The 144,179-nt window shown below is 41.5% G+C and overlaps 2 protein-coding genes across 4 annotated transcripts; both read left to right on the top strand.

The window, feature by feature from the left end:
* The first annotated feature begins 46,548 nt into the window (after positions 1–46,548).
* On the top strand, positions 46,549–96,582 carry NUP160 (nucleoporin 160). Its single transcript, XM_036763911.1, has 36 exons — positions 46,549–46,755; positions 47,794–47,902; positions 51,786–51,996; positions 52,271–52,493; positions 53,689–53,767; positions 54,559–54,673; positions 55,186–55,344; positions 56,360–56,437; positions 56,640–56,737; positions 57,020–57,104; positions 58,245–58,313; positions 68,571–68,654; positions 68,947–69,117; positions 69,320–69,419; positions 69,673–69,838; positions 70,382–70,509; positions 70,612–70,772; positions 71,817–71,950; positions 72,443–72,513; positions 72,645–72,804; positions 73,964–74,033; positions 77,289–77,387; positions 77,731–77,850; positions 82,827–82,922; positions 83,096–83,190; positions 83,267–83,363; positions 83,460–83,565; positions 85,539–85,699; positions 88,456–88,516; positions 88,847–88,957; positions 89,151–89,274; positions 89,658–89,759; positions 91,186–91,327; positions 94,453–94,578; positions 95,257–95,361; positions 95,571–96,582. Exons 1-36 carry the CDS (start codon positions 46,656–46,658, stop codon positions 95,691–95,693), a joined length of 4,239 nt encoding a protein of 1,412 aa, XP_036619806.1. The 5' UTR covers positions 46,549–46,655; the 3' UTR covers positions 95,694–96,582.
* A 4,633-nt stretch (positions 96,583–101,215) lies between these two features.
* FNBP4 (formin binding protein 4) lies at positions 101,216–128,606 on the top strand. Of its 3 annotated transcripts, XM_036763103.1 has the most exons (18): positions 102,464–103,031; positions 103,177–103,282; positions 103,398–103,493; positions 107,424–107,560; positions 107,755–107,941; positions 108,507–108,654; positions 108,773–108,893; positions 110,051–110,389; positions 112,191–112,401; positions 113,564–113,688; positions 116,524–116,628; positions 117,870–118,003; positions 118,981–119,168; positions 123,984–124,291; positions 124,438–124,579; positions 125,030–125,325; positions 126,554–126,711; positions 127,478–128,606. In XM_036763103.1, exons 3-18 carry the CDS (start codon positions 103,460–103,462, stop codon positions 127,566–127,568), a joined length of 2,724 nt encoding a protein of 907 aa, XP_036618998.1. In that variant the 5' UTR covers positions 102,464–103,031; positions 103,177–103,282; positions 103,398–103,459; the 3' UTR covers positions 127,569–128,606. The 3 variants fall into 3 exon arrangements, with proteins under 3 accessions (XP_036618995.1, XP_036618998.1, XP_036618997.1); XM_036763100.1 differs by lacking the exons at positions 102,464–103,031; positions 103,177–103,282 and adding an exon at positions 101,216–101,690; XM_036763102.1 differs by having other exon boundaries at positions 102,464–103,282.
* The last annotated feature ends 15,573 nt before the right edge of the window (positions 128,607–144,179 follow it).

The raw sequence follows: 144,179 nt of genomic DNA, 5'->3' as shown, positions 1-144,179 counted from the left end.
AAAATTAAGTAAGAAAAAAGCCCTGACAACTTGGAAGGATCAATTAGTTCTCACAGAGAAAGGGATACCTGAGCTGAGTCTTCAGGGAGACCAGCATTGTGAGAGACAGAAACAGAGAAGAGGCACTGAATTCCATGCACAGGCAACTGCTTGTATAAATACACAGAGGTCGGGCACAGATTATCAAGTCTGACAGACCACTGGTCGTATGGTTTGGCTCCATGTAGAGCTTGAGAAGGGGAGATTAAATAAAAAATAAGGTCGGTCATCAATTTAGAGTTCATTGAGTTCAACCCCCTCATTTTACAGATGAGGAAACTGAGACCCAAAAAAAGATTTCAGTCTGACCCATCAGAAATACTGCAAAGATTTTTTTCCCAGTTAACTATTTCCCTTTTCATTTTAATTGCACTGATTTTGTTTGTACCAAAACTTTTCAATTTTATGTAATCATGTTCATGTACTGATATTCACTCTATCCCTTGCTTGGTCAAGAATTCTTCCCTGTCTAGATAGTTTTGAATGGTGTCTCTCCTCCTACTCCTTGAATTTATTGATGTTATGGCCATTGTGCATCCATGTGGTACTTACTGTGTGTGAGATGTTAGACTAAGCCTACTTTCTGACATACTGTTTTCTAGGTTTCAAACAGGGAGTCCTTAACCCAGCAGCTGGGGTCCTTGGATTTATCAAACCCTATGCTACTATGCTTCTTTCTTTATAGATCTTGCATACATAATCTCATGAGTTTAAACAAGATTTAGTAACTTTTAACTCTTCACTTTATACTCTCTCAAGAGGTTAATATCTATTCTACAAACTACCTGAAACTACATCAAGGCAGGATGTAGTTTGTGGGACTATCAAATAGATGATTTACATTTCCACACTGTCCAAACAATTCCCTCTAGGACCAGGTCTTCTAGAGAACCAGGCCATGGTCTGGGCTCATCTCCCTATTGGTTGTCATCCTCTCTAATGCCTAGCCTCTGACAGCAGTCAGCTCTGAACAAGGGACAAAGGCTTCCTAGATCCCTCTACCTCACCAGACTGCCTCCAAGGCTAGACACACCCATCTCAGGGTTGCTATTTGGTCACCTGTATTCAGGAAAGAAAACACATGTAGTAGTCAGGGTCTCAAGACCCAGGAAGCAAATGCATGTGCTTTATCTGACAGGTGTTCACAGATCACCATTTCTGCTGGGATCCCAACCTTTCTCTTCCCCAAGGGAGAAGGGTCCCAATCCCCTTCAGGGGGAAATTTTAAGTCTTTCTATTCTTGGCAGATAGAAAAAAACAAGCAGCAAAGTATAGATCCTTTCCTTTTAAAGAACCAGAGTCAGTTGTGTTCAGTTCTCAGTAGCCAACAAGAGGATCATTTTGTCATTCCAAGTTCTTCGGTACGGAGAGTCTGCCAGGAAAGAGCGCTGGGCCTAGAATCAGGAAGTGCTGAGATCAAATCCAACCTCAGACACCTCCTAGCTGGACAACTCACTCTTTGCCTCAGTTTCTTCAACTGCAAAAGAGGGATAATAACATCTCCAACCTTACAGGGTTGTTGTGAGAATCAAATGAAATAATAATTGTAAAGCACTTAGCATGGTGGCCTGACACATAGTAAGTGCCGTATTACCTTTATTCCTCTCCCCCTGCCCCTTCCCCACTGAGCTATTTTCCCCCCAGAAATATTCAGGACATCGGCTCAGCATGCCATGGGGTGTACTCTAATTCAACTCCAGCTACATATAAATCTGCTGTTTACAGAGTTCTGGGCTCAGTTTATAAGACAGCAGCCTTGCCTTCACAGAGCTCACAGTCTGGTAGGAAGACAAGACACAAACACAGATGTCTCCAATACTTCAATGATCCCTTCTCTGGGTCTTAAAAGCCTTTCCAGCTGAGTACGATCTCGCATAGACAGTGTTCCACTGACACTGACTCTAAGAACACAGGGTCGGCTCCTGGGGAGCAGTCAGAAGAGGACCACAACAAGGTCAGAGAGAGAAGGCTCCAGTTGGGGCGGACATCAGTCAGTCACAGAACAATCTCCTATCATGTGCCAGGCTCTGTGCTAAGCTCTGGGGAGCTAGTCCAACCCATACCCCAAAAAAGAACCCCAACCATGACATCTGAAGAATGATCATGTAGCTTCTTGGAAGACTGGGGATCCCAGAATCATTGACCAAGAACCAGAGAGCCCCTCAGAGACCATCTAGCCCCACTCCCTAACTTTACAGATGAGGAAACAAAGACCCAAAAAAGATAAATGCTTTGCTCTAGCTCCCACAGACAATCAGGGCCAGAGGCAGGGTCTGAACCCACATAGCCTCTGTCTGTGCTATTCCACTATACTAAGGTCACAAGGCTTGAGGCAGCCCGTCCCACTTGGGCCAATGTTGGCCAAAGAATGTCAGTAAACACCTCAAGAACCAGGCTTGTTTCATTTTTGTCTTTGGATCCCCGGTGTCTAACACAGGACCTGGCACACGGGTACAGGTGGCACGTAAATCCTCACCTGAATTCTCCTGTTTTCAATTTCCTCCTGTTGTTCAGAGTTCTGGCCTCTGGCCTCAGCAGAGCGAGGCTGAGCCCTCTTCCACAGAAGGCACTGCTCTCACGTGGATCCCGAAACTTCTCTTCTCCAGGGCAAACAACTCTAATTGCTCTAACCTATCCTCATATTACATGTAGTCATTACATGACATCAAGGCACTCACTTCCTTCTCTCAAGGTCAGTTTCCTCACCAGTAAAAGGAAAAAGTTTGTGTACTAAATGATCTCTAATGTCCATTCTGGATGTTAAGTCAACATGCATTGATCAATCACTTGCTGTGGGCCAGGCCCTGTGTTAAGTGAGGGAGATACAAAACAAACACAAAGACAGTTCCTGCCCTCAAGGAGCTTCCGTTTTAATGAGGGGAACCAACAGATACAAGGAAGTTGAAAAGAGGGTGAAGGAGAAGGTACTCTCATGAGGATATAGGGGAGAAAGTACAGAGAGTCAGGAGTGTAGCCCAGAGAGGAAAGAAGCCATGATTGACTTGGGCATCCTCAAAATGGAGACTCTGGGAGGAACCAAGCAATCAGAGAGAGGCAGACAGACAGAGACAGAGAGAGACAGCAATAAAAACAGAGACAGAGGGGCAGCTAGGTGGTGCAGCGAATAGAGCACTGGCCCTGGAGTCAGGAGGACCTGAGTTCAATTGTGACCTCAGACACTTTATACCTACTAGCTGTGTGACCTTGGGCAAGTCACTTAACGCCAATTGCCTTGACTTCCCCCTCCAAAAAAAGAAAAAAAAAACAGAGATAGAGAGACTAAGACAGACAGAGACACAGATACAGAGATGCAGAGATAAAAACAGAGACGGAGAGACAGATACAGAGATAAAGACAGAAACTGAGACAGAAAGACAGACACAGACACAGGGAGAGACAGAGAGATGGAGACCAAAAGGTGGAGGATAATTCTAATACGTGAAGTCCAAAGATGGAGTGAGCTTCCAAGATGAAGAGGTTTCTATAGCAAAGAGAAATTCCATAGGGACAAGAGTACAGCCTGAGTGAGGTGATGTTCTCCACTTCTGTGAATGCCCAAGGCAAACTGCCTACTCAAAATAATCTTCTGGTGAACATTTTTATTTTTTAAATACTTTTTAAAGAACAAATTTTTGTACAACCATTTGTTTAAAACAGCGGATTGCTGGGGCTTTGTGTCTCAGCAAGGAAGAACCTTCTCTCCTTCGTTAACATCCTTAATTTTGCAGTAGCGCAGGTGGGCTTCACACCGTCCTATCTGGCTGCTCAGGAAGTTGTCTCCTCTGACTCCCCCAGCTCCAGCATGCCCCCAGACACCAGACTCTTTGCAATCATTGGGGACCTCCAGCCTCTTCTGCTGTTGTCTATGGCCTCAATCTGTGAACTGCTTGTAACTCAAGTCACTTTCTTCCAATATCGAAAAGGAAATGAAAACTCTGTGGTTGTCGGAGCTGACTGCCCAGGTGTGTGAGATTTCAATTCTGCTTTGAAAAGAGAAATGATGTGCTGAAAATCAACATGGCAAAAATAAATAAAGGTCACCAGTCAGCGTTGGGGTATGGAGATGGTGGGGGGTGGGGGGCGGGGGGAGAGAATCACAGCCCACAGCTGGGTATAAGGAAGGGCACCTCACACGGAAGGCTGGAAGCAGTCTGGCCATCGGCAGCCTCACCTGGGGCAGCCCCTCCAGGGAGTGAGCTCCCCATCCACAGGAGGTCTTCAAGCAAAGGCTGGATGACTGTCAGAATGTTATAGAATGGAATGTACGATGTTGTTCAGGTGTGGGTTGGACTAAGAAACCTCTGGGCTGCCTGCCAGCTCTGAGATGCTATGATTTTTGTGGGTTCTATAGGTCTATGCCACATCATTGGCTCTGGCCCACAGCTCCAGCTCCCTCCCTCTAGACTCAACCTACAATAATAACTCAATCCAATTCAACAAACGTTTCTTAAATGCCTACTATGTGCCAGGTGCAGCTCCAGCTTCATGTTAGAAGAGAAAGAGGACTCATAAGAATAGGTAACATTTATATAGCACTTTAAGGTTTGCATAGCACTTTACAAATATCATCTCATTTTATTCTCACAACTCTGGGAAGTAGGTGCTATTATTATCCTCATCTTACACATAAGAAGACTGAGGCAGACAGAGTTTGAGTGGCTTGCCCAGGGTGACACAGATGGGAAGTATCTGAGGTTGGATCTGAACCCAGGTCTTCTTAACTGTAGGTCCAGAGCTCTATCCACTGCACCTAGACCACCTTTCTGACTAAGCCAAGGGAAAGGACTAGATACTGGTCAGAAGATCTAGGCTCTAATCCTCTCTCATGCTTACTATCTTGTGGTCTTGGCTAAACTTTCTAGGATTCAGTGTTCACACCTGCAAAAGGAAGGGATTGGATTATGTGTCCTCTGGGTTCCCTTCTGACTCTCCCTTGACTATCCTATGAACTCATAGTTCTACAGTACTTTCAAGTTTACAAGGTTCTTTCCTCTCAACAGCCCTATGTGGTAAAAAAAAAAGTATAGTTATCCCTATTTTACAGATGAGAAAACTGAGATAGAGTTGAAGTACCTTTGAGAAGTCAGGTCCACAGTACATAGCTACCATGTCCTCCCTTGCAGTTCTAGGGGCAACCCTAAGGAGTTTGGGGGTTGTATAATCCCATGACTCGTGAGCCCCTACCAGTGTGCTTCCCCCATTGATTATCAGTGATATCAATTAGCTCTAAAAAAAAAATGAGTATTTACTATAGTGGTACAATTGGTATAAAAAATCCCCTGAAAGTCTGTGACATACTATCCCATCAGTACATAGAGAATCCAGGGACAGTGGGCCCAAGTTTAGAGAGCTCATGTGACAAAGGGATAACATAGTTCCTTTGTGGAGTAGTCATGAAATTCTCTTTAGGCATGACATGTAGTCATGCCTTGTAGTGTTATGCCTTGCCCCCCACCCCTCCAGTTTCTCCATCTTGCCCCAGCTCACCCCACTGTTTTCACTCCCATCTCCATGAACCCCACTGTTTGTGTTCCCTTCTCCACGGAAATAATCCTGCCTCAGCTTGTCCCACTGTTTGTGTCCCCATCTCCACAGAAATCTAATTGTGTTCTTTCCCTACAAATACTCTTTCTCTTCCTTTACTCAGGGCTGTTCGATTTGAGTAATTAGTCCGAACAGTCGCGCACTTCAATAAATCCACATCCAAATTTATATCCGGGTCTCGCTCACTTTTTTTTGGCACAACAGTAGAGGGGCTCCTTGTAGAGCCTCATATCTTGCCCTTCACTATCTTGTCCTAGTTGTTCTCAAATGAAGACCCATTCTAGAGATGCTGCTGGGGTGCCAATGGAAAAAAAAGTCCAAATCCTCTAACCAAGTAAGAAGGAAGGAAGCCTAGGCCAAGGCCAAGTTATTTTCCTCCCCCCCTCCCACCTCACCCCCCAAAATGGAAGAATGGAAATGGAAGTGGACTGGGGAGAAGACCATCAGGTTCAGTATTCACAGAGTAGCTCATAAAAAATATTTTATTGATTTTCTTTACATGATAAAAATGTGTGGCTACCATATGAGAAATTATATGAAATACAGAGCTTGAGTTAGACTGAAGGTAATCTCCCAGATGCAGGGAAGGGTGGAGCCATGGAATGAACCGTATCAAGGTTTTCATAGTTTTGATGATTGAAAGCAATATTCTATTTTTATTCCCCTAGATTAATATCGAATCAGGGCCAGAGCCCTGAACTCAGGACCAGGGAACCAGGAAGAAATCCAAGGGTTGGTTGACTGAGTGTCCTCTGGTGAGCAGTGAGACTAGTACTGTCTTTGGGAAAGCCAGCGCATGCACACTGCATACCTTTGGTCAGTACTGCTGGGCTGGTGGCCTATGGGTAGCGCCACCTGGTGACCAACTTTTATACAACCCTGATAGAATCAGACTAAAATGTAGTCATACAGTACAACCCTCTAGTTTTACCGATAAGGAAACTGAGGCCAAGAAAGGTAAAGTGACAAGGGCACAAATGGCATTCTATATTTAAACCAAGGTCTTCTGACTCCAAATCCAGCTCTCTTTCCCCTTCCTGCTCCCTAAACGGTTAATTAGTTAATTAAGCGATGACCTACATGTCTACAGTTGATTCAAACAGGACAACAAGCTAGGTACAAATTATGGCTTCTCCAGCAATACCAGCCCATACCACCTGTCATATTTCCCTAATTCAATACAAACTTATGAAATGCCTACTAAGTGCACTGGCCTGTGATCCAAACTGAGGATACAAAAACTAAAAGCTAATCTTTGCCCAAAGGGAACTTATATCCTACTTGTCTTCCTCAGTCAACAAATGATTTATTTAATTTTTTCTCCCACCCTCCCCCTCCCCCTCCTTGCATTGAGAAAGCAAGACTCCCTGTGATAAATGTGTAGGGTCAAACAAAGAAAATTACATTGGCCATGTAAAAAAAAAAGTGTCTCAATCTGCCCTCTGAGTCCTTCATCACCTTTATCAGGAGTCAGGTAGTATTCATATTAAGCACTTAAAAGTGCCAGAAACAGCCCTAAGTGCTGGGAATGCAAAGAAAATAAAAACAGTTCCTGCCCTCAAGGAGCTGACGTTCTAACGGAAGAGACTACATGAAAATAACTAGGTCCGTGTGAGAAATATTCAGAGAACATGGAAGGTAGTCTCCGAGATAAGAGCACTAGCTGCTGGGGAGCTCAGGAAAAGTCCCCTCCTGCAGAAAGTGGGATTAAGCTAAATCCTGAAGGAAGCCAAAGACTCGAGGAGATTGCAACAAGGATTCTGGACCCGGAAGACAGCCAGGGAAAAAGGGCAGAGGCAGGAGATGGGAGTGTCAGGGGCAAGGGAAGTATATGAGTAGAGCTGAATTGTAAAGTGCATAAAGGGCCTTCAGGTAGGAAAAAGACTGTCGAGGTAGGAAGGGGTCAGGTTGTATAGAACCTTTATGTGCCAAACAGATGGTTTCATATTTGATCTTGACGGTAATAGGGAGCCACTGAAGTTTACTAAGGAAGGGAGTGATACAATCGGGTCTATCACTTTGGCGGTCAGGTTTCAGGTGGGGATTGTAAAGAGGTAGGAGACAGTTTCTGGATTCTAAACCACATATTAAAAACCAAAGCTGGGAGTTAAGTGAATCTGGTAAATTCCCCTGCTATGTACCAACTCTTCAGATATAGGAAGTATCCTCTGCCCCTGAAGCACCTTTCTATTCCCTGTAGGTGTTGTCTTCCCTCATTAGACTATAAGCTCCTTGTGGGCAAGTCGTCTCTTGATTTCTACTTGTCTCTGCTTTCCCTGTACTTAGAACAAAGCTGGGCACATAGTAGGTGTTTAATGTCTGCTGACTGGCTGACTGAACTGAAGCTGACAGCAAATACAGATAATTTAGGCTTTCCCAAAGCACTGACTGTCCAATGACCTGTCTATACAAATTCAAATTTCTCAAGTAAATCTCCACTTTATTTTTGACTGTGTAGACTTGATGTTTTCCCCCCTAGGCTTTTTTTTTTCTTCCAGGAAGCCAAGTCTTGACTAGACCCAGCCAAAGGACTGGATGCAAGTCAGAGGCCTAGCCCTCAATATCAGGAAATAATAATAACTCTAATACCTCGGTAATTACTTTTTTCCTCTGTGCTGATTGAGACAGAGATCTGGCCTGTGGTGAAACCAAAGAAAAAAATTAAACAGAATAAAGAAACCCCAACAATTCATGTTAAGGACAAGAGGATGCATCTGTTTCCTGGCTTTACCAGATCTAATGGGCCCTGCACCAAAAGCCAGCTGCGTTAGAGCCTACAGATGCTCTGAAGAGAAACGAGGTGGTCAGTTGTGCTTAGCTAAGGCCACAAGTTCCCTGAAGGTGGACGTGAACAAGAAGGGGATGGAGGGATGGGAATTTTGGTTATGAAGAAGCCAATTGGAAAGGGCAATGGGAAAAGAGCCATGATCCTAGAGCCTAGAGCCAAGACACCTGGGCAACTGGGTGGGCCATTGGATAGAGCACTGGGCCTAGAGTCAGGGAGATCTGAGTTCACACATTCCTCAGACAGTTCCTGGGGAAGTCACTTAACCTCTGTCTGCCTCGATTTCCCCATCTGGAAAATGAGGACAATAATAGCACCTACCTCCCATGGTTGCTGTGAAAATCAAATAAGAGAATATCTGTAAAGCTCTCTGCAGACCTTAAAGAGTTATATAAATGCTATGATTATTATGAGAGACCGCTGGTTTACAACAGTCTTTCCACTAAGACTTTGTCCCGCCCCTCTGTCATAGATTGATTAAGCATTTATCAAGCACCTACTATGTGAAGGCACTGAGGTGCATAGAGCCATAGAGGTGGTGCAGTAAACAGAGCACCCACTCTGGAGTCAGTTAGATCTGAAGTCAAATCCAGCCTCAGACACTTACTAACTGTGTGACCCTGGGCGAGTCACTTCACCCTGTTTGCCTCAGTTTCCTCATCTGTAAAATGAGCTGGAGAAGGAAATGGTAAACCACTGCAAGATCTTTGCCAAGAAAGCCCCAAATGGGGTCACAAAGAGTCAGACAAATGACTAAACAACAACCATGAGAAGTGCAAAAAAAGACAAAAATGAGTCACCGCAAACTCTCAAGGAGCTTGTATCCTGATAGAAGAGACCACAAAGATATGTATAAATATATTTCTGATAAGTATAAAGGTAAAAAGTACAAGGTAGTTTGGGAGGGAGGGCACTAGCAGATGGGGATCAGGAGACACTTCACATACGAGAAGGTGCATGAGCTGAGACATAAAGGAAGAGAGAATTCTATGAGGTCGAGGTGAAGAAACAGTGCATGAAGGACCAACAATGCAAAGACCTAGAGAATGGGGATGGAGAGTCAAGTGTGAAGGACAGAGATGAGGTCAGTCTGCCCAGATCATAGGGTGCTAGAAGGGGAGTCATATGTGATGGGCCAGGGGAGACAGGTCATAATGAGGTGGATTGTAGCTCTCTGCAGTCATGTACTATCTCCCCTATTGGATTGTGTAAGCTCCAGGAGGGCAGAGAATGTGACTTGCCTAAACTTTGTATTTGGCAAACAGTAAATATTTAATGAATGCCCATTGAATGACTTATTGGATGGATGAATGAATGAATGAATGAATGTATGAATGAATGAATGAGTGAATGAATGTATGAATGAATGAGTGAATGAGTGAATGAATGAATGAGTGAATGAATGAATGAATGAATCAGAAGATCAGGCTTCAAATTCCAACTCCGATACTTCTTGCTCTGTGACTGGGAACAAAGGTCTTAACTTCTCTGAGGTTCAATTTCCACCATGGTAAAAGATGGATAATCAAACTCACACTACCCAATGGGTGATGCTCTTCTGAGAAAAACACTATATGAACACAATTACCTAAATATCTACCCTAATTAAGGAAGCAACATGGTACAGGTGGAACAAATAATAGATCTAGAGTTCAGGGATCTGGGTTCAGATCCTGACTCTGTCACAACCTATGTAACCTTGGGTAAATCACTTTACTCCTCTGGACCTCAGTTTCTTCATCTGTAAAATGGGCTTAGGCCAGATCACCTCTATGATCACTTGCAGCTCTAGATCTATGGTCCTATGATTTCTAGATACAGAAACTTCTAGTGAACAAGGTTGACATCTAATAAGCATATTGTTTGCATATGCATAGCAGGTGCTTCTAATGCCTCTCAGACACTGACTAGGAAAAATAGAACAGGAGGCCACAGGGAAGGTAGGAAATTTCATATGTTTTCATTCTGTCATTGTATCCTGAGCAGCCGGCCCAGTGCCCACATTTGCTGAACTGGATTGTGGGATTATAGAGATAAATAGCTCTCAAGTGCTTGAAAATAACTTGTTTTCTTGTGTCACTGACCTCCTCTGACAACTCCTCATGGTTTGGAGGTGAGCCCAGGTTCTCTAGGCCTGTGCTAGCAGGGGGCAGTCTCGGGCAGGTAGGGGCCAGGTGATGGAGCATGTCTGTCCTCTGGCAACTAGCTCAGCTAACTACAGAGAGGCTCAGGACCAGAAGGCTTGAAGAAAGGAAGAAAAGGAAAAGAAACAAGCATTTATACAGTGCCTACTATGTGCCAGGTACTGTGTTAAGTACTTTAGAAATAGCCAATCCCATCCTCACAACTCTGGGAGGTGGGTTCTATTACGATCCCCATTTTACAGCTGAGGAAACTGAGACAGACAGTGGTTTAGTGACTTGCCCAGAGTCACACAGCAAGGAAGTATCTAATGCTATACTTGAACTCAGGTCTTCCCAACTCCAGGGGCTACCCAGCTGCCTCTTTTGTTCAGTCATTTCCAACTCTCCATGTTTTCTTGGCAAAGACACTGGAGCAGTTTGCCATTTCCTTGTCCAGCTCATTTTACAGCTGAGGGACTGATGCAAACAGGGTTAAGTGACTTGCCCAGGGTCACACAGCCAGCAAGTGTCTGGAGCTGAATTTGAACTCAGGAAAATAAATCTTCCTGGTTCCTAGCCCAGTGTTCTATCCACTGTACCACCTAGCTGCCCCACCTAGGTCCCTCAAGGTCAATTGAAAGCCTGTATGCTTATTGTCTGAACACCAGCCCAGCTAATTTCAGAGGCTACTCACCAGTTTGGCTGCAGGGGGATGAATTCTTCATCACAGAACCCCTGCAAAATCCTAGAAGAGCTACCCGCACTGGGAGAACTGAAGATCCTTAAAGGATTGAAGACTCTAAGTTAACTGTTCTCCCTTAAGTACAATGGCATCAGTTTGCCTAGGTCAGAAGGGCTCTTAACCTGAGGTCTGGGAATTTGGTTGGTTTTTTTTTGATAACTATTTCAACATAATTGATTTCCTTTAAAGTCTATGTATTTTATTTTATAAATAAACTTTATAAATATGTTGTTTTATATATAATTTTGTAATATATACTTTTATATTTTATAAATAAATTTTTATTTTAGAAACATCATTCTGAGTAAGGATCCACAGCTTCATCAGCCTACCAAAGGAATCTATGACACCAGAAAGGTTCTGGTCTTTGAAAATGCTTGGGTTTGGTTTTGTTTTTTTAAAACAGGATCTATGAGTTTAATGATATAAAGAACCCTAGATGAGGAAATTGCCTCTACCAAGGCAGACCACCAATTGTTCTTCAACTTCTAATCTTAGCCTGTGTCACTGGGAGGTAAAGTGATTTGCCCCAGGGTCAGACGTCCAGTGTGTGCCAGAAGCTGGACTTGAACCCTTGGTGTTCCTGACTGCAATGCCAGCTTTCTATCCCCTGGAGCACACTGCCACTCACAAACCCTTTTTTTCATTGGAGGTGGAAAGGAAATGCCTGCCTAGCCCCTGGCTGAATTTTCTTGGTAAAGTCCAAATGAAAGGTTTTATAATAGCGCCAATAGCCTCTTTATCATGAGCACCCAGCACAGTGGCTGGATATAACAGGCACCCAATACATACTTGATTTGTATCAAATTGATATGAGGAAAAGACAGCTAGCTCTCTTTTCTTTTGGTTCTTGTGACTATGGAAAGAGTAACTTTCTACCAGCAAGTTGCCCTGACTATGACAATAATAGTTTATATGTATAACCACTTCATTTTGATAAAATGCTTTATGTATAAAATCAGGTGGACAAGCCAATGAGGACTAAGTCCTGGGAACATGAGCATTGGGTGAGCCTCTTCTGGAAGCCTCTGATAATATGGAAATGAGGGTGGTCTAGAGCCCTACCTCAGAGTACCTGTGACTGACTCCTGTTCACTTGCTACATGGGGAAGAAAAGGCCTTTTGGTTGGCTGCTGAGTCAGAGCTCAGCTCCAATGAAGAACCTTGCTTTCTCTCTTTCCTGTGGGCCACCAGGTATGGAGAGGACTATTAGCTCCAGAATGTGAGTGGCCCATCAATGCAAATTATCCTAGGCAAGCTTGTGTCTGGGATGGTGCTGCCTTCTCTTGGTGTCTTCTTTCCTTTGATATAGGGCTTCATGAGATCTGGTAAGGTTGAGCGAACCACCAAATGTCCAAGAGATGAGGCTGGAAAGGAGCTAGCCCTGAGGAGCAACCTGTATCAGTGTCCTGCATGCCAGGGAGTGATACTGTCCAATGGCTCTGCCCTATTTGAAGGTGAACTTGATGGGCAAATGCTTCATAGCAAGTTTGAGCCCTCTGTCCTCAAGGGCTGAGGTGGTACAGGGGAGAGTGAGGTTTGGGAGGGGGGCAGGGATCAGTGTTTATACTTTTATTCTTGCTATATCTTCTCTGTAAATATCTTTTTGTAAAAGCTAATTGATGATAATTAATTATCTATGATATTAAGGAGATATAAATTGGCAATGCTTAGGTGATATTAAAGAAATAAGTGGTCAATTGATATTGGGGAATACACCAGAATGGGGGCTTGAGCCAATAGCATTAGAAAAAGTCCCTAAAGCATGTATGGATGCAGAGTGAAAATAAGCAGAGCCAAAAAAACATTATACACATTAACTACAACAACGGAAATGAACAACCCACCAAAAAATCCAAAGTAAATGTAACAAAATTGTAAAGATACAGCAGGACTCAAACAGAAGAGCAATAAGAAGACACTCCAAACTTACTCCCTTGTCGGGGTGGGAGCTCCACAGTTGTGATACATTGTAATTTTTTTGGAATTTTTGTATGTATCAATCAGTTGGGCTGATTTTTTTCCTCTCCAAAAAAATACGACTTGTCATATGGGAGGGTTCTTAGTGAGTTGAGGTGGGAGGAGGGATACCTGGGATAAATATGGTAACATAAGAAACAGAAAATGCCAAAAATAAACCCGCCTATTTTTGAAAAATCTAAAAGCCCCCTAACCCCTTTGTGATACCCCTAGAATCTGAAGGAGATGCCTGTAGCCAGCCCTCTGGGGACTTGACTTGACATTATGAGTGGGAGTTAGGATAAGGACCCCTAGCAGAGTCTATTTGAGCCTCCTTAAAAACTAAACCAGTGAGGTAATCAAACATTATTATCAACATTCTAGATAAGGAAGATGACCCAAGGTCACACAATTTAGAAGTGTCAGTAAAAACTAGGAAATGAAGCCAGGCCATTGGTTCAGAGATCTAGACATGGAAGGAATATTCAGAGTCACCTAGCCCAAACCTCTAATTTTACAGATCAGGAAATGGAGTCCCAGAGAGATGGAATAACTTGCCCCAGGGCACACAGGTAATTTAAGGATTTGATCTTGACTTCCATGACTTCCAAGTTAAGTCTCTTCCCATTTCATTTGGCTACTTCCCAGTAGCTATAGAATGAGCTCTATTGGAGGGAAGGTGCCTCAGAGGGAGTAAAGTTAATTTAATGTCATTTGTTACCTAGAAAATAGAATGTGGCAAGTGAGAAACTAAAACACTTCTTTCCTCTCCTCTCCTTCTCCCCACCGGGCTCAAGAGCGTTCTCTGTGTGTGTGTGTGTTTTCCCTCCTCTTTTGTGCCAGTGTCACTTTGGATAAAATTCGTACCAAGGCAGAGCTATTTGCCTCTTAGTGACAACAGGACACTCTCTTTAGAGTATTCTGTTTCCCAAGGGGATAAGCTAAGGACATTGAATTGGAGTAAGGAGAAAACAATGGCTATAGAAAGAGACGCAATGAACTATTTTTTTTAAAGAGCTAAGTAACTTCTTTTGTAAGTCTTCCTTATAAATCCCTTTTTCTGGGGTAAAGAGAAAAGGAAGACAAAAGAAGAAAAGGAAGAGGGGAGAAATGGATGTTCAACAACCATTTTTTTTTGCAATTATCTAAAACATTTCCATATTAGTTATTTTGTACAGAAGTCTCAAATAAAAAAAATGAAAGAAATTGGAAAATAGTATGCTTCCGTCTGTATTCAGTCAATATCAATTCTTTTTCTGGAGGCAGATAGCATTTCATCATTAATCCTTCGGGATTGTCTTGGATCTTTGTATTGTTGAAGATAGCTAAGTCATTCACAATTCTTCATCAAACAATATTGCTGTTACTGTGTACAATGTTCTCCTGGTTCTGCTCACTTCACTCAGCATCAGTTCATGTAAGTCTTTACAGGTTTTTCTGAAGTCTGCCTGCTCATCATTTCTTATAGCACAATAGTATTCCATTATATTCATATACCACAGCTTGTTTAGCCATTCCCCAATTAATGGGCATCCCTTTGATTTCCAATTCGTAGCCACCGCAAAAAAGATAGAACACGTCTCCCACATCTCCCATCTTTCATCTTCCTCACCTCCCAGGATCTGTGCGTTTTTTAACACAGTGCCTGACACAGAGCAGATGCTTAATAAATATTGAGTGAGTGAGCAAGTGAGTGAGTGAACCCACAGCCAAAAGCCCTCTCTCCCATAAAGCGCTGTACTCCCTAATGTTGTGTGTCATTGGAGTAGTTCTCTATGCCCAATGCAGACTGTTACACAGCCATCTGCTGCTGTCACATCAATAGATACTGCTACCACTGCCCCAGCTGCAGATCTCAGACCTTTATATACTCTCGAGGTCACCACCTGGACAATTCTACCTTGGGATACTCTAAGATCAGGCAGAACAAACACGAAGGTGCACTGGGCCAGCCATGTGCTCAGAACCGTTTCTGAGTGAGAGATGCTTTTCCCCCACCACGGCCTGGAAAGGCTGTTCAAAGGTTGTCCTGCCTCACTCATAGCCACAAAGGAAAAGAGCAATGGGGGAATCTCTTTTGTATATCCACCAAGTTCTGACTCAGTTCTTTTGGTTCAACGCCAATTAGAGGGCTTTCCATCAGTGAACAGGACATAAGCTCCTCATTCACAAAGGGCCGGCAGCAGACCCCCAAGTTCCACATGGCAGACTGGAACCAAAAAGGGAAACGGTTCAAAAATCAGAAACAGAGATGATTTGGTCTGTGGAAACAGCATTAAAGAAGAGGCATTGCCGTCTGCTTTGCTGCTGCACCCCAAGGACCCTATCTGATCTGCAGCAAAAACCTTCCATATTTAGTGCTTCTCCCACTGGAACATGAGCAAGGACGATCTTACCTTTCTTGTTGTATCCCCAGTACTTAGCACCCTGCTTTGTACGTTGTTGTTGTTGTTCAGTCATTCAGCTGTGTCTGATTCTTGGTGACTCCATGGACCATGTCATGTCAATACTGTCTATGGTGTTTGCTTGGCAAAGATACAAGAGCAGTTTGCCATTTGCTTCTCTGGTGGATAAGGCAAACAGAAGTTAAGCGATTTGCCCAGGGTCACACAGCTAGTAGGTATCTGAGGTTAGATTTGAACTCAGGTCTTCCTAACTCCAGGCCCAACATTCTATCCAATAGCTGCCTCCAAAGCAAACAAAGGTTAAGTGACTTGCCTAAAGTCAAATAGCTAGTAAATATCTGAGGCTGGATTTGAGCTCAGGTCTTCCTGACTCCAGCACAGCTTTGCTTTCCATCTATTGAGTCACCTGGCTGCCTCTGTTTTTGACATAGTGTTTAATAAATGTTTTTTTCATTCATTCATTCAATAGCTATACATGCTCTGTTTTCCACCCAGACGGACAAGTATGAGCATTCCCCATGCTTACCATACATAGAATGTAAGATCGGGAATGATAAAAGTCAACATTTCTATAGTGCTTTAAGGTTTGCCAAGCATATTACAGATATTATTTCGTCTCATCCTCACAACATCCTACCAGGTAGATACTATTATTATCCCTATTTTTAAAGATGAGGAAACTGAATTGCAAAGCAGCTAAATGACTTGCCTGGGTGTAAGTGTCTGAGAGTAGATTGGAGTCCAGGTCCAAGTCCAGCTAGATGGAATGGAGCTTGGAGATCGTATATCCCAACCTCCTCATTTTAAACCGAGACCCGAGACATTCTAGCCTGCCCAGAGTCAGGAAATCAGGACACAACAGAACAAGGATTAGAACTCACATCTCTGGCCTCTCCCTCCAGTGTTCTTTCCAAGAGCAATTCTCAAATGATTTCCTTTAGGATTCTGGGCAGGGTGATGGAGCGAATATTTTAGGGATAGTCTAGAGCCAAGCTATAGGGGATGATTTTACAAATGGAACAAATTAAAAAGAGCCTTCAGTGAGACAGGCACTTGACATGGCATATGGATTGCTCTTCCCTCAAAAAGGAAGTGGCAAGAGAAAGACTTAAGACTTGATTAAGAATTAGTAATCAAAAAAGTGGTCAAATATGTCCTCATTCCAAAGACAATCACAGGTAGATTTTTGTTATTGGGGTTGGGTTTTTTTTGCGGGGGGGCAGGGTGGTGACTGTGAAAATCCCATCCAGGTTTACCTCTGCCTTTGGCACTTAGCCCTGATCCTATGGGACATTTCCTAGAAGGCCCAGCTTCTACTACCATCCCCACCCCATGGCCCCACTAGGCAGGAAGGGTCATCTCAGGCTCAGGCTTTTAAAGATCTGCCCCAAATGTGAAGGATGGAATTCCCATTCCTGTCCCCACCCTCAGAGAAATGGGACACTTTGCTGCCCCTCAAAGTTATCTTGGGACAATAGTGCAGACCGATGAAAAAAGGAGAAGGGGGACTATCTCTTTATAAGATGGACATCTGATTATTCATTTACCCCCCTCCCCACTATTTCCCTCTGATAAAAGGAGCAAGACAAAGGCAAAGTCATTCTAATAAACCTTGGGAACCACATTTTTTTGTCTTAAAAGATCACAGATCTAGAAGAGATATTGGAGGCTATTGAGTCCAACCTCTCCATTTTACAGATGAAGAAACTGAGACACAGATTAATTTACTTGCTTTGAGTGCTGTAGCCGTTAAGTGCCTACAAAGGGATCTGAATCCGGGTTTTCCTGACTCCTAGTCCAGGAGGTTTTAATGTCTGATCTGTGAACTTTTTAAAACTATATTTTGATAACTGTATTTCATTGTAATTGGTCTTCTTTGTAATCCTATTTGAAAAACATTATTCTAAGAAGGAGTCAATAGGTTTCACCAGATTGTCAAAAGGGTCCATGATACGTTAAAAGATTTTAAAACCCTGCAATGAACTATACTGCCTTTCTTATTTGAGTCCCTTAAACTTCTGTGACCAAGATCCCTCTAAAGCCTGATACACCAGCCCCAGATCACTGAGTGGAAGAGGAAAAGGAAGAGATATGGGCATTTGCTGATGTCCAAAGCTGGTACAGTGCTGGAAACCAATACTGAAGTAAGGTTCTCCTGGCAAGGGCGTACTCTAAAAATGGGCAGAGAAGGGTCAGGAGTAGGAAGTTGCCACACCCCCTGGAAAGAATCTGCCACCCTCCCTTCCTGCTAGAATATCAGATAGACTAGGTGGTTCTCCAGGGCAGCAGGGAAGCACAATGGGTAGCGACTCTTTGGAGGGCTGTACTAAAGAACACGATGTCTTGAACTCACAAAGGGAAAAAGAGATAAGGAAAACACAACAAGCCAGAAAGTCCATTGTTTATGTTATCTTTGTTATTTTAGAAAAACAAGCATGGCAGAACTGTGCCCACATTTTTGACAGCATGCTGTGAAGTGGCTTCTTTTCTCCTTTCCACTGGCTTTGTCATGAGTCAAAGAATTTCCGCTCCAAGCTTAATGGGGCTGGGCACACAGTTGCCCTGGCTGGGGAGAACAGAAAGCCAATAAAATTAAGTCAGCTGTCTGGACTGGCACCAAGTTAGTCAAGTCACAGAATGTTAAAACTGGAAGGGCTTGCAATAGTAATAATAGTAATAGCTTTGATATGTGTGTATGTGTATAGCACTTTAAGGTGTACAAAGCATTTGACCACAACCACCCTGGGAGATAGGTTGTGAACACTATCATTTCCATTTTATAGATGAATTAACTGAAATACAGAGCAACTCAGTAATTTGCCAAGGGCCATACACCTGGTCTGTGTCCAAGGAGATTTGAACTTGGGTCTCCAAAGCCCCTGTTCTCTACTATATCTTTCCGACCTTCAGAACATAAAAGCTAATGTATTAGAGCTGAGTCTCAATGGTATAATGGATAGAGGTCAACCTTGAAGGCAGGAAGTCTGGGCTCAATTCCCACCATGGACACATAAATAATTAGGTGTGTGATCATTACTTACTATGTACTGCCCCAGTCACCTCTCTAAGACAATAAGTTGCAGACAGGTTACCCATTTTCACACGAGAAATTCCTTGCACTGATGAAATCACAGGTCTGGTCCCCTCCCAAAATTCTCCTTATAGCAAGAAGCAGCCTTAGAGCATAGAATGTCAGAGCTGGGAGTGATTTTAGAACGCGGAATATCACAGTTGGGAGGGATCTTAAAATATAGAATGTCAGAGCTGGAAAGGACCTTAGAACAGAGAATGTTCTGGGAGGAACTTTAGAATATGAAATGTCACAGCTGGGAGGGACCTTAGAACACAGAATGTCACAGCTGAAAGAAGCCTTAGAAAGTCAATGCCAGAAAGTATCTTATAGGTAATCTAGTTCCACCCCCTTGGCTTTGCAAGATGAGCCAATTGAGAGAATTATCATCATGATAATGACAATAACAACAGCGAGCATTTCTACAGCACTTTAAGGTTTGCAAAGAACTTTATTTATATTCATTCTCTCATCTGATCCATACAACAACCCTGTGAAGTAAATATTATCCTCATTTTAGAGGAGGAAACAGAGACCCAGAGAAGTTAAGTGACTTGCCCAGGGCCACACAGCTAGTAAGTGGCAAAGGTAGAGTTTCTAATATATTTGTAATACTGTACTCGGACACCCAACTTTTTCTTCTTGATTAGGGAAAGTAAAAAAGCAACATTCATAATAACACTAGCTAATATCTACATAGTACTTCCAGCTTTACCAAGTACTTCGCATACATAATCTTATTTGATTCTCACAACAAATCCTGTAAGACAAGTACTAGAGAGTTAGCAGCTTCATTTCACAGATGAGAAAACCAAGGCACACCAACATTGAGTGACCTGCCCTTTTGGTTACACGAGTAGTAAGGTTCAGAGGCAGAACTTGAACCCAGTGTTCTTTTCACTGTACTATGCTTTCCTGTGGACAGAAATGAATCAGAGAAATATGAGCATTCATAATTTCCTGCTGTATACTTTTGTCTACTCCAACAATTCAACTCAATTTAATCCAATTCAATGAGCCCTACGGTAGGAGTGCAGAGACAAAAATGAAGAGAGACCCTGGTCTTAAAAAACTCCCATTCTACTGTGGAGACACCGAGTACACAGAGAAGTAAACGCACAGACCTGCCTCACTTAAAACCAATTCACTTGGGGGCGGAGCCAAGATGGCGGCTGGTAAGCACGGACTAGAGTGAGCTCCGTACCCGAGTCCCTCCAAAAACCTATAAAAATGGCTCTGAACCAATTCTAGAACGGCAGAACCCACAGAACAGCAGAGGGAAGCAGGGCTCCAGCCCAGGACAGCCCGGATGGTCTCTGGGTGAGCTCTATTCCACACGGAGCTGGGAGCTGGGAGCTGGGAGCTGGGAACGGAGTGGAACAGAGCCCAGCCTGAGCGGCGTGGACGATCCAGTCCAGAAGCCGGGCGCAGGGGGCCCTAGCGCCCTGAATACGTGAGCAGTTACCAGACCCCTCGACCCACAAACACCAAAGACTGCGGAGAAGGTTAGTGGGAAAAGCTGCGGGAGTGGAAGGAGTTCGCGGTTTGGCTTCCAGCCCCGGGGGCAGCGGAGGTGGGGCAGCTACAGCTGTTGTTACTTCCGGCTCCAGGCCCACCTGGTGGGGGGAATTAAGTGGCGGATCACAGCAGGGGTGCACAGCCTGCCAAACATCTGAGCCCAGTCTGGACTGGGGGTCCTTGGGGAAGGAGGAGTGCGGCTCTGACAGAGCTGGCACCTCCCCCCCAAACGTAGAACATAGAACTCTGTAATCTACAAGCAGTCATACCCCACTGAAAAACTCAAGGGTCAAGTTAGTTGGTTGGGAGTATGGCCAGGACGCGAAAACGCGCCCAGATTCAGTCTCAGACTTTGGATTCTTTCTTTGGTGACAAAGAAGACCAAAACATACAGCCTAAAGAAGACAGCAAAGTCATAGAGCCTACAACCAAAGCCTCCAAGAAAAACATGAACTGGCCCCAGACCATAGAAGAACTCAAAAAGGATTTGGAAAAGCAAGTTAGAGAAGTAGAGGAAAAATTGGGAAGAGAAATAAGAAGGATGCGAGAAAACCATGAAAAACAAGTCAATGACTTGCTAAAGGAGACCCAAAAAAATACTGAAAAATACACTGAAGAAAACAACACCTTACAAAATAGACTAACTCAAATGGCAAAAGAGCTCCAAAAAGCCAATGAGGAGAAGAATTCCTTGAAAGGCAGAATTAGCCAAATGGAAAAGGAGGTCCAAAAGACCACTGAAGAAAATACTACTTTAAAAATTAGATTGGAGCAAGTGGAAGCTAGTGACTTTATGAGAAATCAGGATATTATAAAACAGAACCAGAGGAATGAAAAAATGGAAGACAATGTGAAATATCTCCTTGGAAAAACCACTGACCTGGAAAATAGATCCAGGAGAGATAATTTAAAAATTATTGGACTACCTGAAAGCCATGATCAAAAAAAGAGCCTAGATACCATCTTTCAGGAAATTATCAAGGAGAACTGCCCTGATATTCTAGAGCCACAGGGCAAAATAGAAATTGAAAGAATCCATCGATCGCCTCCGCAAATAGATCCCAAAAAGAAATCTCCTAGGAATATTGTTGCCAAATTCCAGAGCTCCCAGATCAAGGAGAAAATACTGCAAGCAGCCAGAAAGAAACAATTTGAATATTGTGGAAACCCAATCAGAATAACCCAAGATCTGGCAGCTTCTACATTAAGAGATCGAAGGGCTTGGAATGCGATATTCCGGAGGTCAATGGAGCTAGGATTAAAACCTAGAATCACCTACCCAGCAAAACTAAGTATCATGTTCCAAGGCAAAATATGGACTTTCAATAAAATGGAGGACTTTCAAGCTTTCTCAGTGAAAAGACCAGAACTGAATAGAAAATTTGACTTTCAAACACAAGAATCAAGAGAAGCATGAAAAGGTAATCAAGAAACGGAAATTGCAAGGGACTTACTAAAGTTGAACTGTTTTGTTTACATTCCTACATGGAAAGATGATGAGTATGATTCATGAGACCTCAGTATTAGGGTAGTTGAAGGGAATATGCATATATATATATGCATATATATATGTTTATGTATATATATAAGTGAATGTGTATGTATGCATGTATCTATGTGTATATGTATGTATGTGTATATATATATATATATATGTAAAAGAGAGAGAGCAGACACAGGGTGAGTTGAGGATGAAGGGAAGATAGCTAAAAGAAATAAAATGAAATTAAGGGATGAGAGAGTAACTTACTGAGAGAGGGAGATAGGGAGAGATAGAATGGGGTGGATTATCTCCCATAAAGGTGGCAAGAGGAAGCAGTTCTAGGAGAGGAGGGGAGTGGGCAGGTGAGGGGGGAATGAGTGAACCTTGCTCTCATCAGATTTGGCCTGAGGGGGAATACCATACATACTCAGTTGGGTATCTTACCCCACAGGAAAGAAGAGGGAGGAAGATAAAAAAAAAATAAAAGGCAGGGGGATGATGGAGTGGAGGGCAGATGGGGGTGGAGGTAATCAAAACAAACACTTTGGAAAGGGGACAGGGTCAAGGAAGAAAATTCAATAAAGTGGGATGGGTTGGGAAGGAGCAAAATGTAGTTAGCCTTTCACAACATGAATATTGTGGAAGTGTTATACATAATAATACATGTGTGGCCTAGGTTGAATTGCTCAACTTCTTAGGGAGGGTGGGTGGGAAGGGAAGAGGGAAGGGAATTTGGAACTCAAAGTTTTAAAATCAGATGTTCAAAAACAAAAAAACTTTTTGTATGCAACTAAAAAATAAGATACACAGGCAATGGGGCGTAGAAATTTATCTTGCCCTACAAGAAAGGAAGGGAAAAGGGGATGAGAGGGGAGGGGGGTGATAGAGGGGAGGGCTGACTGGGGAACAGGGCAACCAGAATATACGCCATCTTGGAGTGGGGGGGGAGGGCAGAAATGGGGAGAAAATTTGTAATCCAAACTGTTGTGAAAATCAATGCTGAAAACCAAATATGTTAAATAAATAAATTGCATTAAAAAAAAAAAAAACCAATTCACTTGTACGTCATGGCACCACCTCCCCGATGTCATGGTCCTCTTCAAGAACAAAGGACAAACATTAACAAATGAAGATTCATGCCTCTGGCCTCACACGGCCCAGGATCAATATTGGGGAAATTCTCAATAGATTTTTTTGGCTCATGTGTCTCACTCAGAGTTTTCTTGCTAATATTTCTCTTGTACTGAGGATTTGGCATAGAAAGTCTTGCCAATGATAACCGTTCTCAACTTGCCCCAAAATCTTAGCTTTGGAAGCTGCCAGGGCATCCTATCACATGAAAGATTTTCATTTTGTGACAAAACTAACCAGAAAATCTTTGCCTCGCCACAGTACACATTCACCATCAATTTCATCCACCAATCCAACCTTCATGGAGACTAAATGGATTTCTCTAGAGGTCCCCACAGCCTTTGTATTTGAAACCTGTAGGAAGCAGCCCCAAGCCTTCATCAGTCCTCACTGACCTCTTCAGGCAAAGCTGAGTTTTCCCCAGATTACTTGACAGTTCAGGAGTTTTGAAATCATATTTATTTTAGGATTCTCCCATGAGAATTAACTATATTTAACTGTAATGAAGCCTTTAAATATTTGACAGAAGTTCATATGCGGCATTTTTTTTAAGCCTCCTCCTCTAGATCATACTTCTCTAAGAGTTTTCATAGGGCTACTGAATACTTAGACTCCAGGCTGGAAAAGTTATGCTTATTTCTTTTTTTTTGTTGTTATGATCATTTCTTAACCCATCCCAATCTGGTTTCTGACCTTATCACTCAACTGAAACTGTTCTCTGTGAGATTACTAATGATCTCCTAACTGCTACATCCAAAGCTTTTTCTTCAGTTCTCACCGTTCTCAACCTCTCTGCAGCATTTGACACTAGTGGCCACCCCACTGCTTTCAGATACTCTGTTCTCCAGGTTTTCATGACAGTCCTCCCTCCCGGTTCTCCTCCTACCTGTCTGATCACTCTGATCACTCCTTCTCATCTCTTTGGCTAGTGCTCTGTCCCCAGACCTCTGTCCTGGGCCCTTTTCTTTCTATAAATTCTCCCTTATTAGTATTCAAATAGTTCAATATCAGAAATGGATATGACACTAAAGAAGATGTATTACAATAAAGGCCACTGGCTGGGTTTTTTCACCTGCCCTGAAACTGAACTTGCTTAATGTGGATTGGGTCTGCCTATCAAAATGTGAGATTCTTGAAAGCAAAAATTGTCTTGCTTTCATTTTATAGCAGCACCCAACACTTAGCAAGGTGCTTTGCATACACTAAGTGTTTAATAAATGTTTTTTCATTCATTTACTCATCACTGCTATGTACATGATACCCAAATCTCTCTCTCTTTCTGTAGATAGATGGATGGATAGATAAATAAATAGATTCATATATCCTAGAGTATCTCCTGGGCTCTAGTCAGACACACACATACACACAGACACACAGACACACAGACACAGACACAGACACACACACACACACACACACACACACACACACACACATATTCCCCCTGCCCAGCTATGACACTTACTAACTATGGGAACATAGACAAGTACCTCTACATTTCTGAGTCTTAGTAGAAAGAACACTGGATTTAGATTCAGAGGACCTGGGTTCAAGTCCCATTTCTGTTATTCGTTACTATATGACCCACAGCAAGTCATCCCCCCTCTCTAGGATTCATTTTTCTCACCTATAAAATAATGGAGTGGAACCAGATGATCCCAAAGTTCCCACAGGATCACTGATTTAGAGTCAGAAGGAACTTCAGCAGTCACCCAGTCCAACCTTCTCACTCTAAAATCCCATCTACAGAAATGGATATAAGAATCCAAGGACTCCTTTTTGCACAGGGCCTTGGTAGGGAAGGTGTTTTGCAAATCTCAAAGCATTATAGAAACATGAGTCATCATTATTATGTTTTGTAGGAGTTTAAGAGAGCATTTACTACTCTTTAAAGATAAAATGAGACTGCCACCTGACCTTCTCAAGGATCTGGGTGAATGTAATAATGGTTTTACCCTTCACTGATTTCTGAGTAATTTAGTTGGATAGACATTTAGAGTATCAATCAATCATTGCAACAGTGAAAAAGAAATACACCAGACATCCTGCTGCAATCATACAAAAAAAATGAAGTCAAGATTTCAGGGACTTGTAATTGTTCCAACATTTTTCCCCCAAGATTCCCATAGAATTATAAGCATGAAAATAGGTGTGAACATTGGCGCACTTTAAAAATTAATGAGTCGGCCTGCCATGGGCCTAAGATTGGTATTGTTCAGAGAAAGAAGTTCTCATTCCCTGATGTTGTTTTGGGCTTGGCTGACCTTGTGAACTGAGTTTCTTTTCAGATGGGTGTATTTTTCCTTGCCTCAAATTTCCTTCAATTCATCAGCAGAGGTTCTAGAGACTTTTCTGGAAGTCTGTGACCTTGGCTTGGATAGAGTTTTGTATATACCAACGATAAGTTCTTGGATCATTGGAGAAATACTTCTTTCTTTTTGATGTTTTCTATTTTCAGTGCCATGAGTGAGGTGCCGTGGCAAGAGTACTAAGCTCTAGAGTCAGAAGTTGTTCAGTCAGTTCAGTCATGTCTGACTCTTTGTGACCCCTTTTGGGGTTTGCTTGGCCATTTCCTTCTCCGCCTCATTTTACAGATAAGGAAATTGAGGCAAACAGGGTTAAGTGACTTGCCCAAGGTCACACAGCTAGTACATGTCTGAACCCAGATTTGAATTCATGAAGATGAGTCTTCCTGATTCCAAGCCCAGTGCTCTAATCACTATGGTGCTCCATAGGTGCTAAGGACAAGTCATTAAATGTCAGTGGGACTCAGTTTCCTCATCTGTAAAATGAGGGGGTTGGAGTAGATGACTTCTAAAGTTCCTTCCAGTTATAAATCTATACTCTTCCTCCTTGGCCTCCACTTTAGCCTCAAATGACTGTGGTCTGCTTTCCCCCAAGAAGGAATGGAACACTCTTTCAAAACCAAAATGAAAGTATTTTTCTAAACAGCTGTGTCTTGATTCTCTGAAAAATGGATTTGTAATTTCATTGGTGTGCAGAACCAAAACAGAAAGGCACCTGTTTGGTAACTTATCATCCAAGAGACTTGCCCAAGGTCACACCACTAGTATGTGTTAGAGGTCTCTCTGACTCCAAAGACAGCTCTCTCTATTGGACATATCATTGTGTCACTTTAAAAATGCTCTCCTTTGGGACTTGTGCCCAAATCACACTTGAGTTGCTGAGGTTTATGATGGAATTGTAGGATTTACAGCTAGAAAGGTCCTGAGAGACTGTCTAGGGCAATCCAATCTGTTCATTTACAAATCAGGAAACTGAGACTAAGTGAGGTTGGTAGATAAAATGCTGGGCTTGGAATCAAAAAGACTTGGGTCCGAATCTCTTCTCTGACACTTACTAGTTTTGTGACCATGAGCAAGTCACTTAACTTCTCTGAGACTGAATTTTCTCATCTGTAAAATAGGAGTGATAACATCTGTAATACCTACCTCAAAAAGTTTTTGTACAGGGGTGGAGCCAAGATGGCAGCTGGAAAGCAGGGACTTGCCTAGGGCTCTCCCCAAGGACTCTCTAAACACCCATAAAAATGGCTCTGAACAATTCTAGAACTGTAAAACCCATGGAATAGCAGAGGGAAGCAGGGCTGCAGCCCAGAACAGCCTAGATGGTCACTGGGTAAGGTCTATCTCACAGAGCTGGGAGCGGAGCAGAGAAGAGCCCAGCGTTGGCTGAGCCCGGACCAACCAGACTGGGAGCCAGGCCAAACAGGCCCTAGCACCCTGAATCAGTGAGCTGTGGCAGTTATCAGACTTCGCAACCCACAAACACCAAAGACAACAGAGAAGGTTAGTGGGAAAAGCTGCAGGAGTTCTTGGTTTGGCCACCACCCCCGGGGAGCAGCGGAGGTGGTGCAGCTACAGAACTACAGTTGCAGTTGCTTCTGGCCCCAGGCCCACCTGGTGGGAGGAAATAAGTGGCAGATCAGAGCAGGAGTGCAGAGCCTGCTCAGATCTGAGTTGCGGTCCGGGCTGGCAGTTCTTGGGGGAGGAACAGTGCTGCCGTGGCAGAGCTTGCTGTGTAGAAATAGCTCTGAAAACAACAGCACAGTCCCTCAAGCTTGGGACAAAGTACTCTGTACTCTACAAGCAGTCATACCCTGCTGAAAAACTCAAGGGTCAAGTAGTTGTCTGGGAACATGGCCAGGCAGAGAAAACAGACTCAGATTCAGACTCATTTTTGGAATCTTTCTTTGGTGACAAAGAAGACCAAAACATACAGCCAGGAGAAGTCAACAAAGTCAAAGAGCCTACATCAAAAGCCTCCAAGAAAAACATGAACTGGTCTCAGGCCATGGAAGAGCTCAAAAAGGATTTGGAAAAGCAAGTTAGAGAAGTAGAGGGAAAATTGGGAAGAGAAATGAGAGTGACATGAGAAAACCATGAAAAACAAGTCAATGACTTGCTAAAGGAGACCCCAAAAAATACTGAAGAAAATAACACCTTAAAAAATAGACTAACTCAAATGGCAAAAGAGCTCCAAAAAGCCAATGAGGAGAAGAATGCCAGAATTACTCAAATGGAAAAGGAGGTCCAAAAGACCACTGAAGAAAATGCTACCTTAAAAATTAGATTGGAGCAAGTGGAAGCTAGTGACTTTATGAGAAATCAAGATATTACAAAACAGAACCAAAGGAATGAAAAAATGGAAGACAATGTGAAATACCTCATTGGAAAAACCACTGACCTGGAAAATAGATCCAGGAGAGATAATTTAAAAATTATTGGACTACCTGAAAGCCATGATCAAAAAAAGAGCCTAGATATCATCTTTCAAGAAATTATCAAGGAGAACTGCCCTGATATTCTAGAGCCAGAGGGTAAAATAGAAATTGAAAGAATCCACAGATCACCTCCTGAAAAAGATCCCAAAAAGAAAACTCCTAGGAATATTGTTGCCAAATTCCAGAGCTCCCAGATCAAGGATAAAATGCTGCAAGCAGCCAGAAAGAAACAGTTTGGGTATTGTGGAAACACAATCAGAATAACCCAAGATCTAGCAGCTTCTACATTAAGGGATTGAAGGGCTTGGAATATGATATTCCGGAGATCAATGGAGCTAGGATTAAAACCAAGAATTACTTACCCAGCAAAACTGAGTATCATGCTCTAAGGCAAAACATGGATTTTCAATAAAATAGAGGACTTTCAAGCTTTCTCAGTGAAAAGACCAGAGCTGAATAGAAAATTTGACTTTCAAGCACAAGAATCAAGAGAAGAATAAAAAGGTAAACAAGAAAGAGAAATCATAAGGGACTTACTAAAGTTGAATTGTTTTACAAATCGTGAGACCTCAGTATATACATATATGAATGTATGTATATATATATATAGGCAGGGGTACAGGGCGAGGTGAATATGAAGGGATGATACCTAAAAAAATAAAATCAAATTAAGGGATGAGAGAGGAATATTTTGAGAGAGGGAGAAAAGGAGAGATAGAATGGGGTAAATTATCTCACACAAAAGTCGCAAGAAAAAGCGGTTCTGTTGGAAGGGAAAAGGGGGCAGGTGAGGGGAAATGAGTGAATCTTGCTCTCATCAGATTTGACCTGAGGAAGAAATAACATACACACTCAAGTGGGTACCTTACCCCACAGAAAAGAAGGAGGAAGGAGATAAAAAAGGGGCGATGATAGAAGGGAGGGCAGATAGCAGGAAAAGCTAATCAAAAGCAAACACTTTTGAAAAGGGATAGGATAGGAAGGACCAAAATATAGTTAGTCTTTCACAACATTAGTATTGTGGAAGGATTTTACATAATAATACACATGTGCCCTATGTTGAATTGCTTGCCTTCTTAGGGTGGGTGGGTAGGAAGGGAAGAGGGGAGAGAATTTGGAACTCAAAGTTTTAAAAGCAGATGTTAAAAACAAAAAGTTTTTGCATGCAACTAGAAAATAAGATATACAGGCAATGGGGCATAGAAATCTATCTTGCCCTATAAGAAAGTAAGGCAAAAAGGGGATGAAGGGGAGTGGGGTGACAGAAGGGAGGGCTGACTGGGGAATGGGGCAATCAGAATATATGCCATCTTGGAGTGGGGGGGAGGGTAGAAATGGGGAGAAAATTTGTAATTCAAACTCTTGTGAAAATCAATGCTGAAAACTAAAAATATTAAATAAAGAATTATCAGAAAAAAAGTTTTTGTAAGGCTCAAATGAGATAATGTATGTCGAACCCTCTGCCACTGCTATATAAATGTCAGCTATTATTATTAACACTATTGTTAAAGTGACTTTTCCAAGTTCACACAAGTAATACGGATTTCTGTTTCCAAATCCACTGTTCTTTCCACTACCCAACAGAAATGAATTATTTTATTTAATTAATCATTGGAATTTCACCCCCATTGCCTTTGGTTAGGACGAGCTTTCTATAGAGCATGAATGCTGCAAAGAGAAATATTGCTCCAAAGAGAGGCAGTGTAGTACTGTGGAAATAGTCTTTGTTCTGGAGTCAGTGGACATGGGTTCAAATGCCATCTCTAATGCTGTTGTTTCATTAATTTATTTATGTCCAACTCTTGATGACCCTATTTTGGGGTTTTCTTGGCAAAGATACTGGAGTGGGTTACTATTTCCTTCTCCAGCTCATTTTTACAGATGAACTAAGGCAAACATGGTTAAGTGACTTGCCCAAGGTCACATAGCTAGTAAATGTCTGAAACTGTATTTGAACTCATGAAGATGAGTCTTCTTGATTCCAAGCCCAGTGCCCTATCCACTGGGCCATCTAGCTGCCCTCCTCTAATGCCTACTACCTATATATCTTTGGGCAAATCATTTCATCTCACTCAGTCTCAGTTTCCTCAGCTTTAAAGGAAAGGGTGAATGAGTTGGCCTCTGAAGTCACTTACAGTTTTAGACCTATGATCTTATATTCATTGAGAGGAGGATGTTTGTTTCTCTACCTCCTAGAATAATCTCATAGCCATTTATGGGGAATAAGGGAAGGGAAGAGAGGAGAAGAGAAGAGAAGAGAAAGGAAGGGAAGGGAAAGGAAGGGAAGGGAAGGGGAGGGAAGGCGAGGGGAGGGGAGGGGAAGGGAGAGGAGGGGAGGGGAAGGGAGAGGAGGAGAGTGAAGGGGAGGAAAGGGGAGGGAAGGGGAGGGAAGAGGAGGGAAGGGGGAAGGAAAGATGAAAGGAAGGAATGAAGGAAGGAAGGGAGAAAGGAAGGGAGGAAAGGAGGGAAGGAGGGAGGGAGGAAGGAAGGAAGGGAGCAAGGAAGGGAGGAAGGGAGGGAAGGAGAGAGAAAAGAAGAGAAAAAGGAAAAGGAAAGGCATTTATTAAATATTTATTATATGCCTTGTATTATACTAATATAAGCATTGTACTGTATATGAGCATTTACTAAGTATTGAAGATACAAACAGAAAAAGTTTCCCTACTCTCAGGGAATTCAGTCTAATTAGGAAGACCATAAATGTAGGCATGTCCAACTGCAGGATAGAGAGAAAGGCCTGGAGATCCTAATGCTATAGCTACAATGCTGATGGTAAAGCCCTGGAGTCCTTAGGGGGTCTGCTCCATTGAGGGTGAGCTGAAGAGGAGGGGGAAGTGGGATCACACGGGGTACTAGTTCCAGCTGTGGCCCTCCAGGTGCCCCTACTGTGGCCTAGGGCAGGAAAACCTATTTTTAAACAGCTATTTAGATAATTACATTAGTGAGAGTGTATCAAAAGCTCAAAGAACTCCATTCTTATTATTTTATTTGTCATTATTTTCCCTATGAAGTTGACATGAGAGAAATCAAAAAAGAAATCACCCATGGATAGAAGAGCCAGTGGCAAGTGATGATAGAAAACCAAACCACTCAACTCCTTTTTGCCTCATTTGAGTGGCCAAGGTACATATCTTTGGATTACACGGAACAAAAGAAAAATGGCTAATAGAGATTAAAATCCCAAATTGTTAGGGAAAGAGCAAGAAAGCACCTGGCTGCCTTGATAAATTCCAGTTATCAGATCCACAAGAACTGTACCCCAGAGTACTTAAAGAACTGGAGGCCTGACAGATATGAATCCTGGGCCCTTCATTACCAATGATCTGTGAAAGACTGTGGCCAACAGGCAAGATGGTACAGGACTAGAGAAAGAAAAATGTCCCAATTTTCAAAACAGAAACATAGTCAGCAAACTCTAAACCAGGGAGATGGGCTTCCACTACTGGTGAAATTCTAGAATGTACTATTAAAGAGGTCATTAGCAGACATCTAGAAAAAAGGAAGTGGTAACTACAATGAGCCAGCCTGATTTGGACAAGAAGAAGTCATGCCGGACTAACCTTAACTGCTAAATCAGCGGAATGCAGTGGATATAGTTTGACTAGATTTTATCCAAGCATTTGACAATCTCTCTCATTAGGTGGAAGAGTGAACACAGGGCCCCCACCTCCTGATCTAGATTACAATGTAACTGGGAAATATTTAACAAAGTAAATAAAAATACAGCAGGACATAGGCAATGTGAATATGTGGTTTTCTAAGTCACTTTGCACCCACAGGGATCCTTATATACATTTAATGGTTGACTTTCTATTCAAGTTTGACACCACTGCTCTAGGTACTAGTTCCACTAGTGATGTCAGAACTGATTAGTTAGATGCGGAGTACTCAGTAATGGTTTGATGTCCATTCAGAAGAACTTCTCTAGTGAAATGCCTTGGGATCAAATTTGCATATGACCCAAAGCTAGGAAGGGAAATCAGATTGCTGGATAACTAACTGACCCAGGATCCCAAGTATCTTGATAGACAAGAATGTTGGGCCAAGTCTAAAGAAGATGAAATGTGAGTGGGATCTCTGTAAAGCCTTCCACATGGATTCCAAAAATAAACTCCACAATGGGAAAGGCCAGGCTAGGCAGCAGATTGTCTCAAAAAGATGGAAAGACTTGGGGGAAAGCAGCATAGCACATGGAAAGAACATTGGTCTGGGAACCAAAGGACTCTTGTGATCTTCCATGAGTTACCACCTTTCCCTAACCGTAAAATGAGGAAGTTGAAGAAATGGCTTCTGAGGGTTCTTCCAGTTCTACACCTATAATCCTATGACTGAAAACTGCATACGAATCAAAAATGAAACACAGCAAACAACAAATCTAGTGAATTTTAGGTGACATGGAGAGGCAGAGGGTCCAGGTGGCACAGGGGCCAGAGTGTTACACGTGGAGTCGAGAAGACTTGAGTTCAAATATGACGTCAGACACCAGTTAGGCAACCCTTGTGTCACGTGCAACTGCTGTCTGCCTCAGTTTCCTCATCTATAAAATGGGGATAATAATAGCAAGGACCTCCCAGAGCTGAAGAAGAAAATATGTGTAAGGCACTTTGCAAACCTAAAAGTACTATATAAGTGCCAGCTATTATTGTTGTCATGATTATTATTGTTGTTGCTAATATATTAGTATGAGATAATAATACATTAGTAGTTGTAGTATTTAATTTATTATTATTATGTTTATTTGTATTATATTTATTACTATATATTATTATTATTCACTATTAGTAGGGTAGCTTAGTGGTGCAGTGCATAGAACACCAAGCCTGGGATCAAGAAGACTGAGTTCAAATCCAGTCTCAGACACTCATGAGCTGTGTGACTCTAGGCAAGTCACCTAGCCCTGTTTGCCTCATCTGTAAAATGAGCTGGAAAAGGAAATGGCAAACCACTCCAGGATCTTTGCCAAAGAGTTGGATACAACTGAACAACAATGTTATTATTATTGTTGTTGTTGGTGGTGGTGTTGTTATTAATAGTCCGGCTATACCCTACCCTCGTCATACCACACCTAAAGTGTTCGGTTTTGTGTATCACATTTGTAAAAAGACTGATGAAACTGAAAGGATGTAGAGAAGGATAACAAGGACTTTAAGATCACATTTTACAGGAATCATTTGAAGAAACTGTTGCAACAATTCAGCTAGCAGCTGCTGTGGGGGGTGAAAGACCAACACAAGCCCAACAACAAGAACACTGCCAGCACAGGTTCTTTTGATCTACTTTACTAAGGAAAGTAACGTTAAGGGGTTAACAATCTTACTTTAATCCTACATACAAATATCATTCACTTGGTTCAGGGGAAAAGGCCAGCACCCTGAACTTCAGAGCAGATACAAACAAATTACAGATACATTATAAACAGACCAAATACAATTCATAGTTACTGAGAAGGCGTCAACATCTCGATTCACAAGCCGGAGGGCTCTTAACTACAGCTGCCCAGAGTGTCCACATCTACACTCCTCCAAGAGTGACAGCCCCCAAGCAAAAAGCTCTGTTCTCTCTTTTTAAACGCTTTTTAGCCATCAGCAAACATCATTTGAGACCAGAACTTAGGCTCCTACTATTGGCTCTGGTCTTAGCAACTCCCCGTAGGATCCTGAGGGTTTCAAGCCCACATAGGCTTAACACCTAGCAGATAGGGGTTTGGGCCTGGGGCTTTGCACCTAATAAGGCTCAATCAAAGACACTTAATTTATCATTCCAAAGCAGTAAAAAAAAAAGTCCCAACTTAATTGATATTACAGGAACTGGGGATTGTTTAAATTTGGAGAAGGAGATTGGGGGTTTTGGGAGAGGAGAAGTATTGCTATCTTCAGGCATTTAAAGACCTGTCACATGCAAGGAAGATTAGATTTGTTCTGCTTGGCCCAGAGGGCAGAACTAGAATTATTAAAATTAGCTTTCCATAAATTGCATGGTCTCCCCAAGATAGTGACTTGTCACTAATAGTCTTCAGGCAAAGGCTGAATGACCACCCATAAGGTACATCGTCGGGAGGGCTCTGAGTGTATGTGGCTGCACTGGACTGGATGAACAGCTAAGTTCTTTCGGATTTCAGTGATTCCCAGGAAGGGTCCTAAGAAAGAAGTGTTATTGCCTGTTACTGCCTGGAGGTAAAAAGGTAAAAGGTAGGAAGAAGGAGAAGTCGGAAATGTGATGTGTGTTTAGGTGCATGAATAGAAATCATTAGAAACTGGAAATCCTGAAGACAGACATTAATGCTTTCCTCTAAAGCAGTGTTTGCTCTGCATACCACCTGGTTCTCATTAGAGCTCAGAGAGATGTGCTGTTTTTGTTAGACAACAGGTAGCAAAGTGGATAGAGCGCTGGACCTGGAATCTGGTGGATCTGACTTCATATCTGCAAAGCATTTCGCAAACCTTAAGATGCTATACAAATGCTTCGATTCAATCGTTTTTTGGTTATGTCTGACTCTTCATGACCCCATTTGGGGTTTTCTTGGCAAAGATACTGGACTGATTTGCCATTTCCTTCTCTGGCTCATTTTGCAGATGAGGAAACTGAGGCAAACAGCGTTAAGTGACTTGCCCAGGGTCATACAGCTAGTAAATGTCTGAGGGCTGGATTTGAATTCATTAAGATGAGTTTTGCTGATTCTGAACCCACTGCTCTATCCACTATGCCACCTAATTGCCCTACCTATAAATGTTAGCTACCATCATTCTCCTTCGTCTACTACAGGACAATTCACTCTCCATTATACCAAGTTCAGTATTTTCTATAACTGCCTATAAAAACATACAGTTGGATAAAGCTTGCAATAGTTGAAGCCATACAAGCAGAAAGGGAGGAAAAGCCTCCAAAAGTAGATTTTCCCCAAAATAACTGACCCCTGATATTTGTTAAATGAATCCTCCGGAGAAAACAAGACTTCCACCCACTGGAGAAAAATGGTGCCAACTCATCGGTGGTCTTTGGCTTAGTGAGTTAAATCCTTTCAGATGGAGAACATTCAAAGCAAAAGGGCTATTTGGGAGCCCCCTGGAATAGCTAATAGGCTTAACAATACTTTACATGTGAAAGAAAATTCGTGCCCTTTATCTCTGCCTTTAGAGGACAGAGGAGAAAATATTTGATTCTCAAGACTTTGATTATTGGAAAAATAAATGCTGTATCTTTCAATTATTTATTTATTTATTTATTTTATTTTTAGTTTACAACACTCAGTTCTACATAATTTTGAGTTCCGGATTTTCTTCCCTCCCTCCCCAAGATGGCATAGAATCCCATATAACTTCCATGTATAACTTCGCATTGAACTAATTTACACACTGGTCAAGTTGTGGAGAAGAATTATGACCAATGGAATGAATCATGAGAAAGAAAAAACAGAACCAAAAGAAATGCTGTATTTTAAAGTTTAAAAAAGAAAAAAAAAAGGAACTATAGACCCTCACAAGCAAGCACTGGATGGGAAAATTGCAATGTGGAGCTAGGATACTAAGGGGCCTCAGATACAGACTAGGAATGCAGGGAACTAGGAAAGACTGAGGCGTCTAGATAAAACAACATTTACAGAATAGAGAAGAAGGAGCTTCCCAGGTAAAAGGACAGACAATGGAATAAGAGCCATTAAATATGTTCCAAACATTTGGAGCCTTGGAGGAAAAAAAGCTAAAGATAAATAAAATAATGTCTTCAACAGCATTTTTTTAAGTCTGAACAATTCCCTAAGTGTAATTAAACTGTAGTCCCCCCCCCCCCGTCCCCCCCCCCCCCCAGGCCTTAGAGTTCTGATTCGGTTCAATATTTGGTTCAATCCTTAATAAAAGGATTTGTTCAGTGAAGTTTGGATTCAGCCAAAGGGCCACACTTGAGGACCTAGAGGGCCACATGTGGCCTAAGGGCTGCAGGTTCCCCACCCCTGGAGGGTCATCAATCAGTAACAGATGGTGCCCACTGTACCCTATTTCCTAGATACTGAGGAAGTTGGTGACAACACCCTCTATTCCCTGCATCACTGATTTCAGTTCCATTACAGCTGCTAAAATGTAGCTAAATTATTCAGTTGCCCCCTCAAACTTTTGAAGGCTTTCTAAAACTTGCATCATCATTTCAGAGCATTCAAAATCATAAAAACTATAAAATGTTAAGAGTGGAAACCATTGAGATAATCTAGTCCTATGCCTTTGCTCCAAAGCCTAGACAGATGAGGGGATTAACCCAAGCTCACATAGCTAGTACATTGGAACCCAGGGCTCCAGCCTGGAGTTCCCACTAATTGAAGTCTACAAACATTTATTAAGAGCCCACTAATTGAAGTCAACAAGCAATTTATTAAGGGCTCAATAGAGTTTCCACTAACTGAAGTCAACAACCATTCATTAAGGTCCCAGCTAGGCACTGAGCTAAAGGCTAAGGCATAAACATTCCTTGCCCTCAAGATAAAAGATTTTGCTATAGTCTAATGGAAGTGACAACATGCAAAACAACTAAGTTCAAACAAGATATATACAGGACAAATTTAGATTATCAACACAGGGAAGGAGCTAGCATTAAGGGGCCTGGGGAAGGCTTCCTGTAGATGATGGGATTTTAGCGGGAACTTGAAGATTCAAGCCAGAACAGCTTCCTTCCTAGAAAAAGAGAATCATGGAATCTCAGAACGAGACAAGAGTTTAGAAAATTTGGACACAACCCCTGAGCAAGGATCTCCTTCAGAATACGCTCACTCCGAAGTCATGCATTGGCCTGAAGACCTCCAGCGAGAGAGAGCTCATCATCTCCCCAACAGTTCATGCCCCTGAACTTTCTCTAATGCCACCTGAACATCACCAAGACATTCAACCAATTCTTTAAGCACAATTCTTTGAGTCCAGTCACGTTAAACAATTCTGAATCAACCAAATTATACTATCATCCAGCCCATGTCTCCCCATTTTGTCCAAAAGGATAGAATGAGAGGCTTAGTCAAATACCTTGTTGAAATATGGGAATCTAATGCCTGTATATTAGATTGTGAGTTCCTGAAAGTGAGGACTGTTTTTGTCTTTCTTTGTATTCCCAGCATTTAGCACAGTACCTGACACATAGTAGGTACTTAACAAATGCTTATTGACTTGACTCACTTGAGTCACTTGATGTGTCATTTCTTTCATTTCCCATGAGGCTATATAAAAGGTACATCTCCTGCTTACAGTGAGCGGCAGTTTGAGCTCAAGGGATTTAGGTTGGAAATCTGGCTCCCCTGTGTGCTACCCATGTGACCCTGGGCAAATAACTTCTCACCTTTCTGGTCCTCAATTTACCCCTTTATAAAATAAGGGAATTGTTTCTATGTTGCCTAGGCAGATACAAATAATTAGACCTTTAGAAACAGCACAATGTATTGCTGGGTGAGGAAGCAGACCTAGAAACAGCATAAGGAGGGGCAACTAGGTGGTGCAGTGGATAGAACACCAGCCCTGGAGTCAGGAAGACCTGACTCAAATCTGGATTGAAGAGAGAAAGAGAGAAAAGAAGAAAGGAAGAATGGAAGAGAGAAAGGAAGAAAGGAAGAAAGGAAGAAAGGAAGAAAGGAAGAAAGGAAGAAAGGAAGAAAGAAAGAAAGAAAGAAAGAAAGAAAGAAAGAAAGAAAGAAAGAAAGAAAGAAAAAAAGAGAGAAAGAAAAAAAGAAAAAGAGAGAAAGGAAGGAAGGAAGGAAGAAGGATAGGAAGGAGGAAAGGAAGGCAGAAAGGAAGAAAGAAAGCATAATGTCTTGCTGGGCTTGGGGTCAGGAGTCTTCTTGACTTCAAATCCTGCCTCTGATACTTACCAGCTATGTGACCATGGGTAAATCATGAGAAATCTGAATTCAAACCCTTGTGACCAGAATGGCCTTTGTTTTCTTTGAGTGACTCAGTTTACCTCATTGAGCCTCGCTGGGTGCTGGGGCTTCTCTTCCAGGGCAGGAAGTCCAGAGACCATGCCTGGAAGCAGAGAACTTCCTGTGTGATGAGTCATGGGGCTGGCTGAGGGGAGGTGTTAACTACAGAGCCATGCCCTATTGGGTGTTAACCTAGTTTACTCTAGGGGGAGGGGCCAACTCAAGAACCAATCGGCCCTGGTCATTCAGGCAGCACTTGATGATGTCAAAAAACTCTATAAGAGGGGAGAGGACAGCTTGAAGAGCTCTTTCCTGTTCCGGTTGGAGCCAGAGACTCCTACAGCCAAAGCTCACGATAGCAGAGCTGACCCACGTGCGGAGCGAGGAGTGCTGAGCAAGGACTTGTGACCAGTGGGTAATCTTCTTACCGTAGAGCGGAAGCATGTACACGATTTTGCTTTATACCATCATGCTTCTCTGTGGCCTCCTGGTTACACTTTCTTGTGAGGTGGACTTATTGGGCCTGGAAGCTTTTGATCAAAATATCAAAATAGGGACGCTGGTTTGTGGGTCTGTTACTGTGGAGTTTAAATACATGCTTTACTTCTTCTGCCTTCTACCTAAAGAATTCCTTATATCCTGCGGTTCCGAACCTTTCAGACATATATGAGATTCTCTTTGAAATCATAAATTCTGCCTTCATAATACAACCCTCCATCTGACATTTTTTAGCCATGAAAGCATAGGTAAGCCTTTGATTTTTCTGAGCCTCATTTTCCACAACCATAAAATGTCAAACATGGTAACCCACATTTCTAGTTGGTGCTGTTGGAGAGGCTGAGGTTGATGGTCTGACTGATTTCAGGAGTTCTAAGCTACAGTAGGGCAAAAGGCAACAAGGTGTTCACACTCAGTACAGGACCAATATGGTGAGCCCCTGGAACCAGGTTGCCTAAAGAGGAGCTAATGGTCCCAGGTTGGAAAAAATGGGACAGGTTAAAGCTTCCAGGCTTAATCCCAAATTGAGATCAACTCTGTACACGGCTGCTATATTTCTAGCCTACACAAGCTAGGGGGAAGAAGAAGGAGAAGGAGGAGGAGGAGGAGGAGGAAGAGAAGGAGGAGGAGGAGGAGAAGAAGAAGAAGAAGAAGAAGAAGAAGAAGAAGAAGAAGAAGAAGAAGAAGAAGATGATGGAGGAGAAGGAGAAGAAGAAGAAATCTGTTACTAAATGTCACTGGGTTGCTGTGAACATCAAAGGAGATAATGTATTTAAAGCACTTTTTAAACCTTAAATCACTATGTATATGTCTATTATCATCATACTTCTACTGTCTTTAAGTGAAGGAAACATACATGTTTTGCTTCTTTCTGTGTTGTTTCAGGAGAAAAATAATTTTTGAAAGGCTTAGATAAAGTAAAAAATTATTCAATAATAGAATTGTCAAACCATACCAAAGACCTCCTAAGTCAATCATTTTACCAGGCTGTGCCTCAGTTTCATGTTCTGTAAAACCAGAATCCCAATACCTATTAATCCTAGTTCTCCAAGAAAAATGTTGAAAGAATTAATAAGTTTATGTGTGTATGTCTTTTTAAAAAAAATCTTGGAGAAGCCTTACAGAGAAATGCCATTTAAGGAAGGAGTTTTGTACTGGGCCAAAGGTCAAATTTTTTGTACAAAGGTCTGTCACATCCCAAGAAAGAGCATTTCCTTGTCTGGATGGCTTCTTGTCAAGTAGGGTCCCAGACTTGGCATCGGTAAGAAAGAAGAGGCAGTGGAAAGGAAAAGAGAATTGTTGCTCTTCTTGGCTGAAATCCAAAAACAAACAATTCTAGCGACAGACATTGTCAGGGTCCCATGCAGACAGAGAAAGAACTTTGCTGTTACTGGTGTATAAACAGGATCTGTAAAGGAAGCAAAAGAAATACAGACGGTGTCCAGGCGTGGCCTTGTGGTTGCCTAAAGAAGTTTGGTCAGGCTCTGGTTGGTAGCTAAGTTGGGAGACACACGGAATCTCCAATGACAGCTCGGATCGAACAGAACCAAAGTACTGGATGCAGGGAGTAGATGGACCCCTAGATCAGTCCTTTTAATCAAGGCCCTGACCTTGATCCAGATCATAGAACATCTAGAGACCTGAGATCTAGAAATGACTTTTTTCTTTTGGATACTTAACACCTTTTGGTATTTGTCGTAAACTGGAAGAGAAAGTGAAGGAGGAACACAGCTCTTCCTATGTTTAAGTTGTGACCATCTACCAACTCCTATGAGATTAGCTCCAATTCATCCTGAATGTAGTTTGTACAATCCATATTGCTTCCAACATTAGACTCTCCTTGAGAGCAGAAATGTGGGGGGGGGGAGGGGGACAGTTTACCTTCTTTTGTATCCTCATAGCTTAGCCATCTTCGGCCTCAATTCTTACCTAGCCTTTAATTACTGACTAGGTGATGCCCCAGACAAACTGAGACCTTGACTTAAAAAGGCCAAGACTTCCCATTGCACCTGGGGCCATCATCAGTCATCCTGTCTTGCCACTGGACTTTGATGACTCTGGAGGAGAGACTGAGGCTCATGACAGCCCTGCCTCACTTAAATACAATTCACTTGCAAGTCAAGACATCACCCTCCTGATATCACTGATCCTCTTCCAGAACAAAGGACAAGGGGCAGCCAGGTGGTGTAGTGAATAGAGCAGCGGCTGTGGAGTCAGGAGGACCTGAGTTCAAATTCAGCCTCAGACACTTGGCACTTACTTAGCTGTGTGACCCTGAGCAAGTCCCCCAAAGAGAGAGAGAGAGAGAGACAGAGAGAGACAGAGAGAGAGAGAGAGAATGAAGGACAAACAACAACAATCTGCTTGGCACAGTGCCTTGCTACATAACAGGCATTTAATAAATGCTTGGCTTGGGGCAACTGGGTGGCTCAGTGAGTAGAGCACCAGCCCTGGAGTCAGGAGGACCTGAGTTCAAATCTGGCCTCAGATACTTGACACATGTACTAGCTGTGTGACCTTGGGCAAGTCACTTAACCCCAATTGCCCTGCCAAAAAGCAAAAAAACAAACAAACAAACAATAAATGCTTGGCTGACTTGACATAATTCTTCTGGGGAAGACGCTCAATGTGAACCAAACCTAAGTTTTGAGAGACTGTCCCCAGAGTTCTACTCTGGGCAGAGATGTAACGAACCACAGACAACAAAGCCTGATCCTTTTCTTTAGAGGCCAGGCTCCCCGAGGACTCACCTTGTCTATGTGAATCCAGAGTTAAAGGCCCTTAGTAGGCCCTCCTTGGCCAGGGGGGCCTTGTTATACATTCAAAATAAATACAAGGTGTCCCAGAAGTCTTACGACAGCTTGCAACTATTGAGGTCTCAAACTGCACTAAGACTTTTGAGACAAACTATACTAAGTAAGGGGCAGCTAAGGGGTTTGGTTTAATGGATAGATCGCTGGGCTTGGAATCAGGAAAACTCATCCTTATGAGTTCAAATCCAGCCTCAGACACTTACTAGCTATGTGACATTGGGCAAGTCACTTCACCCTGTTTGCTTCAGTTTCCTCATCTGTAAAATGAGCTGGAGAAGGAAGTGGCAAACCACTCCAGTACCTTTGCCAAGAAAGCCCCAAATGGGGTCATGAAGAGTCAAACACCACTGAAATGACTGTATGACAATAAAAACAACAAAGTAAATTGGGGGTTAGGGGAGCACTAATAAGTGGAAGAGGAGAGAGAAGACAGTAAAGGGAGGAAAGGGCAGATCCAAGAAGAAAGCAATGAGATGTCTCTCTGCAGAGCAATTGCAGGCCAGTGTCCTGATTGACCAGTGTGCCCTTCTAGTATCTTGATCTCTCAGGGTAGAGAGACTCAGTAACATACCACAAATCTCACGGCAGAGGTCCAATTGAAGTCTCAGACCTGAAGGTTCAAGGAACATGAAGAATGATAAAGAGGTAAGGGCCCCTCAGAAGGGGAACCCTGATCGGGAGCTAAATTCAAATACCTCTAGAGCCTCAGCTCTTTAAAATCCCACTGTAAATTAGAACAACTCTGAGGTACCACCTCACACCTATCGGATTGGCTAATATGACAAAAAAGAAAAATGATGAATGTTGGAGATGTGGGAAAATCAGAATACTAATGCATTGTTGGTGGAGTTGTAAACTGACCTAACTATTCTGCAGAGCAATTTGGAATTATGCCCAAAGGGCAATCAAACTGTGCATACCCTTTGATCCAGCAATACCACTACTAGGTCTGTATCCCAAAGAGATCATAAAAAAGGAAGAAGGATCCACATGTACAAAAGTATTTATAGCAGCTCTTTTTGTGGTGGCAAAGAATTGGGAATTGAGGAAATTGATGGCTGCCCATCAATTGGGGAATGGCTGAACAAGTTATGGTATATGAATGTGATGGAATACTATTATTCTATAAGAAATGATGAGCACCAGGATCTCAGAAAAACGTGAAAAGACTTAAGTGAACTAATGCTGAACTGATACTGAGTGAAGTGAGAACGATCAGGAGAAAAAAGCCACATTGTGTGATAATCAACTTTGTAAGACTTGGCTCTTTTGAGCAATGCAATGATCTAAGACAACTCCAAAAGACTCATGATGGAAAATGCTATCCACATCCAGAGAAAGAACTATGGAGTCTGAATGTGGATCGGAGCATACTATTTGCTTGGTTTTTTTCTTTCTTGTGGTTTTTCCCTTTGGTTCTGATTCTTCTTTCACAACATGACTAATGTAGAAATATGTTTAATATAATGTATTGTATAGCCTATATGAGATCTTATAAAAATGAATGTTGGAGACTAAAAATAAATCCATTAATTAAAAAATCAAATCATATCCCGCTGTTTGGTAATAAGCAGTTCTGGAAGTCTTCAAAGCCAGATTCTCTGCTCTGCATTTCAGGTAGTTATCACTGTTCATATTTTGCTAAAAGAATAAATGGTATCTCCTCTTCTCAGGATCAGTCTTACACATGGGTTGAATAGGTGGCAGCCTCTTAGGTCTCTTCCCAGTTCTAAATCTATTATTCTATGATTTCTGTAGCTAAAAATATATCCCCAAATGGCCAATCCTTAATAACTAAGATTACCAGGGCAGATTCACTCCTTTGGATTAAAGTGTTATGTATTAATACTTCTGGGAGGTACAACACCAGCCATATAAATCATGGATACTCTAATATAAAGTAATCAGGTTCATTTGAACCAATACTTAGGTGAGAGAATATTTTATAGGGGGATAAAACACAGAGCAGGAAGGAATTGATAGGCATCCGAGAAGAGCCAAGGGGCAGCATAAAAGCACTGGGTGCCTAGAATCACAGCGAGGCAGTGTATATATGATGGGGAAAGTGCCAGCTTTGTGTTCAGAGGTCATGTGTTCTAATCCTGGCTTTCTTACTTAGTACCTTTTTAACCTTAGAATAGTCACTTAATTTATCTGGGCCCCAGTTTCTTAATGTGAAAAATCAGCAGGTTAAACTAGATCATTTGTAAAGACTACTTTACCCCGTGCGACCTTGGACAAATCACTTAATCTCTCAGGGCCTCAGTCATAGACATAGGTCAGCTCCAAATCTAAAATCCTAAGGAGACAGACAAGAGTCACAAAGGGTAAGTAGGCATGGATGGGCCTTCATTCATATTTATAAAGCATGTTCAAAAAAGAACTAGAAGGTATGTGGTGGTGTTGTTCAGTCATGTCCAACTCTTGGTGACCCCATTTGGGATTTTCTTGGCAGAGATACTGGAGTGGTTTGCCATTTCCTTCTCTAGCTCATTTGACAGGTGAAGAAACTGAAGCAAACAGAGTTAAGTGACTTCCCAGGATCCTACAGCTACTAAGTGTCTGAGGCTGGATTAGAACTCAGAAAGATGAGTCTTCCTGACTCCAGGTCCAGGGCTTTATCCACTGTGTTACCTATATGTCCCAAGTGCTACCAATCATATTTTCTAAGCTCTATTGTGTACCTAGCACTATAATAGGTACCATGGAGGATACAAAAGAAGATGAAAAAAGTAGATTTCTCAGAAAACAACTATTAATTTGGACAATGAGCAAAGCCAACAGCTTGCTTCAGTGATGCACCACTAGGTGGCAGCATAACCTCATTTATTAAGTTCATTCTATTCAACAAATTCTTGCTGTGCTCCAGTTTATGGGATCAACATCCACAGCATTGAATCTCAAAGTTGGGCAAGGCAGGAGAGGGAGAGCTTAGAGGGCATCGGGTCAAACCTTTCCCTTTTGCTAAAAGATTTCCACAGATTGAAGACTCACTACCTTCCAAGGCACTTTACACACTTTGCACAACATTAAAATGACTAAGAAGTTGTTACTGACATTTTGCCAATAATGTGTTTCTCAATGGCTTCCACCCATTCCTTCTAGTTCCGCCCACTGGGGTGAAGGAGATGAAATCTAATCTCTTTCCCACAGGACAACTATCCAAATATTTGAAGACAGTTAGTCTCTCCTCTCCAAGTCTCATGTTCTTCAGGTTAAATGTACTTAAGTAGTTGTAAGGGGAAGCAAAGTGCGATTTTTTGCTGTTTTTTTTCTTTTGGAGTTAGGTTTCTGTAACACATTAAGTGCTTAATGTGAGGTTAATTTAACTAGTTAACCATTAATGCAATTAAGTGCTGACCTCCAAGCTTCTCAGCACTAAGCCAATCAAGTGCCCTTGATTGAGTCTTGTCTTTGATTGAACCAAGAGTCTTTTGTTGAAAACAGTGATTGAATCAAGAGTCTTTGTTGGAAACAGTATATATTGGATTGCTTGGAGGGAGAGTGGGGTGGAGAGAGAAGCAGAGCTAAGGGAAAGAAGCAAGTGTAAGCAGGCTAGGGGAACTTGCTTGTGGGGAGGTCTAACAGAATGCCTGTGATGCTGGCACTCAGTCAGCTGGTCTGTGTTAATTTCTCAGACAGAAGCCCTATCTGTTGGTCTGTTAATTTCTCAGACAGAAGCCCTGTCTGTTGGTCTGTGTTAATTTCTCAGAAGGAATGTGCATATCATAAATTAGCAATGGTTCCACCAGTACTCTGAAGCCTCCCAAACACTGAGCTAGCTCTGGTAATGCGTGGGTCTGCTGCTTGTGCTAATTTCAACCTAACTATTAACACCAAGAAAACACAGGTACTCCAACAGCCAGCACCACACCAACCATATGTGGAACCATTGGTTACAGCAAATGGAGAAGTTCTGAATGCTGTGGATAAGTTCCATTACCTTGGCAGTATAGCTTCTGGGGATGTACTCCTTCATAATGAGGTTGTCACACACATTGTCAGAACTAATTCTGCATTTGAGAGGCTCTGAAGGAAAGTGTGGGAGAGAAGAGGTATTAGGCTGCCTACCAAACTGAAGGACTACAGAGCGACTGTGCTGACCTCACTGTCGTGTGCCTGTGAAACCTAGACAGTATATCACGCCAGGAAACTTGATTCCATTTGAATTGTTTTAGGAACATTCTGAAGCTTACCTGTCAGGTGAAGATATCAGACACTAAGGTACTTTTTCAACCTAAACTGCCAAGCAGTCAAATTCTATGGCAGAGACTGCAATTACAATGAGCTGGCCACATTGACATATGCTTGCCAAAAAGGCAATTTTTTGGAGAACTCACACAGGGCAAGCTCTCACATGGTAGTAAGAAGAATCAATACAAGGACACTCTCAAGATTTCTCTGAAGAACTTTGGAATTACTTATATGACATGGGAAACACTGGCACAGGACCGCCCAGCATGGTGTGCTCTCATCAGAGAAGGTGCTGTGCTCTACGAGCAAAACAGAATTGAAATAACTCAAAAGAAACTCAAGCAAATTTAGAGAATCCACCCCCAATGTTCTTGAGGATTATTTGTGTCCCACCTGTGGTAGAGCATCCCAAGTTCCTATTAGCCTGATCAGCCACAGTCCTCATTGTAACTTGACTCTTAACATAGTGGTGTCGTTTTGGTCCTCCTTAAGAAGGAAGGACAACGAACCAGCTTAGGTTTATATAGTGTATAGTAGTATACCTCCCCTGGCCCCAGTATGGTGCTCTGCACAGAGGTGGCATGTCATAAATGGTTGTTTCAGGATAATACTGAGCACCCAAGAAGAGACACATATATCAAAAGTAGCCATAAAGACCAAGATCTATGAGGCAATGAATGCATAGAGAAGGAAACCATGAAGTCTGAACAGAACCCTTAAAAATGATGACTTTCAAAATATTTCTCAAGAAGCATTTACTAAGGGCCTACTATGCGCTAAGCCTTGAGGATAGGAGGTCAGACAGTCCATACTTCTCACACCTTTCCCCTCAGCTCGCAGCACAGCCAGCCTCTGGGGCTCCGGCCACTGACCTCCGGCTTCCTTGAAGCCTGCTGGACCCCCTCTCAACTCCCGGGCTTCCCCCGTGAGCGTTTCCTGCCTGTCCTCTGCACGACCTATTGTGTATATAGTGGTGGTGGTGGTGCTCAGTCGTTTCAGTCATGTCCCACTCTTTGTGACCTCATTTGGGGTTTTCTTGGCAAAGATATTCTCCAGATCATTGGACAGATAAGGAAACCGAGGCAAGCAGGGTGAAATGACTTACCCAGGGTCACATAGTGAATAAGCAATAAGTGTCTGAAGTTGAATTCGAACTCAGGTCCTCCTGATTCCAGGACCAGTGCTATCCACTGAACCACCAAGCTGCACTCGAGTTCAAATCCTACTTCTGGTGTTTACTTCCTGTGGAACAGTGGACAAGTCACTTAACCTCGCTGGGTCTCAGTTGCTACATCTGTAAAGTGAGAGGGTCGGGCTACGCGGCCTTTCCGGTCCCTGGCAGCTCTAGGTCGAAGATACTGTGACTCGGTTTCCCGCACGGTAATACTGGGAGGCCAGCTCCGTTCCCGCCCTACCAAGCCGCACCAACCCCCCCCCCCCCCAAACAGCTCTGCGCCTGCGCGATAAAAATGAAACCGCTCTGGCCCCGCCCCCTCCGGAATCCGGCGGAAATGGGACGGGGCGGGGAGGTGATGGGCGACTTCGGGAGACGCTCTAGCCGGGAACTCGAAGCTCGGTCCCTTCCTCCGCCCAGCCGGCCCCTGCAATGAGCCGAGTCTCGCGGAACTCTAGGCTTCGCAGGGCCTTGCGGCGTCGCCGGAAGTGACGCAAGTCAGTCGGGCGGGCCCGCGCGTCCCGTCGAGCCTTGCGGCGGCGGGAAGATGGCGGCGGCGGGAGCGTTAGAGAAGAGTTTCGTGGAGGTGTGCGGTGCCGAGCGGGAGACACAGCGGCGCTTTCGGGACTTCACCGTCTGCGGCTCCGGTACTCGGCGAGCGGGCCCCGGCCTCCCTTTCCCCCTGGACCTCCGGCCCCGGCCCAGCACGCTGCCCTCCCCTCTCCTGGTTTGTCAGCGCCCCCTGAGGCCGCCGCTGGACTGGGGGCAGAGCCCTAGGACCTAGCGGTGGCGCGGTCACCGCCCCCCTCCGTGCCTCAGTGTCCTCATCTGTAAGACGGGGGGCTTGGATCAAGGGATCAGGATGGGCCCCGGCTCAAACGGTCCCTCCTTGAAGATGCTCCGGCTGTGACATCCCGGGCTCTGAGGCCCTTTCTGTCGCAGACGCTCGCTCTTCCAAGACCCCTCCCACCCTTGACAGTCTCTGTTCTAAGGCCCCTCCCTCCCACCCCTCCGGTTCTCTGTTCTAAGGGCCCTCCCACCCTTGACATTCTCTGTCCTCTTGACATTTTCTGTCTTAAGGGCCCTCCCACCTCTCACATTCTCTGTTCTAAGGCCCTTCCCACTCCTCACATTTTCTTCTCTAAGGCCCCTCCCACTCCTCATGTTCTCTGTTCTAATGCCCCTCCCCGCCATTGACATCCTCTGTTCTAAGGGACATTCTCGGTTCTAAGGACTCTCCCACTCTTGACATTCTGAGTTCTAAGGACCCTCTCACCTCTCACCTCTCACATTCTATGTTCTAAGGCCCCTCCCACCCCTCACATTTTCTGCTCTAAGGCCCCTCCCACCCCTCCCATTCTCTGTTCTAAGGCCCCGCCCCACCCCTGACATCTTCTGTTCTAAGGATCTCTCTAGCCCCTACAGTCTATGTTCTAAAGTCCCTTCTACCTCTGACATTCGATATGCTAAGAAACCTTCCAGCTCTAACATTCTGTGTTCTAAAGCCCTTTGTAGCTCTGATATTCCAGGTTCTAAAGTCCCTCTGGATTCTGACATTCTGTGCTTCAAAGTCCCTTCCATCTCTGACATTCTCTGTTCTAAAGTTCATTCCAGCTCTAACATTCTGTGATCTGAGACTACTTTCACCTCTTAAGGTGAGCTTCTCTTTGATGTTCTCTTTACAGAACTTGTGGGTTTATCAGGAGCTGTGAAATATGTCGAGAGTGCTGGTGGCTTCTATTATATGGAAAGCAGCAAGTTGTTCTCTGTCACCAGAAACAGGTTCATTCATTGGTGAGTGTTACAGTTACCACTGCCAGAAAGGAGATCTGGACCATATATTCTTGTAAAATGGGGTGACCTTACCTCAAGTGAATAATGGTTTTTGAGAATGGGAAGAGATTTTTAAAAATCTGATTTCTAAGTTATGTGGAGAACAAATGTATCAAGAAGAAATTCTGGATTTGAATTCTGACTTATTACTTTGCTGAGTCAATACTTGTGTGATTCTGGTCACATTATTTGACATCTCTGAACCTCAGTTTCCACATCTGTAAAATGAGGGTGTTAGACTACATAACCTCTAATGAATGACCTTTCTTATAAATTTATGATCCCAGATAGTAGAAAATAAAAATGGCCAACATTAAATATATTGTATTATACAGTCACGTGTAGAATATGGTCATAAGTACTAGGAAAAATACATAGTTCAGATGAGATATTGATCTTTCCTCACAGAGTTTACAGTCTAATACAGGCCTGCAGAACATATTGCCCATGAGCTGCTTGCAGCCCACCAAAGGATTTCAGGCAGCCCAGGAAAAATGTAGGGTTGCTGCTGCATACTCTCCTGTTTATCATGTGACCTGGGGCAACCAACCATCGTCAATCTGTCTCAAATCTACCCTATCTGTGTCCTGAAGAAGTTAAGCCTATTTTAATTTTGGCCCCTACCTATTGCCAAGTTAAGCAGGTTTGGTCTAGCAGGAACATACTTCAATTCTGTTTTGCTCATAGAGCACAGCACCTTCTCTGATGAGGGCACACCATGCTGGGCAGTCCTGTGCCAGTGTCTCCCATGTCAGGAACCTAAGAAAGATAACTTAGGATACAAAGTATTTCATGGTAGTTGCATTAGTCTTGCTCTGCAAAGGTCTAAGTGAGATGTGGGGGTGACGATCATTCTGGACCAGGTCTTGATCAGGGAAGACTTCCTCAAGGAGCATCCAGTGGAGCCGTAAGGGGTGGATAGAAATGCAGGAGATAAAGAAGGAGAGGAGAGACATTGCCAGTATGAGGAAGAGTCTGTAAAACCATTAAGGTATGAAAACGTGTGTTTGGAGAAAGAATACAAATGAAAAGTCTGGCTGGGGAAGGAGATGGATATTCTAGGAAGCTGGAAAGGCTGTGGAGGGCCTTGAATGTCAAGCAGTAAACTTTGAACTTTATTTTATAGGCAGTACAGAGCCATGGCAGATTTTTGAGCTTGTCTGTTGTATAGGGCAGCTTTTAGATGCAGAGGAAAGGTGACCTACTGAGTGGAGTCCTAGGGAAACCCATGAACACATTTTAGTTCAAGCTTTGTCATTATGTGCACAGCATCTGGCCTGTATGTAGAGCACTTTCTTTTTGTTGCTATAGAAATTTTGTTTTCACTCCATCAGTGAGCTCAAACACAAAAACTACAAAGCTGAAACCTTCAAATACAAATAAGTGATTGCACCCTGTGATTGATAGTCGAAGCAGCCATTCACTTTTGTAATTTACTGCTTGTCAGAACAAAGGGGAGTTGTCTGTTTCCAATTTAGCAGGGTAGAACCAGCATCATTATAGATAACCTGAGTTTGGTTGCTGTTTAATTTCTTCACTTACATCGTTGTACTTAATGTGTATATTCTTCTTTTGGATTTCATTCTTTATGCTGCCATATCCCTTAATACAAGACTTCCCATATTTTTTGAATTCTTATTTTTGTTACTTAGGGTACAATAATATTCCATGACATTCATACACTGTTCATTCAGCCATTCCCCACTCCTTGGGCACTTTATTGTCAGTCTCCTGGGAGTCATTTCTGAGTAAAATGCAGTTTCTTTATCAATCAAATGCAGACAGCAGGAAAAGGAGAAAGAAGATGTTTCATCATCAATAATTATAATTTCTGTAGCACCTTAAGATTTCTGTAGCATTTTCCTCCAGTAATTCTGTTAAGTAATCATAAGTAGACTAATTCCTTTTCAAAATAAAGATGGAACTGAAGTTCAAAAGAATGGAAGTGCCAGCTATTGAGTGTTCAATTCAAACTGGTATCCTTCGTCTCCAAATCCAGCATTTTGCAGCCTTGGAATGACTTGTTCTAGATAGAATAAAGTAAGAGGATAATTCTTACCTTTTTCTCTTTAGGGAAGGTTTTATAGAAACAATAAATTTTGGGGATTTTTTTTGGCAGGAGAGGGAATGGGCTAAGAAGAGGCAGATTGTGAGGTTTGGAGGAAGACTTTTAAAGTGTCGTGATTGGATGAAAGAGACTTTTAACAAATTTCGTTTGGGGAGCAGAGGGGATGAGTTGGGGAGTAGATGTCAAGGGAAAGTCAAGAGAGAATCTGGATTTCCTGATGCAAGATAAGGGAACCCACTAAAGCACTTTTCTGAGTGTTAAGATACAAACCAAGAGGTAGAGAAGGTCATTTTAGGAAAGTAGCAGGGTTGCAGCATTCCAGGAAGACAACCAAGGTCTACATGGAGCCTGCGGCAAAGGTCAGAGTTAGGAAACTGACATAAGTGTTAGATGGGACGCTGGAGAAGCAAAGGCAGATAGATAGCAGTGATGAGTCCGAATTGACAAGGAAATTTGATAAGATAGTCAGAAGTAAGGAGTTCTTTACTTGGAGAAAGGCAATCGTATAGTTTACCTGTTGTGTTGGGGAAAACATGAGTATAGAACTGGTTGTCAGGATTTTCAGTGAAGGCACTACTTCTCCAGTTAGGAAAAAACCTGCTTCCCCAGTTAGCCTTTGACCAAAGGGTTCTATTTTAAGTAGCGAGTGTATATAGGTGATGAGTTTGAAAATTTTTCTTTTTAGTGCCCTTCTTAAAGTTTGGAATATCTTTGTCTGCTGATGTACAAGCCCTATTTTGGAAGTAGCAAGAGAAAACCAAACAGCCTCATCAAGTGAGAATCATTTTTACAGGTTGAAAGGCTAGTATGTTCCTTTTAACTACTAACTATAGAAATGGTGTATAAAGATGAACGATGAGGACAACAAATCTGTGACCTTGGTCAAAGTATTTGCTACTTGGTTAAGCCCTGCCATAAGCCATAGGAATTAGCAGCGGATCACCTAGAATTGTGGGAGTCGCCTTTGCTTGATGTTCTGTTGGTTTATTCACATGACCAATATCATGGAAACGAACTTCACGGCAACAGTTCTTCCATGATGTTAAATATTATCATCTCTCGTTGTAGCTTCTTTTAGGGCTCTCACCTCAAGGGGCACTTCCTGCCCTCGGCTTTTCCTGATCTCCCCAGTTGTTAGCAACCTGCCACACTTCCAGAATTACTTTGTGTTCATTTTGTACCTGCATATTTATATTCCAATTATTCCACCTCCTGTGGAAGGTAAATTTCTTGTGTGACATTCATTCCTTTTTCTCTCTGATGCCTAATAAAGTGCTGTATAGTAGCTAACATTTGTATAGCACCTTAAGTTTTGCAAGGGGCTTTATAAATATTATGTCATTTAATTTTCGCAACAACCCTGGAGGTAAGTACTTTTATTTTCCTCGTTTTACAAATGAGGAAACTGAGGCAAAGAGGCTAAGTGACTTGTCCCACAGCAAGGTCTTCCTGATTCCAGGTCCAGTGCTCTACCCATTGCTCCACCTAGCTGCCTAAGAGGGTCTTTAAAATGCTCATTGAATTGAGTTGCTTCAAATAAATGAAACTTAGAGGTATCTTCATTTTGTGGGGATTTTCTCTGCATTGTAAATTCAGATATAATTTTGTGATTTGGGGCTCTTAGATAGCATTGTGTATGTAACATTGATCTAGGTCTCTTATACCAATTCTCAAATTGGGGGGCAGATATTTGCATACATTATTTCTTATCCAGCAATAGAGAAAAAATATAAAATTGATAACCACCAAGAAGTGTCTTTCTCTCTCTCTCAACAGGGTTACCTCAGGCGATACTTTAGAGCTGGTGGAGGAATCTCTGGACATAAATCTTCTGAATAATGCCATCCGCCTCAGATTCCAAAATTGTAATGTCTTACCTGGAGGCGTTCATGTCTCTGAGACTCAAAATCATGTGATCATTTTGATTTTAACCAATCACACAGTACACAGATTAATACTGCCTCACCCTTCCCGGATGTACAGGAGTGTAAGTTTAAGCGAAGTTTCCAGAATGACTATGGCTGTCACTAACTCATGACCCCCATTTAGTTATCCCTTGGCTTAAAACATCCCTTGGATCATGAGCAAACTTGATTTCCTTACTAGAGCTGTAATTACCCAATCTGCATTGAACTAAATATTTAAAGATCTCACAGAGGAACTTTTTTTCTTTCTAGGCAACCCATTTTTATTTTGAAAGGGTTTATAGTAGTATAAAGGAGTGATTATTTTTAATTTATAATTGGCTTGTTATTTTGCAGGAGTTGGTAACTGAAAGTCAAATGCAGTCAATATTCACTGATATTGGGAAAGTTGATTTTAGTGATCCTTGCAACTGCCAGTTAATTCCTACAGTTCCTGGCCTGGCACCCAATTCTACCACTTCAGTAGCCTGGCTTAGCAGTGAGGGGGAAGCAATGTTTGCTCTGCCTTCTGCTTCCGGGGGATTATTTGTCCTGAAACTACCTCCTCATGATATACCTGGTAAGATGGGGACCTGGCATCCTTTTTGTCACTGTGTCATATGAAGGGGAGGAGGGGATTCCACACCATCTCATTCTGCCTCTTTTCTCAAGGGAAGGAGCCCCTTCCCCAGCATTCCTAACAAGGTTTCACTGGCGTGGCTCAAATAGTTCCACCTTCTCATATTTTAAAGCATTGACTCCATAGCCAATATTACTTGATCTCTTTTTAACTTACTCCCCTACTAGACTGGAAGTCTTATGAGGTCTGCACATATTAGATACTTGATAATGTTGGTTGAATTGAATAAGGCACTGTTTTTCGGGGGGTATAGGTCTGATGCATGTTTTGCTCATGGATTCTAAAGTGTAGCAGGAACAGTGAAACCTATCAAAGAGAAGGAAAATTGAGATTGAGCCCTCAAATTGTACAGGGTGTCTCTAAAGTCTGGACACACAGGCAAAAGTGCATATTTTGAAATATTTGGAATATTAATAGACCTTAGCCCCCTTGACTTCTTTTGCTGGGGTAGCTAAAGGAGAAGGTGTATTCAATGAAAATCACAGCTGCAACACACTTGATTGAACTCGTAAAGAGTGAATGTGGTAAAATTGACAGCAGTGTGGAGTTATTGCATCGAGTTCACATGAATCTTGCAAAGCACATCAACCTTCGCATCACAAATGATGGAAATCATATTGAAGATGTTATTTGTTGATATTCCAATTAAATAAAAAGTTGAAAATTTCATTCATTTCATTTCTTGAAAATAGCATTTTTGCCTATGTGTCCAGACTCTAGGAACACCCTGCATAATCTACTCCAGGTTATATAATGCATTATTATAGGTGATAGGACTAAAACATAGACTCCTGAGGTCAAAAACTAGCATTTAAAATTATTAACATTAAATAGAAAGATTAATGTGATTAAAAATAGATTTGGTTTCTGCTCCCAGCAAGAAGTAAAGTGCTTTTTCAAAGCTAGACCATGTCAGCAGGTCATCTTGTCGAACTTCAAGCACATGTTTCTGTTCAATCGTAACGAGAAATATTTTTTAACGTAGTCTCCTCAGGGGAAAATATAGCCCAAGTTTCTCTCTTTACCGTTCGAATCTTTTACCCTATTTTGTTTTGTTACTGATGGCTACTTTTAGGTGGGCAAAATATAAGGAAGGGGAACCTTAGATATATTTTGTTTCTTTTGTGTTTTCTAGGTACTGTGTCAGTTGTAGAATTGAAACAGAGCTCAGTAATGCAACGTTTGCTCACAGGATGGATGCCAACAGCTATCAGGTTAGTAGTAGCTTGCAAAGAAATCAAAAGATCTGTACTGGTCTAATTTATGCATTTTTAAAAGGCATACAAAAACACTTATTCATAGGATTTGATGCCTTATGGAGAATGTCACACTAATTCCAAAGGATTTGTTAAAGTGTTTTATAATTGATGGTATTAAATAACATTCTAGAGAGAAAAAGTTTATAGCACCCTGTGTGAAGAAAGCAAACACCAGAGAGTCTAGTCATGGTTCATTTATGAATTTCTGATACATTTCCCACAGCATTCATTCTGTCCAGTACTTTTCATGGAATGGGAACATATACACAAACACACTTAAAAAAAATACATACATACATATATATATGTGTGTGTGTGTGTGTGTGTGTGTGTGTGTGTGTGTGTGTGTGTGTGTGTGTGTGTATGTATGTATGTATGTGTGTGTATTTTCTAAATCTAATTTCATCTAGAATAATTAGTAGAAATTATTTCTTAGCGCAAATTAGTATATGAGATAAAAAATACTGTTAGAATGGAACCTTTTTCTATTATAAATTATTACATTGATTTGGGTCAAATCCAAACATACAATACAAACTTAATATGAGTCCACAGTTAGCCTATGTAACTGGTAGTAATCCTATCCCATAACAGTATTTTCAAAGTGTGCTTCAACAGGTAGTAAGCTAATTCTTCTGCTAATGTTGATCAAAAGTACATGAAAACCTCAAAAACTCCATCTTGCACGTATCTCTTAAACAATTGCTCTCTGGCTTTGCTATAGCTCTGTATGGTTACATTTTTAGGGGTGACCAGAGCCCTTCTGACCGCCCCGTAAGTCTCTCTGTTCACTGTGTGGAGCACGATGCCTTCATCTTTGCACTTTGCCAGGATCACAAGCTCCGGATGTGGTCTTACAAGGTAAAGGCCCAAAGAGCCATTGACTTTGGGCCCATTCTCATTCTTAAGCTTAAAATTGAAGGGCGAATGATGAGGGATTGAAGCTGATTGTGTTAATCTGAAAGACAGGTCAGAAATCTTGGAAATCCTGACATCATCAAGAGATTTGTTTTCATATATATCAATTTGCACCTATAATTTCTAACACAACAGGAACAGGTTACAGTCATAACAATGTATTTTGGTAAAATGAAACTTTAAAAAAAACCTTAAACTTAAAATCTAAAAAAAATCATCATAAAAATGGCAACAATGATACCAGTTTCTTTTTTAGGATCTGCCAAATTGAGGAGAAATGTTTCACCATACCCTTTTACATAAGTAAAATCTATCAAGTTGTTCAAATAAATACTGATAATGAATTTTGTGCTAGTGTACTTGGGTTGAACATGTCTGATGATCAGAGGGAGGGAAGGAGAGAATTTTAACACCTTTTTTTTTTTAATGTCTTGTTATCTTTCCATCTTGAACAGGACCAAATGTGCCTGATGGTAGCTGACATGCTAGAATATGTGCCTGTGAATAAAGACCTGAGACTGGCAGCTGGGACTGGCCACAAATTGCGCCTTGCCTATTCCCCCTCCATGGGACTCTGCCTGGGTGTCTATATGCATGCACCAAAACAGGGGCAGGTATATGATGATTAGCATTTTCATTAGCTTTACATGGGTATTTTGGAGCCTCTTTATAAAGGGAATCCTTTTGTCTTTTAAAAGTCTAATCTCATTAATTTACCTTTCTAAACATTTCATGCATAAACTAATTGTCATTTGTGAGATGCCAGCAAGTACTGTGGGGACATGAAAATGAACAGATTTGAAGAATAGAGATAGAAAAATGGAACTGGTAGAGGAGGTTCTGCTTTTAAAGGACTATAGGGGGAGTTACCTGGAGACACAAGAGGAAGAATAGAAGTTCAAGAAGGCATGAGAGGTCACCTCCCCCCAAAACTTTCTTCATTCGTCAGAAAAGGCATGTCTCCGAAATGAGTGTCTGAGAGGATCCCAACCATGGCCCTTGTGTATAGAGAAAAGATGTGTGGGTACTTGGGGATGTGTTCTATGCTGGGGTAAATAAGTATCCTGAGTAGATTTCTCAACAAGAACATGGCTTTTTACAATTCATTTTCATAGCTCTCATAATTAAACTTTTGCTCAAATGAATGAAGAAAGAAGCATTATTAGTTGATTACATACAAGGGACTGCATTAAGTGCCAGAGATACAAATACAACAAGTGAGATAGGCTTTTGCCCAAGAACCATTCATTCTAGAAGGGTGAGACAACAGAGAGGGAAATGGGGGCTAGGGAAGGGAGATTTGGTTTGGAGAGTCATAGGGACAGTGAGTTAATCCATACAGCAGTCATTTAGTCACATTTTCCAGAAACAGTTGGTTTGAGTACTGTGCCCAGAATAAGAGGAGCTTGGGACACGGGGCAGTATCCAGATAAATGACTAGATGAATGCCCCCGTGTTTTCTTCGTTTTAAAGAGAATAACACTGATACTCCAGCAATTTGCAGTGAAATTTCAAGTTGTTTCCAATACTGCTTTATGGTTCAAAACAATTAAACTACCCTGGGTTATGCTGATTGTTCTATTTAAAGCACTGTTTGATCATCCTGCTTAAAAATTTGTGTTTCAACAGTTCTGCGTTTTCCAGTTGGTGAGCACTGAAAATAACCGCTACAGTCTAGATCACATTTCCTCATTATTCACATCTCAGGTAGGTTCCCATGGTAAAAATCCCCTTTTATAAACCATAGTGGTCAAGACCACAAAGCAGTATATGGTTTAAGAGGCTTCAGGCTATCAAGTAAGATTTCACTGCACACATGAATGAATCCCTTATCTGAATTCTGCCACACTTCAATGTGGTAATGTCCTTCTAGAAGTTTTTTATGCATTTACCTTTTCCTTTCTCTTAGGAGACACTGATTGACTTTACCTTGACATCCACTGATATCTGGGCACTGTGGCATGATGTTGAGAACCAAACAATTGTGAAATACATCAATTTTGAACAGTAAGAGTTATTTCTCTCTTTGTGACCCTCCCCCACTCAAAACATACCCATCCTTGAAAAACAGGATGGCTTGTGATTTGTAGCTATGGTTTTTATGAAGAGCGAGAGTGTTTGTCCAAGTATTGGAAGGGGCCACCGGTTTGGAGCTGAGTCTCCTGGAAACTTACTGAGAGCATGAGCTTAAGGTTAAATTCTGTGGAGACTTGGATGTATAGGTCATGTTTCATCAGCCTGTTTCTGGGTGATCGTCGTTGCTAGCCTGACAGATATGTTCTTGTTCAGTAATGTTGCAGGACAGTGGAACCCAGTTTTCATGCAGTCTCTGCCAGAGGAGGAAGTCACTATCAGAGATGACCAAGACCCAAGAGTAAGTGGCACCCATCTAAAGTCAAATCTTAAGGAATAAGAGATAACTAACTTTTTGCACTGGCTTTCACAGATGGAACTCCCACTCAATTAACCACTTTAGTGCTCAGGAGCTCTGAGGTCAGGAGCTCTCAGGAGCAGGTCCTTTAAGGTAATGGGAGCAATGGAGCTGTGGTCAGGAGACCTGGCTTATTACTTCCAAGCTGTTTGACGTTGCGTTCAACTCTCAGGCCCTCACCTGTCAAATGGGGGTGAAAACATTTGCCCTGCCTAACGCTCAGGGGATCAAATGAGGGTCAAAAAAGCAGCTTGCAAACTCTGGTGGTATTCACGTGGAAGTTATGGTGTTTTTATTAGTGGTGGTGGTGTGAAAGGAAAGTGAATCCAAAATACTCTAGGCTGGAAAGAAGGGGGAGTCCTGCGTGATTTAACTGGGGGCCCCAGAATTTGGATCAAAATCCTTGTCTGATTCCATTTCTAATGTGAGATACATCAGTGTAGAACCCTAGTGGTGGAAGTTAGAAACATCATTGTTAGAAACTTTCCATGTTGCAACGATAACAATTTTACCAAACGATCACATTAAAGCATCATGGAAATGTTAGCTATAATTAATTCCCACCACTTACATGTAAAATGGTGATAATAGCATATGGCAAACCTATCCCACAGGGTCGGTCTAAAAATAAAATCAGATCATCTGGATAATCCTTTGAAAACCTTGAGGAGTGAGACAAATGTGAATTTGTCTAGTTGAGCCATCATGGAACAGTGTCTGGCCTAAGAAAGGCATTTTCTACTAGGGGATTTCCAGCAGAGTTGAAGTGCCTTCTAAGTGGGCAGTACAGCTTCCCACTCCCATCCTCACCAGCCTGAAGTCTGTTTAGATTGGAACCTGAGCAGCTTCATTCTTCCAACAAGTAGCTGTGTCTATTCTAGAAGAAATTGATCATGTTTCATTTCACTTTGCAGAGATTTGAGAACTACTTTCCTACTCAAGTGTAGAAAGAATTTTCATATTCTGTCTAATGTGAATGAAAATGTAGGAGTTGGGGCTCTTTTTTTTTTTAAAGAAATTTCTTGGGTTCTGGTTTCAGTCTCTTTCATTTGGCTTTGCTGACTTTGCTGTATGTTCCTACAGGAGACCTATCTAGAGAGTCTTTTCACGCCTGGACGATTCACAAATGCTGCTATTTTCAAAGCTTTACAGGTTAGCAAGAAAATTGGTCCATATTTGCTACTAATATTTTGCATTTTTACGCAAGAAACAGTAAGATTAATATGCTTTGCATTTGTTAATTACAGTGCACCTATGTGGAGGGATATGCTAATAATTACAGTGTAAAGAGCATTTACTTTTTCAATGCAACAAGCATTTATTAAGTACCTGCTATGTTCAAGGCCCTGGGAGTACAAAGACAAGATCAGCAAACAGTCCCTGTCCTAAGGGGACTTACACTTACACTTACAAGATAATTTGAGGAGGAAGAGAGCATTAATAACTAGGGGTCAGGAAAAGCATAGGCAGCTAAGGATTCTAAGAGGTAAACATGGGGAAGCATTGCATCTAGTTATGGGAGATAGTGTGTGCAGAGGCAGGAGAGAAAACATTGAGTTCCAGAAACAGCTAGACTAGTTTGGCTGGGACAGAGCATCCAGTGATAGGACGTGGTGTGAAATCAGCCTAGAAAGGTAGGTTAGAGCCAGGTTGTACATACAGGGATTTCATTACAACGCTGAGGAGTTGGTAGTTTTTCCTAGAGGCAATAAGGATGTTTTTGAGGAAGGGAATGACATGGTCCAGACCTCTGCTTCACAACGATCATTTGGCAGTTCTGTATAGATGGGATGGAGAAGGGAGAGACTGGAAGCAAATACCCGGTTAATTAGGAGGCTATTGCTACAGTCCAGGAAGGGAGTTTTGAGGACCTGAATTAGGGTAGTGGGTATCTGTATGAGTGGAAAGAATGCAAGAGATATTTTAGAGGCAGGATCATAAGGCCTAGTAACTGACTGGCTATAGAAGGTGAGGGAGAAGTAAGAACTGCATAGGACTTCAGCCTTAAAGACAGTGGTAGAGGGGGCAGAGGGATAAAGATTTTTTTAGATAAAAGGTCTCTTTTAGTAAAGAGTAAAACCTCTCACTTCTTGGTGAAGCAATTCATCATGAGGCATACTCCCTAAGTTCTACCAGTGTTTCCTGGCTGTGATGCCATGAGACATCTCACTCCAGTGTAAAAAATGACTACTGAGCTCATTCCATAGAATTTCCACCCTTGTATGACCTGGGCTGGTTTTTAGTTGGTAGTATCTGGCTGGAATAGAAGGAATGGGTTTCCTGTAGTTGAAGAAAATCTTAGGCACAAAGGATTATTTTTTACAAAAGGATTCTTCACCCTAAAATGTTTCAGTAAATAAGATTTTTTTCTGGTAGATTTGAGGTAGAATCATGAATATTAGTGTTGGGAACAGCCTTAGAGAATAACTGTTCTAATTTCCTACAAAAAGCAGAAGTCTCTTCTGAACCATCTGGTTAGGGGGTCATCCTCTGGATGTGCTATTGCCCCTAGAAAAAAAATCACAAGATAGTAGTTGGACAGCTCTAGTTGTTAAAACTTTTTTTCTTATATTTAGGTGAACATATGAATCCTTTATAACTGCTAGCCACTGGATAGCAACACAAAGCAAGTCTGCTTTTTCACATGAGAGCCTTGACTTTCTAAATCAAGCTACTGTAACTTTTTCTTCAACTCTAAATCATCACTTCCCTCCGCCCGTCATTTGTAGGACAAGATTCCAGGACTCTGGCCATTTCATTCAGATCCACTCTGGTTTGCATATGTTCCACCTAAAACATGACACCTACCATTGAACACGGTCCTCAAGATGTGATACCTCTGCCAATGAAGTCTAGGATTACAGTAACTTCTTAGGCAGCCCTATCATGCCATCAGGTCATATTAAACTTGGCAACTAAAACTCCCCTCAGATCTTTTTTCTGGGAACCTGCTTCCTTCCCTTCCACGTCTCCCCCAGTCTGTACAAGTAGTATGCAGGTACGGTTGATTTTTTTTTTTAACTTGAATAGAACTTGACTTTTATTCCTATTAAATTTCATCTCATTGATTTGAGCTCAGCATTTCAGCCCCTCAGGGTGTTTGAATCAAAATTGTCACCTCCTCCTTTATTGTCTTTCTCAACTTTTATATCATGTGCAAAATAGTGAAGCACTTTCTCTGTCTTCATGAAAGGCATTGATAAAAATGTTGAAACGAGGCAAGGCCAAGGACAGAGCCACGTGGTGATCTCTTAGCTATCGCTGTCCAGTTTAACACTACATGACTCTTTTAACCAGTCTGTAAATACAGTTACCTAATAAATTGAAACTCCACCTAGTAATCCTGTCATTTAGCCCCTATTTTTCTGTCTTTTTTACAAGGATTCCATGGAAATCTTTGTCAATTATGATGCTAAAATCAAGATTCGGTATGACAGTCCATGGATCTGCCAGGCTAGATATTTATCAGTAGTAACAACCTACTACTACCCTTTTCAGAAAAGGAAATCATTTTACTTGTTCTTCCATATTTTTAACACATCTTATAAGAAAACGTAGTTTTGTTTGAATTGTTCATTTCTTTTTTTAAACATAGATTTTTTTTTTTTACATCACAGTCATTTCTCAATATACTTTGGCTCCCCAGCACAGCATTGGAATTAATTCCTCCCTAATAAGAAAGAAAAAGAAGCAAGCAAAACCAGCTGATGATACAGTGGTTGCATTTGGCAGTGTAGGCAGAATTGTGTCTTTACTGTTTCCCTCCTGCCTGCTAAAAGGAGGAAGAAAGGTTTTAGTATCTGTAGCACAACCATTATTTTTTTCCATTATTAAGCCTCTTCCTTTTAGTAATGTTTTCATTTGTATTTTTGTAGTCAGTTTATATTTATTATTCTTCTAGCTCTGCTTCAAATCATATAAATCTTCCCACATTTCTCTGAATTGCTCTTTGGCATTTCTTACAGCCCAGTAATAATTGTAGTATGTGTGTTTGTTCAGCTGTTCTCCAACCAATGGGTAGATACTTTTGTCTCTAGTTCTTTTTTCCACAAAAGTGTTTCTGTGAACATTTTGAGATATACACTGGACCTTTCTAACTTTTAATTGCTTAGGGGTACTTTCCTACTATTAAGATTACTAGGTCAAAGTAGAATCATTTTTCCTCACAAAAGTCAAATTTTTTTCCCAAAATAGTTAAGTCAGTTCCTAATTGCACTAACAGTGCTTGGCATGGCTTTTTCCCAGTGATCCACCTTGTTCTTTTATAAAAAGATGATAACTTTTTTAAGTTATTTTAGAAATTTGCCAGTGACTGCAGCCAAGCCTATTGACATCTACAGAGTTCATCTCTGTCATCTTAAAAATAGATATTACTTGGCTTATCTCATCATTAGCATCTTTCCCATCCTCCATAATTTTTCCTTTCCCTCCTCTAATCTTTTGTGTATATACATGAGAAGTAGTATGATGTGTAAAGAGTCGTTGGCTGGGAGTCAGGAAACCTGGGTTCTGCTCCTGATTCAGTATTCTCTATGTGACTTCAGGTTATTCAATTTCTTTCTTTTTTTTTTTTTACCTGTTTGTGCATTTACTTTTTTTTTCTTTTTTTTTAATTTATTTAACATATTTAGTTTTCAGCATTGATTTTCACAATAGTTTGAATTACAAATTTTCTCCCCATTTCTACCCTCCCACCCACTCCAAGATGGCGTATATTCTGGTTGCCCTATTCCCCAGTCAGCGCTCCCCTCTGTAACCCCACTCCCCTCCCATCCCCATTTCCCTTCCTTTCTTGTAGGGCAAGATAAATTTCTACACCCCATTGTCTGTGTATCTTATTTTCTAGTTGCATGCAAAAACATTTTTGTTGTTTTTGAACATCTGTTTTTAAAACTTTGAGTTCCAAATTCTCTCCCCTCTTCCCTTCCCACCCACCCTCCCTAAGAAGTCAAGCAATTCAACATAGGCCACATGTGTATCATTATGTATAACCCTTCCACAATACTCATGTTGTGAAAGACTAACTATATTTTGCTCCTTCCCAACCCATCACCCTTTATTGAATTTTCTCCCTTGACCTTGTCCCCTTTCAAAAGTGTTTGTTTTTGACTACCTCCACCCCCATCAGCCCTCACTTCCGTCATCCCCCCCATTTATTTTTGTCTTCTTGCCTCTTCTTTCTTGTGGGGTAAGATTCCCAATTGGGTATGTATGGTATTCCCTCCTTAGGCCAAATCTGATGAGAGCAATGTTCACTCATTTCCCCCCTCATCTGCCCTCTCCCCTCCTCCCACAGAACTGCTTGCTCTTGCCACCTTTATGCGAGATAATCCACCCCATTCTATCTCTCCTTATCTCCCTCTCTCGGTATGTTCCTCTCTCATCCCTTAATTTGATTTTATTTCTTTTAGATATCTTCCCTTCATCTTCAACTCACCCTGTGTCCTCCCTCTCTCTCTCTCTCTCTCTCTCTCTCTCTCTCTCTCTATATATATATATATATATATATATGTACATATATATATATACACATACACACATAGATATATACATACATACACATTCACCCATATATATATACATAAACATATATGTATGCATATTCCCTTCAGCTACCCTAATACTGAGGTCTCATGAATCATACTCGTCATCTTTCCATGTAGGAATGTCAACAAAACAGTTCACCTTTAGTAAGTTCCTTGCACTTTCTTTTTCTTGTTCTTTTTCTTGATTACCTTTTCATGCTTCTCTTGATTCTTGTGTTTGAAAGTCAAATTTTCTATTCAGTTCTGGTCTTTTCACTGAGAAAGCTTGAAAGTCCTCTATTTTATTGAAAATCCATATTTTGCCTTGGAGCATGATACTCAGTTTTGCTGGGTAGGTGATTCTAGGTTTTAATCCTAGCTCCATTGACCTCCGGAATATCGTATTCCAAGCCCTTCGATCTCTTAATGTAGAGGCTGCCAGATCTTGGGTTATTCTGATTGGGTTTCCACAATACTCAAATTGTTTCTTTCTGGCTGCTTGCAGTATTTTCTCCTTCATCTGGGAGCTCTGGAATTTGGCGACAATATTCCTGGGAGATTTCTTTTTGGGATCTATTTGAGGAGGCGATCGATGGATTCTTTCAATTTCTATTTTGCCCTGTGGCTCTAGAATATCAGGGCAATTCTCCTTGATAATTTCTTGAAAGATGATATCTAGGCTCTTTTTTTGATCATGGCTTTCAGGTAGTCCAGTAATTTTTAAATTATCTCTCCTGGATCTATTTTCCAGGTCAGTGGTTTTTCCAATGAGATATTTCACATTGTCTTCCATTTTTTCATTCCTTTGGTTCTGTTTTATAATATCTTGATTTCTCATAAAGTCACTAGCTTCCACTTGCTCCAATCTAATTTTTAAAGTAGTATTTTCTTCAGTGGTCTTTTGGACCTCCTTTTCCATTTGGCTAATTCTGCCTTTCAAGGCATTCTTCTCCTCATTGGCTTTTTGGAGCTCTTTTGCCATTTGAGTTAGTCTGGTTTTTAAGGTGTTGTTTTCTTCAGTGTATTTTTCAGTATTTTTTTGGGTCTCCTTTAGCAAGTCATTGACTTGTTTTTCATGGTTTTCTCGCATCCTTCTCATTTCTCTTCCCAATTTTTCCTCTACTTCTCTAACTTGCTTTTCCAAATCCTTTTTGACCTCTTCCATGGCCTGGGACCAGTTCATGTTTTTCTTGGAGGTTTCTGTTGTAGGCTCTTTGACTTTATTAATTTCTTCTGTCTGTATGTTTTGGTCTTCTTTGTCAGCAAAGAAAGAATGCAAAGTCTGAGACTGAATCTCGGTGCGTTTTCGCTGCCTGGCCATATTCCCAGCCAACTAACTTGACCTTTGAGTTTTTCAGTGGGGTATGACTGCTTGTAGACTACAGAGTTCTATGTTCCACGTTTGGGGGGGAGGTGCCAGCTCTGCCACACCTGCACTCCTCCTTCCCCAAGAACCCCCAACCCGAACTGGGCTTAGATCTTCAGCAGGCTGTGCACCCTTGCTCTGATCCGCCACTTAATTCCTCCCACCAGGTGGGCCTGGAGCCAGAAGCAGCAACAGCCGTAGCTGCCCCACCTCCGCTGCCCCCGGGGCTGGAAGCTGAACCACGAACTCCTTCCACTCCCGCAGCTTTTCCCACTAACCTTCTCCACAGTCTTTGGTGTTTGTGGGTTGAGAAGTCTCGTAACTGCCGCAGCTCACTGAATCAGGGCGCTAGGGCATGCTCTGCCCGGTTGCTGGTCTTGTTGGTCCACACCGCTCAGGCTGGGCTCTGCTCCACTCCGTTCCCAGCTCCCAGCTCTGTGTGGGATAGACCTCACCCAGAGACCATCCAGGCTGTCCTGGGCTGGAGCCCTTCTTCCCTCTGCTGTTTTGTGGGTTCTGCCGCTCTAGAATTGGTTCAGAGCCATTTTTTATAGGTTTTTGGAGGGACTCAGTACGGAGCTCACGCTATTCCCTGCTTACCAGCCGCCATCTTGGCTCCGCCCCTGTTTGTGCAGGTTATTCAATTTCATTGAGCTTTGCTTCTTTATCTTCAAAATGAACGGTCACTTTAAGGTATGGCACCTCACCCTGGTCAAGTTGGCAAACATAATTAAAAGCAATGAAACTCAATGTTGGTGGAGTTGTGAAGAAAGCTACACTCATCCATTCCCTTCATTCTGCTCCTTCAGTTGGAATTACAAACTCAAAAGTAGAATCATATGAGAGGGATTCCATCCTGAGTCAAGAGCTCATCATGGTAGTGATTTAAGCCAGACATCAGTGTAACTCCGGAAGAGGGCTTAATAGGGCTTCTTAGATCTGTGAACTTTGTGTAAAAACAATATTTTGATAACTGTATTTTCTTCTAGTCATTCAGATGGAATTGCAAACTCAGAAATAAACTCTTTTGGGAGAGCAGTCTGACAAAACACAATACAAATCAGAAGAATAATCATGCCCTTTAACCTAATAGTGTGTAAGAAGCATACCCAGAACATGTTGGAAAAACAAAACAAGATCAACTCTTATGTTCAAAACTGTTCACGGCAGCATTATTTGCAATTATTTAAAAAAAAACTGGAACGGCCAAGCTGGCTAACACTATGGCTGTGATTAAATAAATTGTGGTACATGTGTAATTGGATACTGTAATGCAGCTAAGACTGACAAATATAAAGAATATAAAGAAATCTAGAAAGACCTTTATGAAATAATGAGCACCCCACCCCCACCCCCAAAAAAAACCCAGAAGAACAGCATATACATTAACTCTGCCTACAAATGTGGAAAAGTGAATGATAAAGAAAAGAAACAAAGCACTCTGTTGTAGACCTTAGAGGCTAATGACTAAAAACTTATGATAGTTTATGTGTTGAAATTAATTTAAGTAGTACTTAGCAAGCTTGATTTTATTGCTGTTCAATATTATGCTTATAATCATTTGATATGAACTAAAATGAAGGGTTTGGTATAAATGGTCTCTAGAATTCTGATTCCTTTAAAATCTGAGATCATTGGAAAAGTACCTTGTAAAGCAAGCGCTCTTAATATTTTTTGTGTCCAGGACCCCTTTAGCACTCTGGTGACACCCATGGAATCTTCATAGAATAATGTTTTTTAAATACATAAAATACAAAGAAATACCAAAAAAATATATATTGAAATAGTTATCAAGACATTGTTTTGTTTTGTTTTTTTTAAAAAGTTCACAGACCTAAGTTAAAAAGCCCTACTAAGCCCTTTTCTAGAATTACACTGACTTTTGGCTTAAATTACTAGAAAGATGAGCTCTTGACTCAGAATGGAATCCCTCTCATATCAGCTAGGAAGAATTTATTTGTCTGTAGACTCACTAGTCTGGTCAAGAGGGTTTTTAACTGAAAATGGTGCTTAAGTAGATAGAATGTAGGAGGGGAGACTTGTGTTGTTCTTGTTGTCTGTTCTGGCCCCTCCTCCCCCTCAAAATATGATATATTAGAAAGACCAGGCCTTTGCCTGGTGGTCTCATTTTGAATTCTGACTTTGAAACTCAGTTCAGTAGATAGGTTGTTACTACTCTGTGCAAGGCACCATACTACATGGACATTCAGAAGACTATATAGACATATGATCACTGGATTTCAGCCATATGCTTGACAAAGCCTCTTATCCTTGTAGGCTAGGTAGAGAAATGTAGACTCAATGATAATATGAGGTGAATTTGCACTTCATTGCTTGACAATACCCTAATCCTTAATGGATTGATAGCAACCTAAGTGGAGGTCTCTCCACGGAGGTTTTTCTTCTGCCTTATTCTGTCAGACATTTTTATCAGTGACTTGGAAAAATAGATGGCATATTTATCCAATTTAAAGACCTCATGAAGCCAAGGGGCATGACCAAATTAACATCCATAGGATGTCAACATGCTGGAATACAGAGCTGAATCCAGCATGATATTTAACAAGAATAAAGCCCAGGCCTGAGATTCAGAAAATCAAATATGAGATGCTTAACAGCAGTTTCTTTGAAAAAGGCTTAGAGATGTTGAGTACAAGGTCTCTGTGAATCAATAGTATGTGTGACCTAGCTCCTAGAGACACTAGTGTGATCTTGGCTACATTAACAGCAAGACAGTACTCACAAGGCAATAAGCTAGCCATGCAGTATGTTAGACCACTTCTGAATTACCATGTTTCATTCTGGGCACCACATTTTATTCATGCATTCAGATTTTTCATTTTTATTTAACTCTTGATTTTTACATCACCTTCACTTCCAGATATAGCTGTAACCCTCTCTCCACCTCTAACCAAGGCCTCTTGGCGAATAATGGAAAAAGAGGGAAAACAGTAAAACTAATAAGCACATCAACTGAACCTGACAGTATGTGCCATCTTCCATCCCCATAGTAGTCACATATATACCCTCCGGGAGGAAAGAGGGTACCTAACTGGAAAAGGACATTAAAGCTTTCTAACATAGCCAAAAAAGGATGCTCACAGCCGTTCCTCTTTGAGAATTTCTTAAATCATTCAGAATGGTTAGCCTGGAGGAGAAAAGACAAAGGAGGGTTTTTATATATCTTCGTAAATTTGTACTGCCGAGTGCATAGCATGTAGTGCATTACACGTAGTAAACTTTGAGGGACTGAATGAAATTCAAATGTATGAAGGACTGACACAAGAAGAGAGTTTGGACTTGTTCTAAACTTTTTCAGAGAACTAATACAAGTACTAAATGATGGGAAATAGAAGAAAGCAAATGTCAGCTTGGCGTAAAGTATAAAAAATTTAAAAATTAGATCTCAAGATAGAGTGGACTGCCTTAGATAATAAGTTCCCTGTTACTGGAGATGTTCAAGCAGATACACATTTCTTGAAATCATATAGAGAGACTAGGAAGCTGGCTTCTAAGGCCTTTTCCAATTAAACTGGTTCCCTTTTTTCTTCATTAGATTTATTAAGAATTATATAGCTAGAATTTCTTTTTAGTGTATTCTGATCATTGTGAACAGTATTTCTTTTTAGAAATCCATCAATCCATCAGATTGCAGCAATATTTTTTCAGTGAACTCTTTGGAGCTTGAAGTATATTTTGCTTTATCTTAAAGTTGTTGTTCGTATTTTTATTTTATCGCACTTTCTTGTCAGTTACTTAAGATAGGGACTGTTTCTTATTTACTTTTTCAACCCCTATGGCACTTAGCATTGGGCCTTCCTTGCACCTACTGGGTACCCTGTAAATATTTATTGAATGAATTAGTGTCCAATTATGCCCCATATTTCCTTTCCTCACTAATAAAAACTTCAAGATGAGGTGGTCACTTTTTCCCAAGGTTCCTGTCACTTCCGTGTCTCCAACCAGTCCTTGTTGGTCAGAATTAAGTCTAGAACAGCAGTATTCCTCGTTGCTTCCTCTACCTTCTGAGAGGTGAAATTGTCAACAAGGCAGGTCAAGAATTTTAGATGCTCTACTTTTAGCAGAATTAGATTTCCAGCAGATGTCAAGATTATTGAATTCTTACCTTATCACTGTAGCTTGCCTCTCTACCATCTTTGTAATCTGTATGAGGAAAGCATTATCCACATCCTATGTCTGGCTGGGTGTTCTGTAGTACATTACAACAGTACTGTTTCTGGCTCTGCTTTTATCCTAACATAAACGGTTTTGACACTTTAATATTCATCACTTTCTGTGTGGATACGTATAAATCAGGTGTAAACAAAACTGATTCATTTTACAAAAATGTTATTTACACAACTTTTCAGGAAGATATCTCTTGTAAAAAGCAAAGTAGACCTGTTCTCTACTACACATTTTCATGTAGTTTTATAATGCCATCTGAATTGGAATATTTTGATTAGGTTTGGAGTGTTGTGTGATATACTAAAATGTCATTTTTTAATGTTTGTTTAGATTTTCCGTCGCGGAACAGAGAGGAATTTGGATCTTTCCTGGAGTGAGCTAAAGAAAGAAGTTACTTTAGCTGTTGAAAATGAGGTGAGGTGTGAGTAGAAAAATTAAAACTTTACATGGCTTTACGTATTTTTCATCAGTATTAGTAAGAAAATAACTTTAGTTTTTTTAGTGAGAAACGTGAACTTTAAAATTAGAGATCCATAGGTAAATATATGCTTCAGTCCAGGAAAAAGTGAGACCAGTATTAAGTCATTCTTGTCTCTAGCTCCATTTGAAGTGTCTTTGTATAGAACCTCTTTTAATGAGAATTATTATTTTGGGGAAAAAGTCATGAACGGCACTAATATTTTTATTTTGTTCATTTTTCTGCCAGCTCCAGGCAAGTGTAACAGAGTACGAATTCTCACAGGAAGAGTTTCGACAGTTACAAGTTGAATTCTGGTCCAAGTTCTATGCCTGCTGTCTTCAGTACCAAGAAGCACTTTCCCGTCCTCTTGCACTGCATATGAATCCTCATGCAAATATGGTGTGCCTGTTAAAAAAAGTAAGTAAAGAAGCATGCTGAAAGACTTCTTCCTACTCTTCGTTGGACTCTTCTGAATGTTCATCTGCTACCTTGTAATTCCTCTCTAGCCACATAGTAGTCATCCGATTTTCCTGTAGAAATGCAATTCATTTGGAGTTAGAGATTATTCCCTATTTTTCTTTGAACATTTTAAAATTAACCAGAAGATTCCCATTTCCAGGGGTTCCTGTCATTTCTTGTGCCCTGTGCTCTAGTGGATCATCTCTATCTTTTGCCTGATGAGAATCTTTTGACAGAGGATGAGACCACCATTTCTGACGGTAACAGTAATTAATTGTTCCTTTTTTGAATCCCCTTCTTCAGCCTTTTAGTCACTATCCTTATTTCAGATAGATAGAAAAAACTTGCCACCATGACATTTTCTAGAAAAATCTTTGCCATCGTAGGAATTCAAGCAAAACGATTGAGTACAAGTGTTTTCAACCTTCATGCTCATGAAAATTGTCAACTCTGTTTAAAAAATACTGTCCATTAATATTCATCTCTTTAAAGTTGAGATTTTTTTTCTTGTAGATTTAGATATTGCACGTGATGTTATATGTCTTGTCAAATGCCTCCGATTGATTGGGGAATCCATTTCTCTGGAAATGTCTTTCATGATGGAAATGGCTTGCTACCACCTTCAGTCTCCTGAGAGGGCAGCAGAACAGATTCTGGAAGACTTGATCGCGAATGATGTGTAAGGGAGAACTTAGGGTAAAGTCTGCTTCATAACAGAGATTTTGTGATCTTTGGAACTAAAGTAAAATAGTAGAAATACATTTCAAATGGGTACTGTGTAAAGTGAGTCAGTGTTATTAATAAGTAGGTGATCTAATTTATGCATGGGAAAACCATCAAATGATTTTACATACATGGAAACAGACATGTGAAACATAATTCAAATGTTAGAGTCATTAATTGCAATAACATCTTAAGGATTCCTCCTCTGAACCATGAGTAAACATGTTCTCTTCTCCAGTGGTGGATCTTGCCATTTCTGAGAAGCCAAAGGAGACAATTACTTGACATATTGTGCCAGAGGGCAATTGTTAACTCTTTTTAGAGCTTTGTTAAAAGCTTTACAAGTTGTTTTTGCTTAATGACTTTGCTTTAAGTCATTAAAAAGATAGATGACTCTTAGATCTTATGGATGGCTCATCTGCCCCTTTGGATGCTTTGTTTGCAGTCCATTAGCACCTCACTGTCATCAGTCATCAGGGTTCTCTTTCTGTCCCCTCAGAGAAAATGTGATGGAGGACATCTGCAGTAAACTTCAGGAGATCAGGAATCCAGTCCATGCAATTGGACTTCTTATACGGGAAATGGACTATGAGACAGAAATCGAAATGGAAAAGGGGTTCAATCCTAGTAAGTGACACAGGAACAAGCGTCCTCCTTCAATTTTAAAAAAGTCACGTTTATCACCAATACAGCTCCGTTGTACATGCTTCTCTGTTTTCCTTGTTGCAGCTCAGCCCCTTAACATTCGAATGAACCTCGCTCAGCTTTATGGCAGTGGTACAACAGGGAATGTGGTTTGCAGAGGTGTGTGTAAAATTGCTAGTACTCGCTTCCTTATCTGCCGAGACCTGTTGATCCTGCAGCAGCTATTGATGAGGCTAGGAGATGCTGTAAGTATTGCTTTAGAAAAGTGAGGCAGGTGCCTATGACATAGTCACAAGTTGTAAGGGAAGTGTGGATGCTGTACAGATCACCCTTGGTCAGTTACATTAGGATACTGCTGGTATTTGTAGGGTAGCAAGGGAAGCTGCAGCAGATGCCTTAGGGAAGGGACCGCACAGGATGGTGTTTGCCTCTTAACTTAGACTGTCACACTAGGGAAGTGACATCTTTTGCCTCCATGTCATAAAAGAAGCCTGGACTATTAGAACTGGAGTCCCCTCAGACAGCCTCTGCAGGGGCCCTAAGAGAAAAGACCTGCCTGAACTTACACAGCTTGGAGCAGAGCCAGGATTGGGAACCAGGGCTCTTTCCACCACCCACCCTGCCACTCATCAGTGAAACCAAAATCATAATCCTTCCATTTTGCAGAAGTCTTACAAAGACCTGAAATGTCTCTAGATTTTCTGAATTCCACGTACTCTGTACCTTGTACATGAGATAGATAATTGCTACCTCAGAAGTTTCAAGCAATGCTATGATGGCAGCTAATATATGTGAATGTCTTTTTATTTTAAATATGGTGTTTAAAAAAGACTAGATAGCTACTCCAGAGAGATACTAAATTGACTCATTATCCACATTATGCAGGATGAAAATTTTAAATTCCCAAATATAGCAATAAATTGAATTTTCACCCTAACCATTAAAGCAGGCAGCAAGTTCTTAAGCGTGTAGTCTTTGACCTCTATCTTATATAAAACAACATTACATTGTCTCTTTAATCTTGCACCCAGTGCCCATCATCACGTGAAGTGGAGCAGGACTAAAATCTGTTGAGTTAATTTTCTAAGGAGTAAGAAATTGTTAATTTTAGAGGCCCTTAATAAGTGAACTCCACTTACACTTTACTTAATATCTCTTAGCTGATGGGCTTTTTGATATTCTATGAGGAAGCCGTAAGCATGTTGTTGTTCTGACATCATGGCCCCTTTTAAAAACTGTTTTCATTTTAGTTCTGAAAATTAAAGTTAATCAACATTTTCTTTCCTTAGGTGCTTTTGGGAGGGAATCAACTATTCCAGTCTCAGCAAGACCTTCTTCATCGGACAGCCCCCTTGCTGTTGTCGTATTACCTCATAAAGTGGGGAAGTCAGTGCTTGGCTTCGGAGGTTCCAGTCGATACACTGTGAGTCTTTTTTTTTTAAAGTTTGTTAGTTGGTATAGATTCTACTAGAGGATTTGTAATTATGTTTAATAACTCACAGCACTTTGAGATTTCTAAATACTTCTCATATTATTAGGACTTGATTCTAGGGCTGCAGCTTAATTTGTTTATGGTTTGTCTTCTACTTTCCTATGCTGGGGGTGTATCTATGCTTGTCCAATAATTTAGAGAGGTTATCTTGACAGTTTTGGTTTAAAAAGAAGTGCTAATCTTCTCAGCCATGCAGGGATCTAAGACAACTCCAAAAGACTCCTGATGGAAAGTGCTGTCCACACCCAGAAAAAGAGCTACAGAGTCTTAATCCAAGCAGATTATTTGCTCTCTTTCTTTTTTGTTTGCGTCTTCTTTCTCGTGGTTCCCCCCATTGGTTCTAATTCTTCTTTACAACATGACTAATGTGAAAATTAAAAATAAATAAAAAGATGTGCTAAACGAGCATTTCTACTTCTCTAGGGAGTCCAATCTACAACATTTATCTGTATTAGAGCTGACAGACTCCAACACTTTGACTTCACATAAACTTGGTAAGGACTGTTACTCTGTAGCCTTTTTACTTCACTTTCAGTACTGGCTATTTAGGCTTTAAGGTGATCTTATGTAATTGGAACAGTCATCTCCCAGCGGCTCAGGGCATCTGCAACCTTTTGTTTTTTAGTGTCCAACCCTCAGACAATTGTGGAGTTATTTTTCCAAGAAGTGGCGAGAAAACACATCCTATCTCATCTCTTCTCCCAACCAAAGGCTCCTCTTACTCAAACTGATGTGAATTGGCCTCAGCTGGTTACAACAATTACCAATTTTTTCTTACAGCTTTTGTATCCTTTTATTCTAAAACTTCTGGGAAATTTTCCTCTTCCTACTCAAGGATATTGTTTTAAAATGTAAGTTTTTAATGCTCTTATTTATATAGAGAGATGTTATTCGTGATCTGCCATTATTAGTGCATAAGACATGCACTTAGATTTTTTTCCCCCCACTGGTTCTTCCTTATTCCATTATCTGGATTCCCTTTACCACTGAGGATATATGTCTTCGAGGCATGTACATGGCATCAGGGTATAGTCAGTGACACTAGCCTAGAGCAGAGGTAAAAATACTCTACACAAATATTACATTAATAACATCGGCCTAATTCAGTCCAAAAAATGCTTATTAGGTTTATTAGGCTGTGTGCAAGGCCCCATGGGGGCCTGTACCAGGGTTAAAAATGAAATGGGCCTAGCCCTCAAGGAACTGAGTTCTCCTGGAATGAAGGTGTAACAGATGAGAAAGTACAGGGCACTTTGAGAAAAGAAGAAACACTAACAATTGGAGGGATCAGGAAAGGCTAGCTCTTGATGGCTGAGTGGAGCTGTGAGGGGATAAGGAATGATTCCCACTCGGGTGGCCAGCATGTTTCTGTGTATAGAGGGAGGGAATGTAGCACAAGTTCAGGAATAGGTCAGAGCCCATTTGACAAGTGATGGGATATAGTGTGATAAGGCTGGAAAGAAGAGTTGGGGCCAGATTGACTTGAACCGTGATTTACTCAACCAGCTGAGCCAGCATTCTTAATGTAATTATTTGATGTGATCTACTGTTATTACCTCTTATTTGTGAAGAGAACATATATCTCAGAGAGGCAGGGTGACAGTGGATAGGGCACTGGACTTGGAGTCAGGAAGATCTAGATTCAAATCCCACCAAGCTGTTTTACTCATGGCAAACCATTTATCTTTTCTGACCCTCAGTATCCTCATCTATAAAATGAGCATAGTTATTACACCTATTATGTTGTAAGGATGCAATGACAGAGAAGATGTAAAGCTTTTTTCAACCTTAAAGTGGTAAGCAATTGTTAGCTCTTCTTATCTCCTTTACTCCATTCATCTCGTTTTTTTAAAGTGGTTTTTCAAAAGCTTCCATGTCATGTCTTATTCAGTAGTGTACATCTAGTTTTTCCAATAAAGGTGAAAATCCTTAGCTAATGATTAGGTGGCCCAGCAATCCTGGATGCATCTTCCCAGAGTGTTTGATGGGAAGCTGTCAATACACACAGTTACAGGTAAGTTCTGTATTTCACATTTGTTCTTTTGAGTTAGCCAGGTCATTTTCTGAATCATATATTTAGATATAATTATCTATCTTGTCCAAAATTATATCTTATGTATCCCCTTTAGTCACACAAATAGCTCTCCATTACTTTCTTCATCAATGTATATTACAGGATTTCCGGGTGGGTGGGAGGGGAAAGGGTCAAAACTCACCCTCAAAGACAGTTCCTTTCTTTTTCTTTACAATATTATTCTCAAGAAGTTAGCCTTACCTGTCATATCTTTTACCTAATTCCTTTTATTGGTCTCTCTTCTCACATGGGAAGCACAGTCACAGTTAAAATAATATTCTAGTGTATGAATACAAACAGAATCATCATGAATCCTTAAAATCCTTTTTAAAAAACTTTTCATACAACAATGAACACCACAATTTGGGAACTTGCTGAATTTATTTGTGAGGGAAGTGTGGTTAACTTTCTTGACTCTCCCCTGACTTGTAAAAAAGTATTTGATGCCTTTTAACAGCATAATCATTTTCTAATATGTCCCATACCGTGCACCCTTCCATGTAACATAGAAGAACAGTGAAATGGAGCATCCTTGTCTGCCCGTGTATACAACGTTCTATATACATAGTCCTCACTCTCTAGAACTAGGATCAGTAATTGCATTTCATTTGAGTTCACCTGCTTTTTAGCCTTGTTTCTATTTGTGTTGTAGCAATTGTATATAGTTTTCTCCAATACTTCACTACCTGTCTCTTGATATAAGTTGTCCTGTGTTTCTCTGACTTCCTCATTTTTGTCATGTTTTAACTGAGCAGTAGTATTCCATTACATCTGTGTACAAATTTATTCAGCTATTTCCCAATTGATTGGAATTTTCCGCTTTTGGTCCAGTTCATTGCTACAGCAAAGCATATATAGGATCTTGTTTTCTGTCTTTAACCTTGGGGTATATACCCACTAGTAGGAATGCTGGCTCAAAATATACAAATAGTTGAGTGACTTTACTTGCATGATTTTGAGCTGTTTTCTCAAGCCTGTTCTCAGCTCTACCAGAAGTATGTTAATGGGCCTCTCTCAACATAGCTCCTCCAGCATGGACAATTTATATCCCTTGTTTTTGCGAATGTGATGGGGTTGAGGTAGAACCTGAGTTTTAATTTTATTTCCTTTATACAGAATTAGGAATATTTTTTTCATATGGTTATTAATTTCTTTTGAAACTTATTCATGTCCTTTAACCACTTAACTGTGTGGATTTTGACTAGCTTTTTTGAAGCAACTGGGAAATCCAAATCATAGGATCATAATTGAGTCACTAGAGATCTGAGGAAAAATACCAATGTGTGAAGAAATAGAAATGGGTGCTTGGTTTAAGTTCCATATTTTTTCCATGTCTGGGCCCAGGGTAGTAAGTTATACTAGCATACACTTAAATGATACTTGACAATTTACAAAGTATTTTCTTTACAACAACTCTATAAAATGGTTATAAATATTATCATCCCCATTTTATAGATGGCAGGGAAGGTAACAAGTATTTATTAAGCACTATGTGCCTGGCAATGTGCAAAGCGCTTTACAAATATAATCTTATTTTATCTTCACAATAATCTTGTAAGGTAGGTGCTGTTATCCCATTTTTATGGTTGAGGAAACCATGAGGAATAGAGAGGTTAAGTGATTGCCCAGGGTTATATATAGTTGAGATGTGTCAGAAGCTTTGAACTTGGGTCTTCCTAACTTCCTAACTCCAGGCCCAGCACTCTATCCACTGTATCACCAACTGCCGAGTTGAGAAACAGTCTCTCAAAAGAAGTTGTCACTTCACAAAATCAGTGTAGCCAAAATTGAAAGAAAAACAGGAAACTGGGGAGGAAAATTTATAGCAAGTTTCTCAGATAAAGGCCTTATTTCTCAAATATGTAGGGAACTAAGGCAAATTTGCAAAAATAAAAGCCAGTTAACAAATGGTCAAAGGATAAGAACAGGAAGTTTTCAGAAGAAGAAATCAAAGCTATCGATAGTCACATGAAAACATGCTCTAAATCACTACTGCTTAGAGAAATGCACATTAAAAGAACTCCAAGGAACCACCTCCCACCAATCAGATTGGCTAATATGACAGAAAAGGAAGATGACAAATGCTGGGGTGGGGGGGGGGGAGTAGAAAAAGTGGGACACTAATGCACTGTTGGTGGAGTGGTAAACCTTTCCAGAGAACAATTTGGAACTATACCCACAAAAAACCACCAAACTGTGCAGACCCTTTGACCCAGCAATAGCACTACTAGGTCTGTATCCCAAAGAGAGCAAAGAAAAGGGAAAAGGATCCATGTGTACAAAAATATTTATAACAGCTCTTTTTGTGGTGGAAAAGAACTGGAAACTGAGGGGATGCCCATCAACTGGGGATCAGATGGACAAGTTGTGGTAGATGACTGTGATGGAATACTGATGTACTATAGGAAATGACAAGCAGGATGGTTTCAGAAAAACCTGGGAGCACTTATATGAACTGATGCACAGTGAAGTGAGCAGAACCAGGAGAAAGTTGTACACAGTGACAGCAATACTGTAACAATGACCTACTGTCAAAGGTTTAGCTCTTCTGATCAAGACAATTCCAACGGACCCATGATGAAAAATGCTATCCACCTCCAGGGAGAGAACTGGTGAATTCTGAGTGCAGATTGAAGCATGCTTTTTTCACTTTCTTTCTTTTTCTCCTTTTTGGTCTGTTTTCTTTAGCAACATGGCTAATATGGAAATATATTTTGTATGACTTCACATGTGTAACTGATATCATCTAGCTTGCCTTCTCAATGGATGGGGGAGGCGCAGGAAGGAGGGAGAAAATTTGGAATTCAAAATCTTTTTAAATAGAAGTTTATAAATAAGTAAAAGTTGAACTGTTGAAAGAGGTTGTGACTTATCAATAATTAGATATGTTGTAAGCGAATGTGAGGTCAGAACTCAAACTTGTGATTTTTGATGTTAAGCCTCATATTATTTCTCGCAGTAATCACACTCATGTCATGCGTTAAGGTTATCAGTGTGCTTTTCTCAAGGCCCTGTAAGGTAGATACTGCAAGTATTATTCCTCTTTTGCAGAACAGTTTGTTGAGATGTAGTGAGATGAAGGCACTCCTCACACAAGTCTCCCGATTTTGAATTCACTTTCCATTATACCTGGCTCCCTTGGTTCTTGGTTTGCTTTTTTCCTTTTCTGTTAAGAGAATTCTTTTTGTCTTTAAGGAATACATTCGCCTGCTACAGCCTTGGTGTCAAGTGAGTGTTGGCTCCTGCCGTTTTATGATGGGCCGGTGCTACCTGGTTATGGGAGAAGGACATAAGGTAAATTTAGTCTTATTCTTTCTGCCTGATTAACTGGGGGAGGATCTGGTAACTGTAAGAAACTTTACTGTCTGCTGTAAAGAATCATTGGATTGTCCCACTGTACTTTTGAAAGTCTCTAAGACTTTTTTCTGGTCCCAGTCACTCAAGTGCCAGCTTTCATTTGCTGCAGCCTTTAGCACTCAGAATTCAAAAACCCTCATTTTGTTGTTGTGAGGATCAAATGAGATGATATTTGTAAAGCCTTTGCATAGTGCCTGGCACATAACAGATACTTAATTAATGCTAGTTCCCTTCCTCTTGCCCTCCTTGTAATGCAGATAACATTCCTTTATTTCCTTAGGCTCTGGAATGTTTTTGCCAAGCTGCATCTGAAGTGGGCAGAGAAGAATTCTTAGATCGATTGATCCGCACAGAGGACGGGGAGATCGTTTCTACTCCCCGACTACAGTATTATGATAAGGTATAAATCTTATAAAATGTCATCCTTTCAGATTCCTGGTACATGTATAATTGCATTGCTGTGTCTTGGGAAAGTAGGAGGAGTGCTGTGTAAATGTAAATGTTGTTACATTGTTATTCGCTAAACCAAAGTGAAAAGAAGAATGAATTGCCAAGGGAAAATGCAGGTGTTAGAAAGTTAGTTCTTGAGTTGTTAAAGGCTCAGTGACATTCCCAAAGCAATTTCACTATTTCCCAATAGGTAGGTAGATACAAATTGAAAGTAACTGTGGAGAAAAAGCTCACACCACTCAATACTCCATCCTAAGCATATATTAGCAAGCCCCAGAGTTTCATTTTGTTTCCTCAGTGGCAGAGATGAGTAGCACCAAAAGAAACCAAACTTACTTTTTTATCATAAATTGAAATTCAGTGCAAAATTATTCAGCTGCTAATAAATTCAAAAATCTTACAACTGCTGAATTGATATAAAACACGTTGGTATCCAGCATAAATCATCCATCAACTTCATCTGTGCATCCTTAACAATCTGTAAAATTATTTTTATGAACTTGGATGAAAATGGAAAGACTAGGCTAAGGTATTAGGATAAGAGCAACTAAAACTGCCAGCCTCCTTACAGACCAAACTCTACCCAGAAACCAACAGCAAAGAGAACTGCCCCAGCAAAGAAAGGTAAAAAACATATGAAACACAAGCAAACCAAAGATGCCAACACAATGAAAAGGTATAAACTCTAAAAGCAGCTTGGATCCTAGGGAGACAGGAGAAAGGAAGCAGCAGAAGTTCTGAGAGGTGCCCTCTGCCAGGTGGCACAGCCAAAGAAGTGAAGCAAAAACTTGCAATTCCAAAAAAATCAAAATATTAAGCAAGAAAACTTGAAGAAAGCAAAAATGACACAAGCTAAAAAAAGACCCCACTTAGCCACCAAATTCATATATAGCTTACTTTGTCGTTAAAGTTTTCTTAAAGTGGATTTATGTCCCAAGGAATGCTACATTTATTTTTTTTTTAAAAAAGAAATTAAAATGTATTTTATTAAGTATTTTCCCGACATGTAAAAAAGATTTTTAACTTGCATTTTTTAAAATTTTGAATTCCAAATTTTCTCCCTCCTTCCTGCGCCTCCCCCATCCATTGAGAAGGCAAGCTAGATGATATCAGTTACACATGTGAAGTCATACAAAATATATTTCCATATTAGCCATGTTGCTAAAGAAAACAGACCAAAAAGGAGAAAAAGAAAGAAAGTGAAAAAAGCATGCTTCAATCTGCACTCAGAATTCATCAGTTCTCTCCCTGGAGGTGGATAGCATTTTTCATCATGGGTCCGTTGGAATTGTCTTGATCAGAAGAGCTAAACCTTTGACAGTAGGTCATTGTTACAGTATTGCTGTCACTGTGTACAACTTTCTCCTGGTTCTGCTCACTTCACTGTGCATCAGTTCATATAAGTGCTCCCAGGTTTTTCTGAAACCATCCTGCTTGTCATTTCCTATAGTACATCAGTATTCCATCACAGTCATCTACCACAACTTGTCCATCTGATCCCCAGTTGATGGGCATCCCCTCAGTTTCCAGTTCTTTTCCACCACAAAAAGAGCTGTTATAAATATTTTTGTACACATGGATCCTTTTCCCTTTTCTTTGCTCTCTTTGGGATACAGACCTAGTAGTGCTATTGCTGGGTCAAAGGGTCTGCACAGTTTGGTGGTTTTTTGTGGGTATAGTTCCATATTGTTCTCTGGAAAGGTTCACAACCCCACCAACAGTGCATTAGTGTCCCAATTTTTCTACTTCCCCCCCAGCATTTGTCATCTTCCTTTTCTGTCATGTTAGCCAATCTGATTGGTGGGAGATGGTTCCTTGGAGTTGTTTTCATGTGACTATCGATAGCTTTGATTTCTTCTTCTGAAAACTTCCTGTTCTTATCCTTTGACCATTTGTTAACTAAGGAATGGCTTTTATTTTTGTAAATTTGCCTTAGTTCCCTATATATTTGAGAAATAAGGCTTTTATCTGAGAAACTACCTGTTCTTATCCTTTGGCCACTTACTGACTGGTGAATGGATTTTATTTTCATAAATTTGCCTCAGTTCCTTATATATTTGAGCTACATTTACTTCTAAGCTGGATATGAGTTAAATAGATTGTCCCGTCTGTTGGAAAAGACATAAGTCCAGTGCAATACACACTGACATCCCAGAGAACTTAGACAAATAAAAAAATCTAGAAGCCAAATATGAAGAAACCATGAAGACAGATTGCTCAGAATTGGGAAAAAGAACCAGCAAAATGCAAGGAAAAACTCAAGTGTCAATGTGCATAGGCAATATCATAATTAAATACAACATTACAAGAATAAGGAAAAAAATATATGTTACCAAAAGTCCTTAAATCACTTAATGAGAAAGGATACCTTGGATCCCAGTGGAATGTTCAAGAAGGTCCAGGAAGGATCACAGAATTGAAATTCACTATGTCCAGAATCATGAAGTGTGGAGCAGTCTGCAAAACTCAGCGTATTCTATCAAGGCTGGAGACGTGTGTTTGAGAAAGAAAATAGACCTAGAGCCCCGTCCTCTTAAATCTTCAGACAACCCCAGATGAGGCTCTTGGCTGACAAGGTAAGTGTTTAAAACCATCTAAAACAGATGCTAACAAATGGATTTCATTATTGGCTAAATCACTAAAGGTTTCAAAAAAGTAGCTTGGAGTAACAGGAAAGAGGAAGAAGAACACTCAAGAGGATGAATGAGAGTTTGGAGAGAGATCCCAAAGTGAAATCTCTCTCTTTGAGAAAAGGAGGTCTGAGTTAAAGTGAGCTAAAACCCAAGACAGAGGCCCTTTTGTTCAGTGTGGTTCTCTTCAATTTGACTAATAAGGGAAGTTGTGCAAAAATCAAAAAGCTTCCTCTGGCCCTGGAATAGGAGGACCTAAGGTTGAGTCTGGCTTTAGACACTTGACACCTATTAGCTGTGGGACCTTGGGCAAGTCACTTAACCCTCGTTGCCTTGAAGAAAAAAAAACAAAGAATCCAAAACCTTGTATTCCTTTTCCATAGACTAAAAAAACCAGACAAATGTCACAATTATAACACTAAATACAAATGGACTGAGCCGCTTCATAAAGTGAAAAGGAGCCCCAGATTGAATTAAAAGGCAGACAGTAACAATATGATTCTTAGAGGAAGCACTTTTGCCAAAGAAATATGTGAATAGATTGAAAAATGAAAGGGTGATCTAATATTTGTTGTACAAGGCATTAATGATATCATACAAAATTGAATTCTCACTAGAAAGTATATTAAGAGATAGAAAAAGATAACATGATGCTAAAAGGTTCTATTCAAAATGAATGTAGTAGCCTTAAATATATATATATTTACCTAATCTGTGGCAAATATCAAAACTTAGTCTTGCAATAAGAAATAATTGTCCTTTCACAATCATTATGGAAGGTTTAAACCTGTCAGTATCGGTATGTAATAAATCCAGCCAAAAGATAAGTAAGAGAAAACTTACAGCACTAACCAGAGAATTAAGTCTGATTACTGTAAGGAGATAATTTGGTGAGAAAAAGGAAAAATGCTGATTTTTCCCAGAGCTCACAGAACTTGGAGAAAAGTTGACATGTGTTGGCCCACAAAGGCAAATACAGAGAAGAGATGCCATGCCCTAACTGCTCTTCAAACAAACCATAACCAGGTTGTAGTGTTGTTACTACTTCTGCTGCTTCTCCTCCCCTTAAGGGCTCAAGGACTCTTCCAGAAGCTAAAAAATTACTTACTAAATAATGACATCAAAGACAAATAATACCATTGCATAATGTAATCTATAGGGTATTAGCTGGAGGCACGTTTGCAACATTAAATATATCAACAAGGGAAAAAGTTAGTTGAAGCAGTAGCTTTAAAAAACAGGAAAAAAGCAATAAACCAAGATGAAAGCAGAGAAAAATACAAATGAAAATAAAACTGAAATGACTTTTTTTAAAGACAACAAAATTGTGAATCATTACTAAATTAATTGACTTTGAACAGTTAAATCTAAGGGAAAAAAGCCCAGACTAAAAACAGGCAAATCAGAAGAAAGCAGAGCTTGTAAAGGCAAAAGAGATAAGAAAATTATGGAGGATACACAGTCCTATGCTTGTAAATTTGTGGATCCAAAGCAAATGGATGATTACCTACAGAAGTTTAAGATATTCTCAAAGTAAATAACCCAAAATAATCAGTCTCAGAAAGAAAAATCCGACTGCCCCTAAAGAACCACTCCAGAGTAATACAACACACCTCTCCAGATTCGCAGGCTAATTACTAAACCTTTAAAGAGCAGTAACTTTTAGACTATAGTAACTGCTTCAGAACAGAAGAGGAAAAATAGTTCCCCAACTCCCCCTTCCACAATGCACATACAGTATTAATCTGAAAACTGGGACAACAACCCTAATAAGTGTTACTGCAAAAATTCTAAATGAAATACCAAGAAACGTGAAAGGCTGATCTAATCTGCTGTTGTTCTAAGAGGACTTTGAAGTTACACCATTTTTGTCCAGACCCCAAGCTTCTCAAATTTCCATTTGCTTTCTGTCCTTTGGCAGTTTCGTTGTTCTTTAATTCATCCATCAAAGGAATGAAGAAGACTGAGCTCAAAATCAATTGATTCTTTCCATTTTTTTTAACCAATACTATGCCTGTTTCAAACTGTCACAGATGATCAGAGTTTAGCAGCATTTAGATAACATTTTTATAATCTGTGAGAAGAAGAATGGAAGGAGTCTAAAACTCAACATTATGTGGTAACTGTAGAAGGAAGATGCACAAGCCACAGAGCTAAGCCAGTGGTCAGCCTTGCAGCGTCTCGTAGCTTGAATTTTTTTCAGATGTCTCTTTCATTTTTCTAACAGATTTTAGAACCAAGGGCCTAATTCTATTTCAGTTTTATTATTCAGCAAAAATTCCTCCTATTGCCTTAGGTTTTGCGATTATTGGATGTGGTTGGTTTGCCTGAACTAGTGATTCAATTGGCTACGTTAGCAATAACTGAAGCAGGTGATGACTGGAAAAGCCAGGTAAGAAGAGAAATTTTTTTGTCTGTCTTAATAATTTTTATTACTCTTTTTTTCACATCACCACAGTTTGCTCAGAATTTTTTGTTTGTTTGTTTGTTTGTTTTTTTGCCTAAAACTTTGTACCATAACTGAGGTCTTTATACCCTTCTCCTTTTCCTTTATTTCATTTCTAGGCTACTTTGAGGACATGCATTTTCAAACATCACTTGGATTTAGGACACAATAATGAAGCCTATGAGGCCTTAACTCAGAATCCAGACCCCAGCAGGTAGATAGTGAGCCATTCAACATTGCTTCTTGGCCCACAAAAGGAAGTTTGCCTGATATCCCCCTTTTTGTTCTAGGCAGCTAGATTGCTTGCGACAGTTGGTGGTAGTCCTCTGTGAACGTTCCCAGCTCCAGGATCTGGTGGAGTTTCCATATGTGAACCTGCATAATGAGGTAATTGAACCTACCTGAGAGCGCATGGGAAGAACTTTGGTGGCTTTGTCAGCCACTGCAAACTTACTCACCTAGCCTTTTGTTTCTCTCCCTTAGGTTGTGGGGATAATTGAATCACGTGCCCGAGCAGTAGATCTGATGACTCATAATTACTATGAGCTCCTGTATGCCTTCCACATCTATCGGCACAACTACCGAAAGGGTGAGGCCTTAGGGCAAACTAATTTTCATGGGACTTCAGACCTGGGAGAGGCCGTCTAGTCTAACTTTTTTGGTTTAATGGAAGTAAACTCACCCAAAGTGATGTTGCTGGGGAGAGGAAATACTAGGATTAGGCTTTGGATAGAAGAGTCTATCAGCTCAAGGGATGTAGGGTCACAGAACAGGAAGGGAGCCCAGAAGTCATCTCATCCAGTACGCCCTCATTTTATAGCAGAGGAAATGGTGACTTTGCTTAATGATGTGATCAAGGCCCATAATGGGCAGAGCTTGGGCTGCTCTGTGACTGCAGTTACAAAAGTATTGTATAACATTCCACTTGTCTTTTGCTCTCATTTTACTACTAGGAGTATTATCATTTTGCTTGGGAAAATTGTGGTTCAAACTTTGCATCCTTTATCTCTTGGCCATGCGCATACTATAGGAATAGGGTTTAGAGCTGGAAAATTTAGTCCAGGTGCCTCATTTTGCTTAGCTGCAGATTGAGACCCAGACATACTTAAAGTTAGCCTAAGTCACATAGGTAGTAAGTATTAGAGCTGAGAGTTGAACCCAGGTCCTATGACTTCAGATCTGGCGCTTTTTGCACTTTTCCCTTTGCTCGTTAGATGGTGCGAACCAGTTAGAACGTACTCCTGAGAAGTGACCATGGTTTCTTACATGTATACTGTGCTCAGTATTATATGCTTTACTTAGGGCAAACTGAGGTTAATTCAGATTGTATGAAGATTAAGGTTATTTTGGATTGTTCATGAATTCCTGTTTCAGCACCATAACGTCATCCTTCCTGTTTCTCTTGTTCTGAGCAAATATTTTGGGTTCCAGTTTCATCAGATGTTGAGTCATCCAAGCCTTTTAAAATTCCTACAAGGAATACTTTCTCATTCAAATGACATGATGGACTTTTCATCTCCCCTCAGTTACATGCCAGATTTTTAATATGAAGTCAGTTTCAGGTTTAGTACTTGCCAAAAAAAAAGATCCTCTTTGTGGCTTACTGAGTTCTTTAAAATTTCAAAATCATTCCAAGGAAAAAAGAAGTGAATACGTCTATTTTCAGATCATTTTTGACAAACTATAGTTATGCTTCTTCCTTGGGAGCAATTTTATTCTACCTCTACTTGAAGAATTCTTTTTGTCTGGGAAGAAATGGAAACATCTTTGGATAAGTCTTCAGTTTTATTGGGGAAAAGGGCTGGCTAGAATTCTTTTTTTTTTTCCTAGTCAAATAGATTTGTTTCAACATAAAAGATACTTACCAAATAAGATCATAAATGCGTTTATAAAGAGCATTCTGAATAGTTATGTTTGAAAAACATCTTTGTTGTCCTTAAATGATGGAACATTTTACACTTATTATGAGTATTTAGGCAGCCAGACCTTAGAGTCCAAGTGATCTCAGTTCAAGTCCACCTCTGACAAAAACTAGCTGTCACTTTGGCCGTGGCATGTAACCTCTTAGTGCCTCAGGCACTAATGTCCCCCTGAAAAAAGGAATTGTTCTTCTTGATTGAAAATCAAACTATTTTTATGAAGGATTGAAATTAAATAATTATTAAATGCTTCTTAACTTAAAAATTCCATATTGTCAGTCTGGGAACAGTACTTCTCTGGCATCTATTAAACTCAAATGATATATTTCCTTTAAAAAAAAAAGTTTTTAATAAGAATTTTTCAGTTGTCTCTTTCAGTATAACCAAAATCTCTATAGTAAGGTTGAATCCTTTCCATTCAGACATTTCTTCCTCAGACCACACTATTTTCCATACTGGGTTTCAGGGATCTCTCTAAGGAGGGGGAGCTGACTGGTGCCTGAAAAGTTAGAAAGCATAGATTCCATTGATTGTAAATTACCCCGAGCTTGCTTCTTGGTTTTGGCCCCTGGATGGTAGCAGTGAAGCACAGGAGGGAAGTACTGGTTGTCATTGTGAAGTCTCATCCATCTTTGTTCAACAGCTGGCACGGTGATGTTTGAGTATGGCATGCGTCTTGGCAGAGAAGTTCGCACTCTCCGGGGACTTGAGAAACAAGGCAACTGTTACCTGGCAGCCATCAACTGCCTGAGGCTGATTCGTCCAGAATACGCGTGGATTGTGCAGCCAGCATCTGGGGCAGTGGTACAGAAGTGTTCTTTTTTTGAATTTTTGTTTTACTAACAGCAACAGCAGTAATATCCTTTTGTGTATAACACAGCCACATCTATTATCCTATTTTATTTTATCTACTTTTTCCGTCTTTGGACTTTTTCTTATTTAATGGCATTGCAATAGTTATTAACATATTGTTATCCTATTAATTCACCTTTTCGTGATAGTTTTAACTATCCTACTGTCATTGAGCAGCCACTTTTCCTGATACAACGTTATCAAGAAGGTGAAAAACTTTTCTTGATACTATGTTCTGCCTCTATTACGTATGTTCATAAGTGCATAGTAAATGCACTTAAAGTTTTCCTTTCATGGTGATGAATTTGCTTAGATCCATCCATATTCTTTACTCAGTTCCTACTATGGCCAAAGGTATGGATACCCCACTCCTAATCCTTGCCACCTGCCTTGCAAATGCAGTGGAGTACATAGCCTTAGAACTAAGTAAAGCTAACTACTATGCGGGGATGAGATCCAAGACCAAGACTCCTGAACGTAACGTTCTAACCAACCACATGAGAAAACGAAAGCCACCTTTATTTGGCCCTCATTATTAGACTCTCCGTGCAAGCAAATAATGCCCGTTGTACCAGAGAGTGTATGCTAACAGTTCTAAGGCACAAAGCAGCAGGGGAAAAGTGATTTTTTTCTTTTCAGAAGTAGATTTTTATTGTTACTTTTTGTTCTAACACTGCCTAGATTTCACACTGTATCACCCCTAGCCATCCTTTAGAAGAAATAATATTTAAAAGGAAGAAGAGAAAATAATTCCACAAAGAGATGAATATAATGACAAATATGGCATATGTAATGTTCCATATCTGTGACCTCCCACCTCTGCAAGGTTGAGGTGGGGTGGGGTGGCCTGGGGGACAGGGCGTTAGGGCAGTTATCTTCTATCTCTTCGCTGGGGCCAAACTTACTCCTCCTAATTTCACAGCATTCATTTTCTTTTTATAATTTTTTTGGCCATCTTTTGTTTTTACATTGACTAAATTTCCCCATATCCTTCCATTTCCCCTTTTCAAAGAGCCATTTCATAAAACACAGAATATTTTTTTTAAAGAAAAGAATGTAGAAGAGAAAAAAAGTCAATAAAATTGATTAATTCATAGGAAAAAAATATCTTAAACTATATACAGTCTACCATTACCCCACCATCTCTGCAAGTGAATGGGACGTGGTGTCTTCTCACGTCCCTCCTTTGTGCCTATTTGTTCTTTGTAATTTTCCAACCTACACATCTGATTGTTTGATAGTGATGTTCTTTCCACTTACGTTGTCATTGTATGAAGTCATTGTCGGTATTGCCTTCAGCTCTGCCAGCTTCCCTCTGCATCTGGTCACAGGTCCTTCCCTGCTCCTCCGTTTTCATCACTTAAAATCAGTTCATGCAGCCCCGTTGTATTCCATTGCCTTCAGTTGCCATAGTTTGTCCCTGTTCCCTAGACGATGGGCATTGTTTGTTTGATGGACATTGGTTCCAGTTCTTTACAATCACAGAAGGTGCTGCTGTGAATATGCTGGCATGTGATGGCGTAGCTTGGACTGTAACCTACTCCTTGGTACATGTACCTAGTCATAGAGTTGAACCTTTCCATATTGCTTTCCAGGGTGGCTGTATCCATTCCTAACCCTACCAGCTACAGTGCCCTGCTAGCACACTCATCTCCCCATGCCCCATCAGCATGTGCTTTTTCATTTCCATTTTTCTTATTTTTAATGACAAAACATTCTTTTATATGATTATTGATAGTTTTTTTTCCTTTTGAGACTATTTCCTCTTTATCTTTTGACCACTTAACTCTTGGGAATAGCTTGTGGCCCCGAATATCTGGTAGTTATATATATGTCTTAGATTCCAATTTTTCATAATTGTCTCTATCACGTTTTATTAAAAATTTGCTCCTACGTCTAGCTGTGAAAGGTGTATGATCTGCTTCTAACCTTTTTTGTGGTATAATCCTTCCACATTCAGGCCATGTATCCATTTAGATTTATTATTAAAATATCATCTGAGATAGTGATGGAAGCCTAATTTCTGCCAGATTGCTTTCCAGTTTTTCCAGCCATTCTTATCTAATAGGAAGTTTTTTCCTAAGTAATTTATGTTTCTGAATTTTTCAAACATTGGGGTCCATTATTTCTGATTCTTCCTTGTGATGTCATTTCCATTGGTCTTGTTTCTTTTTTATTTAACCAAAACCAAATGTCTTTGATGGCTTCTGTTTTTGCATTAAGTTGAGGTCTACTCATCCAACATCCCTATCTTTTTTTTTCATTATTCCTCTTGATAGTCTACATCCTTTTTTCCACCAGATGAATTTTAGGCAGCTAGGTGGCAGAGTAGTTAGAGTGCTGGGCCTGGAGTCAGGAAAACCTAAGTTCAGATCTGGCCTCAGACACTAGCTGTGTGACCTTGGGCAAGTCACTTAACCCTGGTTGCCTCGGTTTCCTCATCTGTAAAATGGGCTGGAAAAGGAAATGGCAAAACATTCTATTATCTCTGCCAAGAAAAGCCCAAAATGGGTCACAGAGTCAGATGTTGCTGAAAAATGACCCAACATCTAAATGTCATTATTTAGCTCTTCAATGGTATAACATAGCATTAAATATCTTAATTAAAATTGATAATATTCTCATTTTTACCATATTGGTATAGTTGAATTCATTATTCCTAATTAAAATTTGCATCATTCAGCTAATCACTTTTTTTTGTCTCCTAGTACGAGCGCCCTGGAGCCTCCCCAAAAAGGAATCATGATGGAGAGTGCACAGCTGTCCCAAGTGAGTGAGGACTTTCAGCTAAGTGTTTGTTGCCTGGTAACTGTTTAAACCTTAACCTTAGTAGCAGCTTAATTCTTATTTCATGATCTTCTTTTTGACTCAGATCTACACAGTTTGAGAACTAATTGAAATAGCAATGTGACTTTGATTTGTTAAGGTCAAGCATTTGGGCTTTTGGAAGACCAGCTGTTTTCTGCCCTCTTCATGCCTTGGAAGGTTGTATTTAATGGCTGGCAGAGAATCGACAAGTTCTGTTGGTCTGCCTGGCGCTATCTGGTACTATTTGGTTTTTCCTGGGGTTTTAGAGTCTCTCTCTCCGTGGTTTCACAGCGAGCCGACAAGTTGAAATCTTGGAACTAGAAGACCTAGAGAGGGAGTGTTCCTTAGCCCGCATTCGCCTCACTCTGGCTCAGCATGACCCAACAGCCGTTGCCATTGCGGGTAGGAATTCACTGCTTTACATTTCTTCTCAAACACCATCAGAAGCTCTAAGTATCCACCTATATATGCATTCTTTCAGGCATGTACACAGCAAGCTTAGAGGCTGTGAAATCCCTTTGTCTATGAAGCTCTTAAGTATGATTTATTTCTTTACAAGTGGGGTTGGAGCTAAATGTATTTCTCCTCTACACAGGAAGCTCATCAGCAGAGGAAATGGTCACTCTCTTGGTGCAGGCTGGCCTTTTTGACACAGCCATCTCGCTCTGCCAAACTTTTAAACTGTCCCTAACACCGGTCTTTGAGGGACTCGCTTTCAAGTATGTACCAAATTATCTTGTCAAACATTGGCAGTCTGCTTTTTTATTATAAGACATGTCTGAATTACAGGTTCATTTTACAGTAGTTTAGTTAGTGTATGTTATTTAAACACAATTTCATTGCTTTCTGAAAAACCACATTTATAATGGAGATTTTTTTTAACCTCATGAAAATGTATTTGTGTATTGATTTTTAAAAAACTTTGAAATTTATAGCTGATAACTGACACTTTTTGGTTAAAATTATTTCCTCTCCTTATTGACTGGCTAATTGAATGTCTCAGTTTAAAAATATTTCAGAATTTTTCCTGGAATTTGAGTGGAAAGGTAAAGCTAGTAGTTCTTTGAAGGAAGAGGATTTAAATGCTTATTTTGCATTACAGGTGCATCAAATTGCAATTTGGTGGGGAGGCAGCACAGGCAGAGGCATGGGCTTGGTTAGCAGCCAATCAGCTTTCATCTGTCATCACCACCAAGGAATCCAGGTACCTTACTAGCATTAATTCTGGCATGTGTTTTCAATGCAGATGTCTCAGTCCCACAGGTTATTTTGGTGGTTGAATTATATAAATTGCTTATGTATAGCAAGCTACCTTGCTTATTTTAGTTTAGGTGTTATATGAAACTGAAATATATAGTACCATATATACAATGCCATTCCCCTCCCCCAAATCCATTAAAAAATTCTTAAACCATTCAGCCAGAGGGCTGTTGTAAGCAGTGTTTTGTAATCCCACAAGAACTGTAAAAATATGAGTTGGGATTAGTCAGAAGTCTGTATTTAATTTATTTCCAATATGACCTCCCTTTCTTCTTTCCCCCTACCCCAGAACAACAAGATCTTCCATCCAAATATCACATATGGCCTCATAATGTCCAACTGCCATTTAGTTCTGTTTGTCGTTTAGCAACCCTTCTATTTGACTTGATTCCCCTCCTCCTGGGCTTACTCCCTAGAGCAGCTGTTTAAGACTTTGGTTGCTCCCCTCAAGCATTCCCCTTCAACAACAATAAAGTCAAATGTTTCTAAGCCCCAGATCAGGTCCTGCACTCCCTAACCTAGCTTATGGTGACTTTTCACATCTGGTTTTCCACAGCACTTCTATTCTTTATCATACAATCTAACACATAGTAGAATTAGAGTTAATTGAGAGCTAGCAGGAGATTTTAGAGATTATTTGAGCCAAGCTCCTCATATTACAGATAAGGAAATAGGCCTAGAAAAATGAAATGGCTTGTGGTTGTATAGCTGATCAAGACCAAAACCAGTTCTAGAAAACAGGTCTATGGGCTTCCAGTCCACTGCTTTCTCCCCTACACTGCTGCCTCTGTAGCTTAATTGTTTTATCTTTGATAAACAGAGTGTCTCAACTTGGGGGGAAGAGGGGCCAAAGCAGGGAAGATGGGGACAGGGATGACAACTAAGTCTTCTTCTTCTAGACACCCCCATAGAAGCTAGCATAATTATGGTTTGGTAAAGTTTAATGTACAGATGTTACAGAATTTTTTATTGCAAATGTTTTCTTAGAAATCAGTTTATTTGCATTTCAGTTTAGTAAGATTATTTAGGTTTTAATGGTTGGCTTTTATCCTTTTTCTTTAAATTAGTTTTTGCTACTGTCTCATAAATTTTAATTCTGTGCAGGTGTGTGAAAACCCTTTCTCTCAGCTTTTCTTCTCTGGTTGACCAGAGCCCACCAATAACATAAATGGGCATACCCATAAATGGGGTTTTTCTGAATGCACTTTTTATTATGTTGGGTTTTTTTATCTGAACAGAGCAAGTTGGGGTTTACTGACATACTTTGTGTGTCTGTGTGTGTATTTTTAAAGATAGATTTTCCTTCTAAATATTTTAAACTCTACTGGCATAGCCTATTAAGGAATCTGAAAATTAATCATTTTTTCCAGTGCTACTGATGAAGCTTGGCGGTTGTTATCATCTTACCTGGAAAAATACAAGTGCCAAAATAACTTGTATCACCATTGTGTTATCAACAAGCTATTGTCCCATGGGGTTCCACTGCCCAATTGGCTTATCAATAGTTACAAGGTAAGTCGTGCCTTTGTTTTCATAAAAGCTCTGCAACCTGGTTAGCAGTGGCAAAGTGATGCAATAGAAAGGTTCTGTGGGTAACCCTGTCGCCTTTGGGTATAGAGTTTGCTAGGGAAAAATCCATCATATGTCACAGAATTTCAATAGCTCTTGCATGTATACAAAGTGCTTTCCTCACCACAGCCTTCTCAGTAGGTAGTGTAAGTACTGTTCTTTACTTTCATTCTGTCCTAGAGTTGGGAGCTCCAAATCCAGCCCATACTCTAACTAGAATCCTGTCCAATCTGCTCTGGCATGGCTCTGATTGTTAGGAAGTTCTTGATTACATAAAGCCGAACTTTGCCCATTTATTAAACCTAACTCTGCTTCTTGAAAGCAGCTGAGACAATCTAGCCGTCTTCCCCATGAAAGCCTTACATCTCATGGGCTCCAGAGTCTCTTCTTCCTGCTAAATATGCCCAGTCTACCAGCCATCCTCACATAGCATGATCTCAGACACGTTCTTCACCATCCCAGCTGCCCTCCGTCTCCTGCCATTCTTCAGTTTAACTGACCAGTGTCCTTCCAGAATATGGTGCCTAGAACTGGACCAGCACTTCAGCTAGTGCCTGCAGACATAAAGCACAGCCCAAGTACTCTGGCTCAAGACACTTGGCTTCTCAGCACAGCTCAAAACATCAGTTTTTTTGGCTTCAAGTCACCCTTTTGCAGGTGAAGAAGTGAAGCCCATGACAGGTACCCCAGCAGTTGTGGGGCTGGGCTTCAGTTCCCCATACTAGGGCTCCTTTGATTGATTATTCAGCAAACATTTCTATAGAATGCCTCTTGCCAGCACATTTAAGTCGATAACTTCCCTTTTTATGTATATGGACATAAGGTAACCTCCCCCCCCCCAAAAGAAGTGTCCAATGATACTATAATCAGGCTCTCAATGGCTCCCAAACAATAACTCACATTTCTGTAACCCTAAGGTTTATCAAGCATTTTCCCCACAGAAGCCCTGAGAGGTAGATAATGGGGTAGTATCCCTACTGTAGAGCTGAAAAGATGGAGAGGGCATGTCCAGAGTCACACAGACTAACAGTTGATAAAGCTGAGATTTGAACCCAGGTCTCTCCTGTTTTTTTAGGCTTCCATTCTGGCTTCCATTCCCATCATTTAACTGAATCTACTCTGTCCAAAGTTAAAAGGGACTTCTTAATTACCAGATCCAGCAGCCTCTTCTCAGTTACCATCCTTCACAACCTCTGCAGCATTTAACACTGCATTATCTTCTCCTGGATCCTCTCTCCTGTCTAGGCTTTTGTGATGTTGCTCTCTCCTAGTTTTTGTCCTTACTATCTGACCACTCATTCTGAGTAAGTCTTTGCTGCTTCTTCATCTGAGTCATGCCCACTGGTCCTGGGTGTCTTCCAAGGCTCTTTTCCCAGGGTCTCTTCACTCTATACTGTCTCACTTGGCCATCGCATCAGTTCCCATGGGGTCAGTACACTCCATGGATGTAATGTCCAGATTTGTATAGCTAGCCCTGGCCTCTTTCCTGGGCTCCAGTTCCACATCACCAGCTGCCTTTTAGACACATTGAATTGGTTGGCCTCCTAGCATTCCAAACTCAACACGTCTAAAGCAGAAATCATTATCTTCCCTGCCTCCCTTCCCCACAAAACAAAACAAAAAACCCTCTTCTCTTTTGAGCTTTGCTATTAATCTCAAGGGAACCAACATCATCCTAACCAACCCAAGCTCACAACGTCAGAGTCACGCTCAACTCCCCTCACCCTACACATCCAACCCGTTGCCAAATTTTGTCACTTCTGTCTTTGAAACATCTCTCATATATGTCCCCTTCTCTCCAGTCACATAGCCACTGCCCTGGTTTAGGCCCTCATCACCTTTCACGTAGCATCTAGGTCCTAGACTGTGACAGCAGCCTTCTGATTAGACTCTGCCTCAGTTCTCTCATTTCAATCCATCTTCCACTCAGCTGCCATGATCATTTTCTTTTTTTCGAGGCATTCAAGGTTAAGTGACTTGCCCAGGGTCACACAGCTAGTAAAGTGTCCAAGGGCAGATTTGAACTCTGGCCCTCCTGACTCCAGGGCGGGTGCTCTATCCACTGCAATACCTCGATATCCCGATTTTTCTAAACTGTAGATCTAACTATGTGATCCCTCTGCTCAGCGAGTGCCAATGCTTCCTTATCACCACAGGATGAAATATAAAATCCTCTGTTTGGCTTTTAAAGCTTTTCCTAACCTGGGCCCTTCCTGCCTTTACAGTTTCCTCCACATACTCTCTGAGCCAGTAACAATGGCTTTCTTGCATTTCCAACCCCTCAGCTCCCACCTCCATGGCCGAAATACTCTCCTTCCCTCTGACTCTCAGTTTTTCCTTGGCTTCCTTTGAGACTCAGCTGAAATTCCACTTTTCCGCATCCTCCCAGCTGCTAATGCCTTTCCTTCTCAGATTCTCTTCCATGTACTCTGTATTTATTTTGTTTGTAACTAATTGACATGTTGCGTTTGTTAGCGTCTGTGCTCTTTGAGGACAGGAGGACTGTTTCAGCCTTTCTTTGTATGTAACACTTAGCCACGTTGCTCGCTTGTTAATTATGAGGACTTGATGACTGCTTGTTGATCGACTGATTTAAAAGTATTGAAGATCACTTAAGTACTTTCTCATACAAATTCCAATGGAGAAAGAGGAAAAAGGCTCATGTGTATGTATGTTTAATTGCTATGAAAATATAATAAACTATGTATTCTAGAAAAATTGAAACATCACACTTTTTTTCAGTTGATCTACAGATGCCCATCTTTATTTATCAAACTAACTAGCAATCCAATCCCCACAAAGGTCAGTTCTCCTTTGAAAAATGGCCTATTTCAGATTTTGCAAGAATAACCATAGTCTTTAGATAACACCATCCCTAAGAAATTCCCCTTCCTCCCCCCTGCCCCTTCAATCAAAGTTTCTGCAGAATGAGTTAAGCATTAGGGCTTCCAGACCCTAGGCAATACTTAATCCTTAACTCACCAAAATTTTCAGTTTATTAAGTGTAATATCTCTCTAAGAAGGGGGTTCAATAAAATACTTTACTTTAGCATCCTTCCCTTTTGCAGAAGGTTGATGCTGCTGAATTACTCCGTCTATACTTAAACTATGACCTTTTAGAAGAAGCTGTGGATTTGGTTTCGGAGTATGTTGATGCTGTACTGGGGAAAGGACATCAATACTTTGGAATTGAGGTGGGTACAAATTGACATTTTTTTCTGGTTAGACCAGGTTCTGTAATTAAACTTCTCTTTGGGTGTTAGTACCATTCTGGTTCTAATTAATTACATCATTGATTTTTTCCCTAAAATATAAGTGTTCAGTACCTCCATTTGTGGAATGGGAATAATAAAAAATATCTCATTTTGTTACCTTAAGGGGCTGTGGTCAGAGTTGGCCCTCTTAAAACAGAGATATTGTGTAGATGGGCACAGTGTTATTTTTCTCCTTTAAGCAGAAAAATACAAAGAAAGTCCACATGGGAGCACTGTTTTTTTTTCTATTAATTTAAATCACAATTTCTGGTGGTGTTCTGGTTGTAGAAATGGTGGCTCTATTAGTCCCTTGGAGGAGACTGGACTTCCCAAAGAAAATATAATGCTAAGGGAAACCAGAATTTGTTTTTTTTATTAAGGAAAAAACTCGTGTGCCTAAAAGCAGTTTAAATCAAGGAAGAAAATGAGATTAAAAAAAAAATACCCGTGTTCTGTTTGTGTAGCATTTACTTTCTTTTTGTTAAAACAGAAAAAAAAAAAGCTCTGAAGAAAAAAATGAAGGTATATGCTCTCTGAAAGGTTTAGAATAGAAGTAAAATTCTCAGAATTTTTCAAGTGATTTAGTTCATTTTATAAAAAGTTATGCTTTCCTTTTAGTTTCCACTGTCTGCAACCTCTCCGATGGTGTGGCTTCCATACTCTGCCATTGACCAGCTTCTTCAATCACTGGGAGAAAACAGTGCCAACACACACAATCTTGCTGTAAGTGATGCTCTTCACTAGGAGCCAACTGGCATGTTACTTTTTTGCCCTTTACTTCCTGGGCCTTAAAATTGAAAGTGGAAAAAAAAGGGAAGGTGCTGGCAACTTCATTAGCAATCTGGGTTCTAACTGGTGCCAGGAAAGAGCTTGATTCTTTTCTTAGACTCCTGAACTGCCTCACAAGCATTTGATTTTTTTTTCCTTTGCAGTTGCACCAGAAAATACTTGACAAATTGAATGACTACCAGGAAAAGGTGGATCGGGCAACAAGGGATGTGTTGTATCGACGACATCCTAACCTTTGCAACCTCTTGGTGCCTCACAGGGCTTGAGACTTTACTCTCCAAGAACCCTGCACTCAAGGCTGATTTCTGTAAACTGTAAATGATATGTACAATTTTAGGCCTGAATCCAGCTAGAGGCCAGGAAGGCAGAAGTCATGCAGAGGTCCTTGTACTCACTGGGCTGGCGGTGCTAATACACAATTTCTGGTTTTCAATATTGGTCTGAAGCAGCTGCTTTTGTACATGATTCAGGAGCTTTTGTAGAGTTTATATTTTTTTAAATTACTGAAGACATTGTTTATCTGCAAATTAAAAACCACCTTCAACCAAGAAAACAGGCTGGTGATTTGTTGGAGTAAACAGCCGATATCAGCCACTGCAAACCCTGCCGTTCCCCATCACGTTTTGTAGTTCAGCAGAATCATTTTGAACCAGAACTGACATGTATTTTCCATACAAAAAAACAGCCTGAAAACGTTGCTCCCTTTCTTGGCCCTTCATTTATTGTGGGATTGTGGGATTGTTGTTTTCGTATGACCTTCAATAAAATGTAAAACATCTTGCCCAAGCCAAGACTAAACTAACAAGCAGGTGTTTAAAGAAGATGACATGTGCCGATTTTGACCCTGAAGCCAAATTTGAAAACAACTCTTGATTTTATCTGATGAAGATGTTGCAAGTTTCAAAGTCCAGCTTACATAAAAATATTGAATTTCTACATTCAGTTCTGTCACAATGTACTGTGTCAATCTACTATAACCAGGCTGGGTGTGAGTCATTGATTGATTCCATTCAAGTCTTACTGAGGGATGGACCAAAATGTAAACTTCCCTGGTCGGAGGCATTGATGCCTCAAGATTTTGAAAGAAGAAAGAAGATAGGAAAATCTTCTGTGATTTTATTCTGTATATTAAAATTTATTGATCATCATCTTTTAAGAAACTAGTTGTGTATACTTTGGTTTTTGTGCATATTGTAGAATTTTCTTTGACGTTGCTCTAAGATCTACGTTTCAAGGCCATAATCAGAGCCAAATTAATTGTACTTCTGTTTTAGGTAAGAAGCCAGAAAGGCTCTCAGACATTTGCACTCATTGATTAAATGATGGGTTACATTTTAGTGACGTTGAGATTTAAAGTGTTTATCAACCAGGTATTGGTACTTTAGATCTTTCCCATCCAGTGGTTGAATGAAAGGCCTTGTTTGTTCCTCTTAGAGGAGTTTCAGGCATCAGTCAACACATAAACCCCAGTTCAGGAGAGGATTTGTGCCTGAAGAGACAGAGGGATAGACAGACTGCATTTATTTAATACAATGTGCCAAGCAGTAGGAATACAAATACAAGTAAAAAGACAAGTCCCTTCCCTCAAGGAGCTTCCCTTCTAATGGAGGGAGACCACACAAAAAAGGGACCTGAAAGGGCTGGGGAGAGGTTGAGAATATTGGGGCCCCTGAAGCTAGACTTGATTTTGTCCATTTATTAGGAATCCAGGGAATTCCAGTCATAGGGTTTTCATCTAGAAAGGTACCTCAGCATTTCTAGTCCTCCCTTATTTTATAGCTAAAGCTCTGTAACATCCACCCATTATTCCTAGTTTTGTCTGGAGATGTGGGAAGGAGCTCTCAACATCAGCACTCTCTTGGTTGCCATTCAGTATGGGGACAGAATCATTGAATAGTTAACAAAAGCAAAGTTTTATTTGTCCTACATGGGAAGAATGTACCACAAAGCTCCAGTGGCATTTACCTTCTCAACACAGCGTTCTGCATCTCCATATGAAAATGAGTCTGATTGTCAGAGCTAGAAGGACCACTTTTCTGTCTTCTGAAATCCACCACTTGTGAGGAATCTGGACCCCCACCAGGGAGTCTAGGCTAGGGTTTATATTCCATCAGATGACCAGGAAGTTGCGTCAGAGAAGCTGGAGGCCAATCAGGGTCAGCCCCATCTTTTGGGAAAAACCTCCCTGTGCTGTTGGTCCTATTACATTGGGCAAACAGGAAAAGGTTACTTCCCCTTCCATATGACAGTCCTTATATTTGAAGACAGTGTTGTTTCTTATAGATGCACTCCTTGGGTCTTTTCTCCAGGCAGTGTTTAAAGTGCTGGGCCTGGAGATGAAGATCCATCTTCCTAAGTTCAAATCTGGCCTCAGACACTTAATAGCTGGGTGACCCTGGGCAAGTCATTGAACCCTGCCTCAGTTTCTTCATCTATAAAATTAACTGGAGAAGGAAATGACAAATCACTCCAGTATCTCTGCCAAGAAAACCCCAAATGGGGTCATGAAGAATCCAACATAACTGAAACAACTGAACAAAAAAATACCCCAATTACTTTAACCGATCTTCATCTGCCGCAGTCTCAGTTCAGTAAATATTTTTAAACTCCTACTATATGCCAAGCAGTCCGGGGCTGGTTCAAAGACGGAAATTTTAATTTAATTACTGCCTCAAAGAAGCTTACATTCTATTGGATAGATCCAACATGTACCAAGCAGTAATGTGGTCTCATTTCTCTTAAGCGTATCAGTTTGACCCCTGTGTAAAGGATGGTTTGGAGGGGCTGGCATCCAGCTACAACTCCTCTTGTCCTTGTCACTGAATACAGAATTTTAGAGCTAAAGAAAACCTTGGAGTTCATCTAGTTTAACCCTTTCATTCAAATACTGCCTGAGTTGGAATCAGGATGACATTCCATTTCCCATCAACTGTCTTTGCATTGGCTATGCCTCTTGCCTGAAATGCACTTCCTCCTTATCTCCATCAATTTGAATGCCAAGTTGCCCTCAAAGTCCAGCTCAAACACCACCTCCCACATGAAACCCAAACTGGTCTCCATAGGTACAAATGCCTTCTCCACCCTGAAATTAACCTGCATCAGCACTTTGAGACAGAAACTTAATTTTTTTTATTCCCTGGGCCTAGCCCCATGCCTGAAACATAACAGGTACTCCATAAATGCTGGTGGAGTGATTGGTTAATTGGATTGCTAAATGGTGAAGTGGAGAGAGTGTTGGGCTTGGAGACCTGAATTTAAGTCTTGCCTTGTGCACTTACCAGCTGCCTGACCCTGGGCAAATTGCTTGCCTTTGTCTGCCTCTTTCTCCTCAGTAAAATGGGGATAATTAATAATATCATCTTCCCTCACAGAGGTGTTGTAAAGATGTATGTACACATAGATGATGAGGTTGACGCACGCATCACCAGAGCTAGCTCAAGTGTTTGGGAGGCTCTGAAGGAAAGTGTGGAAGAGAAGAGGTGTTAGGCTTTCTACCAAACTGAAGGTCTGCAGAGCCATTGTGCTGACCGCACTGCTGGATACTGTGAATCTTGGACAGTGTACCAGTGCCATGCTGGGGAACTAAGTCGCTTCCATTTGAATTGTCTTAGGAAGATTCTGAAGATCACCTGGCCTGATAGGGTTCCAGACCCTGAGGTTCTCCCTCTAGCTGAATTGCCAAGCACTCAAACTCTACTGCAGAGACTGCAATGTTGATGGCCTGGCCAAGTAGCCCAAAGACCAAACATATGTTTACCTAAAAGATCATTTTATGGAGAACTCACACAAGGCAAGCACCCAAACAGAGGTCAGAAGAAGCAATAGAAGGACACTCTCAAGCCTCTCTGAAAAACTTTGAAATCGATTGTGAGACATGGGAGACATTGGTACAGAACCACCCGGCATGGCATGCCTGCATCAGAGAAGGCATTGTGCTTTATGAGCAAAGCAAAATCACAGTAGCTAAAAAGAAACATGAGATGGGCAAATCTAGAGACATCTCCATCCCAAATTCTCAGACTATTTGTGACCTACCTGTGGCAGAGCCTTCCGAGCTCATACTGGTCTGATCAGCCACAGTCGGACACACTGTACCTTGACCCCAACAGAGGGATGTCATTTTGGTCTTCTTCCAGCATGATGAACAATAACCAAGTCTTAAAGATCACATGAAATAACATTTATAAAGCACTTTGCAAACCTTAAATAAAACACCACATAAATGCTAGCTATGACTTTTGTTCACATTCCATCTCTGATGTCATCTCTATTATCTATCATCTAATGTTGTCTATTATCTCTGATGCTCTATGACTGGGGTAATTCTCTTAACCTCTCAGACTCGATTTTCCCATGTATAATTTTTTTTTAGTGGTACCGGACCTGTGATTTCATTGGTTTAGGGAAGGCACACCCTCTACCAATTGCAGATCAACTGTGAATCTGAAATCTATGATTTTGGAGGGTTGCCTGGGATGCTGATAGGTATAACTATAAGCCCAAGGCAGAACTTGAACTCAGGCCTTCCTGATTCTAAGGCCGACTCTCCCTTTACTTCATTGTATTTCTCAAGTTCAGTCATTTCAGTTGTGTCCAACTCTTTGTGATCCCATTTGGGGTTTTCTTGGCAAAGATACTGGAGTGGTTTGCCATTTCCTTCTCTAGATCATTTGACAGGTGGGGAAACTGAGCCAAACAGGGTTAAGTGACTTGCTCAGAATCACACAGCTCAGTGTCTGAAACCAGAAGAATATTTATGGGCCAGAGACCTCTGGTGCATCTCAACTACTCAGTGCTGATAGAGCCACATTGATTAGTGATAAGGACGTGACCCTGAAGAGATGGGCTGAATACTTCCACAGTGCTCTCAACAGACCATCAATCAATGCTGAAGCCACTGACTATAATATCTCAGCCCCCTTCTAGCTGAAGCTCCAACTGAAGAAGAGGTCTTGAATGCCATTAGGCTCCTCTCCTGTGGCAAAGCACCTGGTGCTGATTCTATTCCAGCTGAGATTTACAAGGCAGGGGGGTCCACTGCTCATTCAAAAGCCGACTGAAGTCTTCCAAGTTATATGACAAAGAGGAGGTTAATCCCCAGGAGTCCAAGGATGCCTCCTCCATTTTCCATCTCAATAAAAGAAATAGATTTTCCTATGACAATCATGGAAGGGGAGAGTGGAGGTGGGCTATCTCTCTCTTACTCCTTGCTGGCTAGATTCTTGCCAGAGGCCTCCTTCATTGGCTGATCTTTCACCTGGAACATGGTCATCTACTGGAGAGCCAGTGTGGCTTCAGAAAGGACCAAGGAAAGGTCTATATGGTGTTTGCTGCCGACAACCCCAGGAGAAATGCCAGGAGCAGAACAAAGGTCTGTACACAACGCTCCTTGATTGACTAGAGCAAGGCTCTTCATACTGCCTGGGCCATAGCAGGACCTTAATAACTGCTTACTGATGGACTGACGTTGGCCCCACTTTGTGTCAGGCCTGGTGCTAGCTACTAAGAATAGGATGTAAGTGAAATCGGTTCCCCCCTCAAGGAGCTCACACTCAAAGGGAGAGACTCCAGGTACACACCCAACAAACCCCAGACCTAAAAACACACACAAAAGAAAATACTAGGATTAGACGAGCTCTCTCCAGCCCCTACCCCGCCCCAAGAGAAACTGTTACGTAACAGAGATTGCTGGGCTACATTGGTCGGTTCCATCAGCCAATGGTCCGCTCGGCTGGGGTCGGCCCCGCCCACTGGAGCTGGCGCGTGCGCGCTGGTGCGCCGGTTAGGCGCGGTGGGCCTCGGGGGCGGGGAGTGGGTCATGAATATTGATCGCGTGCGGACGTGCCAACGCCGCCTGCCCTCCCCCTGCCGGCTGCCTTGACGCGAGTGGCGGCTCGCGCAGAGGCTCGCGATGGGGAAGAAGTCGCGGGCGGTCCCCGGCCGGAGGCCCATCCTGCAGCTCTCCCCGCCGGGACCTCGGAGCGGCGCAGGTGGGCGCGACGCGGAGCCTGAAGCTGAGGTTGAGGTTGATTTGGCTGTTTCCGCCCCGACTCCGACCCCAGCTTCGGCTCTGGCTCCGGCTCCGGCCCTGGCCCCGACCCCGGTCCCGGCTCCGGCTCCGGCTCCTGCTCCGGCCCCGGCCCCGGTCCCGGCTTCAGCTCCGGTTCCGGTTCCGACGGCGGCCCCAGCCCCAACCACTGCCCCGGCGGCGGCAGCGACGGCGGCCACCGTGGCGACCTCCCTGGAGGACTCGCCCCCGGAAGGTAAGGAAAGGCCGTGCGGAGCCTCGGCCTCGAGTAGGAGTCACACCCCGCCTCGGGCGCGCTGCCACCGGGAACACCCCAAACTCGAGTCCGGGGCTTGGGGCCTAATCCGGCCCGGAGCTCCAGGGCTGGGCCTGGAGGGATGGGGGGCGAGGGAGGAAGAGAGAGAAGTCTGGGGCCCAGGCGGGCAGGGAGAAGCCGCAGCAGCCGCCGCCCCGCGGCTGGCCTCGGGCCAGGGAGGAGCCTTTTCCGAAGGACTCACCGGATGACGCCGAGGCCGGGGCCGCCATCACGCCCTGGGAAGGAGCGCCGGGAGCCCTGCGGGTGCGCGAGCACCGGACTAACAGCCGGCTGTCCCCGACCGCCCCCAGCGGCGCCTCCGCCGGCGCTGCTCGTGGTGGGGGCCCAGAGCTAGGGAGGGAGATAGGCGGCCGAGCCTCGTTTGACTGAGGGAAGTGACTGGCCCAAGGTCACCCCGCGGCTTCCGAGCCGGCACACGATAATGACTGTGCGGCGCGTGCGTAAGCCTGAAGCCTGCGGAGGACCCCGGGGTCTAACTGCGTGTCTTTGTTTGCTGCTTGGTCCATGCTTCCCCCAGCGCCTTGCCTAGCGCTTTCCCCTAAGAAGCGTTTAGTAAATGCCTGTTGAAGTGAATCCAGCAAAAGCCTGATTGGCAGCAATGTCAAAAATATGAAATTCCTAGAGAAGTGGAATTTATTTCCAGATGTAGGTCGTCAACATCTGTATCCCATCCCCTTAAAAGTTATTATATGACTAAATGAGCTTTGTTACTGGCAAATACTCCCAGGCTACTTAAAAGAACATTATTATAAGAAAGAATGTAGATTTAGGACTGGAAGAGACTTCAGAAGTCATTTGCCCTAATTCCACTCATCTTATAGGCGAGGAAACAGGCACAGAGGAGTTAAGTGGCTTGTCCAGGTCACAGTATGTAATAAAGATTCAAACTGGGTTCCTCTGATTTGGTATGTGTGATACCGAGAAATGGAAATACTGTATTATATTGCTTTTCAGGTGAAATAGCACCGGTAATTGAGAGTAATTGTTTAAAAGTTAATTAAATGTTTAGGGTTTTGAATGTGATAATTTTTAGATGAAAAGCAGCTTGGCATGTAGAGGAGGAGAAGGGGTAAAAGGCCAGTCAGAAAATTCTGGATTCAAGATTTGCCTCTTGATATATACTAGTTGTATGACCAGCTGATCCCTTAATCTGTCACTACTCCAGGCAGCTCTCTTAAGACTAAGTTACGGCCAACTTGAGATCTGCATCTGGGGAAGAGTTGTGCATTCTAGGGCTTCCAGACAATGATGAAATAACAGGTTTGGATAAAAAATTTGCAATACTTTTTTAATCGTGTTTGGAAATTCCTAAGTTATATGATGAGTGTAAGGAACTCTTCTGGGGTGTGGAACATGCCATGTACTGTCAGACTTTGTTGATAACTCCTTTATTTTCCTCTTTTAGTTTTAGCAAGGGATGGCTTGCTGGGTAGGAGAGAGAAGAGGGATACCTTCAGAAATGAAGGTGATGTCAAAACAATAACGATCAAAATTTAAAACAGTTTTTAAAAGTAAGGAACTAATTTTTATGCCTAAGTCATGTTACTTGAGTGGTTTGTTTGGTTTGGGGCAAAAGTTTTAGATGTTATATTTTGTAGTCTGAGTTTCCTTTACTGTTCCTTTCAGATGAACAGGAAGTTCTTCCTGAAGTTCCCAAAATCATTGTTCAGAATCCCCCCAAACCAGTCATGCCGACCAGACCTACCACTGTCAAAGCAACAGGTACAGATTTGGCTATTTAGTTTCTTTTCTTTTCTATCTTTCTAGAATAATTAGAATTAACAAGTAAGTTTTGACTGATTATCACTGTCTCATTGATTTAATATTACCTACAGAATAAAAATATAAAAATCTTTGCTTTCTTTCTGACTTGTCACTAGCTTGTACAGCTCACCCAGTTTGAGGCAGATTTAATGTTGAGAGAGTTCTCCCAATGATTAAATACTTTCTTTCATTTTATAATTATTTAAAATTAAAGTAATTGGAAAAACTAAAATTCAGCTGCCAGAAAACGTGGTAGTGCTATCTAAATATACTTTGGGAAATTATGCTTACAAATCTCAATTTTTTCTTGTACTGTTAAGGAGCTGGAAATTTTTATACTGTAATTAGTTTAGGGATAAGATTTTACCCTGAAGCAGAACTATAATGGGATGTTCAAACTTAATGTTTTATTTATTTACTAAATTTTATCCACTGTTAAAAAAATAAGTTTTACAGGGCTTCTGTATTTAAAAAGGGAGTATACAGACGAAAATGAACTCTCAAAAAAATGCTTTGATAAAAACATAGTAGAATGATCTTTGGAGGGGCAGCTAGGTGGCATAGTGAGTAGAGCACCGGCCCTGGAATCAGGAGGACCAGGGTTCAAATGCGGCCTCAGACACTTGACACATGTACTACTTGTGTGACCTTGGGCAAGTCACTTAACCCCAGTTGCCCTGGGCCGCCACCCCCCCCCCCAAGTGCTCTTTGGAGTACATGCATAACAGTATCCCATATTATGAAGATTGCTTTACTTAGCAGGCATTTACTGAACACAGACTATATTCTGTGTAAGATGGGTAAATTCTGTGTTTCATGCTGTAGGGGAAATCCATAGAAGACTCAGGCCTGATCCTTGTCTTGAAAGGATTGATAATGTGAGTCAAAAGAGTGTGTACCAAATAGGCATAGACGTTACTGATCATTAAACTGAGATTAGAGAAAAGAATTGCCTCCTCGGGCTTTCAATGGAAAATGGTCTAACCCATTCCTAGAAAAGGCAGCAAGAAGAATTGTAATCCAGAGTACTGCAACCACCCTCATTGCTGATACTCCTAAAGAGTTTTATATCTGTTTATCTTTAGTATCTCCTGAAGAACCCAGCCCTACAACTGCAAGTACAGTTTAAAAAAAAAAAAGAAAAAAACTTCACTAGTTCAACTAATGTATGTTTTTGAGCTCCAAAGTATATATTTAAAAGTAATGCCTTATTACTCACCCAGGAGAGATACTTACTTGCTTACATCATGACTTTTCTATATCTGCTTTGCCCAGAATGAATTCTTCTCTGCTTCTCTAAATCATGCCTGTTCTTCAGAGTCCCTGAAGGGCTCCTTTCTTGATCCAATGGCCCAGAGTGCTTTTCTTTCTCACTCCATGGCATTTAATCACATTTAGTAGCTTTTTGTGTGTGTCCTGGCCCACCTTTTTTGTGTATACCCTCATAGATTGCACAATGGACAGTTAACATTTGATTAGGAGAGCAGTCTTACATAGTGCAGATCTCTAAGGGAGAGGTGGTAGCCACAAGCCACAGCTAGAATTGGAGCACTTACTTAAAAATCAACATCCTGACTCTCCCACAAACAGTCTGGTAGTGGGGAGATCCTAGTAGAGGCTGACCTGGAAGGCAAGTTATACCTCTGACAAGTACAAGCTATGTGACTGTGGGCTCAGCAGTTTCTCAGTGGGCACAAGCAACTTTTCAAAGGATGGGCTATGGGGAGGGCGGAGTTTCTTAACACTAATGAACTTTTGTCTGGACCTCACAAAATAAAGCATTAGCACTTAGCATTGAAGTGGTACAGAAACATATAAAAAGTTTAAATGAGTCTGTTTTCATTTAAGAGTTATAGGTGTTGATATTTCTCTAGGGGAAAAAATAGCTGCTTACTCATCTATTTTAGGTGATCCTGGCATTCTCTTGAAATAGTGGTTTTTTTTCACCAATCTATAAGTAAAATACATTTTAGCACTAACTCCATGACTATTTAATGACTTAGGTTAAGCTGTCAACCCAATTAATTTTGTTTTAATTTCCTATGCCCATCTGCTCTCCATTCTTTTCTTCCTCCTTTTTTTCCCTCTCCTCTTTCTCTCAATCAGAGCACATATAGCCATTTAGTAACTGGAACCCAATGTCATTTACTAGTATGAATTTTTTTAATATAATATATTACATAATAGGTTGTAAAATAGTTTATCAGTCCTCATTAGATGTACTTAAAATTATTCTTTATTCATAATTTCTATATTCTTGGTGACTTAGTCATTAATGCTTTTTGTTTGAAATTGTATCCAATTAAGTATTCATTTTTGTTTTTGTTAAATTTAAGAATAAAAAAGGCATAAGCTTCCACCACTTTAAAAAATATGTATCCAGTGTTTAGTGGCTTGAATGTAAGATTGTTTCCATTTCTGAAAAAAACTTTTAGTATTGATGTAAATGTTACTTAAAAAGAGAAAGTTAGCACTCTATGCTAAAGAGATTTCCTAAGCCAATATCCTTAATTATTTCCCTTTTTTTAAGTTTTAATTGTGTAGGAGGATTTTCTCTCTTAAAATTCAAAAAATTCAGAGGAGTTAGTTTACCAAACTTAGCTTAGGAACAGCAAGCAGCAATGAAAAATGTTAGTGAATGAAAACTGATAGAAATTGCAATCCTCCATTTAAAATCTCAGACTTTCAGGGCTTTTCTGAGGAAGGTGCTTCATAAGCTTTAAAATGCTTTTGGAGATTTGAATTGTTCTTGTTAGTAAAATGAATGCCAGCTTGACATGGTGGAAAGCAAGCTAAGAAAAGAGTAAAATTTTTGAAAATTATGCCACTGGAAGGTAAGGTGAGTTGCAGAAGCTCTGAGCCGAAATTGAACTAAAGCCAATTTGGTATCCGCCCTAAGCCTAGCACTAAGCCCAGCACCAATCTGGTGAGCCCCTCCCCCCAGGCTGTCAGGAGAGTGACCCAGCCACTGTCGGAAATGGAGCAAGGGAAGCTCTGTGCCTGTCACTGCTGGAGGTAGGCTGTGAGAGACTGCTGTACTTCCAGCCTGTGTGTCACAGAGACACGGGCTTAAAACAGAATGGTACTGCCCTTTGAAGGAATGTACATGCTGAGAAAAAAGTGAGGCTACATTTCCAACACAGTGTCTGGAACTATTGGCATGTTTGCTAAGGCATTTGTAGAGATGGGATCCAGAAACAAGGTAGCTTCAGATTGGCTGTTCAGACATGTGGCATAGAAAAATAGAATCAATTTGACAGATTAAAAAATGCTTAAGTATCTTAATTGTGACAGACATAAATAAGGAGGCAAAAAGGGGCACAGAAGAACCTGATTAACTTGAATTGAGGGAGTTCTATTAATGATGACTATCATGAGCCAATTCCAGGTATTATTTTACTTCCTAATGCTTGGTTACTCAAGCAATAAATATTTGGAAAGGATGACCCTGAAAATGTCTAGTTTGCTTTTGTATTGTATGTGCTTGAAAGCCTAGTATAAAAATATTTTTCTTGGTTGTTATATTGTAGCCAGTGATCACTTATAGTCTCTGTTATTCCCTTTTAGTGATACTGGCATATTACTCATAGTCCCCAAACTACAGAAACTAGCACAGCAGGATGCTGTTAGGATGATTTTTTAATATCTGTATTTTCAAGAGGGCCTGAAACAGATGTTGACTGCTTTGGCTCAATAACTAATTAGAGAGCTTATTTTTGAGGAAATATTCATTCATTATCTGCTAAGTGACAATGTGAAATTTAGCTTTGGGACTAAAAGTTTATAAAATAGAGCGTAGCAATTATCATGTAATCTTATGTGAGACACCTTTCCTAAAATGTTCTCATTTATTCTTGCTAATTTGGTTTCTTTTTGTTTGGTTACCAGGGGGCTTGTGTTTGCTTGGTGCCTATGCAGACAGTGATGATGATGAAGGTGATGTACCTGAGAAACCTGCCTTGCCTAAGGAGGCCAATGGAAACCAGTCCACCGACATTGACAGCACGTTGGCCAACTTCCTAGCGGTTCGTAATAGCTCCATTTTAGTGGCGATAGCCACTGAAATAGTTTATTCTCAAATAAAATGTATCAAGCATTTATTAAACACCTAAATCTTTAATTGCATTTCTTGGGAAAGAGGTTTTTTTAAATGGTAACTACATTTTCTCCAGTTTTATTCATTTTAAATGTAATACATTTGTCATTATTCCTTTTAAAGGAGATTGATGCCATAACAGCCCCCCAGCCTGCGTCTGCTGCTAGCACTTCTGCGCCACCTCCAACCCCACCTCGACCGGAGCCCAAGGAATCTGGAACGGCTTCCCTTTCCTCTTCATCTGCAAATGGAGCAGAGTCAGCCCAAGCACCGGGGTGGCAGTATGACACCCAGTGCTCCTTGGCAGGAGGTAAGCTGGGTTCTGTAGTGTCTCTGAAGTCACCCTGTGTCCTACAAAGGGGGCATGGGAAAAACAAATCCGGAGGACACTTTTACTATTTTCATGATCAAGTTAATTATAAATGAATTTAAATTATTTTAGTTGGTAGTACCAAAGGTAAAAGATGTAATTATTTGCTGCCAACCCTTAAGATTGTGGGCTTTGAAATATTTTTGGAAGGTAGATGGTTGGGATGTTTGTTTTGTAAAGATGGCTATTTACATTGAGATCTACCCTAATAGATGCCTATGTGCTGTCTCATTAGGACCAGTAAGTATCTCTCCTAGGTGAGTAATAAGGCATTACTTTTAACTATATACTTTGGAGCTCAAAGATATATATTAGTTGAACTAGTGAAGTTTTTTTCTTTTTTTTTAAACCATACTTGGCCGTTGTAGGACTGGTTCTTCAGCAGATAATAAAGAGGAGGGCAATTTATTGTTTGAAGTCTGGTTTGGGAGCTGAGTGGCTATAAGGTTAATAACAAAACTGAAAAGCGCTCCCCCTTTACTAAAATCTGCTTGTTTTCTTTTAGTGGGAATTGAGATGGGAGACTGGCAAGAAGTTTGGGATGAGAACACAGGATGCTATTACTATTGGAACACACAAACAAATGAAGTGACTTGGGAACTACCACAGTACCTGGCTACCCAGGTACAGGGAATACAGCATTACCAGCAAAGGTGAGGATGATCTTTGGAATGTTTTTCCCCCAACTGGAAATTCATTATAAAGTGGCAAGACTCTGTTCTTGCCTGTAGCTTCTTCTCTGTGCTGTCTGCTAAGAATATTCCTTTTTAGTTCTGTAACAGGTGCTGAGACAAGTTTCCTGGTGCCAGCAGATATGTATTCCAAAGAAAAGGCTCTTTCTGTTACCACTAATAAGAGTGGGCCACTCTTGGTTAAGCGAGAAGTTAAAAAGGTCAGTGCCAGCGGCTTAGGTAATTTATTCACATTAATCATATGATTGAAATGTTAGTTTTTTTGTAAATACAGTATTGGTTCTAACTTTGGATTGTTAACTCATTCTGTCTGCATCTTTGTTAGGGTTCTCCTCCCACATTTCTATTGAAATCATTAGAAGTATTTTTGTCTTACTCTGAGCACTAAATTAATGCTCACACCGTTGTTGTATTGAGGTTTTTTTAGTGTTCAATTAGTTTTATTGAATTAGGTTTCTTGTTGCTATTGGCATGTAATAGAACTTGAAGTCTTGCATTATTGCCGTGTTTGGAGACGGTGTACCATCCGTTGTGTTCTCAGCCCACCTTCAGCAGATGTACTTTGCAAGTCCTCTTCAGCTGAGGAGTTGTTCTTGCCACCCTTTGGTCAGTGAGCTTGAACCAACAGACATTGTCTGCTGTTAGATTTGCTTATTCAAATTTGTGCTCTGTTTGGTGTAATTTTTGAGGATACCAAGTTACCTACACACTGTGGCTTTGAAATGAGGTAGTACTTTAGGATAGCGCATTGTCAGCAGGCAGACAGGTTTTTAAAATCCATTCTTCATATTTGGGCCTCCTAGCAACTCCAGGTGCAGGTAGGACAGTTAGTCTTCATTTGACAGACAAACTGAGCCACCTTTTCCTGGGGAGGTGGGGGAACACATCACTTGAATGAATGACTTTCACAGCAGCTCTGCGAGGTGCTTATTTTACAGAAATGGAATTGGACTCAGGGCTTGTCTAAAGTTACTCACTGAGTTAATAGAACATGGAAGTAAAATGCTTTGATCTTTTTTTTCCTAGACTACTAATGCCTTCTCCCAGCTTTGCTTATTATAGTCAGTCAAGGTAATCTTGAGAAGGAGAACAAGTTGTAGTCATCGTGACTTTAGGAGAACCCAAATGTTCATAGGCTGTTCCCAGTCATGGTACTTGAGGTGAATCAAGGGTATGTGATGATCCTCTTTGGATGGCACACTGACGACAAAGGTTTACGTTTGTTAATGTCGTTCAGGCGGCTGAAAGTGCACAGACACCATTTACCCCAACATTTTTAGGGCGTCTTGGCTATAAAAGCAGAAGCGTGTCTAAGAAGTTAAACGGGTCCCTGAGACTATTTCCCCTAACATTACAGGAGGTAAATGAAGGTATCCAAGCTCTTTCAAATAGTGAAGAGGAAAAGAAGGGGGTGGCAGCTGCTCTGCTGGCCCCTTTATTGCCTGAGGGTGTAAAAGAAGAAGAAGAAAGATGGAGGAGAAAAGTGATTTGTCAAGAAGTCGATCCAATAGCAGACGTAAAGGAGATGGTGACAGCAGAGGAATTGTCAGGGACAAGAAAAACACAAGAAGCTATGGGAGAGAACCCAGAAGACAACTCCCAGGAGGATCTTTGTAGTGTTGTGCAGTCAGGAGAAAGTGAGGAGGAAGAAGAACAAGACACCCTGGAACTAGAGCTTGTATTGGAGAGAAAAAAGGTAAGTGTGGGGAGTAGAGATGAATGGCACTGGTCAGTTTATGGAACGTGGATGTTTTCATGCCATTGCCCACATTACAGCATTGATGACCACTTACTAGTTTCTGACAATAGTAACTTCAGGAGAATATGCTTTACTATCCCAAAAATTTGTTTAATTTTGATGTGCTGTATTTAAAAATGTCACTGCTTTCGGGCTTGTTTCTTTGTGGAGTGGGGCTTAAACTCAACATGTCTAAAATGGAACTCAGTATCTCTTCCACCCAAACCCTTCCCAGTTACCATAGGGGGCAACACCACCCTCCTAGTCCTCTAGGCTCACAAGCAAGGTCTCATATGCCTTACTCTCTTACCCCCCATAACCCATTTGTTGCCAAGCCTGTCAGTTTTATCTTCACAGCATCACTCATACAGACACCCCCACCCCCCCTTCTCCTGCTACCACCCTGGATGCAGGCCCTTATCTATCCAGTCGGACGGACTGGACTATTCCAGTAGCCTGCTAGTGGGTCTCCCTACTTCACTCTATCCTTCATTTAGCTGTCAAATTGATCTTCTTAAAGCATGGGTCACACCTTGTCATTCACACACGCACACGCACACGCTTGCTCTCCCTCTCTCTCTCTTTCTTTCTCTCCCTCCCATATGCCTTCTTTTCTCCCCCCACCCCAAGTGACTTCCTATCACCTCCAGGATCAACGATAGAATCCCATTTGGTGTTCAGATCCCTTCATAGCTTCCCCTACCTTCCCATTCTTCTTATACCTAACACTTTCTCTTCCCACCGCACCCCACCCCACCCCCCACCTTCCCCCAAGATCCAGTGACACTGACCTACTTGTTTGGTTGCTCTCTCAAGCAAGGCATTCCATTGTCCTACTTTGAGCATTTTCTCTGGCTGTCCACCCTTATTTCTGCCTCTTGGCTTCCCTCAAGTCCCAGCTAAAATCTCACTTTCTGTGGGAAGCCTTTCCCAATCTCTTCTCCTCTCCCCCCACCCCCACCCCCCAACTACTGTCTTCCCTCTCTGTATTATCTCCAATTTATCCTATCAATAGTTTGTTTACACATAATTGTTTGTCTGTTGTCTCCTATGTTGGGCTGTGTGCTCCTTAAGAACGGGGACTATCTTGCCTTCGCTTGTATCCCCAATGCTTAGCATAGTGCCTAGCATATAGTAGGCACTTCATAACTTTTGCTTGTTGGCTAAATAAGTGGATAGGTGGATAGAGATCTGGCCTCAGAGTCAGGAAAATCTAGGGCCACCCCAGGAAAAGGACAGAGTAAAGATTTATCATGTAGTCCATGGGAATTTAGGTTTTTAGTGTGAACTTCCAGACCCTGGTGCCATTTCTGCTTGCTAGTGCCAGCAGAAGTCACTGATGTGTGGGGCAGATCCATCTTCTTCAAAGGTAGTTAAGCAAGTATCAGAGGACCCATAGTTGGGAATTTCTCCTATAGGGAGGGAGCTTTAGAAGAAAAGGTAGCTGTATAAACCATTTTGTGTGAGGAATAGATTCTGAAGAGCTTTTCTATTCTGAGATCTTTAGATACTGTCCTTGAACATAGGGGAAATGATCTGTATTTTTCTAAACATTAACTACAGGATCATTATTAACAAATAATTTGAATCTATTGTGCAGATCTTGGCACATTGATGCTACGTTTTAGAGCTATAAAGAGAGCTAGAAGATGTATTATTCTGTGTTTAAAGAGCATATACTGTATTCTGGGCACTTAGTCGAACTCTTAAAATGACCAGTTGATGTAACTTTAACTTTATTGTTCGATTTTTTTTCTAGGCAGAACTGCGGGCATTGGAGGAAGGAGATGGTAGTGTGTCAGGGTCTAGTCCACGTTCTGATATCAGTCAATCAGCATCTCAAGATGGAATGCGTAGACTTATGTCTAAAAGAGGGAAATGGAAGATGTTTATCCGAGCTACCAGTCCAGAATCTACCAGCCGGAGTTCTAGCAAAACTGGCCGAGAGACCCCAGAAAATGGAGAAATTGGTAATTCAACGATTTTCATAGCATTTTGGAAGGAATCTTCTAGGGTATTACTTTCCTCTAGTGATAGTATTTGTGACAAGGTTATTTATCCCGTCCTTAATATTCATCGCTTATAATATCTTCATGAAATATAAATTAATCAATGGGACATTTTGGATAAAGATCCATTCCCTTTTATAGAGAACACATAAAAGCAGAGGGGACATAGTAAAAAACTACAAAAGTTTGTTATGAAAACATGAGGCTAGTGTTAGTAGGATATTTGAAAGCAGAAATTGAGGTACATTGAAAGAAAAATGTCGTTAGTTGGATCAACAGTAAAGCAGTTAGTAAAATTTCCAGGTTCTGCGGGTGTTTTGTTCAAAAGGACGTCTGTGGGAGGCCTCTGGGAGGATTTCGTTATTTCCTAAGATGTCCAAGTTGTGTCTGTATTGACAGCTATAGAAATTAGAGTAGTAGACCTGAAGTTAATAGCTTAAAAAGTAAAGCCAAAGTAAGAGGAACTGGAACCAGGATGTCCGGTGGAGTGGACCTAGAGTTGATAATGCGCCATTTTCCATTCCCCACCAGAGAGTTCCAGTGCTGGTGGACACTGACATCAGAGACATAAGGGAACTTCTGAATAAGATTATGGCAAGGAGTGGGCATTAGTTTGGTGAATTCATTGAAAATGCCCAGAGCCCATCTCTTGGGCACCTCTTGTCCATGCCATGTTTCAGGTACTAGCATCTGAGTTTCATAGAATCAGCAGAGCAATTTGAAAGCCATTCACAAGGGACAGTTTGGGAAAGAATTCCTAGTGGCTCATTCGCTAAGTATTAACACTAAAAATCAAGAAGGCATTGAGAACCTGCATTTATTAAGTGCCCACTGCATGCAAAGAACTGCTGGGCACTTGGGATATGAAGACGGCAAGGGGTTGGAGTCATTCTTTTTGAAAAGTTTTATCTTCTAGTAAACATTTTCTAAGAAAGATGGATACGAAGCAACAGGGAACGAAAAAGGCATCCATCACTTTGATCACAAGTTTAAAATTAAGGAATAATGAGAAGTTGGAGTTTCCCAGGCTTTTTCTGCCACGACCAGACGTTAACCTAAAGGGAAAAAGGGGCTGTGTAGAGAGAACTATGGTCAGCAAGGTTAATGTGTTTTCCTTTTCCAGTGATGGGCACTGAGAATTCGGAGAAAATAGAAGAGAATTCAGACAAAGAGCTAGAAGCAGAAGAATCTTCAGAAAAACTGAAGTCACAAACAGTGCCAAAGCTGGATGAAGAACAAGATTTGAAGGTATGTATGTTAATTAATGCAACCTTGTCAATGTGTATTCGAATCAGCCTTTTGCCACTAAGAAGACTGTGACTTAGCAAAATGAACAATTTTTACTATATGCAAAACATAAATGGTCATTTACACAGGGTATGAGTTAGTGAGTTATTTTCACAAGTTGGGGTTAGGGTTAAGAAATTGCTAGGTGCATTACCTCTATAGAAGTTCTTTTCCACATAGATTTATGCAAGCAAGTATAGTAACTGTAAGGCCAGCAGGAGTGACTAGTACCTTGTAGGATTTACTTTTTTTTCTAGTTAATACTATCAGTATATTTTCCTATTACAGTTTAACTAGCAAAAAATCTTTTTTGAGACTGAAATGCAACTGACCTGAGCAGAAAGGAATCAATTATTCATCCATTGTGTAAAGAGTAGTTTGGTAGTACATGAACCACCATTTGATTTACATCAGTCTCGAACTGGAATAGAAACGGGTACCTCCTGGGCCACATATTAACTTAGAAAATCACAAATGAACGTTATCACTGTATTATGTTCTTACTTATTTTGCTAAACTTTTCAATTTATGGTTTTTTTTTTAATTTAAATTTATTTATTTAACATATTTGGTTTTCAGCATTGATTTTCACAACAGTTTGAATTACAAATTTTCTCCTCATTTCTACCCTCCCCCCCTCTCCAAGATGGCTTATATTCTGGTTGCCCTGTTCCCCAGTCAGCCCTCCCCTCTATCACCCCCCTCCCCTCTCATTCCCTTTTCCCTTCCTTTCTTGTAGGGCAAGATAAATTTCTACACCCCATTGCCTGTGTATCTTATTTTTTAGTTGCATGCAAAAACTTTTTTTTTTCAACATCTGGTTTTAAAACTTTGAGTTCCAAATTCTCTCCCCTCTTCCCTTCCCACCCACCCTCCCTAAGAAGTCGAGCAATTCAACCTAGGCCACACATGTATCATTATGTATAACCCTTCCACAATACTCATGTTGTGAAAGGCTAACTACATTTTGCTCCTTCCCAACCCATCCCGCTTTATTGAATTTTCTCCCTTGACCCTGTCCCCTTTCCAAAGTGTTTGTTTTGATTACCTCCACCCCCATCTGCCCTCCCCTCCATCATCCCCTGCCTTTTATTTTTTTTTTATCTTCCTCCCTCTTCTTTCCTGTGAGGTAAGATACCCAACTGAGTATGTATGGTATTCCCCCTCAGGCCAAATCTGATGAGAGCAAGGTTCACTCATTCCCCCCTCACCTGCCCTCTCCCCTCCTCCCACAGAACTGCTTCCTCTTGCCACCTTTGTGCGAGATAATCCACCCCATTCTGTCTCTCCCTATCTCCCTCTCTCAGTATGTTCAGCTCTCTCATCCCTTAATTTCATTTTATTTCTTTTAGATATCTTCCCTTCATCTTCAACTCACCCTGTGTCTGCTCTCTTTTTTACATATATATAAACACATATATACACACATACATACACATACATACATATACACATAGATATATACATACATACACATTCACTTATATATATACATAAACATATATATACATATATGCATATTCCCTTCAACTACCCTAATACTGAGGTCTCATGAATCATACACATCATCTTTCCATGTAGGAATGTAAACAAAACAGTTCAACTTTAGTAAGTCCCTTGCAATTTCCGTTTCTTGATTACCTTTTCATGCTTCTCTTGATTCTTGTGTTTGAAAGTCAGATTTTCTATTCAGTTCTGGTCTTTTCACTGAGAAAGCTTGAAAGTCCTCTATTTTATTGAAAGTCCATATTTTGCCTTGGATTCAATTTATGTTTTAATCCGGCTAGGCTATGTATTGGGCTTCCCCCAAATTTCACTTGTGTAAAAACTGAATTTTTTAAAAAATGTATACATATATATTTTTTTCAAAGAGACTTCATTGGAGAAGTGCTACCTGTTTTCAGGCCAAAAAGTTACCTGCTTTGGAGTAGAAAGAGCTTGGGTCACACTTTGGCCCCACCACCTGTATGACTTTGGCCAGGTCATTTTCTTCCAGCTAATAATCTATGGGCTGGTTTCCTTGTAAGTGAATCTTTTGAAAAGTTGCATGAACACCAGACCAGTAGGGTGAAGGGGTAAAGGACAGAGTGGATTTGTCTAGAGCATTATTCTAAGAGCACAATCACAAATGCAATCCTTGTTTGGACTAGGGGAAAAAAATATGATTCTATAGCTATAGCTAGCAATATACTTTATTCTAACGACCATCCTATAAACTGGGTGTGGTGATTGCCCCGCCAGCAGAAGACTACCTCAGCCAATAGCTTGTTTTATTTTTACCTGAAAGAATTGGGGCAACATTGGAACAAAGTAGAGCATGGACAATGAGAGAATCTAGCTCGTGTTTGAGGCTTCCATGTACACATCCACTTAAAAGGCCTATTATTTAGAAACAAGTGGTTGGGGGTGCTAAAATGTAGAGTTCTGAATTTTTAGGTCAAATAAGTTATCATTCTAAATTGTGTTTGAAATGTACTGATGATATGTCCTAGCATCCAGTTGGTTTTGACAGACACGTCATGTTTTACATGTTCGTATGTACTACTTCATTGTTCGTGTGTAGATATTTCACTGCAGAGGAAGAATGTCGATAATCTCTGTTCTCAAGGCCTTTTTATTAGCGTCCACCCCAAACCTAGCTCTGCATTTGTGACTATGAGTCAAAGAGATTGCCTAGAGAAGAAAACCATCCAGATGAAATTTGGGTATCTGTCAGTCAGTGGATAGGAGGTTCATAGGAACTGATGTTGACTTCTTGGATTCTTTTTCTTTCTCTTTTTCTCCTTTGGGGAATAGTTTCAGATTGGAGAACTAGCAAATACCCTGACCAGTAAACTGGAATTCCTAGGAATAAGCAGACAATCCATCTCCAATTTCCATGTGTTGCTCTTACAGACTGAGGTAGGTTCTGCTGGTTCAATTCTCTGTGTGATGATCTGTTTGATAGATTGTATTAAATTTTTAATTCAAGGGTGATTTTTTTTTTTCTCTCAATCCATCTCTGAACTGCCAGTTCAGGAAACACAAGTAAAGTAAAAACATAACTATGATGGCATGATAGATATAGTGCTAGACTTAGGGAGACTTGAGTTCCAAGATTGTCTCAAGCCCTTTGTGGCTGTGTGATCCTGGGCAAGTCATTTCACCTCTCTACCTCAGTTTCCTCATCTGTCAAATGGAGAGCATAATTACACCTACCCCAGTGTTATTGTGAGGATCAAATGAACTGGTCTGTAATGTGCTTTCTAGACCTTAAAAATGTTGGCTGCTGAAGCGCCTCACAAGTCTTACAGCGCTGTAGAAGTACAGAATATTGTTCTGTAACTGCATGAAAGCACTTCTGATGTCCAGACAGCACACCAGTGCTCATGGAGCCATTCCAGTAACTGGCAGGGGGGATCTACACACTCTCGTGCCTCATGTGTGACAGAAATGTGTCACTTGTCGGATACAACTGAAGAAATCAGGCCACTAGGAAGTGAAACCTGTGGCCCTGGCCAGTATTTTAGCAAACTTAACCAACCAACAGCAAACAGGCCTAGTTCTAGAAAAAGAAATTATAGATTACATTTTTAAAACCAAAGTTGAGTAACTTAGTAGATTGGTTCTACATTTTCACAAGTAATAATGGATAGGTGATATGCAAAGTTATCAAAGTAAGACTACCTTAGAATCCACTAGAGCCCCATGTTACATGAATCACCCCTAGAGTGCAGGAGGTCATCGGTTGATCAAGCTAACCTCCGTAGCAATGTGGCATAGACAAGGCTGGCTGGGGAGTTGGGAAGACCTGGGTTCAAGTCCTAGCTTTGACACACATTAGCTTTGTTGTTGAGCAGGACACCTAACCAACCTTTCAGTGCCCCAGCTAGCCTCTCAGAATATAAGTTAAAGGTGAGTTGGTGATGTGCATCAGTGGAAGGCATCTGCATCCTGATGACTTCCCTACACTGATGAAAATTTGGATTCAGATCCCAGTGATACCTTCCCACCCATGAACCACAAGATCTCAGTCAAACCCCAACAGGAGTCAGTCAATACATGTTGTTATCACCATTCCCGGCTGGAGCAGCACAGCTTTGGGCCCGTGGAGCCGGCCACATTACTCCTTAGAACAATGAATTGAATTTGTTTGTTGCTAGACGCGGATTGCAGACTGGCGAGAAGGAGCTCTCAACGGAAACTACCTCAAACGAAAACTACAGGATGCTGCAGAACAACTAAAACAGTATGAAATAAACGCCACTCCTAAAGGCTGGTCCTGCCACTGGGACAGGTACGCACTCTTCTCCCCTTTTCACCTTTCACCTTTGACATCTCAGACATGATTTGTGATCATCACCACCTGACGACGTGACGCCCTCTTGGAGACTGCGAGCAGCTGCGGTTAGCGGTGCTGGGCAGGCAGAGCACCACCAGCACTTACAGAGTTTGGGCCAGCCACAAATTGGAGAAACAAAAAGCAAATGTTTAAAGTGTTCCATGTAACGGATTTTTTCCCAAGATTGGACAAAGCTGGTTTTTACTCTCCAGAGTGTAATTTCACGGAGTAGGGCGGGCTTGGGGGTTAAGCGCATGCGAGAGCTCTGTGCGCTTTACAGGACCTCTGGAAGCAACTACTCCTGATTAACCTCGGTGAAGTTAAGGAAAGCTTCGTGGCGAAAGATGTGAATGAAGAGCAAGATTACTATCTTCTGCCAGCAGGTCAGACGAAAATATTTCTTTTTATATTTGGCTTTTCTTGATTTTTTTTTCGTTATTTGAAATCTTTGCTCTTTTATTTTTCAGCTCCCAGATCCTCTCCCTCTCTTTAGCTTTCACTGTGTTTGATATCAAGAGTATGAAATGTGAATTCCACGGTCCAAGAGGGGAAGAGCCATCTTTCACAAACTCCGCTGTTCTCTTCTTTGGAAGGGAAATTAGGGTTCTAAGCGATTGAGTCCCTTCATTAATGAAACTTGAAACCCTGTTAAGCATTGGCAAAAAATGAGATGTTTTGCAAGCCCGTCATCTGTTGGAGTTGGAGGGCTCAGGGCTGTATTCACAGAGCTGCTGGCAGTGCAAATAGCTTTGAATCATCCTTGGCTCTCCTTCCTCAATTCTCAAAGCTGTTTGTTGCCTTTGTGAATAGCAGTTCATTAAGAAGAGGTTCTTCCCTGTGAGAGCAGACTGCTGTCCTGGGACAGGACCAAGTGGAAGTGTCACTACAGGAGATTAGGTCTTAAAACGTGTGTTTTCTTTCTTGTGATTTAGGGATCATAGACGTTATTTCTATGTAAACGAACACTCGGGCGAGTCTCAGTGGGAGTTCCCAGATGGTGAAGAAGAAGAGGAAGAAGGGCAAGCCCAAGAAAATAGAGCAGAGACTCTTCATAAACAAATTTTGAAAGAGAAAAGTGGCGCTGATGCAAACTCTGGAGAATCCACTGAGAATTCCACAGGTAAAGGTGGCAGTTTGCAGTCTAGTCATTTGGCAGGAAGGGCCCGCACAGGAAGTGCTTGTGAAAAGAAGAGCAATTTTTCTTAAGGATATATCTAACTACTAACTAAAAAATAGTAGTTCAACCCAAAAGAGGGAAAACATTAAGAAAAACCCTGTGCCTGGAGTGGTTCTGCTGTGCTGTTGGAGCATCAATAACTTTAAAATTGTTTTTGAAAATTACCTTGAATCTGTCAGGCCTAGTTCTGAGTCTCCATGAGCTATAAGGCTATGTGACCTGTTACAGTACAAAGGAGGGAGCATTGAATTAGGGTGACTGCTAATCAGATAGTAATCTGATTTTTCATGCCCTGTCACGACAGGAAGGTGACAGATACTGCGTGTAACAAGACTGGCATTTTGTATGAGTCGAACTGAGATAGTTATGAGCCATGGCAGGCCAAAATAATGCTATACACCAGAAGAAAGTCATTACTGGAAATGGTCAATGATACTCACATTGCCCAGTTGGTAGTTCTTGAAGTCTGGACATGATCCCCTTGGCTATCTAAGTTTTCTCTACATGTGAGAAAATGACATTTTACCTTCAGGGATAAATAAATGACGGTGCCAGAGAGTGGTTGGAAAGTCACACAAAAATAACTGAATTGTTTATCTCAGAAAGGCAGCAGGTGATATGTATGTAAAGGAAGATCACTTTCTCTAGCTGCTGCTGTTTCTTAGTAACAGAAGGAGAAATGGATTCTTGACATGATCACTAGTTTTGCTCTACTAACTTGGGGTGACAGCAGTTGCTGCATTTGACCATGGGGGTAGCAAACAACAAGTTAGTCCCAGCTGGGAGGCTTTTGCCTTGGTCTCCAGGAGTGTCTAACCTCTGAGAAAAACGGTAACTTTGGTTTCTTTGTATCTCTGCACTTGGTAAAGTCAATTCTATATAATAGGCTCTAGACAAGTAGTTTTTTTCAGAATGTGAGTTCCAGCTTTACTTTGGACCTCCAAGAAGAGTAATTATTTGAAATTGTATTAGTCACATATTTTGCAAGTGAAATACAGAATTTATTCTTACTAAACAAGAAGGTTAGTTTGGTCTATGTTGATCCAGTAGATCCAGTAGAAACACTTAAAATGAAGATGGATACAACTAGCAGCTTACTAAATGAAACAGAAATCTGCCTTCCCTCCAAATGAATAACTTGACTCATGATTATCTGAGAGCCATGGAAACTTTTTACACGCAAGGCAGCTTTATGTGAAAACTAATGTTACCTTCCAGAACCCTGTCCCCAGATTGGCATCCTTCCTGATCAGTTCTCTCCATATTAACTATCCATATGAAACTAGGATCATATTCTAATCTATATTTGCAAAACTGAAGTATCTCATTTGAGTATTCATGAGAACGAGTTTTCTTTTTTGACCCCTCCCTGTACAGTCATAGTTATAAGTCTTAAGTTGATTATGGTGATTTTTAGTACGTAGTGATTGAATGAAGAAGCTTGAATGTAGTTCTTGGGAGGCATATAAAGTATCCTTTAGATCTCAGCCCTGCCTAACTGTGAGGTCATGAATTATTGTCACTTTTTTCTCTCCATTCATATAATCTTCACATAGAGGAATTCTAGCATCACTAACCTTGCTAGCAATGGCACCGGGAACACTAAAAGTGATATCCACATCCATTTATTCCCTGCCTTTTCTAGTCACCCACTTGATTCTGCCAGAAAGAAAATCCCAAGGCATTCATTCCACGCAGTGGAGATGTTTTTAAAGTAGCTCCCTCAACCTCCTCCCTGGAGGTGAAGTAGGTCATGCTGTGGGGACCATCAAGCCTGTCCATGCCAAGTACCTCATGAGACAGGACCAGCGTAAGGTAAAACAAACTGATCACTGCTTGGTGCAGCTGAGAGGTGTGCTATGGAAAATAGCACACATTACCTCCAGGCCTGCTGAAGAAGAAAAGTTCAATCAATCAATGTAGTCATGCAAGTAGTGTCTTTAATAGCACTTAATGGAAAAAACGGTGGTGTCTCTGGAGTGAAGGAACTGGCAAATATCTAAATATGCTGTAAATATCTGTTTAGCTCCTTTATTCCTGAAGGTGGACAATTTTTCAGGATACCTAGAAACTCTTGACTTTGCTTAAGTTTTGTCACCTGTAATCAAATTTTAGCATCAGAAAGTTACCCTTTTTTAATCCCTCAGGCCTGAAGTTATAGCTCCTAATTTAACTATTGCTTCCTGCCTTTTGTCTCTAGCCATGGTACCAGCAGATTAATTTGTACATGTGAATACATCGAGGTGGGGATGAAAGTACATGTATGGGTAAACATGCGTAGAAAAAAATGTGGAGGATGCAGAACTCGCCATTCACATTGTTCTCAACTTTAAGAGATAATTTCCCATATTGTAGTTCAGTAGGATTACCTGTGGAGGTACCATTCTTTATGGCAGCCAGACTTGGGCTTCTTCAGTCTTGGAGGATTTTCTGAGTACTAATAAAAAAAAAAGTGGCATATGTCAATGTGACCAGAACAGTGACAAGTCTATGCTATAGATGTCCATGTGCTCTCAAACTGAGTGCTGAATCAAAATGTTAACACATAAGCCAAATTCAAGCCAGTACATCAAGGTACCTTACAGGTCTTGGGCCCAAAAAGACTGTCATTGTTAAGGCTTAGATGGTAGATTTTGAATTAACTTAAGCGTAAATTACTAATGCATAGTGATCTTTAATGTACTTGGTATCTGCTGTAATTTGGCATCTGTTTTGTTTCAAACTAATATACACAAAGGTGATCAAATTTTAGTTAGGGTTAATGTTACATACCACAACCAAGGCTTCATCTATATACTAATGTATCCTGAGTACTTGCACTCAGCTCCAACCTACCATTTGAACATTTAATTTGCTCATAATTCATCAGCTGTTATCAAGCCATCAATCTTGGCCATGTATTTCACAAGCGCTAGTAGTATGTTGTTGCTTTGGTAGGAGGGATAGAATTGTCACTAGTCCTTAAGAAGCCTACTAATGCTGCTGATTATCTATCCTAGTTCTAATCTCTAAAAACAAACCTAAGTGCATCACTCTAGATTCCCATCTGGCTGGACTCCTGCAGATGTCCATTGCAGGATGGGTCACTCTATAAGCCCGTAGTGCAGCTTTAGCTAAGTCAGAATGATCCTGTAATGGTGAGAGCCCTTCATCTACACTTTAATAGTGGTCTGCTGACCTGCAGTATGGCGAATGCTTTTATCTAATCTGCAAAGCATCTAAAAGATCCAAAGTTGGGTGAACTACATAGTCTTTTGGTGGCACACTATATTCTTTTTGTATGCACTCATTAAGAGCAGCTTTAAGATCTGTGGAATATCCAGATGCTTTTATGAGCTTGTAGCTTTTCAAATAGTATCATTAATATCTACCTTTGTCTTCTACATAGCAATACTCTAGAAGCTAAGGACTATTGGCTGATTGTTTTCTTTGAGTTATATGGAACTACAAATACAGTATCCCTATTTTTCTAGGTTTATGCAACCTATATATTCTATTGAATTACATTAAACTTCTCTTGTAAGTCCATGTTTAACACTGCTTTTGACCATGAAACTGTTAACAGGTGGCTGCAGCTGGATCCATTCTCTGAGAGGTGAGATTAGTTTGGCTGAGAGTTTTAGGTCCCTAGATTTGTTTCGTTTCCTAACTAGGGAAATGTTTTGTAAAACATTGAACCTAGGCTTTGCTTCATTTTCCTCATTTCTCAAATAAGTGTTTGGGCGATTTCTTCCAGGTTCACCATTCTGTAAATTCAAGAGAAGAAAATCTTTACGCCAACTCCCCCTCCCCCTTTGTAATATTCTCAGGAAATAGGGAAAATCCTATACTAATAATAAAGTGGAGGAGGGGTATTAATTCCTTTTTCTTCCTTCTGTATACCACTTCTCAGAAGAAGGAGATAAATTGAAGGAGGTCACCTTGCTGAGCTAGAAGGACTGATTCACACATTTGAGACTGAATTAGAGGAAGTCCAGCTTCACACACTAGGCTTGAGATCTTTTGCATTGGCAACACATTTTCAGTGGTGGTTTTGTTGCCAGGACACCAGACAAAGTAGGAATGGCTTGGCCTTTGTTGCCTTTCTATTCCCCTTTCTGAGCCCTGTTTTCAGCTACTTCCTCTTCCCAAAGACCTGGTGACATCAGGCCGCCCATTAACTTTCTGGAATCACCTCTGATACCACTATTGAGGATTCCATAATGCCCCATATTCTAAAAATTTGTCCACTCTCATCAAAAACTTGCATTCTTTGGTGAATTGTACTGTTTGCCCCTTGGCTAGTAACTTACTTAACCTAAATGAAACTTGATTAGAAAGCTAAGGGGCAAGGGAGGAAGATTTCCTCGCCACTCCAGGCTGCCTCTTCCTTCCCGCTGGTCCCTTTTTTCCCTAGACTTCCATTTAGCTTAAAACTCGGTGTTACCTTAACTCTCTGTCATTCTACCCACTTCCACCTCTGCAAATTGCATCATTCTCCATGCGGTCTCAGACCCAATAAGAAACTGATCTCAGCCAGAGTAGCCTCTGAAAGAAGCTTTTTAATAACATTTTTGAGTGCATTAAATCGGGCAGTACAAAGTACAAGTGTGTAAGGAATCTAGATGGAATTGACTTAGGTGGAAGGAAGACAGGAAGTCCGGTGTTTCCTGGCGTCCACGTCGTCTTTATACTCTGCTTTTCCATTTGTGGTGCCAACAATTAGCTGTCTATCCAAGGGTCTTTTTTTTTCTCCTAACATGTATTTGTCTATCTTAGGTTCTCTTTGTAAAGAGCCCTTTTCTGGTCAAGTCTCTTCTGCATCACTCGTGCCACTTACTCCATTTTGGACCCTCCTTCAATCCAATGTTCCTGTGCTTCAGCCTCCATTACCCTTAGAAATGCCACCGCCACCTCCCCCTCCCCCAGAGTCACCTCCTCCCCCACCCCCACCTCCTCCCGGAGAAGATGGTGAGATTCAGGAGGTAGAGATGGAGGATGAGGAAAATGAAGAGCCTCCTGCCCCAGGAACCGAAGAAGATGCCCCTTTAAAGCCCTCTGTATCAACTCCAGCTGTTAGCAGCCAGGTGAGTGGCACCCATAGGGATCTTGGGTGGCCTCTTGTTAAAGGAACTGTAGCTTTTTAAAAGATCTTATTTGTTTTGTTTTTAGAAGACAGTATTGAACTTATGTCTAAAATTCCTCATCAGAACTTTTTTTTTTTCTGTTTTAGAGTTCAGTTGATTCCAGCACCTCCAACTCAACCACCACCAGAGCAGTGAAGAGGAAAGCCCCAGAAACTACTGGAGTGGCCCAGAGATCAGCCACCATTGGTGGCTCTCCAGTTCTCTACAGCCAGCCAGCCCTAAGTACAGGTGAGCAGCATCTTGGCGCTTCTCTTGTGATGTGGTAAATCCAAAAGGACTTTTTAAAGCAACTTCAGTCCATGCAGAGGTCAGGAGAGACCTAGATGCTACTTCTGACCTTGCCACCAATGAGCAGTGTGGCTCAGGGGAGAGAGTAAAAACTGCTTGAATATAGACAGTGGCTGCAGTTCATACTGTTGATTAACTGACTCTCTGGATTGTCTCGTGAATGGTTTAAAGTAGAAGGATCAATTAGCTATTCTAAATTCTACTAGAAAGTGGAAAGGTTAAGATGAAACAGGATTTTTCTTTTCATCTTGTACTTGATTCTTAAGTATCCTGTAAGGACAGCTTGACAAGTAGAGGTTTGTTCCAGAAATCTCTGTTAGGCTCAAATGCCCCGCTTAATGACGTGTGCTGTTTGTCATTTATGTGATTTTTATGGTGTTTCTCTTTTAGGTCACCAAACTGTAAATGTCAGCCACCAACAAGCCTCAGATGTCCCTCATCAAACCACAGGCACCACTCACCAGGCCACAGGCATGGGTCTACAGTCAAGTTATCTGGGCCTAGCAGCATCACCTGCTGTTATGTCCTATCCTGAGTGTCCTTTACCGGTTAGAATGACTGTTCCCACATTACAGCCAGTCCCATCTCGAAGCCTACTGAGTACTGCTAGCATTACAGAGCCTCCACCTCCACCTGCTCCCAAAATACCACCACCAGAGAAGAGCAGAAAGGGGAAGAAGGACAAGGTATAGGACATGTATTCCAAACTCTGTTATAGACATAGCAAACGACTATTTTGATTGGAGAACTGTGCTAAATAATTTGGATTTAAAGTGTGACTTAGGAATTCAGTAGGTAGGGACTTTATGGTAGTAGGAAGGTGCTGCAAAGCAAGATAACAAATTGGGAAAAACCCTGAATGCTGGGTCAAGTAACGTGAACTTGACTTAGGTGGAGGAGGAGAGTGGGAAGACCTTTGGGGAGATTGTGGCAGTACGAGTCAGTTTGGAGAGGGAATAAACTCCCGTGTTAAAAAGTGGCAGCAATATGGGAACATAAAGGGACAGATTTGAGAGATGTTACAGAGGTGGAATCAGCATAAATCGGAGGAGGGGCTGAAAGAATGAGACTGAGGATAGTAACTCCCACATTAGGGAGTCAGAGAAATAGACAGCTCTGAAGAGGATATTCAGTTCAACCAATGGGAAGAGAAGAAAACAGAAGATAGACATTTTGTAGGATTACAGCTTTTTTCCACAATATAATATGGGGGTTGTAGAATTTAATAGTGTTGTGCCTGCGAGCGTGTGTGTGTCTGTCACACTTGCATGTTCAAGCACACACGCAACTTGTTAGACATACCATTTTATTGCCATGAACATCATGTTAATTTAAATGATGAAGGTTGAAGTACAGACCAAGGGAAATAAGTTGTAGTTGCCATTGTAGGCTTTATTGAGTAAATAAGACAAAGGCTAAATTAACATTCTAAGCTGAGTATCTTCTCAGAACAGGATCATCTACCCTGGTCCCACCAAACTATTTATTACTGTTACCAGAACATACATCTGTCACACACCCCCAGCTCTAACTCCTCAAATCCTGCCGAGTTCAGTTAACATACTACTCTCAATAAAACTTGTCCTGATCCATTCACACAGCGATCTCAGCATCTTTCAAATCCCCATCACCCATTTTTTGTCTTAGATGTCTAAGTACTCTAAGAACCCTTTGGGTCTCCTATAGAATTCTGAGGTTATCTTTTGTTGAGGAAGGGAATAACTTCACGCAAATCTGTAGCTCCATAGCCACGTTGGCTGTACAGATCTTTTGATATTCCTCCTCTTGTTCTTTTAGCTGTCTGGCCTTGTCACTAAGGGAGAAAATCCCATTCTTCAAGTCAGTGCTGTTATTCCTCCTTTCGTTTCTTTCATGTAATGTTTTTTTCCTAAATTTTATTTTGGACTCTTTCAGGGGAAGAAGAGTAAAACAAAAATGCCATCTCTGGTAAAGAAATGGCAGAGTATTCAGCGGGAATTAGATGAGGAGGAGAATTCCAGCTCTAGTGATGAAGACCGGGAATTGACGTCACAAAAGCGGATTGAGGAATGGAAACAGCAGCAGTTAGTCAGGTAAAGAGTAGTTGGTTTTGGTTTTGGGGTTTTTGTTTTTTTGTTTTTTTTTTTTTAAGATAAAGAGGAAGGGTTTTATCCTTCAAACTGTAGGCTTACCCTGAATTTTATCCTTTCTTGATAAGTAGATCCACATAAAAAAATATTTCCTTGGTATTCAAGACATGAGATGGTTTTTTTTAAGGCCTTTTTTGAAAGTTGGGCACTCGATTGAGTGGCTCTGACCATAGCCTGTGAAGAGAATTAACTTCCACACTTCAAGGACAGATGGAGAAATAATACAAAATACTTGTTACCAGATAATGAAAAGTACTTGCAATGTGATCTTGGTTATCACATGCAAAGAGCATTCTTCAGGTGAAAAACCCAATAAGCCTATGATATAAACAGATTTTGTTCCTCCACCAGGAATTATGAGAGATGCTGCCCTCTCCTGCTCCAAGAAGTGGAGCCTCATGTCCCTCAAGGACAAGAACTGTTTGGTTTTTGCCTCAGTGTCATCAGCACCTCACTGGTGCTGGGCACAGGGAAAGCTCATTAAATACTTCTGCATTTTTGGAAGTGGGGCAAGATTCTACTTGGATTGGAAGGGTAGGAACATATGGGGACTTCTACTGTTTCCCATAAAAACTTGGAAGTGTGCACCTTCTGAAATACGCCACTAATTAGAAGACTGGGTCTGTGAGAAGTCCCCACTGCCCAGGAACAAAAGAACCTTAGGTTTTTTTTCTCTTTCTGGTGAAGTAATTGTCCATTGTTTCCACAGTGGCATGGCTGAGAGAAATGCTAATTTTGAGGCCCTTCCTGAGGACTGGCGTGCTCGACTAAAGAGGAGAAAAACAGCTTCAAACACATAATTTATTTGGGTCATTTGTGTTTTATTTTCATGTACAGTTAAAGAGTCTTACCAGTTTTACTGTTGTCAAATAAACTGTAAATGTTTTGGGAGAGAGCAGTGAATTTCCTGGATTTGATGAACGAACATAAGCAAAACCAAGATTTCCCTCCTCTTTGAGGATTGGAATCATAGTGGCTGCAGTTAAAGGGCCAGGCCCTTGGACTTCCTCCACTGCCTTAGCCAGTTACACTTTGTGTGTAGGCTAACCACTTTATCAGGCTGAGGCTGAGGAGCAGTATCTTGATCACAGGCTTAATACAGTGTGAAGGAAATGCTCACCAGGCCAGGGTGGGAGGTAGGGAGGAGGGGGTGGGGAGATCTGAGGGTTCCTCCAGATGGAGTAGTTTCCAATATGGAGCCCTTGACCATCTGTCCCCAACAAGTGCAATTTAAGTAGAAGGCAACAGCTCTCTTCTTTTTTCCAAAAAGCTTGTTACTTGCTTCAAGCCTGGTAATCCCAGCCTATGCTTCCAACCTTGGGCTGCCTGCCACCCATGTTCTACAGTCCCTAGGTCTGATATTTCTCCCATACTGACAAGTGTCTGCACTGTTCCCGGTGGCTATTGTCCACAGATTCTAGAGCTGAATGTACTCATCTCACGTAGACACTTTTGTGGAGCTTGGGTTTAGAATTTCCCACAAGTTGCCATGTAATATCTCGGGTGAAGAAGGGTGGATTTCTTAATACCTTGCTCTTAGCAGGATGAGTATGTCAGGAACAACTGAGTCCAGATTAATGTGTTTGTGTCTCCATTTTACCGTGTTCTCAAGCGCACCTTCCTTCTGTCTCTGCATTGTACTTACACTCTGTAAAGATTCCAGTATTTAAACAGTTCCCTGTTCTCTCTGTATTTTGTATCTTATCACAATCAGGTAAAAGTCACTTTCTTTAAACTGAAGGAAAAGCAAATTGTGTTTTAAAGCTGTTTGTATTTCTCCAGTTTTTGACTTTGTAAATTTGTATATATGCACTAATAAAATCTTTTTATACTTCTGATGCAAGTGATCCTTGTGATTCTCTAAATTCCACTGCTGTGTAACCAGCCTATTCTCACACATCATCTTCCAAGTACAAGCAGCTCCTAGTTTGCAAACTTTGTCTTGCAACCGTTCATAATCACTTGTTTACATTTGGAGCACATTTCTCTATAGAAACAATGTTGTTATATTGACAGAAGGATTCTTGGGTAAACCGACCAAGGCCTATTGAATCCACAACACGAGGCTAGTGTGCTGCTACGTTAATACTAATTTGGATCCTAGCCACCATGAAGAACAATGTTTATATAGGGAAATGTTTTCCCATTTCCAGCTTGGGGTGCCGAAAGTCTCACTGAGCAGCAGCAGCAGGGGCGGGGGCCACCTATGGGCGCGCGGTGAGGGAATGAGCTCCATGGTGAGCTTCCCACCATCCGTGGGCTCCGGCGCCGCCGCCTCGGGTCCCATCCCAACCTGTTGGCCTTCGCCTGGGCCGCTGCGGAGCATCGTATCAGGGGCCTGCCGCTGCCGAGAAAGGACCAGGCTTCCGACGGGCCCTTTCCGGGCCTCGGCTTTTTCGTGTTTGTACGTGGACATGAGTCGTGGTGCCCCGCCTGGTGAGGGCTGGTGCGAGGCTGGCCCGAGCCTCTGCAGAATGAGGGGCCGATGCAGGCAGCAGTCAGCGCCCGGCCATACCGGGGCATCCCCGGCTCAGGCCCCTGCAAGGGAGGGGTCGGGCCGGCCCCGCTGCTGACGGTGCCGCCCTTTCTAAGCCTCCGGATTCTGCGAGCTAGCGAATGAATGAACGAACGAAAGAACGCGCTCTCTAGCTCCGCGGCTTCCGTTACGCGCACACCGGCCACGCTTCGTTCAAATCTCCCGACATGCCCCGCCTGCACGGCGGCCTCGAGCCGCCGCACCCACCAATCCCATACGGAAGAGGGCGGGGCCTGGGGGTGCGCGCTCGTGGGTTCCCACAGCAATGGCGCGTGCGCCCCGCGCGTTATGCTTCCGGGTTCGCCGCGCGGTTGCTAGGCAACCCTGGGTGTTTTTTCGGGGGTCAAAGCTGCGCTCCTGGAGCTTCCCGTGCCAGGTGCGGAGCCCGGGGTCTCCTGCACGAACCCTCGCAGAGCCTCGGCGGCCCAAGGGTTAGGGCTGCGAGGGAGCTTAGAGAGCATCTTAGTCCAGCCCCCCACCCCCATTTTACAGATGGGGAGACTGAGGCCCCGAGAGGGGCAGGGACTTGCCCAAGGTTACACAGGTAGTAAGTGGTGGCAGAGTCTGTATTCGAAACCAGGGCCCCTAGGTCAAAATTCCAGATGTTGGGGGAGGTCAGAAGTCACCGAGTTCCCGCACCAGCTCTCTAGGGTCGGTTCCGATCTTAGTTGCCGCCTGACTCCCTGAGCCCTCCCCTTTTCCTTGATCCGGAGCCTCCTCTCCTCACCCCCCCGACCCTTCCTACTCCCCATCCCTTCTGTCCCCTCCTGCCCCTCACTCCCCATCTGTTCCCCTGCCTATGAAAGAGCTCTAGCCAGTTTGTGAGGTGGGAAAATGCGTTGGGGCTCAGGGTCCTGATGGGGGGAGGGAGCAGACACATACTTTTCTTCCTCACCCACACCCACCTTAGGGAGTGCCCCACTCCTGCCCCATCCTCCAACCTCCTCCTCACCCCCAGCCCTCGGGGCCGGGGCGGGGGGGAACACCTTGCTTTTCCCTGGGTGTTTAGGTACGGCACCAGGCATTTTCCTAAACTCATTGGGAATGCGGGGAGGTGGGGATGGCGAGGAAGGGGAGCCGGTGGGTTTGAGTTGTCATGCTTTGGTATTGTAGCTTTTTTCACAATAAGGAGATGCCTGTTTGGAAGCTTAAGATGTAAGGCTGGGTCCCCTGGCACGATTAGTCTGGAGCTCGGGACAAAAATACCATGTATCCAGTGATAGCCACGGAGCTGAAGCAGGTGAGTGGGCCTTCACCCCTTCGGAGTCCTGGCAGTGATACAACGTGAACATCCAGGTCCAAAAAGCAGTTCAGAGGAGGTTCCTGAAAGATGTGAGGTGGTGTATTCTGATGGGACTGCCATGGGATTTTCTTGGCAAAAATACTGGAGCAGTTTGCCATTCCCTTCTCCAATGGATTAAGGCAAGGAGAGGTTAGGTGGCTTACCCAGGGTCATATGGCTAGTGAGTGTGGAGGTCAAATTTGAATTCATATCTTCCAGGCCCAGCGCTCTATCCACTCAAGCCCTTTACAGATATTACTTAATCCTCACAGCCATCCCGAGAGGTGCTATTAACAATGATAATATTTACTATTTTCATCTCCTCACCAGCTAAGCTCCCTTGCCCCTCCTAGATGTGAAGTGCTTACAATCATGAGAGAAAGAGCAGGGACCCCATCCTTTGGCCCAGCCTCTCTTTGCTCACTGTTCCTGACCGCCTCAGTTGTAGATTACTACTTTAAATACTTGCCCTCATGAGAGGGAAACTGCCTGACATAGGTGTCCTCTCCTTTCATAGAATTTCAAAGATCCTTATGATGCTTTTATGAACCATCATCTTCAGTATTATGGATACTTCAAAGGTAAGAAATAAAGCTTGCCAGGGCTCAGTAAGCAGAGCCTTCTCACCATTCCTAAGCATTCTATAAAACTGCCTCATTCGCTCATAATATATATGCCCAAAAGGTGGCAGTCCCATCTAATACCTAAAGAAAAAAAGCAAGGTCAAGTGATTTGCCAAAGGTTCTTATTGACAAATAAGGTTGAAAAGTGAAGACATGCCTCCGAAAATTCAATTCAGTTCAAGCGTTGGTTGAATTGCCCAATGCCTGCCTGCTCTTGTGCCTGCCGTACACACGGGACAGTCAGGCTGCCAATAGTGTACCCTTTCCATATTCAAAAATATAGATTCTTACAAATGTTCTTACATTTGTGTACCTTGCTTGCAAACAACCTTTGAGAAAACACTACTAGCCATTAAAGGTTTCATAAATTTGGGGCATAGCCTATACCAACCACTCATTTCTAGTGGATCTTGGGTATGAATGACATGGGAATGAATAAGATAAACACCTTCAGATGTATTCTAGAATAAACACCCCACTTACCAAAGGGACATTAAAACTTCACCTTTTCACTGGCCAGACATTGGTTTGTTTACTGGTTGATTCAGAATAAAGGAAAAAACACAGAAGGGTTAGGAGACCAAGTTTCTAGTCCAAGATTGTCCATGAGCTCCTCATGTCCTGTGGCTTCTCTGAGTCTGTCTCTGAAAAATGCCAGCGTTGGACCTGGAAAAGCATTCCTTTATGTTTTCTTTTTCGTAGAAGCATTCATCCCTGAAAGTGGGGGCAGGGAGGACAGGGATCATGGAATCATAGATTTAGACTAGGCTTTTTTTTTTTTTTTTTTTTTTTTTGCTTTTTGGCAGGGCAGTTGGGGTTAAGTGACTTGCCCAAGGTCACACAGCTAGTACATGTGTCAAGTGTCTGAGGTTGGATTTGAACTCAGGTCCTCCTAACTCCAGGGCTGGTGCTCTACTGACTGTGCCACCTAGCTGCCCCGAATCATAGATTTAGAACTAGGCTTTAGAAGTCATTTAGTTTAGGATTTTGTTTTTGTCTTGGAGGTGATAGGATTTTGAGCGGAAGGGGTGACATGATCAGATCTGTACTTCAGGAAAATCACTTTGGAGGCAGGATGGATAATGGACTGGAGTGGGAAGAGACTTGAGGCAGACAGACCCACCAGCCACTATTGCAATAGTCCAGACATAAGGGGGAAAAGGGCCTGCACCAGAATGAGGATGGTGTCGGAGGAGAGAAGGGGGAATATTCAAGATATCTTTCAAAGGTGAAATTGACAGCTCTAGGTAACAGCTTGGATATGGAGAGTGAGAGATAATGAGGAATCCAGGGTGACTTCTGGGTTGTGAGCTTGAGGGGGTGAGAGGATGGTGTTGCCCTTGACAGTAATGTGGAAGTTTGAGGTGTGGGAGAGCTTAGGGGCAAAGCTAATGTTTGAACATGTTGAGTCTAAGATGTCTACTGGCCATTTGATAAGCAGTTAGAGATGCAAGACTGCAGAGGGACTGGGGAGTATCAAGTGGATATGAGAATTGTCAGCATAGAGATGATAATTAACTGTGGGAGATGATGAGCTCGCCCAGTGAGGTGGTATAGAGGGACCAGAGAAGAGGGGCCAGGACAGAGCACTGTGGGATGCCTGTGGTTAGAGGGTATGACCTGGAGGAGGAGGCAGAGAAGGAGTCTCCAGTTCTGCTGTCTCAGACAGAGCCTCCCACCAGTGGACCGTCAATGTAGAAATGGAAGAGCCAAGAGGCCATCTGATCTCATCCCTTCATTTTACGTATGAAGAATCTAAGCCTCTGAAGAGTTAAGTGTTTGGCTGGTAAATGTCTGAGGAAAACTTTGAACCCAGCTCTTCGAGACTGCAACCCCAGTGTCCTGTGCACTGCACCATGCTAACTCTTAAAGGCAGCACTTTCATGCCATGGTGGGCCTTGGGAGAAAGACTGTGTGCACTACATAGAGGTACCCAAATACTCAACTGAGAGCCAGCGTGACTTGAGAAAGGGCCAAGGATAGGTCATATGGCATTTGCTGCCGACAACTCCAGGAGAAATTCCAGGAGCAGAACAGAGGCCTGTACATAATGTTTGTCAATCTGACTGAGGCCATTGATACTATCAGTCGCGAGGGCTTGTGGAAGATCATGGCAAAATTTGGTTGCCCAGAGAAGTTTTTCAGTAAGTATTGTTTCATGACAGCATGCTTGCATAGATTGTAGATAATAGACCATGCACTTGCACTTTTCTAGTCACCAACAGAAGGTTGTGTGCTTGTATCCATGCTTTTAGCATGATATTTTCAGCATTGTTACCAGATGCCCCTCATCAGGGTAAGCTACTGCACTGATGGTAAATTATTTAAGTTGAAAAGGCTACAAGCCAAGACTTAAGTGGAGTGAGAGTTGGTGCATGAATTTTTGTGCAGATGATTGTGTACTCAGTGCAGCCTCTAAGGCTGAGATGCAACAGAGTATGGATTGATTCTCTGCTGCTTATGCTAAATTTGGCCAACAGCAACCAGAAACCAGAGGTTCTCCACCAGCCGACATCACACCATCTGTAAGTGGAAACGCTGGTTACAGCAAATGGAGAAATTTTGAATGCTGTGGATAAATTCACTTACCTTGGCATTATACTTCCCTGGGATGTACACACAGAGGATGAAGTTGCTACGCACATTGCCAGTGTCGGGGAGGCTTTGAAGGAAAGTGTAGGAGAGAAGAAGTATTAGGCTGCCTACCAAACTGAAAGTCTACAGAGCTGTTGTGCTGACCTTGGCCTTACACTGGCCTCCTCTATCACATGGTGAATACTTTTGTCAAATATACATCTCCCTGTTGTCTGCCTTGCCTTATGTTTATGATCAATCAGGGAGTCACTAAATAGAGATTTTTCTGTTGTTACATCTTTCAAGGTAATTTTAATGATTTTGATGTAGGAATGAGGAGCACTTTGTTGTGAAAGAGCCTGTAAGCAGCCTTTGATTCTACTGGGTAGGATTCTTTTGTGTTAATGACCAGAGTGTCATCAAACAAGCTTATATCTGTCAAAAAGTCTTGTATGATTTTGACGTGTGTGTAAGATACCCTTTTGAAGGACAGTCCTTAAGGCAGAATTTTGCTTTACCAAAACAAATGCTTTTTAAGGTCAACAAACAGTAAGCCCAATGCGATCTTTATTCTCTACATCTTTCAATCATGTGATGTTTGTAAAGATGCTGTCTACTCGGGAACATCACATGAAATCTTCCATCTTTACCCCCCACCAAGAATGGCCCTGATTTCTGTAGATTATTCTTAGGAAATTGTTATATACGTGGGAAGGTAAGAATATACTTCATGGTTGCTGATATTTTCCAGATTGCCTTTCTTTTTCATAGTAATAAGATTTGAGATTTTTTCCTAAGCTGTTGGTATTTTTTCCTCCTTTACATACCTTGAAAATCATTCCTTCAATGCCATAATAATTATATCACCTCTAGGACAGACATCCTCTACCTACCCTTGGTCTGGTTTCGGTGCTTTTCCCCATATTTGTTCTTTTCAGTGACATATTTACCTCTTTTATAAGGACATTGCACACTGTAATATTAGAGTCCAAATGTGGTGGCTCCACTGTTCCCAGTGGTGAAGAGTTATAAAAATTTGTTATAAATCTTTTATTGTCTCTTGCATCTGTTGTCCTTCTTCCAGTTTCATACTGAAATGCCTTTGGGATAACTTTGCTTAGGTAGGCCTCTCACCAACCTTCTTTAAACTACTTTTATACTCTGCTGCTTCTCTGTTCTATGAAGTGGTGATGCTCATAATCTCCAACCACTTATTTCCATAAGATTCTACATAAGTTTATATTCTAAACAAGTGTCCCCCTTAAATCTCTCTGCTTGGCAAATTATAATAGCCACCATCATCATCATCATTATCATGGACAACACTTTCTACATACCTGTGTATCTATAAGTCTCTCTAAGAGACCACAGAGGCCACTGAATCCACCCTGTCCTTTTACAGATGAGGACCTGAGACCCTCAGAGGCTGAGTGACTTGTCTAAGAATGTAAGTGGCAGAGGCTGGGTTCTCACATGTAACAGGGATTCCAAATTTAGCTCTCCATTACAGACCGTAGGTACCTAGGCTCTAGGTAAAACTCTTCGTCTCTATGTACCTTGTTTCCTTATATGTACAAAGAGGTTATGGGGTGAGAATGACCTCTGATGCTGTAATTAACTGCAACATTTTATGAACAAGATTTGAATATTTTATCTTGTTTTGCCTGATAGAGTATTGCCCAGCCATGAATTTCACCTTTAAGACATGTGAATAACTGTAAATAAATTGACTATGCATTTAAGGATGCCCTCAAAAAGTTTAAAATGTTTTTCTGTAAGTCTATACTCCTAAAAATCTTTCTGGGCAAATAAAATTAAGTACAACCTGGCCCTCCATTCTTTTATTCATTAATGTGAGAAGACTTTTTCTCCTTCTGTGGCCCTCTGACCCTGGGATAAGTTGGCCTTAACTATCTGCCTTGCTCTTCTGGCTTTTGCACTTAACCCTTAGCCCCCAGTTGAGTGGTTTTGTCTGAGAAGAGTAAAATCTGGGAAGGGGCCTCTTAGAGTTTCAAGTTTTTTTTTTAATGGGTAGCTTCATATTTGGTGGCATTTAACATACCACACAGACAGGAAAGAAATTTGGCTCTGTCCATGGAGGGGGCCAGAGAGAAAGGGGAAGGGAGAAGCAAGCAAGAAATGGGAAGGAGGACAAGGAAGAGGAAAAGGAGGAAGAAAGGCTTGGGAGAGAAAGAAGAGGGAGTGGGGGAGAGGAAAAGGCTTGGGGAGAAGGGAGAGGTGGGGAGACAAAGAGATTTCCTGCGAATTATTTTCTACCTGTGGAAAGACATAACTACCAACCAATTTGGTATCATCTCTTGCTTTATTCTGCAGTCAACTAAAGGTCTTTAGTGATGTGCTTATGGACTCAGGACTTCACCCTTTCCCAGTCAGCTTTCATCGGTTACTTACTGTAAGGAAAAACATTTTATTTAGTGGCACCCAAATATAGAACAGGCTGCTTTCAAAGGTACTGAGCTCCCTGGCATCCTGAAGGCTGGCACGAACAGTTCTGAATGACCATTTTTAACTTCAGCAAATATTTTTAAATGTCTCCTGTGTATAACGCATTATGTTAGAATAAATATTGAATGAAGCACGATCTCTACCCTCATAGAGTTTACAATGCAGTAGGAAAGGGGGAAAAGGAATAGGCATTTTTTTTTGCAGGGGGGAAGGCAGGGCAATTGGGGTTAAGTGATTTGCTCAAGGTCACACAGCTACTAAGCGTGTCAAGTGTCTGAGGTTGGGTTTGAACTCAGTTCCTCCTCACTCCAGGGCCATTGCTCTACTCACTGTGCCACCTAGATGCCCCCCGGAATAAGCATTTATAGCATGCCTACTGTGTGCCAGGCACAGTGCTAAGCACTTTACAGATATCTCCTTTGGTCCTCACAGTAACTCCGGGAGGTGGGTGCTGTTATGCCCATTCACATCTTACAGTTGAGGCAGACAGAGGTTAAGTGACTTGCCCTAGGCCTCCTTGCTAGTAAGTGTCAGAGAATTGGATTTGAACTCAGGTCTTCCTGACCTCAGGCCCAGCGCTTTATCCACAGTGCCCCACTAAGGAAATAACATATAGGCAACTATCTATGTAGGCTCATAGATTGAGAGCTTGAAGGGACCTCAGAGACCATGTAGTCCAACCCCCTCTCCCATTTTATGAATTGCACATACTCCAGGGTTCCTCTCCAACCCCGACTCCATAGGCACGCCAGTTCCTCCGAGCCAGGCTGCTCCTAATCCCCAATCTGTCAGACTTCATTAGCTTTAAAAACAGTACAGTAAAATCAGTTGGGACAAAAATTCCTCCCCAGAAACCTCTGACCTTCTCCCACAAATCTGTCCTGAGCCCAAGGGAAAGTGGGTGCCATGGTAGAGAGCTCATGCAACTCCTAGAAGGCCCTTGGCTGCAGTCCTCACCATGTTTCTGTCAGGCATGATGTTCTTTTTGTTTTCTGCCCAGCTCTTTGTGGAGCTTGAAGCTGCATCCAGTCCACCCTGGTTGCTGATACAGACACTGCCACCAGCTGGTCCAGGCAGGCTGCTAGAATTCTGGACCCTTCCGAGTTCACAAGGTCATGCCCCAGCCAAGATGAGGATGAGGAGGCCTAGGCGGTGGTTCCCGCTTCCTCTTCCTCCCTTGCAGTTCCTTCTTGGGCTAGGCTAGAATGTTCTCTCCCGACTTGTCATCTGTTCAAATTTCCTGTGTTCTAAAATTGCTCCTGATTTTATTCAAGCCCCAGAGGAAGTAATAAAGTGCCTGAGCACTTTATTTTATTTATAAACAGTCTTCTTGTTGAACCTAGAGAAATGTACAGGCAGGCTTGTTCATACCCAGTGCACAATCATCAGCATCATCAACAAGCATTTATTAAGCACCTACTATGTGCCGGGCACTGGAGATACAAAGAAAGGCAAAACACTGGCCCCTGCCCTCAACTGAAATGTATTCTTATCTGATAAATATATCTGGACATACCATCTTATCCCTTACTGTAACTAACACTTACTAGCTGTGTGACCCTGGGCAAGTCATTTACCCCTGTTTGCCTCAGTTTCCTCATCTGTAAAATGAGCTGGAGAAGGAGATGGCAAAGCATTCTGGTATCTCTGCCAAGAAAACCCCAGATGGGGTCACAGAGTCAGACATGACCCGAAACAATCGATCAACTTCCACTCAACATAGATAAGCACAGAGGTGTCAGGTGATTGGCCCAAGATCACAAAGGTAGTAAGTGAGGCAGGATTTGAACCCAGGTTCTCTGATTACAGAGCCAAGATCTCTGTGCTCTACCACATTGCCTCTCTAATGATAGGTCCATAACAAATACCTAAGAGAGTTTCAAACCAAATTTGTTGTTGTTGTTCAGTTGTGACCCCATTTGGGGTTTTCTTGGCAAGGAGACTGGAGTGCTTTCCCATTTCCTTCTCCAGCTTATTTTATCAATGAGGAAACTGAGGCAAACTGGGTTAAGTGACTTGCCCAGGGTCACACAGCTAGCTGCCCAAACCAAATATTATTCAATAAATAATAATAGCAAATATTATTTATACATTGTACTTCAGTGGCTCCCTGTTACCTCCAGGGTCAAATATAAAGACCTCCATTAGCTGGCCATATCCTACCTTTCCAGTCTTCTTACATCTTACACCCTTTTACTACACTGTGATCCAGCAACACAGGCCTCTTTGCTGTCCCTCACCCAAGTCACGGGCTCCTGACACCTATGCTCACTGGCTGGCTGTGCCCACATCTAGAACACTCTTCCTCCTCTTCCCCACCTCCTGGCTTCCTTCAGGTCTCAGCAAAAATCCCAGCATCTGCCAGAAGCCTTTCCCGGTCCTCAATCTTAGTGCTTCCTTCTGGGATCATCCCCACTTTAACCTGTCCATATCTTGTTGCACACAGTTGTTTGCACATTTTCTTGCCCATTGGCCTGTGGGCTCCTAGAGAGCTGGGACTATCTTTTGCTTTTCTTTGTATCCCCAACACTTGCACAGTGCCTGGCTCTCAGTAGGCACTTAATAAATGCATGCCGACTTGACTATTCAGGATGGGAAGGAAGGGTTGTCATTGGCAGAAGGAATCAAGTAAGTTTTCCTGGAGGAACTGGCAACTGAAGAAAAGCCAAATCAAATAAAGGTTTCCGTATACATAGTAGGACAGGAAAAGGATTGTATGTGAAATAACAACTGTAAATCTCTATTATGTATAGCTAGCTATCTAGCTATCTACACACACTCATGTGTACGTGTATAGATGTGCATGTGTTGTGTCTATATCTATCTATCTGTGCAATTATGTGTTATCTTTCAAGCTGTCCTCCTGTTGTAATTCCTCTGGCCTTTTTGTATCCTATGTGCATTAAAAAAATACTTAAATTATTCTCTTTCTTTTTCCTTTGGGGTCAGAGGGCTTTCCTATGCCAACTCTCCCTCTTTCTTATCTTTCTTCCTATCAAAAACAAAAACAAAAACAAAAACGCTTGTAACAAATATGCATGGTCAAAAAACCAATTCCAGCATTGTCTGTATCTGAAAATGTATGAAATGTATGAAAATTCTGCATCTTAAGTCCATCTCCTCTCTGTCAAGAGGTGAGTAGTATGCTTCATCACTAATGCTCTGGAATTGTGGTTAGCTATTTATTAGTCAAAATTCTTACGTTTTTTAAAGTTGTTTTTCTTTACAATGTTGTTGTTATTGTATAAACTGTTTTCGGTCTCTAACTTCACTCTGAGGCCTTGCTAGATTTTTCTGAAACAGTTTCTTTGTTATAGTACTTTCTTATAGTACAATAATAATCCATTACATTCACGTTCATAATTTCTTTACTCATTCCTCAACTGAAGTTAACCCTCTCAGTTTTCAGTTCTTTGCTACTATTAAAAAAAAGCTACCATATTTTTATACATATGGATCCTTTTCTTTGGTCTTTTTCAGATATAAGCCTACTAGAAGCATCCCGGGGTCAAGGAGTATATATACTTCAGTGATTTTGCTAATTCCAAATTGCTTTCCAGAATGACAGTTCCGATGAATGTACCACTTCACAGCTTCACTGTTTTCTTGAAGCAACCTCCCTCCTTAATAATTGTCTTTTTCCTTTTTTGTCATCTTTTGTCAATTGGATGGTTGTGAGGTTGAAAGTCAGAATTATTTTAATTTATATTTTGTTGATTATTAGTAATTTGGAGCATTTTTTCATATGGTTGTTAACAATTTGGATTTCCTTTGAATGTGTCACATATATTTGTGTGTGTAATGTAATATACATGTACATACACATATACACACTTGTACATATACACACATACATATGATAAATGTATGTAGATATACATACACACATATATATTTCCCCGATTAACTTTTCCTTCAAGTTTTACCTGCATTGATTTTGTTTGTGCAAAAAATGTTTAATTTAAGGTAATTAGAATTGTTCATTTTGTCTTCTGTGATTTTGTCTATCCTCTGTTTATGTCATGAACCTATCCATAGTTGCAAAAGTAATTTACTTCTTTGCTTCTCTGTTATGTTAATGATGTGACCTTTTATGTCTAAGTCATACATCTCTTTGGAGCTTATCTTGGTATATGGTGTGAGGTGTTGGTCTGTACCTGATTTCTGCCAGACTGCTTTTCAGTTTTCTCAGAAATTTTTGTCAAATAGTGTAGATCCTTATTTCAAGTGTTGGGGGAGGGGGCCTTTGGATTTATTGAGCTCTATGCTACTGTGTTTGTTTGCTTCTGTATGTTGCATACCTGATTTGTTTTATTGATCCTCAGTAGTGTTTTAAGAGGCAGAGGTGGTAATAAGGGCATTTCATGTATGTAGAACATAACAAGCAAAGGCATAGAGGTGAGGCAGCATAGGACCTGGATGGGGAATGAGGGAGTAGTCCAGTTTGGCTGGAGCAGAGCACATAGGAGTAGTGGGAGACAAGCCTAGAAAGGTAGAGGGGCATCACATTCTGGGAAGTCTTGAATATGAGGCTAAGGAATTTGATCTTCATTTGATAAATTATAAGGAACTGTTCACCTGTTTTGAGCAAAATAGTGACATACTGAGATCATTGGGGAAGATAAGGCTAGTAGAAGTCTGAAAGACATATTGAAGGACTAAAAGAGTAGGGGCAGCAAGGTCAGCTAGGTAGTTATCTGTATAGTCTAGATGAAAACCTGAATGAGGAAGGTAATACAGGGAGAGAGAGCAGGATAAACTGTCAGCGTCAAAACTTTTAAGACTGACAACTAATTGAATGGAGAAGGCAAAGGGAAAAAAATCAAAGAAAACAGTTAAGTTCTGAATGTAGGTGATAGGGAGAATAGTGGTGCCATTAACAAAAATAGTAAAGTCAGAAGGAGAACAGGTTTTGGGGAGGAATTGTGTTCAATTTGGGACATGATTAATTTTAATTATCAATAAGACATTCCTGTAAACAGTTTGAGATGTTGGTCTGAAACACAGGAAAATGGTTATAGGGTTGTAGTTGTTGATTTAGTATTCATGTTTGTAGAGATAATAGTTGAAACCACAGGAGTGAATGTGATCACCAGGGATAAAGAAGACCAAAGATAAAACTTGGGGTGATGTTGATATTAAAGGGCCATTAAGAGGAAAAGAAGCCAGCAAAAGACACCAAAGGAGTTGTTAGACATAGGAGGAGCACCAAAAAAGTGGTGTATCTCTGTGAAGAGAGCTCAAGGAAGATGAGGACTGAGAACAGGCCTTTAGATTTGGCTACAAGGAAATTCCACTGGGAGATTTCACTGGATGTAATTGGATCTTCTTTTCTACAGCTTGGAAGAAAGGTCAGGGCTATAGACATGGATGTTTGAATTATTTGTGTATAACTGCCCTTTGAGAGGGCAGTTTCCACAGGATGATGGGTCCTGAAGCCAGAGTTAAAGGGTTTGGGGAGTGAGTGGATATTGAGGAATTAGTGGCATCAGATTTGGCAGTGAAAAGGAAAGATGGGATGGTGTCTTGATGGGATGGATAGATTATGGGAGAAAGGCTCTTTACTTTAGGGTTGGGAAATCCATTTATACACAGATGGGAATGAGCCAACAGGGGAAAGATTGAAGAAACAGGAGAAGAAGCTGCTGGAACAAAGTCCTGGAAGAAGTGAGTTCAAAGCAGAAGCACTGGTAGAAGAATTAACTTTGGCAAGGAATAGAGAGACCAAATCCAGAGAAGTACAGAAGCGGGGAAGAAAGGAGTTGAGGGAGCACCTATAATATGGCCTCTGTTTCCTCAGTGAAGGGGAGGGTGGATTCTTAGCGAGGAGTATGGACTGTTTGGAGGAGTGGAGGGCAGGGAGGGAGATGAGGAAAGAGGAGCTGCTGTGGGGAATGAGAGTAGGTACCATTTGTCAGGTAGATGGTAGAGGAAATTCAACATTGGGAGAGAAGTTAGACAAGTTGCTCTCCATGATCTCTAGGTTCCTGTGGTTCTATTCTGCAGGATGACGGAGTAGGCCCCGTTCTGTTTTTGTGACCCATATTTTAATTTAAGCCACCACCCATAGGGCCATCACCAAGAACTAGTGGAGATCGAGCTTTAGATGTTAGTTGGCCCCCTGTTCTTCTGCCAGATAATTCCATGAAGAGCATGAAACCAATTTGGAATGTTGGCAAGGCTTTAATTCTGCTGATAACAATAGGAAGGCTATTTCCATCATCCTAAGCCTAGATTTGTCATGTGATGAGTGTTTCAGCCCCCTTAATTAAACGTTTGCTTTTAGCTCAGGGTGATGGTTTACCAAATGCTACTAAACATCAGGATGCATGGGAGAGGCCTCCTCAATACCTGTTCAAGGGGAATTTCCGAAAAAGAAGTGATTTGAATCAGGATACATTGCAAGAGGAGAAGCTAATATGTAAGTAGTAAAGAGTGAGGGAGCCAAAGCCTCTCTCTTCAGGCAGAGGCCCTCTGAACAATTGTTCAGGGCCTGCAGAAGTAACTAAGGACCAATCGCTCTGCCGCTCCAGCAGTAGCCCTTGTTCCTTAGTATTGGGTTGCCATTGCCAAGAATTTGGGGAGTGGGGTTTATAAGAGGGCTAATTATCTTTGTATCTCTCCCAGCCCTTCGGCGCATGGAGATGACGTTGACTTCTGGAATACTATGCCTGTGTAAACACTTATATAACAAATTACAAAGCAAAACAAATCCCCATATTGGCCATATTCAAAAATATGTTTCTCATTCTGCATATTAATTCATCTCTCTGTCTTGACTCAGAATTGTTTTTCTATATAATATAATATTGTATAAATTCTTCACATGGGTTCCTTCACTTCAATTCATGCAGGTCTTTCTAGTTTTCTCTGAAACCATCCATTTCATCATTTCTTATAGTAAAGTAATATCCTAATTACCTTCATATACTATAATTTGTTCAGCCGTTCTCCTAAGATGCACAGTCCGTTAGTTTCCAGTTTTTTGGTACTACAGAAAGAGCAGCTATAAATATTTTTGTGTGTATGGGTCCTTTTCCTCTTTCTTTTCTATCTTCAGGCCTAGTCGTGGTATTCCTCGGTCAAAGAACATACACAGTTTAGTATCCTTCATAACTTGGGCATAGTTCTAAATTGCTTTCGAGAATGGTAGTACTTGAGCTCCAATCCTGTATCACTTATTGCCTTTCGAACTCCATGAGCTGCATATGCCATTGCAGTGGATAGAGTGCCAGACCTAGAGTCAGGAAGACTCATCTTCCTGAGTTCAAATCTGGAAGGAAATGGCAAACCACTCCAGGACCACAGAGAGTTGGACATGATTGAAAGGACTGAACAACAACAAATATTCCATAGGCATCTCAAACTCCGTACGTAAAAACCAGAACTCATTCTCTTTCCCCAAAACCTTCCCTCCTCCATATTTCCCTATTATTGTCAAAGACACTACTGTTCTCCCAATTACCCAGGCTTATAATCTTGGAGTCATCTTCGACCCTTCACTCTCACTCCACATATACAGGCTGTTGCCAAATCTTGTCACTTCTGTCTTCACAGCATCTCACATGTCTCTCACACAACCACCACGCAGGTTCAGGCCCTTATCCATCTCTCTTGAATTTCTGCCTTATGATTTGTCTCCCTGGCTTAAGTTTCTCCCCACTCCATTCTATCTCCACTCAGCTGCCGAAGGGTTCCTGTGGCTCCCTATTACCTCTAGGATCAAATAGAAAGTGCTTTTCACAACCCGGTCTCTTCCAGCATTTCTGGCCACCTTCTACCATTCCCCTCCATTCACTCTGTGTTCCACTTAGACTGGTCTACTTACTGTTCCATCTCCTCTCCCCCTTTGCGTTAGCTCTCTCTGCCCTGTGCCTAGAGTGTTCTTCCTTCTCACTTCTGATTCTTAGATTTGAGTACTTCTCTCCAG

The sequence above is a fragment of the Trichosurus vulpecula genome, chromosome 6 (genome assembly GCF_011100635.1).
Source record: "Trichosurus vulpecula isolate mTriVul1 chromosome 6, mTriVul1.pri, whole genome shotgun sequence".
Taxonomy (NCBI): domain Eukaryota; kingdom Metazoa; phylum Chordata; class Mammalia; order Diprotodontia; family Phalangeridae; genus Trichosurus; species Trichosurus vulpecula.
This window is presented reverse-complemented; position numbering and strand designations above follow the sequence as displayed.

What these genes read in the sequence shown, in the direction of transcription:
- FNBP4 (XM_036763100.1), top strand. Translation starts at nt 101,339, where the DNA reads ATGGGGAAGAAGTCGCGGGCGGTCCCCGGCCGGAGGCCCATCCTGCAG. An exon ending in TGGTCCTGCCACTGGGACAG is followed by an intron (nt 118,004 to 118,980) that starts GTACGCACTCTT and finishes CTTGTGATTTAG; the next exon opens with GGATCATAGACGTTATTTCT. An exon ending in CCAGCCAGCCCTAAGTACAG is followed by an intron (nt 124,580 to 125,029) that starts GTGAGCAGCATC and finishes TTTCTCTTTTAG; the next exon opens with GTCACCAAACTGTAAATGTC.
- NUP160 (XM_036763911.1), top strand. Translation starts at nt 46,656, where the DNA reads ATGGCGGCGGCGGGAGCGTTAGAGAAGAGTTTCGTGGAGGTGTGCGGT. An exon ending in TGGTGTGCCTGTTAAAAAAA is followed by an intron (nt 69,118 to 69,319) that starts GTAAGTAAAGAA and finishes TCCCATTTCCAG; the next exon opens with GGGTTCCTGTCATTTCTTGT. An exon ending in TTATGGGAGAAGGACATAAG is followed by an intron (nt 77,388 to 77,730) that starts GTAAATTTAGTC and finishes TTATTTCCTTAG; the next exon opens with GCTCTGGAATGTTTTTGCCA.